Here is a 144,179-nt window from a genome sequence, read left to right on the forward strand (position 1 = left end):
GAGCATGTTAAAAAAAAAAAAAAGCTGATAAAATCCCAGTAAGTTCTGCACACATTTTAGTTGTGAAATACTCAGCTCACTGTGGTTTTAACAATGCACCGTGATTATGTAAGAGACGCTGTGGCAGAGTACAGATGTGCAGGAGCTCTCTGTACTCTTTCTGCAAACTTCTGTAAGTCTTAAACCATGCAAATAAAGTTATTTTTTGAAAGATTTATTTATTTTAGAGAGAAAATGGGAGGGAGGGGCAGAGGCAGAGAGAATCTCAAGCAGACTCTCCACTGAGCGCAGAGCCCAGTGCGGGCTTGATCACAGGACCCTGAGATCGTGGCCTGACCCCAAACCAAGAGTCAGACGTTCAACTGACTGAGCTGCCCAGGTGCCCCTTGCAAATAAAGTTATTTAAAAGATTGTTCCAGAGCTAGTTAATGTCTTTGGGATCTTCTGATATTTAGTTACTGATTTCAGTATTATACTAGCAAAAAAACCAAAAACAAAACTTATATTTGAGGAAACGGTAAAAATGAGTTATAAATAAAAATCAAACAATTTTATAATTTGAAACTACTATTTGAGTATTTTCAATACTTACTTATAAGATGGAAGGTTATAAATATTATATTTATCCTCTCAAGGAATTATCCAGGGAATGAGAGTTTCCAAGGAAAAGTAGTTGAAGAGTTTTACAGATTACTTTATGACCACAATTTATACAATACTTTTGAGAAAAATAATTTTGAATGATCTGTGATTTCTTCTGTGAGGATAACTTACAGAGAATTTTCATCTTAGAATTGACAAACCTGTATCTAATTCTTTATTTACCACAGGTCCTAAGGCAGTCACTTGATGTAATTAAATGCCATTAGATTATATATTTTGTTTTTCAAGCCCTTTTCTTTTTCAGGAAGATTTTGCTCTTTCTCTCTCAAATGTATGCCTTCATTATTTGTCACAAAGCTGTGGTATTAAATGAGCCCAGGGAATCTGAGGGTCCTCTTTTGGTTCGATTATTGTGTGTGTGTTGGTGCATCCACATGAGGGTACATTAGCTGGGAGGCATTGGCCTGTCTGCATTTGGCATTTCAGTCACCTGGAGCACCACCTGTCAGGCTCACATGCAGGCACCCTCTCATGGCAGTCAGGTCACAAAGTACTCCTCTTCATCAGTGTGAGTTCACTGCTTTCTCTTGGGATAAGAACATTTCTTCAACTGATGTTAAAGACCTTTTTGTAAAGCACCGTAGCCTGGAGGCCACACATTCTTTCTGAGTCTTCAGAGACGCCATATTGTCTGGTAACTTATTTTTATTTTCCAGAAACTGGCCCCTTCTGTTCTTTATTTTTCTCCTGCAGTGTCTATGACCTTTTGTTTTGATACATTGGTTGGCCAAGATTGAGAGAAGTGACAGTATTTAATGATATCGTGTGGGAAAACTAATTGTGAATAATTAATAGGTAAGGTGATGCATTTGTTGTTGTCTAAGTATTAGGAAAATTCCTCAGTCCAATTCTTTTTGCATTTCTGTTTTTTTAATGCATTTTTTGCATGAGACATCAGCATCGGTATTGTGAAAGTTTGCATATGAATAAGGAGACTTCTTCTGTCGGCCCTAGTCACCGGACAGTCAGTTCATGGCTCTACACCCCATAATAATTGCTTCTAATTGACAGGCAACAGTAGGATCTCATTTCCCCATAAAATTGAATATAAGGTAATTTTTTATTCCTTGTGTTAGAAGTTCTTGATATTCAAAACAAAAATCTACTCATACTTAAGTAGTTGAATCAAGGAGGCAAGATGTTTCTATGTATAACATATATGACATAATACATATATTACATGTATATATATATGATCCTGGATTTTTTTTCTTAAATTAAGCAAAGTGATACAATGTATACAAGCCTCCTAAAGCATATTAATTAATGTCAGTCAAAGGCACATTTTTCCTCCAGAGTCTCTCTTAGTCGAATGGGACATATTCATTCTTATATTTTTCCTACCATCTAGATGATTTAACCAATCCACGTCTCTGTGTTTGTTCCCAAAATACAAGTATTCCTGCAGTCAGCTGAATGGCAAGGCTGGTTTTGGGGGATAGGATGAAAGTCACTGACCCCATTCTCCTCTTTTACCAAAAGGAACCTTTTATTACCCCTTTCTTTGCATTCTCTTGCATTAATAGGTACAATTTTGGGTGAATGGCTTATGCTTAGAAAGAAAACACATACTGGTCAAATGGGAAATAACGTTCACATTTCTGTAGCGATACCATCTGAGACTTGTGGAAGGGAACTAAGGAACCAGAGGGACACAGTCTTCTCAAACTCCCAAACAGGGTCTCACGTCACTCACCAGAAAGCAGTGTGAGGGGCCAGGGTAGCAGAGGGGATGGCAGGAAGTGACAAGCAGGTACTCCCTGAGGCAGGGAGGTGCCAAGGACAAATCTGAACAGACTTCAGTGATAATGAATCCAGAACCTCAGGGCTTAGCACAATAGAGTCTCATCACTGATCAGAACAACACCCCAGGGCATTTGTTGACCCAATGATACAGGCGTTCTCCATCTCTACTGCTACTTACCTCAGCCCCGGGCTTTGAAGGAAGACTGAGCGTCACTCAGCAGGTCTTACATGTTAAGGCTCAGAAGAAACATGGGTCATCGCAGCTTGTATCACATCGACCAGAATTAATTCTTCACGTGTTCTTTTCATATAAACTGTTTTTTTAAAAATAATTATTACTGTTTCTAACCTAGAAACTCACAAGTTACCACACTTCAAAATCATGCGTTGGTGTTAGATGATTTTCTGTGTGGTTCTGTTGTATGGTTTCTTCTGGATCATTTTCAGATATTTAACTATATTCTCTGCTCATTCTCCACAGCCTGTTTTTACCTTTAAACAAAGTAATCCCTCTTTAACAACAAGTATTCATGACTGGGCACAGGGATGGGCATAAAGCCAAATAATTTCGTGACTTTTGTGTTTTTCCTAGCAATGAAGGTGTAGCCGATAACAGATAGGATATTAAATGATTCCTGAAACAAGATTTGGCCGCCTTATATCCCAATTTTGAGTTGCTTATGTTGGTCATTAGGGAAAAGTGTTTCGAAGTTTTAGGATCTGCCATTAATTTAATCAACCCTTTGTTGGGAGAAATATGCTATAAATAATAGATCAATTATAAGGTGCTAGTTTGATATTTAAAAAAATATTGAGTGCTTTTAGAAATTATGTATCAGAGTAAGGAATGTGCAGTAGTGAAATTAGGTCTCATTTTGATTTAAGATGTGTATTACATGCAATACCTACTCTCTGAGTTCTGGCAATTTGGAGAAAGGGTATAAAATACATATCTAGCTGGCTATTTCATCAGTAGGACCAAGTACAAGAAAAAATGCAGGCTTCTGGCTCAAAAATCACAGAAAAAATATGTCAAGTATTAAAACGTAGGCTTTTTTCTTCATCTTTGTTATGGTGCTTTTTGTATTTATTTATTTTAAAAACATTTTTTAAAGATTTTATTTATTCATTTGAGAGAGAGAGAGCATCTGTACAAGGGAGGAGGAGAGGCAACGGGAGAGGGAGAAGCGGACTCCCCACTGAGCATGGAGCCTGATGCTGAGCTAGATCCAAGACCTCACACTTGCGCCAAAAGGCAGACACATAACAGATTGTCACCCAGGTGCCCCTGGTTTTTGTATTTAATGTCATTCTAAGTAATGAAGATACAAATTATAAATTGTTAGTAGGAATCTTACCATTCATTTTTATATTAGGTAATACCAGTGCCAAATGCAAGTAGAAAAACATTTAATTTGTTTGTAAAATCACCAACTTTATACAATTCACATTATACAGCTCATATACACATGCGTGCTTTGTTCTTATCAGGAGAACAGAAACACTGCACAACACGATGTCACCTGCTTTGTATTTTCGTTCTCACTTCTCATATGTACATTTTACCACCATTCTCTGCTCTGGGTTTATTGATAAAAAAGGAAGGACTGAAAGGAAAACCAACTACATATTATTCTATTTTTCTCTTTCTTTGTCATCATGTTTAGCTTCAGTGGTTACCATAGGAAAGTAACATGAGTTTAAAAAAAAATATTTTACCCCCTATGTTTCTATTTTTGGAGACCATCGTTGCTTGCCTCCCTGACTCTTGCCTTTCTGTCTTCGGAATAACTCTATAGATGACTCTAATTCTTAAATGAAGCTCATTTCTCTCTTTACTACTGCCTTCCTATTATCTCAGCTTGGTCTTAATGTTCTCCCTGGTGTGGTTGTAGGAACCTCCATCTGCCACCATCTGACTCTAGTCTTGCACATAATCAGTTTTTCACATTTTTTCTAAAATGCTCTTTGGATGGCACCAATATAGTCATGGCATGCCCCCCTGAGGCCCCTCCCAAGACTCCCTGAATGACAGTCTTCTGACAGGTCTCAGGAGGCCCACGTCTTTAACTTTATTGCTCATGGAGTCTGAGCTCATCCCTACGACCCACCTGTACGTATTAGTCATGTCAAACTGCTCCTTGTTCCCTGGACATGCCAGGGAGTGGAATTACTTCAGGTCTCTGTGAAAAGCCCTCCCTCTCACAGGAATATCTTTCCTGCACAGCAGCCACTGAATTCCCAAAACTCTAAGAGCTTCCCCCTCTATGGAGACTTCCTAGTGTTTCTCTAGACTCAGGAAAAATTGACCATTTTCTGTGTGTCATGTATCCACTGCTAGCATGGCATCATTCTTGTAAGACCTGCGTGTGTGTTGCATCCACAAGCACACGCACATATAGCCTTTCTCTTAGGTAGACCACGTGACCCACATCTTGTGACTCCTGAACCACTCATGCAGCCTAGTTACTGTCCTGGATTAGGCACATAGTCATTACTGAAGACTGAATAATTATGCTCACCCTCTTTATCATAAATATTCATTAATACCCAGGAAAGAGAAATATGTCATTGATTTTCAGCATAAATTAAAAACAAAAATAAATCTGTGAAACAAAATGCATATAATGTAGACAAGATGCTCTTTTCATTCTTTTTTTGATACAGACATATCCAGGCAAATATTGTGAGGTTATCATCAATAGTCAGATAAATAAGGTAAATGGTCTGTATTTGCTTCTGATGAAGCCATCTACAATGTTTCTATATTTTTCATTGTTCAGAGCTAGATGCCAAAATATATAGAATAATTTATTTCTGTAGTTGAATTGGAATAAATCTACAATATATCATAAGCAATAAAAAAAAGTGCACGTATGAGCTGATGTTTTCCCTTGTGTGATCTCATACACATTTCATAAGGTAAAGTAATATATTTTTAATTTAAAAAGAACAAGAAGGTACAATTTTGGACCAATAAATAAAAATGTACCAGAAAAGACAAAGAAAATGTGGCATTTTCAGCCACATAGATATGAAAAATGAAAGTAAGAAAATAATTTAAAAATTTGCAATTTTGTTAAGTAAACTTAAAATTTTTATTCAATTTCGTGGCAAAAGAAAACTGCGTGGGTTGGTAAAATTGAACTTAATGTATGTGATTAGGCAGCATGTGAGTTCTCCTCACTGAGTTAAATACAGGTGAATGTGGGTAAACACGAAAGGCTTAAAAAAATCGAGTTCATAAAGTAAGCATTTGAAAGAAGGTTTCACATTTTGAAAATAGAGTAAAATCTGACAGTCGTTGATGTTCAGAAATGTTACAATATTCAAAAAATAGTGCTATTCATAGGACACACCCAATCTTCTTTAATATATACAGAGTAATTGTGTTATGATTATTGAATTGAATTGCAGTCTGCGATTAGTATGTTATGGACCTTTCAGCTAAAGCACTGGACTGAGGCTTACCAACTAGATTCTCCAGAGCATCCTTGATCCAACGGGTTGGCTGGGGGTGTCTTGAATGTGTTTGAGTAGGGTTCTGCTGTTCCATTCAGGATCAGAGTGGGATTTGCTTAACACTTAGAAATGAGGATGTTTGAGGGGCTGAAAACTGCTAAGAACTCAGTATTTGCTGTCTATGCTCTGGGTAATTTCTGGTATATTTTAATTTATTTGTCCAAAGTTGTACCTTTTTTAAAAAAATTGCCATATGAAACATGTATGAGACCACACAATATCAAATATAGTGTAGGAAACAAAGATTTGAATGGCAAACATCTGTAAAATGATACATAAAATATTTTTTAAAAATCAAAACTTATAGGGGCACCTGACTGGCTCAGTTGATGGGGCATGCAACTCTTGATCTCGGAGTTGTGAATTCGAGCCCCACGTTGGATGTAGAGATTACTTAAAAACAAAATCTTAAAAAAATCTTATAGTGAGAGGGATTTTTCTAAGACCTCTGATAACCACTAAAGAAACTGGAGCTTACTGAACAAGGGAGTATAGCCTGCCAATTTATAATTCTACCGTACAGTTTTGACCAGGACAACCTGAGCACTTTGATCTCAGTATCTTAGATTACCATGTGTTTCAACTACCTAAAAAAACAAAACAAAACAACTCACTCTATAAAAATCCAGAAAAAAAAAGTGTAAATTGGGTTTAATTTTCTTCCCTTGATATTCTGACCTATAAGGGTAATCTATTTAACAGAAATTTAAAGGGAAACCATCACATGACAATTCTTTGGTAATATTCAGAATCACTATCATTTTTTAAAGGGAGTATATATGTATAGATTTCAAAGGTTAGAAAAAAAATTAGATGAGAGAGTACTGACGACAAGCCGACTAAACAGTATCTTATAGCCAGGAATTTTGCTTTTGATTTAAGCAAAACTCAAGGGCATTTGTAGGGCTTTGATCAGAAGACTTACATGATGTCATTTAAGTCCTTGGAGGATCCCTCTGGCTATTAAGTGGACAGTAGATTCTAGCAGTTTGAAACAAACAGTGGTATTATTGTCCTATGAACTATTTCAGTAACTCATGTTTGAAGTAATGGTGGCTTGACCTTGAATGATAGGGAAGGTTCTGAAAAGTAGTTGAATCATAGATGTATTTTGAAGAGTGATCTGCCAAAGAATATATCCTGACAGATCAGATATAGTGCTAGAGAAAGAGAGGGTTCAAAGATGAATACCAGACTTTTTTTTTTTCTTCAGCAGGTGGAGAGATGGAGTTACTACCAACAGAAGTTGGGAAGGCAGAGAAGATAGGGGTTATAACTGAGTTCTGTTTTGTACACATTAAGGTTAAAATGTATATAAGATGTTCCAGGGGAGATGTTGAGCAGAGACCCAATAATATGACCCTGGGAGTTTGAGGGGGGTGTAATCTAGTAAAAGATGGTATTTAAGGTCAGGAGAGTAGAGGAAATCCAGGGAGGTTCTGTTGATGGAAAAGCAAAAAGAACTAAAGACTTGGAGCCTGGAGTTGTTCCAAATTAAACATCAAAGAGAAAAGGAGAAAATATCAAGAGATACTGAGCAAGGAAACTAAGGGTGTGATGTCCTCAAAGCAAAGTGCATTAAGGATGAAGAGATGATCAACTATATTCAAAGTTGCCAAATAGTGTGAGGACTGAGATTTGGTCCTTGGCTTTCAGAAGATAGAGCTTATTGCTGATTCTGGCAAAGAGTGTTGGTGGAGTGGTCAGACAAAGCTTGCTTGGAGGGTGTTTAAAAGACAGTAAGAACAGAAGAATCCAAGATAGCATGTATGGGAAATTCTTTGGGGAAATTTTGTTATAGGGCAATTGGTGGTGAAGCAGAGCAAAGAGAAGTTTTTTGAGTTGGGAGACAGAACACCATGTTTGTGTAATAATCTGAATGGTACAGTAGAAAGAAAAATTTTGATATCAGAAAGGGGAAAGGGGAGGCTGATCAACTTCTTCCCTGGCGTGGGTGGGAGAGAATAAAGACAAGATGCCAGTGGAGGTCTCTCCTATAGAGGGGCTACAGGGTTTATATTTGCAAAGGGAGTTTGGAGCATGTGAGTAGAGATGATGGTTGATGGGTGCAAATGCTGGTGGGTGTTGATGAAAGTTCTTTTTTTAACCATCAAGAGTCACAGTCATCTGCTGAGTCAGTGTGGGAAAGGAGAAGTGGGATGTTCGAGAAGAAGACATAAGGTATGAAATGGTCACATGGGCATGTGGGAAAGTAAGTGGAAAAGGATGTGTAGTGTGATCAGCAGGTAGCACTGAGGTCCCAGCTGATGCTGATGATCATGATGTGGAGAGAACACCAGCCAGGAGGCTCTTGCATGTTTATCCAGCCCTGATCAATTGTATGGGTGCCTTGCAGAGCACAGAAGGCAGAAAGTTGCCAACAAAGCATAGAGCTAAGCAAGAGAGTGGCAAGAAGTTAGAAGATGCTATGATGTGTGAAAAGAATATAATTATACCGTCTTAGTTTATTATTACGTTTTTAATTTCATCTCTTGTTTTACTTATTTCCCTTCAGTCTTCTGGTCTTTGCAGAGGGGCATATGTTTGTGTAGAGATGCCAAGCAGCTCTAGGAAAGAGTCTGTCTTCTCTGAGAGTTTATTTTCAGAGATTTTATCTTTTTGTTGGTCTTTCCTTTCTGAAAAAATTGTTTTTTCTCTTTTCCTCAGTTATCTTAAAACAAGGTATGGTGTCCATGACCAACCTTGGTAGGTATTATCAGAATGCACCTTGAAGGGGCACCTGGATGGCTCAGTAGGTTAAGCCTCTGCCTTTGGCTCAGGTCATGATCTCAGGGTCCTGGGATCGAGCCCCACATCGGGCTCTCTGCTCAGCAGCGAGCCTGCTTTCTCCTCTCTCTCTGCCTACTTGTGATCTCTGTCATTTAATAAGAAATAAAATCTTTTAAACAAACAAAAAAAGAATGCACCTTGGATTTGTCACTGATGCATTGTTGATAGCTAGATTCCCTTTAATCCACAGCTAGAGACAAAGGGATGCCCATAGCTCCCATTCTTATTGCCAATTTTTTTTTTCACAAACATTAGTGGTAGTAGTTGTTACATCTGATGCTCACTGGATTTTTTTTTTTTAAAGATTTTATTTATTTATCAGATAGAGATCACAAGTAGGCAGAGAGGCAGGCAGAGAGAGAGGGGGAAGCAGGCTCACCGCTGAGCAGAGAGTTCGATGCGGGGCTCGATCCCAGAACCCTGAGATCATGACCTGAGCCGAAGGCAGAGGCTTTAAGCCACTGAGCCACCCAGGCGCCCCACTCACTGGATTCTTTTGATATTGTTTTTAAATTACTGTTTCTAGGGGTAAGAAGCATAGCTAGGAGGGGTTAAGCCACCTTGTTATCTGGACATAAAGCTTCTGTGTTCCAGAAGTGAGATTGCCTTTTTGTTCTGTTGATAATCAGATATCTCTACAACCATTCTATCATAATCTTTTGCCTATAAGTTGACTTTCAATACCAAATTTTCAGTTGGTGTTCTGCACCGTGGTCTATGCTGACCACAGATTGCTGCTTTAGGGCCAACCTCTCAGCTCTTGGCCAGAGATAATGCACTTGGCAAAATGTCCTACTGCTTTCTTGGTCAGAGATACTCTTGAATACTCTTTTATTCTAATGTTCATTGAATACGCATATGCTCATTTATCATTCTTTCCCAAATACTGAAGAATGTTTTTCTATTATGTGTAATGCCACTTTTATTTTTCAACTTATGAATCATTCTTTTCAACCTTACTCTCTACAGTGATAATATTCGTTCTGTTTTTTTATTGTTGCTGGTGCCAAATCAACAAGCTTTAGAATATAACGATAGCAATTATTTCTACCCAAGGGTCCTGGACACCTGATCATTTGGCTGTAGTGTGTACAGTTTTTCACTGTGAGACATAATTTTGTAGTAAAATGAGGATGCTTTGGGCAAGATCATTATGGATAAGCCAACAGGAGTTTGAAACTGTTTAGGTGCCACTTGGTTCAAATTTTTGTCTAGTAATTTTAAATTTGAGACTGAATGTTTAATCGGTACATTATATCCAGACACAATGAACAAAATGAAGCTATAATTAAAACTTAATTATAATTAAAACTTAATTATCATTAAAACTCATTACGATTAAAACAGGAAAACAAAAATGTGATATAAATCACATTTATATCAATGTCCTATTGTATGAAATTTTGAATTATTTTTAGTTTTCACTTGAAAATATACTTTCTAAATCATAGTAAACTTGAAGATCATCATGAACTTTGACTTTTTTAAAAAGAGTTTCAGATTTGTTTTGTGGTTGCTGTTGTTGCTGCCTGTTTCTCTTAGCTTTTGCTTTGAAAAAAGGCCCCCTTGTTTCTTGGTTACTCTCAGTTCCCCGGTTTGTAACTTTTAACTCAGGGGCTCTGATTCCCTTGAGTATGAGTATCTGAAGTGAAGACTGAACATGACCAATACTCTATGCATGATGCTCAAGAAGCTAAAGTCAAAGACTTAATCTTCATAAATTCAGGTTAAGACCACACAAGTGAAAATAAAACAAAATGATATGTATTGCTTGAAATCACATAGTTCAATGTGAGCCCTCATGTCTACCAAAACTAAATAATAAACAAACATGTCTGCATTACCCTGGTGTGATAACACACTTCTAGCTGATTTCTCCATAGTAATTTATGATAATAAAAATTGGGTCAAATTAGGTTTACTTGTTCTCCTCATTATCTTTCCTGTATGACAAACTTCTCTAAACTTTGTTGCACAGAAGGACCATTTTGCTATTCTTGAGATTCCATGGCCCAGAGATTCAGTAAGTCCACAGTAGGGAAGACAATCTCTGTCTCAGATGTCTACGGGCTCAGGGCACAGCTGAGAAGGCTCTCATGGCTGGGAGATGGAAAACCTGGGGAGAAAATTCACTTCCAAGATGGCTTCTTTACCCACAATTCTGACATCTTGGAGAAGCAGGACCTGAAGGCTGACACAACTGAGGATGTTTCTCTGAGGGTACCAATGCCTCTCCAGAACATCTGACTGGCTCAGTCAGTAGAGCATGTGACTCTTGATCTCAGGGTTGTAAGCTCAAGGCCCACATTAGGGGCAGAGTTTACTTAACAACAAACACACACAAATGCAGCCTCTTCCCATGGCTTGGGCTTCTCCCAACATAGTAACTGGACTCTGAGAAAGAGCATGTTGAGGTAGGGACTCAGGAATGAGCTTCCCAATGACACCAAGTAGAGTTCCCATGACTTTTTCTGACCTAGCCTCAAAATTCACAGTGTTGATTCCATCCATTGTACTCTGACGGTTCCAGGAGACAGAAGCCCACTCAGATGCAAGGGAAGGAGACATAACTGGACCTCTTGCTATGAAGAGTGACAAGGTCACCTGGGACAAGAGGATGTGGGAAGAGCAGTAATGCCAAAGGCACTTGGAAAATGCAATCAGAGACATCTGAACATTATTACTATTTACTTCCATCTCCCAGTGTGTGTGGTCCCTTGTATACACAACACACCCAGACACTACATATCACACCATGCCTATGAATATGGCGCAAATATGCTAGACTCTGCTGTGAGCCCTCTGAGGCAGCTACCCGGAACTTGGCTTACATTTGGAATAGCTTCTGAGTTATTTATAAGACAATCTGTATTTAGTTATACTATGTAACCCTATTCTTGAGCAGGTTAACAGCATAAATTCATTTATTACAAAATTACAGCACTGGAGATGCAATTCAGGGTCAATGATCTTAGTTCCAGGCAAAAAGTGGTGACATAGCTTTTAAGTGAATGAATATAAGTTCTAGCGTATATATATATATATATAATACTTATTTTAGTACATATATAATACATATAATAATATATGTGTTTATATACATTGGTGACATATATATGTAATTACATTATTAAGATGGAACATGGAAAATATGAGATATATGTATATATATATACACACATATATATGTAAATTGTGACATATATAATTATATTATTAAGATGAAATGGCAAACATGATATTTTGTAATTTTGTAATTTTTCTTTTTGCTCTGAATTGGCGCTATATCACAAAGATCTATTATAAGAAAAATGTTCAACAGCCTGCTACGACACACATTTACCAGCTCCCACGTCCACATGCATGAAGAATTTGAGTACAGGGAATGTCCACTGAGAGCAATTGCTTTGCTTAGCTTGACTTTTTAGTGTACTACTCAGAATTTTTAAAATATGTAATATATATTGGTTACACGGGAACATACAGAATTCTACCATGCTATATACTTATTTCCAAATGAAACTCCCTTCCCCTTTTGGGAAATTTCTGTAGATCAAATGAATATATACACATAATTCACTGGATTACCAAACTATGCTTTAGATGATAAAATAGATAACTAAAATATATTTGTTGAGACTAAATTGTCCTCTAGGTTACTGAATAAAGCAGTGGGATTGTACCTGCAACTGGCTTATTAAAATGTAAGTGCTAATAAGTAAAAGGAAAAAAAAAACTAAACTGTTACATGGGTAACATCTAAGCCTCACTGAAAGTAATAAAATCTTTTTTAAGCAGGAAAATTTATTACTTTCAGTCATGACATCTTTATTAGAGATTAAAATTCATGTGGGTATCTACATTGTCTAAAGAACATCCATCTTTTTGGAACAAATTTGCAAATTAGCCAAATAAAACTCTGGCACAGTACTGTTTCTTTCAGACTGAGTGGAGTCAAAACTCACTTGCTCTTATCTCTCTTTCTCGATATTTTATCACTGTGTGTACCATATGCCATCCTGTGTTCTTACAGTTCATAAGTGCACTAATGCTCTTGATCATTCACTGAGGATAGGGTTCATTCTGTGAACATCTTTCCATTCCCAGTATTTATCCCTATGGTTAACACTTTTCTATCAACAGGAACATTCACTCAAATATGTTATTTGGTTGAATCAATGACAGAACACGTTACTTCATTTCTGAATCTACTACAAAAATTGCATCCAAAATCAGTTTGGATATTGTGGCCATTGCTGCTATGAACATTGGGGCCCACGTGCCCTTTCTTTTTACTAAATCTGTATCTTTGGGATAAACACCCAGTAGTGCAATTACTGGGTCATAGGGTAGCTCTATTTGTAAAGTCTTGAGGAACCTCCATACTGTTTTCCAGAATGGCTGCACGAGCTTGCATTCCCACCAACAGTGTAAGAGGGTTCCCCTTTTTCCACACCTCGCCAACATCACTTATTCTTGTCTTGTTAATTTTTGCCATTCTAACTGGTGTAAGGTGGTATCCCATTGTGGTTTTGGTTTGTATTTCTCTGATGGCTAGTGATGTGGCATTTTTTCATGTGTCTGTTAGACATTGAGCACTTGGGTGTTATACGCAACTAATGAATTGTTGAACACTACATCAAAAACTAATGAGGTACTACATGTTGGCTAACCGAACACAATAAAAAATGTTTTAAAAATTACTATCAGTTTTCTAAAAGATTTTTTTTTCTGGTAAAATTTACCTTATTAAGTCAATTCACATTATCCCATTAGATAATTCATTAAAAGCCACGTTTGGGGCATTTCTTAACTTCGGATTATATTCAAAGTCCAATGACAATTGCCTGATCCAGTCACAATGCTTCCAGGCTTTCAGAATGATGCAGCACTTACCTTTCGTTAATAAAGTTGAGACAAAACTTAAGACGGATCTACTCTATTCACACTTTCCTATTAGATATGTGGCGCCACCTTGCAGACATTCTGTTCACCTTGCTTTTCACACTTGATCGCTTGGCAAGATGGAGTGTTGTTTTCTCCATCATTTTCATGCCTTTGGAGTTCTTCACTGAGGGAATACATCATTGTTTATGCCACACACGGATCTCCTTTTCACAGCGTTTGCTATCATGAGTAGTGCTGCAATAAACCGCTTTATGTATACGTCTTTAATTTTCTGCCAGTTTATCTTCAGAATAGATTCTCAAAAAAGGGATTGATCGCATTCTAAATTGTGCTCTATCTTTCAATTCCCCTTCACAGATAAATACTCAGAAGTGGGATTGCTAGATTATGCAGTAGCTCTATTTTTTAGTTTCTTAAGGAATCTGGATACTTTTTCTAGAGTGCCCGCACCATTTTATATCCCCACCGACAGGTATAAGGGCTCCCATGTCTCCACGTTCTCGCCACCATTTTTATTTTCTTTTTATTTCTTTTCCTAACAGGTTGTAGTATGCTCCCTGTCTGAAAGTTGGATGCTCTGTTTTGGAAAACAAGTGCCTGATTTACACTCTGATCACTGAGGCACCCACTTCGAAGAGGACTAGCTTGACTAAACCCATTGCCAGCCACAGGCTAGATGAAGTCTGTTGCCTCCCCGCTCTGAAGCTCCTTTGTTTCAGAGCTCTTGGTTGATTTTGATAACTGACCATTTGTGCTGCTTGCTTTTTCTCTTCCTGTGTTTTAATTCCTCCTCCTATGTTTTAAATTCACCAATAAAAAGAGACCCTGCAAAACCCTAGGCTCCTACATTTGACCCCAGGGAAAGCAGAACCCCAGGTCTGTGCTCCCTCTCCCTGTATGGACCAAGATGCGCTGTGTGTTTCCACACCCTGGAAACTAGGGTGTATGACTTATTTTCCCCAAAGTTTCTTGTCAGTTATTGCTGAGGGCATCTTGCAGTCCTAACAACCACAGGGACAGTCCCTTGACTACATGGACTTGCCAATAGGCTGAGAGTAGCACAAAATACAGGTGTGAGAGGTTATCTCGGTGGTTTTGAGTTGCATTTCCCTGATAATCGGTAGTATGGACATTTTCCTTCGATAAACCCATGAAACTAGAAATATATACAAGTTACAAGCTCTATTGCTGAATTCTCAAAGGTACAGAAGTTTGGAAGAATTAAAGGCAGGAATGAAACTGGTGGGCAGAACAAGGTGTTACCTGGATCAATCCCCGAGTTCTTTGGTGTAGCAGTTTCTAGGCAAATGGCCGGTAGAATGTTCTCCAGGGATGGCAATTTTAGCAAGGGGTGTTCAGAGTCTAATGTGTGTTATTAAAAGGCTTGGTTCCTGTTTTTGCCCTTAAGCAGAGGTCGTGATATTTTCCTTTTCTAATCCATAAATAAAATTTCAACAGTATGTCTTCCCATGGGAACCTCTTATGGATTTTTCTATTCTTGATTTTACTTGGAAATCTATTTATGGATTTATCTGCAGTCTCAGAGGTGAAAGGGAAGTTATTAGTCAAGAGGTATGATCACTCTCTTTCCAAACGAGAAATTGTAAGGTTAGATGTTTTGTAGTTGGCCACGATCAGAGGCTATGAATTTATGGAAACACATTGTATTTCAATATTTAAATAAAAAATATTTAAATTAAAGAGCTGGATTCACGAAGGGGCATTAAGAGACAAGAAGAGCCTACACAACGTTAAGTCCTAATGACAACCTACAAATCATCTAAGCAAAATTTGGCTCTACACATTTGCAATTGTCTGATCGGTCCAGTTAGTGGCATCTCCTATCACTTGGAAAAGAATTTTACTAAATCCATTTTACAGAATAATATGATCCATATATTTGAGCAAATCTTCTGCAGGAAATAAGCCAATGTGCTCCTATATTCTTGAGACCAGCTCTGACAATGTTGTTTCCTATTATTTTTTTAAACATTTATTCATTTCATTAATCCTCACTTCCTTCTGGAAATGTGAAAGTATGTATAATTCACTGTACATGCTACTAATATACTTTTTAGTCTAGCATTCATAAAAAATTGCTTGAAATATCATCATGTTTTCAATTAAAGTCATAAATACCATTTTTTACTTTCCTGGATGTTTAGATACTTATATGACTTTATTTTCTAGAACTGATTTCATTTTGCTCACTTACCATTATTGGACTTGTTACCCCCCCCCCAAAAAAAAACACATAAGAAGAAAGAAGCCTGTTGGAATTAATTCAGTATATAATTAATTTTTTATATATGCATATTTGTTTCATAATTTTTCACCATTATTTAAAATAGTTTAATTTTTATGCATTATCTGAACATTGGATTCTCTCCTACTGTAGGTATATCAAGTCAATATTCACAATATTAACAGCTATGAGTTGACTGGTTTTACATTCATATTACTTATGTCTTTACAGTGTTTATTCTTATAGTTAAGAAAGCCATTACTTATAGACATGAATGACATATCACCTTTTTTTTGATGGTGTTAGTCTTGGTTGTTGTTGTTCTGTGGTTGTGGTTATGGTTTCCATTACAATTTTTCCAGATCATTGTGCCATTAAGATCTACAATCTCTGGATAAACCATGGATATTATTTTTCATTACATGAGTTAATAGTTTTTATTTTTAATTTTTACTGGAATTTGGGAGGTTTTTTTGGTGTTAGAAAAAAATGATCTTTTCATGATGACAGCTCAAAGGGAAGAGTGCTAAATTCAAAGCTATCACTGAGTTCCTTTAATTAGTGCTTTAGTCTTTATCCATGCTCATAAGTAAAGTAAAAATGTATTTTTCTGACATTTAACAAAAGCCTAGGAGAAGGCTTCTTGCTTTGTTAGAATTAAATACTTTGGTACCTATCAATATATTCAGAAAATTATGAAATTTTATGGCAACCATCAGTTGTATCTGAAAAAACTCTATCTGGAACTGATGCATCAGTATTGAGCTACAGGAAGAGAGGAAATCTGGTAATGCTAGGTCATTGCCCCACTCCCGTTATCATCACCATCATGAGATTCTCCTGGAGAATGTCCTTACGATCCAGTTTGGTCTTCTTGAACAAAAATGGTCTGAGCATGTGACATCTGCTGTTTCCTTGCTGGTCACTCTGCTCATTGTTCTTCTTCCTGGGAGGAGGAGCTGTCTTAGATTGTCTGTGGCTTTTTTACTGCGATAGCTTTACACAAGGCTGTAGAGACTCTGCAGCTCCTTCTACAAATGGCAGAGTCTAATTTCTCTTCGCTTGATTGTGGACACTGGTAATGAAAAAAATGAAGCAAAAATAAAATTGCATTTTTTTCTGAGGCTTCATAGAAAAAAATGATACTGCTTCTGCGTAGTTCTCTCTTCCCCTTCAGATACATGCTTAAGCCTACAGGGAAGAGCTCTGCCTGCCCTAAAGCTGCCATGCCTGAGAGGCCCCATCAGGAAGACACATAGGAACCCCAGGTTCAGCGGTGCCCAGATGATTGTCTGAGCAGCAACCCCCTGCAGCTCCTTCCAGCCTCAAAATTCAAGGCCATAATTACTGCAAATTTAGCAGAGATGACCCTATCCTCTCTGCCCTGTCCAAATTCCTGATCCACAGAGTCTGCGAGCATAAAAGATGATGGCTATAAACCAGTAAGTGTTCATTTGTTTTACAGTCATAGTAACCAAAATCCTTTAAAATACATTTTTAAGAACCTAATTAATCCAGGGGCACCTGGTTGGCTCAGTCAGTTGAACATCAGACTCTTGATTTCTTATCAGGTCATCATGATCTCAGGTCTCTCTCCTTCCCTCAAATAAACAAATAAAAATTTTCAATTAAAAAAAAACCTAATTACCCCACAGATCCCTTTGCCCACTCCTTCTTGCATATCTTAAATCAATTTCTAATCAATAATGGAGTATTAAAGTACATAGGAGAACACCAAAATTACTTCCACTTTAGAAGCGAAGTGTGAAGTTACTATTTTTTTCTGTATTTTGGCCATGTTTAATTCCAATAAAATACAACTTTTGTATAAATTTTTAAAATAAGTATGTCTTTTTCCTTTTTCAATAATGACTAAGCTGAGATAAAGCCCATAAGGATCATCTGAGACAAATTTTGTAAGCAAATCCTGGATCCTCCCTTCGTTCTAAGTTTATCTTTCACCCATTTTCCAGACAGGCAAGTGTTCATCAATGAGCATCAAGTGCTGTTGGATGTTTTCAAAGGTAAGGGATGAGAGAAACTGCAGGCCATTTTGAGAAGGCTGATGTTAGCCTTGGTGAGGCACCCTTAAATGGAATTTCAAGAGAACCAGTGGGTTTAAGGATTAGTAAAATAGAAAAAATAAAGACAATGAGCATAGCTAAGTCAAGATTTTAGCTATGAAGATGAGAAATAAAACCACAATTTCAAACAAACATGAAATCAAAAGAAGGTGTTGATTTTTCATTTTGTTCTTTTTAAAGATGGCATATGCTTCAGCATGCTTGCATTCTTTACTGAAGGACTCTGGAGACAAGTGGACAGTATGGGACTTAGTAAGTGTAGAAAAGAGATCCAGGTCTCTGACTAAGGGAGAGTGCGCTTCCTGCTGAGCTCACAAGGAAGGACTGGTTTAGAGACAAAAAAAGAGCATCCTTTTCATTATAATAGAAAATGAGACTAAATATTATTAAATGCTAAATAGAGTATTAAACTTAATTTGTCAAAAAAAAAAAAAAAGAATCTTAAAGAACTGATAAAATGAAAGGAAATTAAGGGTAATCTAGATAAAGTTTTCCAAATCAAAAGACTTGCACTCGGATACTAAGGAATAGGAATTCTAGTGAAAGGATGGGAAAACAGTGGAACCTCCCCTTCTTCTGATGGAACACAAAAGAACTACAAATATGAAGGAAGGACATCCTCATAGCTCACCAGGAGGCCTTCCTTCCAGAAGAGATGTCTATCACATGGCCTCTTTCTTTTCTCCTACTAAAAGAATCAAAAAGATATTTTCATACTTTTAATGAATTCAACGCCCTCTATCCCAAGAATACAGTCTTACCTTCTTGACAATGTCTCATATTTCTTTGACATGATGCAAATAGATACATCTTCTTAATGCAGTAACACTTGCCTTTTTGTCAAGGCATATGTAAAGATCATTCGTTTTAGATCATCCATTTTATAGTTACATAATGTATATTCTGTGTATACACACAAATCTATGAATAAAAATAAAATATAAATGCAACATATTCACTTACATTCAATTTTTTGACAAGTAAAGCTAATGGGTTAGTTTAACATTTCAAGAACGTCTGTGTGGAGTGAAAAAGTACAATAATACAATGACCTTTCAAAGCTGTTTCCACTGTATATACAAATTCCTGCAATATTTATTTTCCAAATGGATTTTTCTCATCTCAAAAATATTATGGAATATCTGAGGTATAATACATCTTTTAACTGTCTTTGCTATGTGTAAAATTATTGTGTGAGTTGATTAAAAGTTCTAACCCCAACATAAAAGCCAAATCATGAAAACACACTTGAGACTGTATGCATTTTTGAGACCCTAGTGTGGAAATATTCAGTTTTATCAATTTGCATTGTGCAATGAATTATCCCCTACCTCAGGGTGCCTGGGTGGCTCAGTTGGTTAAGGTCTGCCTTGGACTCAGGTCATGATCCTGGGGTCCTGGGATCCAAGACAAGCTCTCTGCTCAGTGGGGAGCCTGCTTTTCTCCCTCTGCCATCCACATCCCTACTTGTCCTCTCTCCCTCTCTGTCAAATAGAGAAAATCTCTTAAATTTTTTTTTAATTAAAAAAAAATTATCCTCCACCTCTGCCAAATAGCATTTGGACATTAGTATCCAAAAAATTATTTTTTATCCGGATAGTCATTATTTTTCAAGCACAAAACAAATAACTTTAGTAACTTTTGCTTCTGGTGAACTTTATTATTATTACATTTATTTCTTAATATTATTCTGCATGAGGGACAGGAGTTTGCTAAAGATCTAATCCATGGTCTAGCCCATACAAAAATTCCTAACTATAGGTACTTCGTGGAAGTAGAACTATAGTTAACAGCATTTATCTATACCCCTCTCATCGCCCGCACCATATATGAGGAATAAAACAAAGATGTAGAAAACTGCCAAGAAATGAGCTCATGTAAAAGGATGAGGTAATAGCAGAAATTCAGGAGTCCCAATGAACCCACATAGTCTAATAAAGGCAAGATATAAAAACACTGGAACAACACTAGTGGCTGTTATTTGAGAAGGACTACGACCTGTGTGTGCAAAGGTAGCCAGTCCATCTACAGGGGCCAGGATAGACAAGGTCTACCTGCCATCAGAATGTGGCACCATTGGAAGAGCCATTGGCTTTTCAACTAATGGGTCATTATAATCTGCAGTTTACTCAACTCTTTGACATTCAGCTTCATTATCCATAGAATGTCAGGGATTAATTAGATATTTTAGAAGCATACATACACACATACACACACATATATAAAGATATATACACTTACATGTTTATATGTTTGACTTACTAATTTTTTTTAAGATTGTATTTATTTATTTGACAGACAGAGATCACAAGTAGGCAGAGAAACAGGCAGAGAGAGAGGAGGAAGCAGGCTCCCTGCTGAGCAGAGAGCCCGATATGGGTCTCGATCCCAGGACCCTGGGATCATGACCTGAGACAAAGGCAGAGGCTTTAACCCACTGAGCCATCCAGGCACCCTGACTTACTAAAACTTAAAATATTTCATCTATTTATAAGGGATATTGGCCGATAGCTTTCTTTTCATGTGATTTCTTTTTCTAGTTTTGATATCGGAGTGCTCGACATTATAGAATGAGTTGAGAAGTATTCCCTTCTTTTCAGATTTCTAGAATAGTTTGCATAGATTTAGTATTATATCTTCATTAGATTCTTCATAGAATTTTCATTGAAGCCATCTGGTCCTGGGGTTTACTTTATGGGAAGGATTTTGGCTACCAATTCAACTCCTCTGATAGATAAATTCTACTCAATTTTTTATTTCTTCTTGAATGTATTTGGCTATTTATTTATTTTAAGTAAGTGTTCAATTTCATCTAGGCTAATAAACTTTTTAAAAATCTTTTATTTATTTATTTGTGAGAGAGAGGAGAGAGAACATGAGCTGGGGGAAGGGGCAGAGGGACAGGAAGAAGTAGACTCCCTGCTGAGCAGGGAGCCTGGGATCCTGACCTGAGGCAGAGGCTTACCTCTGAGCCACCCTGGGGCCCCTAAGCTGACAAACTTATTGGCACAAAATTAATCACATTATCCCCTTATTATTCTTTTAATACTTAAAGATTTTGTAGTGATATCCCTTTTTTGAATAAGTGTTTTGATCATTTTCATCTTCTTTTCCCCCCTAAAATCTCTAGCTAAAAGTTTATTAATTTTAATGATATTCTTAAAGGCTCAGATTTTTATTTCATAGAAAATTTATTTTGTTTTTCTGTTATCTATTTCATCATTTCTGCTTTTTATCTTTATTATTTGTTTCTGCTTCCTTAAGTCTGATTTCTTTGATTTGATATTTTTCCACTTTCTTAAGGTAAAAGCTGAGATCATAGATTGTAGGCCTTTCTCTTTTTCAATAAAGAGTTTATTAGTATAAAATTCCCTCTATCTACTGCTTTAGTTGTACTTCACAAATACTGTATATTGTGTTTTCATTTACTTTCAATACAAAATAATTTTTAATTTCCCCTTTGATTCCTTTTTTGTCTGGTGGGTTATTCAGAAATGTGCTATTTAGTTTCCAAATGTTTGGGGATGTTTTTAAGATACCTTCTTATTACTACTTTACAATTTAATTTCATCTGAGTCATAAAGCATGTGTATCATTGTGTATCACTGAAATCCTTTCAAATTTATTGACACTTGATATTGTCTTACAACATGATTTATATTGGGAAGTATTCTGTGCTCACTGAGACTGTGTATTCTAATGTCGTATGTAATGTTCTAGAAATGTCAATCAGATCATTTGTTGAGAGATTTACTTCCTGTATTCTCTGTCCTTGCTAATGTTCTGTCTACCTGGTCAATTTTGCGGGGATGGATGTTGAAGTCTTCCGCTATAATTGTGGATGTGTCTGTCCTTTCCACGGCTCTGGAATTGGATGCATGGATGCATAAATGATTTTGTCATCTTGTTGATTAGACATCTGAAGATAATCAGAAAGTGAACAGAAATCTATTATCTCAATTGTCCTCGAAGTTGAGCATATTTTAAAAGAATTTTGTTTTTTTTAGGTTTTTTGTTTTGTTGTTTTCTGTTGAAGACCTTGAGTTCATATAAACAAATTGGTGATTTAAAGGATGAAAGAGAGACAACCATTTGGAGTTCCTGGAGTAAGCCCTGAGGGCAGGTAGTAGAGTGAACATACTAGGGAGGGCTCTCCAGAGAGTAGGGCCCAAAAGGTTGTCCAGCACCAGGATGGCCAAAATGGTACATTTTAGAGCTCTGATGTCTAAGATGGAATTGGTGTTTTCTGTGGCTATATGGCATAAATATTTCCCATTAGTGACCCATCAAATCTACATTAAAGTATGCTTTTATACTAATGCTCACTGTTCAAATACCATCTTTTTTCTCAGTTCAAAAGAGTTTCAAGTTTCAAGTTTGAGTCACTATGGTGAGGCTCAGAGATGGCCCAAATGCAGGAACATGGTCAGTGTTGGCCATCACAATGGGGGTACTTGAGAGTTTAGGGGAATTTAGGAAGCTTTGGACTTTCTCAAAACATGAAATTTAGAGCTGGTGGCGTCCTCATCTGTCCTAGCTGGAAGACAAAATCTCAGCGAAGACAAGGATTTATAATCATTAAATACACGAGATTTGCCTTCTTCAGAAGTGGGTACAATAGAAAGAAATTGATTATTTTTTAATTTAAATTAAAAACCCTGCAAAATGTACTGCTTCCTACACTTTCTATGGGAAATCCCAATGGATAAAGCATAACATTGGTAACTCTGAATAATTTGCCATTTGTCTGTGGTCAGATGTTTTCTGGTTATAGTTTTGAGAACCACAATATCTAGGTTTATACATTTATTACAGCAGAGTTTCCACACATATGTCTATAATGAGTCATAGGGTCATTTGAACAAAATTTACATTTAGCTGAAGGAAGCCCATGGAGCCTTTGCTTACATGCTTTAAGTTTTGTTTACAGTTTTCCATATGCCCAGACTTTAACAATCTGTCACACAGATTTAAAAAAATCATTTGCAATCACGCAAATCTCCTTCAGCATGAATAATATATACCAAGAAATGTTGGAAGATAATTAAAATGAAAACCAGCAATTTAGAGCACACTGAGTGTGAATTAAAGTATGCTATCTGCTTTAAATGGGAATTTTCTGAGGAACAGATGGACTCTTTTCTAAAGTTGGTAGCTTTCACCTAGCTACAGAGTCCTGGAATCATTCAGTGCAACCCGTGGAGGCACAGCCATGAGAAAATGGGGATGGGTGTGTTGCCAGCCATGAAATGACCCCCAAGATGGGATATCCTCAGAATCAAGAGAAAGTGAGAGCTATTGAAAACTCATTTTAGAGTAATCTTGGAAAACTCTGTACTTCAAAACCCATGCCCCATTCAACATTTGGATTCATCGTTAGTTCTTGACAATAAAACTTTCCTGAATTTGAGAGTTATAAATGAGGTTTAAAAACTGGGCAGACAAAAATTTGTTAACTACTGAGAACTGGTTTTTAGGAATGGTTAAGACACTGGCTTCATGTCTGTTATAATACAACTTTGTTATATGCCCTTAGGCCCATGATTTCACTTCTCTGAGCATTGGTTCTTCGTCTGGAAGACTGAGACAACCATGGTGTCTCTTGATGAGGTTGCTCTTAAGACTAGCTATACAATACCATACATGGGTAAAAACACTCAGAGCTAGTCACTGCACAAAGTCAATGTTCAGTAAAAGTTTGCTCATATAATGAGCAAACTCCTGACCAAAAGAAGTACCTTCTCAACTGGCCATATCGCACACTACATCATGGAGTAGTTAATAATATAATAATATGATATATCATTATATTATAAATTATATATATAATAAATTATAAATATATATTATAATGTAATAAATATATTAATAAAGGCAGTTCATTGATACTTTAGCTTTCTAAAGCATTCAAAAAATTTAAGCATTTGGAAAATGGCTCCATGTCCTTGGTAAATATAAGAAAAAGGCATAGTCAGGACTTGGTTTATTGTTCTGGGGAGAAAATGATCATTGCCCTAAGGCATCAACCCAGCGTTATGTTTTTATTTTTTTAAAGGATATTTTTAAAGATTTTATTTATTTATTTGACAGAGACAGAGATCACAAATAGGCAGAGAGGCAGGCAGAGAGAGAGGAGAAGCAGGATCCCCGCTCAGCAGAGAGCCCAATGTGGGGCTCGATCCCAGGACCCTGAGATCATGATCTGAGTCAAAGGCCGAGGCTTACCCCATGGAGCCACCCAGGTGCCCCCGTGCAGAAACTTTGTAACTGAGAAATGTCTTTGTAATGAAGTATTTACAGGATGGAAGTTCAGGGACATGGAGTTTACATCTACCCACTAATTATAATATTCAAATGCATGAATGACTTACTTCATCATTCTTAAACTCATTAAGGACAGTCTGAGTTACAGGATCATATCCCTACCCTAGTGATCAAGTAAAAGCATCTGCCATCCATCATTAAGTGAGGCCCAGCAAATTCAATCGTGTAAAAATGCAGATTGTATTATTTTTGTGAGATGAGAAGAAAAAGAAATTTTTCTGCTAGTACATATCCTCACAAAAACCTCAAAAGAAAAGACAGTAAAACACACAGCCCACAAGAAACTTGTTCTGACCTGAGGAAAGCCACAGGATCGGGGGCAGTCTACTCCTTCCTATGTTCCTTGCAATCAAGAGCAGGAACCCAACCACCTCTGACCCCAGGCACTAAAAGGAGAACAGAGACTGCTGGAGTGTTTCCTTACATGAGAATTTCCTTCTTTATGGATTTTACCATGGGTGTGAATGTATCCCTTCTTGACAGTCCATGTGCAGTGGAGGTCATTTAGTAGTGCTGGGTCAGAATTGGACTTCATGGTTAGGATGGCATGCTATTCTCCAGCTGAAGTATATGATAAACTCTCATTGTCCTCTGAGGGTCAATTATTAGGAAAATCTAAGGTTTGTTTAACTCAGTTCTGGATTGATAGTCATACTCCAAAGTTCTCCAGTCCTCAGAAAACCACCAGAAGCCACTCATTCCATCCCCACACCTTCCAGGTCAAAGACACCCAAGTTGACAGTTCTTGGTGAATGGTAGAGGTTCTCGCCCTCTACATGCCTGGTGACCTCCCTCATGCCCCATCCCTGTAGCACTCAGTGGTCCTGGGGTATAGCCTGGGCTGGACCAAAGACAACATGGGGTGAAAAGTCCATCTCCCAACTGTCCTTTGTCTGCACAGCACTGGGATGCTTTCTACAGGAGAGCTGAGTGCCAGCCACACCTAGAAATGCTACCCAAATCCTCAGGCAACATGTTTTTAATATCCTGCTTCTCTCAGGATGTTATTTTTACCATTCATAATTCTCCACATATTTATGGGAAGGAAATACAAAGTAACAGGAAGAGGAATATTTTATTATTTGGGATTTACAAACAAATAAGTAAATGAATGAATGAACAAATGAATGTATCCTCCATCCACTGTCACTTTCCTGGCCCTGAACACAGTGCCTGGCACAGAAGGAAAAATAAAGCTCAAAAATAACAGTTGAGTGAATCACTGTATAAATGAAGTAGTTTGAGCACAAGCTTAGTAGTAATGCCAACACCAGCCATTTACCCAAGAGGACAGTGCTTTGAGGACCCAAAGGTGATGACAACAGGATCCCTGCTACCATGCAATTAATTTTCCTGAGTCACACTGTCTACACTATGGTTTTAAACCACTTTCTTGAGTTGTAATTGACACGCCAAAATTCTACCCCCTGAAAATGTATCATTCAGTGATTTTTAGAAAATTCAGAGTCCTACAATCTTTAGAACAACTCAATTTTAGAGGACTTCTTGTGTCTGTTTTTCAGTTTCTCGCTACTGCTAACCTCCACCCCCAGATAACAATGAATCTGGTGACAGTCTCCATCACTGGGCTGCTTCTAGGTGAAATGCAGTAGGTAGGCTTTAGGTCTGGCTTCTTTTCCTTAGCATCATTTTCCTGAGGCTCCTCCACATTGTTGCACCTATCAGTGTATCCTAATTTATTAGTGGGCACTGTTTCCATACATGGGTACTTCTCATATCGTTTCTCCATTCGCTGAAGCATGAACATGTTTTTGGCTGTCATGAATAATGCCACTATCAACTTTCACCTACAAATCATTGTGTGAACACAGGTTTTCATTTCTTTTTAGTAATACCTGGGACAGGATTATTGAGTCATCTAATAAATGTAAGTTTTATCTTTTGAAAAACTGCCAAACTGTTTTCCAGAGTGCCATTTTACGCTCTTACCAGCAATCAATGATAGATCTAGTTTTTATAAGAACTTATTAGCACTTGGTATATTCTATCTTTTTTATTACAAACTCTCTAGTGTGGACATAGTGGTATTTCACTGTGATTTCTTTTTAAAGATTTGATTTATTTATTTGACAGATGGAGATCACAAGTAGGCAGAGAGAGAGGGGGAAGCAGGCTCCCCACTGAGCAGAGAGCCTGATGCGGGTCTCGATCCCAGGACCCTGGGATCATGACCCGAGCCAAAGGCAGAAGCTTTAACCCACTGAGCCATCCAGGTGCCCCTCTCACTGTGATTTTAATTTGCATTTCTCAAGTAACTAATCATGGTGAACATATTTTCATCTGCTTATGAGTTATTCTCATCTCTACTTTGGCAAAATTTTTTTTTAAATCATTTACTCATTTTATAATGTGACTATTTTTTTTAAACATTTTTTAATTTATTTTCAGCATAACAGTATTCATTGTTTTTGTACCACACCCAGTGCTCCATGCAATCCGTGCCCTCTCTAATACCCACCACCTGGTTCCCCCAACCTCCCACCCCCCCACCTCTTCAAACCCTTCAAATTGTTTTTCAGAGTCCATAGTCTCTCATTGTTCACCTCCCCTTCCAATTTCCCCCAACTCCCTTCTCCTAAGTCCCCATGTCCTCCATGCTATTTGTTATGCTCCACAAATAAGTGAAACCATATGATAATTGACTCCCTCTGCTTGACTTATTTCACTCAGCATAATTTCTTCCAGTCCCATCCATGTTGCTACAAAAGTTGGGTATTCATCCTTTCTGATGGAGGCATAATACTCCATAGTGTATATGGACCACATCTTCCTTATCCATTTGTCCGTTGAAGGGCATCTTGGTTCTTTCCACAGTTTGGCGACTGTGGCCATTGCTGCTATAAACATTGGGGTACAGATGGCCCTTCTTTTCACTACATCTGTATCTTTGGGGTAAATACCCAGTAGTGCCATTGCAGGGTCATAGGGAAGTTCTATTTTTAATTTCCTGAGGAATCTCCACACTGTTCCCCAAAGAGGCTGCACCAACTTGCATTCCCACCAACAGTGTAAGAGGGTTCCCCTTTCTCCACATCCCCTCCAACACATGTTGTTTCCTGTCTTGCTAATTTTGGCTATTCTAACTGGTGTAAGGTGATATCTCAATGTGGAACAGAGTAGAGAGCCCAGATATGGACCCTCAACTCTATGGTCAGTTAATCTTCGACAAAACAGGAAAAAATATACAGTGGAAAAAAGACAGTCTCTTCAATAAATGGTGCTGGGAAAACTGGGCAGCTATATGTAGAAGAATGAAACTCGCCCATTCTCTTATACCGTACACAAAGGTAAACTCAAAATGGATAAAAGACCTCAACGTGAGACAGGAATCCATCAGAATCCTAGAGGAGAACATAGGCAGTAACCTCTTCGATATCAGCCACAGCAACTTCTTTCAAGATATGTCTCCAAAGGCAAAGGAAACAAAAGCCAAAGTAAACTTTTGGGACTTCATCAAAATCAAAAGCTTCTGCACAGCAAAGGAAACAGTCAAGAAAACAAAGAGTCAACCCACGGAATGGGAGGAGATATTTGCAAATGACAGTACAGACAAAAGATTGATATCCAGGATCTATAAAGAACTCCTCAAACTCAACACACACAAAACAGATAATCATATCAAAAAAATGGGCAGAAGATATGAACAGACACTTCTCCAATGAAGACATACAAATGCCTATCAGACACATGAAAAAATGTTCTTCATCACTAGCCATCAGGGAGATTCAAATTAAAACCACATTGAGATACCACCTTACACCAGTTAGAATGGCCAAAATTAGCAAGACAAGAAACAACATGTGACTATTTTTTTAATTATTGAATTGCAACAGTGCTTTGTATATCCTGCTCATGAATTCTTTATCAGATAAATGATTTGCAAATATTTGCTCCTAACTTGATGAAGCCCAATTATCAGTATTATTTTGTGGATCATGCTTATAGTACAACAACTAAGAAATCCTTGCTTCTTCTGAGATTAAGTCAATTTTCTCCTGTTTTATTCTAGAAGCCAGAAGTTTTAATCAGTTATGGTCTTGTAGTTCTCAGTTGCCCCTTTACCTTTTGTCTTTTCTCCCATCTACCACTTTTTCTTTCTCAGATTTTTGTAACCAAAAAGAATGAGGATCCCCATCCCTATTTTTTTTTAAGATTTTATGTATTTATCTGAGAAAAAGAGAGAGCATGCATGAGCAGGGGGAGGGCTAAAGGGGGTGGGAGAGAGACACTCTCAGGAAGACTCCTTGCTGAGCACAGAGCCCAAGTTAGGACTCAACCTCAGGACCCTGAGATCACGAATGAGCTGAAATCAAGAGTCAGATGCTTAATGGGCTGAACTACCCATGCTAGCCCCATCCCTATTTTAAATAAAGTGAATTATCTTTTATTTTCATTTGCTTCCTTTCTCTGTGACAGTGAAAAATTTCCTTGTTGTAGTGGTAGCTCTGCCATGTATGAAAACCAGGCTCCGCCCACCGCAAAGGGCACCAATATAATTAAGCTATAAGAAATACATGTGGTATAAATATAGATATATATTGTGGTGAGACCATGAAGATCTAAACTCTTAGCAAATTTCAAGTATACAATACAGATCAACTATAGTCATGTATAGCACATATAATTTCTATAACTTGTTCATCCCACATAACCGAACCTTTTTACCCTTTGTCCAACATCTCTCCATTTTCCCCACCCTTAACCCTTAGCAACCATCATTTTATTTTGAGTTTTATGAATTAAACTTTTTTATATTTCACCTATAAGTGGAATTGTGCAGTATTTGTCTTTCTGTGTCTGGCTTATTTCACTTAGCTGAATGTCCTCCAGGTTCAGATGTGGAAACAAGTGTCCATAGAAGGATAAATGATGAGCACATTATATATGTAATGAACTTAAAATATATGGCAGGAAGGGAGAGGAAAGAAAAGCAAGGGGGAAGAGAGTGGGATGCAAGATGGTAACAGTAGTTCAGCTGAGCTGGTACAAAGAGAACCAAGTTGTCAGGTGTGAGTGTAGCTGATTCCAGCAGGAAGCCCAAAATTAATGAGGTGAGCCTTTCATCACTTTCTGGCATGATAAAGCAAATGCCTTAAACTGGAGAAAGTGCTCACTTCCCGTGTTTCATCTCCCCTGTGGAAAGGCACATCAGTCTGGATTCAGGTGGGTACCTGAGATGTGTGGGTCATTTTACTTTTGTAAAAGCCCCAAACAAAAGGCTCCAGCAGCTTCCTGGGCTCAAAGCAGGGAAGGAACAGTACTAGGTACTGAGTCAGAATGACGCTATGATGTGTCCTCTAGGTTTCCTCCTCATTCTCCCCCGAAGGAGGTCTCCGTAGAGGTGCCAGAAACCCGACTCCTCACATGGGGTATGCAATGTTCCTGGGTCTTCTCATTCTACCACGTAGACCTTTGTTGATGATGTTCCTGTTGATCAAAGTGCCTCAGCAGAAGGAAGGTGTCTGTAATGAGCACTACATTGTTCTGTCCTTAAGAGGCAGAGGCAACATAGCCCAGGCTCGCCAGTAACTAGAAGAAAAACCATGGTTTTTCTCTGAGCATCTCAGACAGCAGACACATGAACTCAGAGAGATTTTACTAAAGGGTGACCAATTTAAGGATGACATAGCTTTCAATCTATGAAAGTGACAAGATCAGTGCCTTTTGCAGAGTCGTGGTTTACTTGGGTCATCCATTCTTTCCTACTGAAACCTAGCACAGATCTAACATGCCTTACACGCTAATTCTACTTGTTAACAAAATGGAATATTCCATTATTTCAAGATCTAGGAAGAAAGGCCACAGTTGCTTTCATATATGAGTAACACTCACAAGATTTTGTCAAATGACTCTGACAGTATTTAAGAAGTACATCAAAAAAAGCTCGGATTCTTATTAACACTGTAAAATTAAAATTAAAACCAGAAGAAGGTATGAGTAGACATCTGTCTACACAAGCAATACAAGGAGATTGGAAATACGAAATGAAACTACCTTTCTGTGCAGTTGGCAATTAGAAATTTTGCTTTGTTAAACAAAAACAAAATGACATATGGTTTTTATTCAGGTAGAGAAAAAAACTCAGCAATGAGAAATAAAAAGGAATTACTGAAAGAAATGTCCAAAGGCAGTAGGAACATGTGGTATCCTTTGATAGTTTATATTCATTTCAGGCTTTTCAGAATAAATTTTAAGTTTTCATAGACAGAAGGGGAAATTAACATATATATGGTGGAACTTGAACAGCTGATTTATTTGGGCTTGTACCTACATTACTCTCGTTTCCCCAGGAGAACTAAGACAAGGTCTACCTAAGACCTTCACAACTGGCCTTTCTTTCTTCAGACCTGAATGTCTTTCTCAGATTTTCTTGTGTGTTTTGTAATATACATATAATAAATTACTTTTCCCAAAGTATTACAGCCATGGGTATGGTAATTAGAGTGAAACAAATTGCAGTAGTCATTAAGTAAAATGATGAATTGGTCAGAACCCATTAGAGGCAGAATAGTCAACACTAAGACTGTGATGAATGATTAAGTGATGTAAAACTTTTCTGTGAGAGGCTGCCCGAGAAAACTCTTCTTCCAGACCCAGGCAATAAAGTCTTTTCGGTAGAACCAAGGATGTACATAAGAGGAAAGGAGAGATCTTTGCAAATTTTATTTATTTATTTATTTATTTATTTGAGTCTTTTTAAAAAAAATTCTTTATTTATTTGAGATAGAGAACACAAACAGGGGTGTGGCAGTCAGAGGGAGAGAGAGAAGCAGAATCCCAGCTGAGCAGGGAGCCCGAGGTAGGGCTCGATCCCAGGACCCTGGGATCATGACCTGAGCCAAGGGCAGAGGCTTAACCAACTAAGCCACCCAGGTGCTCCTGCAAATTTTAATATGTCATGTCAAGTATTTCATTTTATGGCAAAATGAATTTCTCTCTCAAAAGAGTATCCCTCATCCCACAAAAAAAAAAAAACAAATTACATATATGTTTTTAAAAATCTAATCTTTCAAAAAAAATTTTTTTAATCTTATCTTTTATCTTTTTTTCTGGAAAATTACGTTTTACTTTTATTTTTTAGTACAATGATCTTGTTTTATGCTGTATATCAATTAACATTACATTTTAATATATCCATTTATTCAACATTAAATGCTATAGAATTTTATCATAAGTACCTCCACCTTATTTATAATTAACAAATATATCTTTTTAAATTCCTCTATTTTCTAACTTTATGTATTATTTTACTAAATATGTCACTTGTAATCAGTGAGAAATTGAATTCTTAAAAATCTAATCCAAGCAGGGGCACCTGGGTGGCTGAGATGCTTAACGTCTGCCTTTTTAGACAATGTATAACCCAGGAGTGTGGCTAAATTTGTCCCGTGAGTCATAGTTTTCCTACCCCTAATCTAAGGCAATAGCACAAAATTTGATGATACGTGGGTAATAGTATATTCTGCAGCCAAAATGATAAAACAGAAGCAGGTAAGATCTCTATTAGGATGATTTCTGAAGGTTTCTCAAAAAAAAAAAAAAATAATGTTATTAATGGCTGCCCTGGAGGAATTGCTAGGGTTTAATAGTAATTGGAGAAAATATAGTTATTCTTGGTAAGAAGCCTCACTTGTTTACCAAATATTTTTTTGAGCTAAGGCTAAGCCAGATGAAGAGCCAGTGGGCTATAAACAAGACTAATGTCTCTCTGGGCTCTTGCGTGGCTAACAGCACAAAGAAGTAGGAAGGTCCACCATGACCTCTCATCAACAAGGCCAATTTGACAGAAGCACAATAGGATCTGAGACTGGAAAGACTAATGAGTTGATACACCAAGAATAAAATAAAAGGAGAAGCCATTGCTTACTAACTTCTTCAAGGACTATGAAATGTTCCCCAAGTCAGATGGCCTGTGAGTTCAAAATTTCATAATTTCCTTTTAACTGTGTGTCAAAGCTGACATTTTACATAGCAGTTCAGTTCGATGCCAAAGTGTGCTATGATGTTTACAGTTAGACGTATGTAATAATTGTCTGAAGCAACATTGGGTATCTGGAATCAAAGACTATACCAACTCATTTACTTCTTTTATATTTATCTTTCACTACATGTAGAAATATTATCTTAAATAGAAATATTATGCAGAAGTACATTATAAGTACTATCAGTGCTCATCTGTTTTTATATCTCCATTATTTTTTTTAAGTATTCAAAATTCTCTTCCTCTCTTTCCTCTCATTGGTAGTGGCCATTTCTAAGTCTCATTTTATGGAAAAAAAAAAAAGTGATGCTCCTTTGCCTAGATTTCTATTTCCTTTTTGTTTGCTTGTTTTGTGTTCGATCAGTACAGTCATGAAGCAGTAAATAATCAGAGACTTTTAAACAACTTATTCTTTCCCTTCAAGCTATTCAAATTGATGCATGAACATCTTGGAATTATCTTAATCACTTAACAGTACACTATCTTTGATAGTTCTCATAATTCTCCTACAAAAGGATGGAAAATGCCAAAAGACTCCACTGAACTGTTTTACATACAAATATCCCTGTATCCTTTTGAAGGAGAATCAGCATCCACTGCCAATATAACTTCTGGAACTGAGGAGAGATTCAAGTTGATTCAAATTAATCTCTTTTATTTGTACCTATTTTAAGCTGTAAATCTGTGGTAAAGTTATTTGTAGAAGTGACAGATTACTAAAGATTTGTCTTTATAACAGATACTTTATAACTTAGCTATTTTTTACTTATTATTGAAGTAACTAAAAGTAAATTACATCAGTTGTCTATCGCTTACAAAAAGGTCCGCCTCCCCCCAACACACACAGAGGATTGCTATATATAAAACCACAGCAGTGAAGTGAAGGTCAGTGCAAGCTCTGAGACTGAATCAAAGATGATTTAAAAAAATAAGATTTTATTTATTTATTTGATAGAGTGAGAGACAGTGAGAGACAGAACACAAGAGTGGGGAGTGGGAGAGGGATAAGCAGGCTTCCTGCTGAGCAGAGCTCCATGCCAGGACCCTTGGATCATGACCTGAGCCGAAGGCAGTTGCTTAACCGACTGAGCCATCCAGGCACCCCAAAGATGATCCAAATTAATCAGCTTTTTTTTCCATGCTCAAAGGAAGAAAATGAAATTTTCTTGACATTTGGGTTATTCAGATAATTAGTTATATCTAAGCATAGATACCTTTAGCTAAGTCCCCTAGAGATAGTAACAATGCTGCCCTACACTGCCATTTCTCATAGCTGACTCTCTTACCTCTACTATAACAAAAGATTAAAAAGGAATTCAATGAGTAATTTTAAACTTCTGAATTGTGTCTCACAAATGGGATACTGCCTGGAGACTCTCAGCAGGGTTAAAATAAGTCAGGTTCACTGCGGTCTTTCTGGTGCCATCTTCTAAATTTAAACTTTCCTCATCAGATATTCTTCTATAACATATTAAAAGCAACTCTGAAAAGATAAGCAACATATGAACATCACACTGAAGATAAAAGAGGCCAAGGCGGCAAGGTAAAATTTCTGATAAGCTATCAGCTTTCCGATTTCACTAGTTTTCTATGAAAAAGAGTGAATTGTTCATTCAAACTCTGTTTTCAAACAAACTTGCCAAAATGTTGAGTTTCAGTTTTACTTTGGATAATCTTTAGGAATTTTACTCAGCGTTTTATTTGTTCACACCCCTGCCTTCCATTCTAATAAAATGAAAGCCTTCAATTCCATAGTAGAAACAAAACAAAGTCACAGCCTGGGCCTCCTGACATTAACAGACCCAGGCGATTGGGAATTTTTAGAACTGATGGAACTAAGAATGTTGACTCTATCCATATGGATTTGTGGGATTTCCCTGATTACTCTGTAGGAGTTTTAGGCAACTTGATCTTAGAAAGAGTACCCAAGTCGGGGGACATGGGAATTCATCTTTGTCCTGCTGCACCTGCTCGAGCAAGTAAATGCTCTCGGTGGGAATGAGAAATGCAGGAGACAGACGGTCAGGGAGAGTTTCAACTCCTGAATCTTACCCTCTTCTCTTCATGGGAATTGAAGAAGATGTGGAGAGGTGCAGACCCACAGAGGTCATGCTACAGCACAAAATATCATTCAGGACCATCCTCTCAGAACTGGAAATGTAGAGAGTGCATTTTCCAGGGCTGGGTGGGCCCAGGGTGGCTGAGCTGCTCATTACACACCTTTCCATCTTCACCTCCTCTGAGCTGGGAGTCTCCCTGACCACTCTGATGATGACGCAGAGTCAGGCAGGAAAAGATTCTAATCATCCATTAGTGACCGTCTGAAGGGCAGTAACAACGCTGACCCTTCCCAATGAAATGAACTCTTCCGACTAATCCTCCCAAGCTCTTGTATTGGCAAGTCTACAGTTCGATTCTGTAGATGCAGAGATGTCACTTTCCTATTAGGTACGATCTTGGAAAGCAAATAAATATGGGACACAGTACAAAGAAGGATGAAAAATGACGTACTGAATGCTCACCCCCTTTCACATTGTAAGATTGAATTCCAGTCAATAGAACTGGAAAAACATGAACCCACTGAGTCAAATCAAATTATGTGACTTACCCTTAGTATGTTCATCTTGATCTAGGGAGCAATGGTCTAGGAGAAACCGGGAGCACAAGTTCTTAATCAAACTTCGGATGATGCTAAGTGCATAACATCATTCTCATACTTCTGACTTTGGTAGGAAGATTGTACTTCAAATGCTCTATTAATTTGGAGCTGTACCCCAAAATAGTCAGTTGGGGTAAATAAATAAACTAGGTAAGCAGTGTAATGGTTACAAACACTTCTCACTGCTAATTCTGTTTCACTGCTGGGAGGAATTTTCTAGTAAAAAAGCAGACTTAAAGGGCTGCTCGGCTCATCTTGATACTATAAATTCTCTTGAAGTAGCTGAGAGGAAGGGAGTCCACCACGCATATTATCCCAATTTTACCACCCCACTAATAATTACCTGTCCCAGTCATGCGTCCTATGTATGCCCTTTTTTCCTTTATCTTCTCAACATTTCCACAACTGTCACTGTCGTGTGTGCCCCCAAGCCCTCACCATGTATACGGATGAAACACGCAATCAATGAGTATGGCATTAAGAAAATTGCTACAGGATCTTATTTATCATTCATTTTTGGTCATGCTTCTTCCAACTCTGTCCTCTGGCCTCATTGGTATTGATGTGGGGCTTCTGTTTCATCCCTCCAGGCTCTCCCACCTATGCTCTCATGCGGTCCTCATTACCACCACTCTCCCACCTTTGCCCAACCTTGAAAATTGCTGGTGTGATGATCATGGGCTACTTTTTCTTACAGATATAGGGTCTGGCTCAGTCACTCTTAATGTGGCAGTGGACAAAGTGTTTAACCAAACTCTGAAGGAGACGATAGTTCTGGTCTCCTGAAGCTGGTGAGAAGATGAGATGAGTCACTGCATGCAATGAACTTCCTTATACTTCTAGGTTCTTGGCTACCATCAAGCACTCCCCAGCCCCCTCCTCATGAGCATACCCACAAGGTTTTGCTCCTGTCTTTTCTGGACATCCTTAATACCCTCATGTTTCAATTGTATGCCTTCATTCCTTCTTTGTAGTCTTTTTTTGAAATCTCAACACCCAATGGACTCTCATTTCCTTGAACTTCTACAAAGATGGCTTCTAACCTTACTCCTGATTTTATTCTTCCCAGAGTCCAAAATCTGAGTTAGCTTCATTCAGGAATGTCTCTAGGCAAAGCCACATGATATGAGGTAGTTTTCATTTGTCAGAGTAGGTGTCGGGCATGCACCTGACGCCCCTGGTGCCTTCTTCTGAGGTCTTTTCTGCTTTCTTCTCTACCTCAAAGAAGTGTTACATGAATTTATAGGATAATTCTCTTAAAATAATTGGGAATGTTCAAGAGGGAGATTTCACTTAAGTATTAAGACATAGCATAGCGCTTTATCTCATAAACATTCAAAAATAAGAGATGGTAACATAAGAATGGTAAGTGGTCTCGTGTGTGCTAAGAATTTAAACCATGTGTCTCTGAATTATAGATTCCAGCTTAATAGGAATCATTTAAATTAGGAGAAGTTGTTGAAGTACATTGCTTAGAGAATTATTCAAATTCAAATATGTATCAGCTAATGTGGAGTATTGAAAAAGGACACTATTAAAAGAAAGCAGTTGTGCTGAATAGTATGAGAGTGAACTTTTTTTTTTTACTTCTAAAAGTTCTTTGAAATTTTCTAAAAACATTGTATTGTCTTTTAATTAGCTTAATGCTCCAGGGGATAACCAATACACCTAAAATATTAGCAGCCTACCATTAAAATGTATTCATGTATTTTAGGAATCAATCAGGAGAACAGAGTCTACAGTAAGCATTTTAGGTAGAAGAGACTTGCTAAAGGAAAGAGCATCTTACATGACTTCCGGAACTCAGAAAGCTGCCGCCCATGCTTGGGGAAGCTGCCGTAGGCATCTCAGTCCGTTGGATGCAATGAAGTCGGTGTTTCTCAGACTCACCTAGGAGCTACAGAAGTTCTCAGGAATCTCTGAAGAGCTCCTGTCCACTGTCACAGTCAGTGGCAGTGAGGAGGGGCTCCCCAGGAGCTCCCCAGGGAGTCAGGATGAACCCTGCATCTGCTAGAGTCTGCCTGCAGCCAGCTCTGGGCATCATGGCTTCTCCTCTGCCCAAGTCTGAAATGATGCACATATTCTCCTGGTGGCAAGAACAGGGGACGAGACAAAGAAGGGAATTTTCTACTTTAGAAATGCACAAATGAGCGGCAGGCAGCAGAGAAGGCTGCATACTCACCTAACAGTGCAAAGGGATGTGAACAATGCTGGTGAGTGTGGTGAGGTCTTGTAGTTGGGAGGATGGAGATGGTATTTCCTGTCCCCTCCACATTCACTTTCCATTGACGGGCAGGTCACATGGCCCACCAGGCTGTAAGAGGAGCTGTCTTTCAGTGGCTACCCATATGATGGAAAGAGAAACATTAATATGGATGGAAAGTCAATTTCACAATGAACTATATACAGAATAGATTCAACGTTTACAGTTGAAAAAAAATTAATGCTGGGTCTGGGATGTAACATGAAATCTTAGTTTATCAATATAAAGTATACTGTTGACCCATTAGATTCTATTCTTATTTATTGGATGATTACTTTCAATACCTTTGAAGCGTGCTAGGGTTTTTCCTAGGATACGAATATTAGTGGTAAAATGATCCCTAATTTTATTGTGTGAGAGCTTTGAACTAATATATTAACTTTGCTTTCCTGTCAGTCACACTGGTCCTCGTCCTGAAGTAAATGATCACATTACTGGGAATTTGCAGAAAATCTACATCTACTGAAATGCAGTTGAGTTTTCTGAAGTTTTCTGGGAAAGCAATTTTTATATGAACATAGAATGGACCCTTTTGAGTTTTACTCAATTATACATAGCAAACTCATATTTTGCAAATACATGCATTTTATAACCTTGTTTTGGAAAAAAAAAATTAAGTCTTGTCTTGAACTCATTACTGTGAAAAAAATTAGAGGTTACCTGAATTTCTATGGGAAACTCGTAGTAAGCAACAAGGAAATGAACACATTTATGTTTTCTGAAGCACCTTCTATGAAGTTCAGTCTGGAGGGTGACCTGAAGAATCACATAAGCTAGGAGAACGCTACACATTTTATTCATCCAACTAAATCTCATTGAGTAGTCTCCAAATGAACGAATGAAGTGAATTATTTAGGTGGCGTGTTTACTTCTCTGTCTCTATACGGGGCTCTTAAAATCAGCTATGTTTATTGCCTGCGCCTAACAGTATCTGCCACATTAATTTTTGTGAATGAGTAAAAATGGAAATTACTGTCAGATGCGCCTGATCAGCCCTTTTCTTCCGAAATGAAAATGCTAATTCTCTGCGCAGAAGGTTCTTAATTGTGCATTCACACCACAGCAATGCTCTTCCCTTATGCCACAGCCCCCTTATGCTGCTGAAGCTCTAATGAAATTCACACCATTCATATAACCTCGTCCCCTACTCTCTTTAGCTGGCAATGTCACATGCATTTTTACTACAGAAAAAGAAAGTCTATGAAGATAGACACTCTGTTTCCCCAAAGGGGCATCACTGTGTTAAAAGCATATGAAGAGTTTTACTCTGTATCTCCAGGTCGTCTTGAGTTATTACCTAAATAGATTGAACCACTAGTCACTGTCTGAATTATAGCTTCTTCAGGGGTTAGCTGCAATTTGTTTAAAATTTGAGAATGATTAACAGATGCACTGCACTATGGTATGCAATACTTATAGCTCTGACAGCGATCTATTACAGAACGTGTATTTTTAGACAGTTTTCTTGTTCCAAAACAAGCTTAACGCAAAGGTCTCACCTTGTAGATGCAGCATCTAAAAATTTTAGGCAAACTGAATTTAAAACTGCATCAAGCCACAAGATAATAAAAAGCACATTCCTTTGTAGTTCAAGTATCAGAGTAGTCTTTTAATTTATGCAAAGTAGTGCTTCATACATGGGGTTTTCAAGCATGGGACTGTGTCGTACCCATCACGATGCCCAGTGGAAGCGGCACAGATGGGACCTGTGAATGGTCGTGTCAGGGACTGTCTTGGCTGATAGGAAACTGAGAAGCACCAAACACACTTACCACTTTGTTTTTATAAAGGAGACCTAGAATGAAAGATAAGAATAGAAATGGAGTAGAATTCTTCAAAAAGTACCACGAGCTGTGTGCTGTATATAAACCTTGAGAGCAGGTGCACCCTTCAGGCTTCTCAAAACGGTGTTGCAGGTAGCATGGACACTCTCCATTGTCACTCACATATGCAGAGGGGGTTCCTGGGGATCCATGGCAGCAACCTCGCCATGACGGTAATTGGTCCTAATGCGCTCTCACTCGTTAATTACAGCAGTGTTCATTTGGGTCATGGAACAAATTCTGCATCTTAAAATGAGTTTGACATATTAAATAAATAAAAATAAATAATTGAGTGGAATTAATGTTTTTTTTATTTTAATCTAACATCTAACTGATAACATTTTCTCTCAGTGGCACCTACGTTAATTTGCAGTAGGCCCCCATGATGATAGGGAAGGTAAATTCCCTGTTAAAAGTGATATCTATGCTCTTTCTCCAAAAAACTATGGAGAAGTAAATTGTTATGTAAGGTAGGCAGTGATCAGTAAGTCTTGTCACTTTATCTCATAGATGACTAAACATTCTGAGAACTAAATTGCATATGAATAACTATAGATGTTATTAAAAGGAACATTACAATAGATTGTTACACCTATTAATCAGACTTGGGGAAATTGACATTTGTTCACCAAGGAAATAGCTTGCTTCATGCAACCGTGTAACATCATACAGAAAACAATATTGTTGTCTTGATGAACACATGACAATTGATCTTTTTGTACCCTAAATTGTTGGTCTGCTTTTTATCTACATTTTTTATGATATTTAAAACATCACTGACAGTTATGTTTCATGCTGTGATACAAAGAATAGTATGCCAACTTTCTGTTCTTTGGCAGGCTTTTTGATTAATGAAATAATAGCTTAGCATTTATTATAGTTCCATATTTCCTATGGCAATAAGCAAACAAAAGTTTCTTACTTCAAAACAATCAATTCGAATGATCGAAAGTCAACAGAAAAATCTGGATAGAATGTGCAACTCAGATTTTAAGTATTCTAGCAGAATCAACACCAGTATAATCTCCGGTCTGCATGAAAGCACTATAAAATGAAACTGAAAAAAGCTAATATGCAAATGGGTGAGCTCTTGAGTGTTTAGTACCTCCCTATGCGCGCACTATATTTTCTCATATATGTTTTTGTTAGTTCCTTAGTGTATTTACATAAGAACAATTTTTTGTCATGAAATAAATGAACATAAAACTCCTTAGGGACATTATCATAAAAAATACTGAGCAGTGTTATTACCTGTCAGTATGAGTTCAACTTGCAGGAACAATGGAGATTTCAAAGGCTGTGAATTATTCCAATAATGCAGACCATTGTCAGACAACACGCAAATTTTGCTTGAAGTTAAAATTTTTATTGATAGTGATAAGAATTAACTTTTTAAAACACTATTTTTGTTTCTTTGTATTTCAAATATTTGCATTTTGTGTATTAATTTGATAGGTTTTAGTTAGTAACAAAGTCATGTACTTGTGTATGTCAGAATGTATATTACGTTATACAAAGGAGGGACCCATGATGACTTTGAATTGAGAGTCATTTTTATTAGAATACTGCTGGTGGTAAAGCCGAAGTCGGGGTGGGTGCAAAGTGGGGATAGGGCAGCGGGTAAGAGAAGGAAAGACAGAGGACACAGAAATGTAAGAAGCCAGGAAGAGATGTGGGAGCATTACGTCTTGGTTTGTAATAATTGGGAATATAAGCCATCCCTTCTGGAAAACACTCTCTTGGTTCTGATAGAACACACCTGATTCCTTCTGCTCAAGCAAGCCCATGACCAGGGTTAGTGGGTATAATCTTGGCAAAATGTTGTTCATTTTTAAAACCACAAGTAATGTGGGTTTTTTTCTCCCAACTCCTGTCATAAATGACAGGGTTGGGTTTGTTTGTTTTTCCAAAAGTTAACTGTTTTCCTGTAATACCCAATAAGATCATTATTCCAACTCTAGAATGTACTATTTTTGTGTGACAAGTTTTGCCTATTAGAGATATTTGAAATAATTTCTCCCAAATGGCTCTTATCTGAAGGGATTCCTATTCCATATTATTTCCCAAGATAACTAAAATTTAGTTCTATTTCAAAATCATCTTTTCAGAGACACTTGCCATTGTAATAAGCAAAACAATGTATTTACTGAATACAAATAATGTATTTACTAAACCATGAAAATGTTTAAAATGACACCCAAACACAATGGTGATTTAAACCATTTCTTTGTTTTCCTTACCAACAAATATATTGAAATGTTCAACATGTTTCATGCATTTTTGGAATCACAGATTTTTCAGTATTTTCTTCTTAGATTAGCTATATTATGTAAGAATTATTGAAAATTGATTCCAACAAATAATTGATGTGGAAGGATCAGTCAAGAAGAATTAAAAAACCCTAAATTTCTTACTTTCCTCATGACTGATCGGGGTTTTATATTCAGATGAAGATGTTTCCTTTCATAAAACTTTATTAAGTTTGTCCTTCCCTCACTTTGTTAATCAGCTTTTAAAAAAAAAATCTCCATGAATGTTATTGTTTGGGGACAGTTTGTTATTAACTGTTTCAAATTACTTAAGTAAAAATGCTATAAATATACAAAAATGACTGAAACTGAAATAAATGGTTGGATTATGAATTTTTCAATTAGTGTCTCATTGGTGATATTTTGTACATTAGCTTTCCATACTCAAGTGGGGCTGTGGGTTGTTACCTGACACTCCCTCATGACGATTCATGCTCTGTGTGCTGTCACAAAAGTTTGCTCTTTCCTTTAACTCCCTCCTTCTCCACTTTCCCCACAAGGTCTTGGTGGCAGAATGAGAGAGGTTTAAGAATGGACATAAATAGGGGTGCCTAGCTGGCTCGGTCAGTGGAGTATGTGACTCTTGATCTCAGGGTTGTGTGTTCAAGCCCCACATTGGGTGTAGATATTTGTTAAAAATAAAAATCTTGGGGCCCCTGGGTGTCTCAGTTGGTTAAATGTCCGACTCTTGATTTCAGCTCAGCTCATGATCTCGGGGCTGTGATATCGAACCTCACATCCAGCTCTAAGATTCTCTCTCTCCCTCTCCCTCTGCCCCTGCCCCAAACTCACACTCTCAAACTCTAAATAAATTATATATATATATACATATATATGTATATATATGAATGGACATAAATGATTCGTCCTTCAGAACTTGAAAGGAAAACCTTCAGTGTACATACTTTTGAAATCTGGGACAATGTCAGAACACCATTTGCCTTATTCATTTGTTTTTCCAGGTATGTGTGGAGACAACCACCCTCCCACACTTGAATGCTGTTCAAAGCTGGAGGGTCCTTACAGGAGTAGCAATTAGACTATTCTTTTTTGTTTGTTTGTTTGACAGACAGAGATCACAAGTAGGCAGAGAGGTAGGCAGAGAGAGAGACGGGGAAGCAGTCTCCCCGCTGAGCAGAAAGCCTGACATGGGGCTGGGCTCAATCCCAGGACCCTAGGATCATGACCCGAGCCGAAGGCAGAGGCTCTAACCCACTGAGCCACCCAGGCGCCCCTAATTAGACTATTCTTAAAGTGATGCTTCTTTAAACAGATATTTTATAGTTTTCCAAAATAATGTAAGGAAACCATCTAACTACCAAATGCATGATACAATCTTTACACTATAAATTCAGAGTAGAGATGACTTTTAGGAATACTTATTTAAGATCTTGTTGTCATGATGTTTTATGTTCAACAAGGTAATATTTTATCTTGATTTCAGTGACTTGCAGACTTCTTTGGTCAGGTTCCAATTTTTCTCTTTTCCCTAGCTAAAAAATATCTTTAATTCCTCTCAGTTATAATCATAGTTTATGTGAATTCTATATATGGTGTTCTGACCTTTCTACATCAGGATTTTGTTTCAGCTCCTAGTAACAAAGCCTGACTTCAGAGGTCTGGACTCAGGAAGATTCCCTCCCTCATACTAAAATGCCATGGAGTCAGCTGTCCGGGGCTTCAAGAACAGCTCCACAAGGCTGACAGCTCTCCAACTTACTTGTGTCTTCTGTCTGTACCTTCACCTCTGGCTGAAGCCTCCGGCCGTCAGAATGCCTCACGTAACAGGGTGGCGGTTAGAACAGCAGCCCTCCTGCCCTCACATCAACCTTCCCGGTAGCATATTCCTCCATGTGGACACCACAGTCAATGAGATCAAGACAAATATTTATAGTGAAAATGGACACAATGGGGAAAACGGATTTTATTGGCTACCACTCTTCAAAGAGTAATTAAAGATAGACTTGAAGAATGTTAAATGTCCTGAAAAATAATTTTACTTTATTAGAGGCAGATAGGTTTCCAGATTTCAGTTTGTAAACCTGTATAGAATACAGCAGCTTAACCAATCATTCCCTTTGTATTTTTAACCACCCCCCATCCTTTCTTTAGAAACACCAGCCCTCAAATATCAGGGCCATCACAAATGGTAAAGAACGAAGGGTGATCTACAGCATCAATGACTATGACTTGCACACTCTTTTCTTAACAATCTATTGATTATAGTCAACAGTAAGAAAGTAAATCACCAATGATTTATAATCCATATGTACCATGAATAGTGCTACATGTCTACAACCCAAGCAAATTGATTTATTCCTAAAGTTGCATATTTATTCATAAGATTTATTAAAATATTTATACCTATCTATATGCAGCATATAAAGTTTATAGTGGTTGGACTATTAAATAGTTATAAAATGTCAACAACTCATAGAAATTAATTTTCTTTAATGGCCATTGATCTCCCAATAAAGGCTTATGATACACTTCAGCATCTTAGTAAAATATGAAGCACTTAAAATGGATATTTTTGTAGTGGAGGTAATAATGTTCTCAGCAGCAACATTGTAAATTACGTGTGATATGCAAGCATGTTTCTCCCCCTCATGCTTCTGCCACAAATACATTATTAATGCATTAAATCTGCTATTAAAAGAAAGTAACTAAATCCCCCAAAATAGTAATACCCACTTCTGTTATCAATCCCATTGAGTATTTTGTACCAAGAGGAAAGTTAAATTAACACTCTGAAACTCGTGGGACCTATGCCCAAAATGGTGTTTTGTGTATTACAGTGAAAATTGCATGATAGTAAGTCTGTGTCTTGTTTATTATGTTAGTCTTGGGTTCTCTGAAGATTTTGAGCTGCCTGTGGCTTCCTTGAGCCCTTCAAAATCCATAACTCTTCTCAATATTTTCTTCATAAATTAACTGGGGAAAAAAAAAGCAATCTGGGAATTATCTTCTCAATCTAGTCTGAGATTTTAGTGTTTTGAAAATGTATCTTAGGGAAGCTGTCAAATTCACAAAGAATTCTGATCTTGGATTGTCTGGTTTATAGGCCATTTCAAGTGCTTTTAATCTGAATTACATCATTCAGTCAGTCAGTAACCAAGTATTGTCTTGACATCTGTCGCATGGGAGGCACAACTTTCACATCTAAATGGGGTCTTCAGCTGATGGCTCACTGTCTTGTGGACTCTTCAGTATCGGTCTTAGTTGTGATAAGTCCCACATCCAGGCTGATCCTTTACCCCCCAATGACTTGACACACACCTCTAGAGCAAATTCCTACATGGTTCACCCAAACATCTCCATTCCTCACAACCTATGAGTCCAGAAACAGCCAGCATGCCACATGGGTCTTAAATTACCCTGCAACAAGTTTATCCAACTCTAGATTATGTTTCCTAGTATGAGGACACAAATTCATATGTAAAGCTTGATGTTCTGAAAATTTTCCAAATAGTTCATAAAATAGATTATATTCCTTAATTCATGGCATTCTGAGTCTTCATATAACCTAACATTACATGGAAACCAGTGCTTTTTGTGTCTGTGCTCTAGATATTTCTCCTCACCAAAAGCCAACAGTCTTCTGACAAGACCAATATACTCTCATGTGAAGGGAGGAGAAAATAGATTTTAAGTGCTGGACAATAACTTGCCATCTTCCCTGACTTCTTACCCAACTTTGTCTTTGGCACTTGTCATATTGAACGAAGAAACTTGACATTAATTACACTTTTGTGATCTGTAACTACTCTTTCTGGAAAAAGAGAAGCCCTTCAGAGGATGAAATGGCACTGAGAAAATCCAAGAGAAGAGCTCATCTTTCCAGTGCTGTCAATTCAAGTTCGAGCTCCTTTGGGCGATTGTTCAAAGGGACCTCATTGTCATTTCAGTACAAGGATGCTGAAAGATATCTCTTATTTCACTGGAAAAAGCAGAAATGAAATAGCATGTTTTCTTCAAGCTGTTTTTCACATTCTCCTCCAAGAGAGCTCATAGGCCCTTGTGTGCTTTTGCTAGAACCTTAACAGACCACCAGCCCCCACCTCCAGTGGGGGTGTCCTGCTGTGATTATGTGGTTTGGCATCTATCCCCTAACCGAGGCTATTGTGTTATTTTCTTTTGAGGGATTATTATATATTCTTATTTACCTTTCCAGAATTTAGTATAATATTTGGCATATAAAAAATGATACACGCATAGGTAACAAACAAACATATTCACTCTTACAAAGTACATGTAGATGCCTGATTTTAACTGATGTGTTCATTGTCATTTCTAGTTTAGTTTAGGTAAATTGCTATACCTTATTTATTAAGGATCAATGCACATTTGTGCTCTTATTTTTGTGTTTGGCGTGCAGCTCAATTCATCCAGTAGCTGAGAATAGAAACTTCCAGTTTCTGCTTATGTGCAACTCTGCCATTTTCTGTCTGAAGGTCTTCAAAAAACAAATGCAGGCTGGATAGATTTTAGTGTGGCATTCTTGCTTCCTTTAAACCCTTGGTTTAGAGAGAGGGGTTTATTTGTTTGTTACTGTGTGTCATTTGTAAGAATGGGCATGGAGTCCTCGGAAATGCTTTTCAATGTACACCGTGAACTACCCCCCCCACCCCCGTTTCCTCTCTCCCCACCCCCGCACTAAGAGCTTTATTAACACTGGACCATGTTTGCTTCCGGAATTAACATTACTTTGTCAGTATGTCCTTGTAATGTGTTATGGACTCCATTTTAAAGGTTTTTAAGGATTCTTGTATTTATATTCCTAAACTGCTCTATAGCTTTCCTTCCTAGAATATAAATTCAGATTTCAATGCTAGCTCACGTTAGTCTGGAGGAGCTAGACTATGTTGACGTAAGGAGTGAATCCCCAGTGTCAGTAGCTTAACGAAGAAGCGTTGACTTTTTATTTTATTTTATTATTTTATTTTATTCTATTCTATTTTATAGAAAGAGAGAACATGAGCAGGAGGGGCAGAGGGAAAGGGAGAGAGAATCTGAAGCAGACTCTGAACTCAGCCCATGACCTGAGATTCTGACCTGAACTGAAACTAAGAGTCAGATAGTTAACAGACTGTGCTACCCAGGCACCCCAGAAGGGTCAGTTTTTAGCTGAAGGTACAGATGTAAAGCTATTGAGACAGGGGACTCTGCTCCACAAAGTCACTCAGGGTCTTTAACCCAAAGAATCACTCATCTTCACCCTTTTCTGGCCACATTGTCTGGAACATGAGATCTTTGCTGTCACTGAGGCAGAAAGAGAATGTGGAGATCTTACCACAGCTGGGGCCATGCCAGCCAATGCACCCAAATGTCATGTGTTGTAGCTCTTTGGCTAGAAGGAGACATGTGGCTGAGCAAGGGGCTGTGTTGTATAGAGTTTCACATGCCTCAGTGCTGAATTGCGTTCTGATCAGCCAAGGTAACATTTAACATATTCCTATATTTGGTATGTCCTAGAAGAGTTATAATACTTTATGGCCTCTATTTCCTAGGATTTCTGTGAGGATGAAACAAGTTAATATGAGTAAAGCAAATAGGGTCAGACATATAGTAAGCACTAAAACCTGTCACCTTTTATAATTACTACACTGAGTAGTAGTAACAATAGTGATGGTGGAAGGGATTGAGATAGTAGCAATGGCCATATTTGCAGGAGTAATAATATATATCATAGCAGCAATGACAACAGTAATACTTGTAGTAACAGTACTCACAGGGATAGTAGAAGCAGTAGTACCTGTACCAGTAGAAATAGCAGCAGCCATAGGATCAACAACAGTAGCTGTAGTATTATCAATACTGGGGAACGTAGTAGCATGATTACCAGTGGAAGCAGGACTCCTAAGAGTAACAGTTAGTAACAGGACAGCAGTGGTAATTGTAAGAATTAATTATAGGGTAATAGAAGCAGGAGTAGAAGTAGGAGTAGCAGTAGTAATAGTGATGGTCATACTAGTAAGAGTATAGGAACAGGAGCAGTGGTGATAGCAGGAGAGCACTAGTGGCTGTAGGAACAGTCATAGCATTTTTACTATGACTGGTCTAGGTGTGCTCATTTCGTGTTTAAGCTGCTTTGATTCACTCAACTTCTTAAATCCATAGAGTGATTTCCTTATTGATTTGGGTTTGGGTTGATGATCACACTTCTGTCTCATTCTCTCCTTCTCTTCTGGGATCCTAAGTATATGGAAGTCAGACCTTTTGGCTCGGCCCCAGTTTGGGAGCTCTAGATATCCTCTGGTTGTGGGGAAGTTTCAACCTATTTTGTGATAGACAGTTGGAGTGAAACATATCATTTCATTCCAATAGGTCTGAGCTGACTCAAACTCAGGTTAAAATTCTGAAACCTCTGTCAACCCTGATTCTCCCCTGCTTCTCCTGAATAGCCCCCCAAGGACCAAACTCAGAGGCTTTGGTGGTTCCAGAGCGCCGAACCCATCTCAGGTGCTCAGCTTCTATTCCCATCTCCCTCCCGCATGCTGGAAATCTACTGAAAGCTACACCCTCACATTTGGCTTTTGTCTACCTAGATGGAGAATTTAACAAATGCTTAGGGGGGCATACAACAAAGTGTCAACTTACCCCTCAGCACTTTTTTTCTCCAGGATTTTGTTCTCTCAAACATGAATTGTTACCATTTTGGTTTCAATTATGTCTTTGACATAAGATCCTAGAAAAGCAATTGTTAAGTAAAAAGTCTCACCATTAATGAAACTTTTGACATTTGCTGCTGAATTGTCCTTCCCAAAGATTGAATCAATTCACTCTTTTAAAAGAATGTATGGCATAAAGTATACCTACTTGTAAAGTGATTATTTACTAGAGTCTCTTACATCGATATAGGCAATAAATGAAGATGAACAAAATTGAAGGAGTGGTTTTATCTATAAGAAAATTCTTCCACAAGTAAGAGGGAAATTGTGGTGGCAGAGAATTCTTTTTAGCTTAATAAGAGAAAATAAACTAATGGCTCTTCCTTGGTGAATTCCAAGCATCATAAAGAGATGATTATAAATTTAGCATTAGACAGCATATCAAAGGCTAATGTTACAGAGAATTTATAATTTCACTCAACTATGAGAAGAGATAAGTCTTTATCTTTCCCTCTCTCAATTTGTGTATATTTTCCAATCAAGCCATACATGATACTTTATGCATTTTAACAGACTCAAAATGATTTGAGGTATGGGACTCTACCTTTTACTGTTTACATGTAATAGCACCTGATGCATTGTGGGCACTTAATTAAAACATCTTGAATGAATCTTTCTTTGAAGTTTGTGGACTCAGCAACATCCAAAAAATCTTTAACTTATACTACAACACCAGATTTGTTTTTTTCTAAAATATCTTTGGTGAGGAACAAATAGGTTCCTCTTCTCTTGGTCAAAACACTTGATCGGTGCCTCCCAGGCATGAAAAAGCATGGACCAGTCACCACAGGTCAACACTGATTAAAGAAAGTTCTGTAATTCATGAGCTCAATATCTTATTGGATGTACTTTGTTATATTTCTTTCAATTTCAGAACTTTTCTTGCTCATGCAGCTAGTATCCAAAACAGAAAGAATTGTTATTTTTATGATACTAAAACTAAGGCTTAGAAACTGGCCCTTTCATGATGGATGCCTTTGTACTACCAAGATCTGTAAAGTATGAACATAAGGACTGAGACCACAGGTGCCCCTAACAGTGGAGTCCCCTGGTCTGAAGAAGTATTTACAACTCTTTCACTCACATCTCTCAGTAGAGAGTCTCCTTGAACCAAAAGCCTCATGGTCCTGTTCACCTGCGGAATTAAATGTGTCTGCAAGGCTTCAGGCTCATCCTAACACATGTTCTCTCCAAGCATACGTTTTACAGAGCATTGGAGCCCAAGGTTTGGGGGAAACTATTCATCAAAGTGTCATCCCTTAAAACTTTTAAATTAAATCATTTAATATTCCTGTGACAGTCATGATTTTAAAGGGCCTCAACTTCACTTTTTATTAGATTAAAACTTAAAAATTCTCAACAACTTTATGTTGCAAGGAACAAAGTGTCTTCCAAAATATAGGCATTTTGCAGAATAAGGTCAAATAATGGCAAGCCTTCTGAAATATCTCCTTGCAGATTAACTCAGCAATATTGGAGGTTGATGATTTCTGCCTCCATGATTTGGTTATTATTTACTCCTTTGCTAAACCAGGTAAAATTTAATTATCACTGGAAAGTATTTTACCACAACAGGTAAAAAGTAAAATGGTGTACCTTTAGCAAAATTATCTTTTGAACTTCTTAAATGCAAAGCTATGAGCAGTAGAGGGTATATAGAATAGAAAGAAGTCAAAGACATCTGTATATTGTAGTATTAAAAAATGTTACCAAGAATATTAATGTATTCTCTGAGAAGCTGAGCATAGCTGTTCAGATGACTGAAATTTGCTAATTTTATGTGAATAGATAACATTTTCTTTTATTAACTTCAGTTATGCACAATATACACATCTTACTATATAAAGTTTGTTTAATTTTTAGTATGAAGTCTCAGGGCATCGGTAGTGATAGATAACTGGAATGGATCTATAAAGACTACCTCTCATTCATTTTTGGTGTTGCCTCATCTTTTATTAATTTATTTATACTACTATGTGTGTTTCACTTTTATGAACCATTTGGAAATATATCTTTAAGATCATGTCCTTCCCTCTGACTACTTCAGTGTGTGTTTTATAAGAACCAGATGTTCTCAAACATAGCCACAGTAGGGCTCTCAACTTCAAAAAAGGTCATATTGACTTAATTTCATCAAATTTATATTCCATGTTATAATACCTTCTTTTGCCCCTAAAATATCATTTTTAATATTCTGTTCTTCTCTGTTACAGATCTGGTTTATGATTATAAATTGCTTTTGTCATCTCTCTTTTGACTCCTCTACTTTTTCAGATTGTTTTTGTCTCTTGACTGATATTTGGAAAGCAGGCCGGGTATTATATAAAATTTTTCTCAGTTTGTGTTTGTCTGATAGGTCCTCGTGACCTACTTCGGTTTGTGCGTGACCATCTGGATCAGACATGATCCCCATTGTCCACAAAGTCGTGTCCACACTCACATCGGTAATCTGAATTTTGATCATCTGGTTGAGCTCTTATCTGTTGTTTCCACTGTATACTTAACGATTTTTCCCTTTCTATTTCCACAGTGAGACGTCTGAGTTGTAATAACATTATCACATTTACTCATTTGCTCAATTCTACAACATACACAGAATAATTTCAGATTCACTGTAGCTGTACAACCACAAAAAGTAAACCTAGTAATAAGAGGCAAGATTTGTTTGTATGTGATTCAGGTGATGAGAAATCTTGGTTACTGTATATTGGGTCACATGTTAAAGTAGTTCTGATAATCGCTCCTCATTAAAAACTGACCCAAGCATTTCTGATACAGATTCTATATACTGGTTTTCTTAAACATATATTTTTATTACTTATTTTTACAGTATTTCATCTCATTGCACTGCATGTACCTTTGTAAACTTACCAATCGATTGGCTGCCTGTGTGTAACACACACACATATACATACACACACATTCATATATGTAATAAGAACCCCTTGAAACAAGAACAGTCATCGATTTGCCTCACGATTCTGTGAGTGAGCAATTTAGACTTGCTCATTGCAGTGGTTATGCCACTCTTTGCTGGGCTGGCTCACACACGTCTGTGTTCGGCTACGGAGATGGCTTGGTATTGGCTGGGCCGGGTGATCTCTCTTGTACACTTGACAGTTGGCTGTTGGTTGGCCAAGAACGGGGGACTGGGGCATGAGTTCTTATCATCCAACAGTGACTCAGAGGCTGCTTACATGGAAGTGGCGTCTTCCAAGAGAATGAGTAGGTGTACAAGAGCTCTTGAGGCCTGGGTTTGGAGCTGGCTCTCCTTCATTCTTCCAAATTGCATCTGTCAAATTATGTCATAAGACCAGAGCAGACTTAAGGGGTAAAGAAGTATAGTCCACCTCCTGAAGAAGGGTATGGAGAGTCACAGTGGGCTGTTCATGGTACGGAGAGACATAAAGAATTCTGACCCATTTCACAATACACCAGAGGTTCCTTAAGTCTTTTCAGGAAAGGATATTGTTCAAAATAAAAACAAAAACAAATAAAAGGAAGCAAAAAGGAAATTTTGTATACAAAATACAAAATACATTGGTGGTTATGAAAATGGACATAAAAATCCACATGCAAATTACCTGTTATTTGGTTTTTTGATGTTTTCTCTGTCACTGCTTCACCTTCTCAGTTATGTAACACAAATATCAAAGGGGCTCATAGCCCCTTTGAAGGTTTATCAGAAGGGCAAGTTCCCAAGGAACAGATTACTTTTCAACCCCAATATTATCCATATGTAAATGATTTAAAGAAAATGTCATTATTTTATCTGTGTGGGAATTTAAAAGATCTTTCAGTGATGATTGCATGAGATAAATATAAGATTTTTTTTCTTCACTGAAAGAGAAATCTTTTCTGAAAAAGATTCTGAAAAAAATCTTCAGTGAAAAAGATGATTCTTCTTGTTCCTCTGTGATGTACTTCATGTTTTGATGATGTTTCTCTCCTCTCTCCCTCTTTCTCTCTCATTCTCTCTCTCTCTTTGTGAAGCACTTGATAGGTAAGATAGATAAACAATGCCAAACACCAAGATATTTCAAGGATTCATTTCAAATATTTGACTCAGTAGCTGGGAAACTGTGGAGCACACTTTTTTCCTTCAGCTTTATTGATGTATATATTTGACATATAACATCGTATAAGTTTAAAGCATACAATGTAATGATTTGATACACATACATACTGCAAAGGGATTATCATAATATGGTTGGTTAACACCTCTATCACATTACATAATTACCATTTTTGCATGCCTTGAGAACATTGGAGATCTACTTTCTTAGCAACTTTCAAATGTACAGAATTGTTGACTGTAGTCACCTGCTGAGCATTAGATCCCCAGAACGTATTCATCTCACAACTGGACGTTTGTACCATTTGAGCAACATCTCCCTATTCTCCATCGCCCCCCCCCCCACAGGGCAAATTCCATTCTAGTCTCTGTTTCTATGAATTCTGCTTTTTTAGATTTCACATAAAGTGAGATTATACAGTATTTGTTTTTTTCATCTGGCTTACATTGCTTAGTATAATGCCCTCAAGGTCTATGTATATTGTTGAAAATGACAAGATTTCCTTCTTTTTTATGGTCGAATAATATTACTTCCATTTACACACACACAGACACACACCTGTATATATGCACATATACATACCACGTTTTTTGATCTATTCATCCATCATGGAAACTTACATTATTTCTATTTCTTGGCTTTATGAATAATGTTGCAATGAACATAAGAGTACAAATATTTTCAAAAATAGTTTTTCATTTCCTCCAGATGTATATCCAGAAATGGGATTGCTAGATCATGTGGTAGTTCTATTTTTAATTTTTGGAGGGAGATTATGGAATTCTCTTGAAACATGAATATCTCTCTCATATATACTTTAGATTTTTCCATGGTTTCTGGTCTTATTCCCTTTTTTCTCCACTGATATATGAGATATTCTTAAACACTTCTAAATATAAAATGTTTTCTCTACTTAAATTGGTAAGCAATCATTTAATTCTTCCAGTTAAGAACTTAGAAAACATGGGGATAAACACAAACAGGATAAAGTCATCAGGTACATGGCATGGTCACTGGATACCTATGGTCTATGGAAGTTTGTTTTTAACCCAGATACTTCCCCATTCTTCCAATTTCCTGGGCTGGGTCTCTATAAGTCACCAGCTTAAAATTTACATACTAAAAATAGTGCTTTGTTTGACTTACCAATTGCAGAGACAGTTTCCTATTTGTAAACTTGTTTATAAAAATAAAAAACACAAAAGTACTTTCAATATTTTCTTAGAAATATTCCATAATTAGAGATAGTGGCATCTAGAGCAAAACAACAAAGAATTAGAAGTCAGGATTAAGGGATTTCTGAATTTTCTACTGGATTTCTGCATCACATTTTAAGCAAATCACTTATGTATTAAAACAAATACGACAAGGGGTGGCTTGTCAGTTGAGTGTCAGACTCCTGATTGTGGCTCAGGTCATGATCTCAGGGTTGTAAGATCGAACCCTGATCTCTCTCTCCCTCTGCCTCTGCCCCTCCAGCCCCTCCTTGTACATGGGTGCTCACTGGCTCTCACTCTCTCAGGAAAACACACACACACACACACACACACACACACACACACACGTTAACATATATTTTGAAGATACTTATGTTCAAAGTACTAGGAGTTAAAAAACTGCTCTACCATTGTTAAAGACTGTAGAGTTGCTATTTGAACATTACTGTTTGGCGATAAATGCATTTTCAGACATCCAACATAACTGCTGTCCCAATGACAATTCACTGAGGTTAGGAAATTTTCCTGATGAATGCTCATTTACTTACATTATCTGTATTCCATAAAAATTATCCAGCATACTCAAAATAATGTGAACTTTTTTTAAAGATTTTATTAATCCATTTGAAAGAGAGAGAGAGAGACAACATAAGCAGGGGCAGCTGCAGAGGGAGTTTCCCCACTGAGCAGGGACACTGATGTGGGGCTCAATCCCAGGATCCTGGGATCATGACCTGAGCCAAAGGCAGAGGCTCAACTGACTGAGATATGCAGGTTCCCCAATATGAGCTATTTTAAGATAAAGTGATTTTCTGGGGCTGTTTGGAGCATCCCTACATAGAGTTGTGTTAGGAGCATAAAAATATCAATCTTTAATAGGAAAATATTGAGAAATGTGTCAGTTCTCTGCTTTGCTTATACTCCTGATAAATATCCTATTTTATTAATCATATACAGTAAAATGAATGTCATTTAACAATCTAATTTATAGAATTATGTCACTGCCTGAAATCCCCAGGTTAGACACAAGCCTCCTTCTCTCCAAATGTGAAACATCTCAGGCACTGTAATCAAAGGAATGGTCGTCCTTGCTATGGTAACAGGTCGGCATCAAAGGACAAGCCAGGGACATGGACATCCAGAGAGAGAGGAGGAGCAGCCCATTCATCTTTCAGTGACAGTGAAAGATGACTTTTACTTACAAAGTTGTTCTAGATCATCTTAAATATAGCGAAAACATATCTTCTTTGCATTACCAGTGTTGAAAGCATTGCCAGGTTAATTGCTTAAATTAAATAGAGCAAACATAATTCACCCCTTACTTAATGACTTGAGGGCGTTGCTCTGAACTTTCAGGTTTTGTGATGTCCTGAGAGCTGTAGGCTTTTCAAATATGCCCCAGTTCTCATTAGCCTGTATTTACCTCTGCTCCTGAGCAAATTCAGTCTATATTCTCAGCCTCCCCATCACCAAATTGAATCCTCGAGTTATGTGGCTTTTTTCTCAAATCATTCACCAGGCATGACTTTACGGATATAAGATGATACCATCAATCTTCTCTGTATGTTTGTTTCATTCTGATCTCATGAGACTGATGCCTGTGGCCATTCTAGTTGTCCATAAGACATCGTAGTGAAGACATCAGGGGACAGCTTGATGCTGCTGCAGCCCTGTGCTCATAGAAGAAGTCAAGGCTGGAGATTTTCATTTAGAAGTCAGCAATATGGAGATGGTATTTGATGCCCACACACAGGTAGCATTTACTGTCATGGAATAGTGTCTTAGTTCAGGCTACTCTAACAAAACACCATAGACTGGGTGGCTTAAACAACGAGCATTTTCTTCTCACAGTTCTGGAGACTGGGTATCCAAGACTGGGGTACTGGCATGGTTCTGGTGAGAGTGCGCCTCCTGGGTGGTAGACAGCTGTCTTCTCAGTCTGTCTTCCCGTGGTTAAGGAGAGCAGAGTCTCATGTCTTCTCTGAAAGGGTGCTAATCTCATCCTGGGGTCTCCATCCTCATGACACAATCATTCCACAGAGACCCACCTCCTACGAGCATCACAAGAGGTAATGCTTGTGCCTTTGCCAGTGTAAACACTCAGCCAGGTGACACCATGCAATGATTGCTGGGAGGGAAGCAGGTGATGAAATGGTGTAAGGTAAGAAATGAGATGACAAGTCGGTCATACATTCCATCAAGGGGCTAGGGTTCTATCCCCAGTATAACAAAAAAGAAGGTGTGCCCTTTGATGTCAGTCAGAGATCAGGCTCCCCTTCAACCTCATCTCTTGAGGCAGTCAGACACCTGCTGAGCAGCTCTCTTGTCCTGGGCTCTGGCCTATAAATTGGGGGAAGTTATTTTTGCTTAATAGAGTTTATATGTGGACTAATGCACATATTTTGGTGACAAGTCTGAAAGGGCATTCATTTGTTCCTCAGCAAATGTACCCCCCAACTCATATTTCCAAGTCATTTGAATAACAACTCCACTGGTACTTTTTTGGATAAATCAGTATAATGCATTGTGTATTACCCTTACTCTTAATCTCCTATAAACTTGTAAAATCCTGATGGAAACATATTTTCTTCTTGGTCTCCTCTTTTCTCTACACTGTTTTAATTTCTATACCCTCCAACTCTCAATATTTGTGTTTTTCATTTATATCTCTGTATTTTCACAAATTGATTTAACAGGGTACACCCGTGTTTGGGAGGACAGACACCCTAATAAGTGAAGCCCTCCTTTCTGGGAATGCTTAAACTTTCCCTACTCCCCAAAATAATTAAAGCATGAGAGTAAACCGCCCCAGAATAACAACACCATTTCTTATGTATTGAGCAGTTTCATTTTGTCACAAACTGTCTTGGTTACCGATGGTGTGAATACTCTTTTTACACCCTTTGTGCAAATAAAGAAATGGTTACAGAGGATGAGGAACTGGTTCATAACCATATGTTTGGAGTGAAGATAGAAATTGAAGATCATCCAAACCTTGTGTTCTGGTCACTGTGCATAGATTCCAGAAAATATGAAGATTACCTTAGGTTAACCAAAAAAAAGCTCTTGTACTCCCTGTTATATTTTACTGTAATAGTATGTGTTTGGAGTGTATTAGACTGTAATTTATCTGTAATTTAGATCTGAGCATATGTGAAATATTAGGAGGAAAACCAGGAAGAACCGCATAAGGTTATTCACATAAACTTGAAGTTATCCTCATAAACTTGTGTAAGAGGCAGATACCGATAATTATCTGTGATTGTTATCTTGTGCAGCACCTAGAAGTAATTTTTTAAGAGTTATTATGATCCGTTTCAGACATATGAAAATTTAACCTGCTTACTACCAATTTGCCACACTAGAGAATGAGTGTTTGTTGTTCTAGTTCTGTCATGTTGCAGCCAAAATCGATTCAGGTGATTTTTTTTAACATGAGACCCTAAGTGGGAGGTTAAATTAATTTTACAACAGTGAGCCCTGTAATTGTCTGAATTTTTCTAAAATGTGTTTATTTAAAAATTTACTGTAATTTCATTATGAAACTTTGGATCCCAAAGTTGATTTTCTTAAGTGGAAGAAACAATTTGACTTGCCATGTGTGTGAGATGTTTCTACTTCAACATTTAACTGACCAAAAAATAAACATTCTCATCAAAAGGCGCCAGTCACTGTTGTCCGATTGCGTGGAGGATTTGGTGTCATTGCCTACCCTGAAACCTACCCTGAAAAACACTTTGTTGCCAATAGTGTAGCACTACTGTACCTTCTCAAAGTCAGAGAACTTACCCCGTAATGTGCTTTTTCTCTGATTGAATGTATTAAAGTTTCAACCCAGTTTAATTTTAGCTTTGCCATGATTACCATTACATCATAAAGCCAAATAACATAGATCGTCTTCACCCACACATAGTTCATAATCAAAGGGAAGTAATCATCCTTGATGTGAAAGGATGCCCTTTTATCATTTCAATTCCACCCTTAAATAATCCATCATGTTCCTAGTTCATATTTGGGTGATGCTGTCATCTATGTATCTGGAATTATGAATGAATGAGTGAATGAATGGGTGAGTGAATGAATTAATTAATGAATGAGGAAAAAGGAAAGGAAAAATGCCTACCTCAATTGCTCACTCAAGAAGTATCATAAAATCATGACGTGTTCTCTATCTGATGATAGAGCATAATTCTAGACGTGTATGTGGACATCCATGTGCAAACTTACACAAACCCGACAGCATGTTTTTCCACGTACATCTGCGCATATGTTCTTTTCCACCATTTCCCATACACTATTTTCTATTTCTTCATCAAATATTTGTATCAGTTTTCATTTTTCTAATAACTGTTTATAGTCCAGTTAAATGGCAAATACTGTCTTTTCACAGGTCAACTTGGGTCCCTCAGCAGCATCTGCCATGTTGGAGAATTTACTGGAAGGTAAATGCTGTGACAGCCTCTGCTGTCACTTCTGTCCTTTCTGCTCAGTAGCCACATTCTCCCCCAGTTCACAGTATATTTAATCTTTTCTGTAGATTTATGGCCCAGCCTTCTCAGGTCACAATGTTTCTTTTTATCACCCTCCTCTTGGAAACAAGACTCAAATTATATTCCTGACTTGCAGATGTTTTGCCCTCTGGTTTCTCAGAGTGAGAGTGATCAGGGGAGAGGACCACATGAATAGAAATACTAAAAATTGGCAAATCTTATCTCTGTTCCTGGATAACAGTTTTACAAAGGAGAATTCACTTGTGATGCTAATAATAGAAATAATTTGTTTCATTAATGAGTATTGTCATGATTTCTAGTTGTAATGGTTGTTACTAAGGGTGTAGTTTATATTTGGTATGCCTTGAGACATCAATTTTTTGTAAAAACTTAGGGTGTTTTTCACTGGGAAATCTGTGTTTCATTATTCACGAGTGCATTGATCTCTTTGCTTCATTATTAAGAATATATGTCAGATAAATCCAATGCTACTCCTCTTTCTCCCTCCCTCTCTGTGACTGTGTTTCCCCACCCCTGTCTCTTGCCTCTTTCTTTACTTATTCTGACCTTCCAAATGCTTTTCCATTGAGCTAACCACAACACTGTGCTCCTGGACATTAAGTATCCCCGGGCTAGGAATAAGGAAGTGAATCCATCCCAAAGAACAGAAAACAGAAGTTTCTCTGATGCGGCAGAGAAGAGAGCAAGTTAAGTAATTTAACACAGAAAAGAGGAAGCCGTGCCCATCAGCCTACAGAGATGTGGCAGCTCCTTCCTCTATGCAGAATAGCAGACACAAGGCTACACCCAGGTTAGAACCAAAAGTTGTCACCTCATACTGTCTTCAGGCGACAAGATCCACAAAAGATAAAGCACAACTTTTTAACTACCCAAGGTTAAAAAATAGAAAAAGAAAATTACTTAGTTTCTTCAAGAACAAGAGAAATCAAAAACAGTATTTTCTTTATTAATATAAAAATGTTTACTTTCGCCATACTATTTCTTGATTGTTATGCATCACATTATTAACCTAATAACCTTGGCGATCATAGTATAAAAGTCTTGTATCATATGCACAAAGTGAAGTAGAGTGAGTTTATAAACACGTGTTTATGTGTTTGATATTGAACATTTTAAAAAAATAAGGATATGTGGCAAATTTGCATAAGCACATAATAGTTTTCTAGATTACAGAATACATATTATGGGTTGTGATTGATATATTTAAAGTGCATCATTTAGTTCCTATTTACGTTTCTCCCATCATTCCAGGACTTTGCTTTATGCAGTGCAGTTTGGTTTTGTTGTTGTTGTTTGTTTTGTTTTGTTTTGGTTTTGATGGAGAGAGAGAGCAGAAGCAGGGAGAGTTGAGGAGGGAGAAGCAGGCTCCCTGCTGAGCAGGGACCCTCATGCGGGGCTCGATTCTAGGACCCCAAGATCATGATCTGAACCAAAGGCAGTCGCTTAACCAACTGAGCTGCCCAGGCACCTCTCAGTGTGTTTAATTCATACAGAGAGACCATGACAATAGTGAGCTGTGTTCAATCTTCAAGGACATTGAGCTTGGCTTGGGTACATTGGGTATCTGATTTCATCATCAGTTAATGCTCAATTTGAAAATACATATATTAAGATAAAATGTACGTGGACACTGGAACATGGGACATAGTTCTACCCAACAACAAGGATTATGTGCAAAATGTCCCAGCCTCCAGGCATTTTTGTCTTCTTTGGTAAGAATTTTTAACTCTGGCATTCATAGTCAATAAGCTGTTTGACTTTTATTTTTACTTATTTATTTGTTTTGGCTATGAAGTCTATGTTTTTATTTTTTTTATTTAAATTCAATTAGCCAACGCATAGTACATCATTAGCCAGATGTAGTATTCAACGACCCATCAGTTGCGTGTAACACCCAGTGCTTTTACTGATCGATTTGTTTTGTTTTGTTTTGTTTTTATTCAAGTATAAACATATTAACATACAGTGTTCTATTAGCGTCAGGTGTACAGTGTAGTGATTCAACAATTCTCTACGTTTATCAGTGTTCATCACGATAAGTGTACTCTTATTTCCCTTCATCGATTTCACCCCCTCCCTGCACCCTCTCTTCTCTGGCAACCACCAGTTTGTTCTCTGTACTTAAGAGTCTGCTTTCTTCCAGAGAGGGAGACACATCTCATGAAGCAAACAGGGTGGCTGGAGGGAAGAGGGTGGGAGGGATGGGTGGCTGGATTATAGACATTGGGGAGGGTATGTGCTGTGGTGAATCATTCACACATCTGTACCCCTGAAGCAAATAATACATTATATGTTAATTAAAAAAAAAAAAGCCTGCTTTCTTGCTTGTCTTTTTTTCCCTTTGTTTGTTCATTTGTTTTGTTTCTTAAATTCCACACATAAGTGAAATCATATGGTATTTGTGTTTCTCTGACTCATTTCACTTAGTGTTATACCCTCTCGTTCCATCCATGTTGTTGCTGATGGCAAGACTTCATTTTTTTGGGGGGCTGAGTAATATTCCATTATGTATAGTACATATTCTTTATCTACTCCTCTATCTGTGGCCACTTAGGTTGCTCCCACATCTTGGCTATTGTAAATAATGCAGCAATAAACCTACAGGTGCATATTTTTGAATTTGTGTTTTCATTTTCTTTAGGTAAATACCCAGTGGTGGAATTACTAGATCATATATAATTCTAGTTCTAATTTTTTTGAGGAACCTCCATATTGTTTTCCACAGTGGCTGCATCCATTTGCATTCCCACCAACAGTGCAGGTGGCTTCCCTCTTGTTATTTCTTGTCTTTTTGATTTTAGCCATTCTGATAGGTGTAAGTGATATCTCACTGTGGTTTTAATTTGCATTTCCCTGGTAACTAGTGATGTTGAACATCTTTTCATGTGTCTGTTGGCCATCTGTATGTCTTCTTTGGATTCAATAAGCTGTTGAAATATAAAGAATATTCTTCTTAAAAAAAGTTATTTTTTCATTTAAAATTTCTAATGGGTACCTTCCAAAAATTTTAGTAGTTTTTTTGTTTTGTTTTGTTTTTTGGGTTTTTGGTTTTTGTTTTTTTTTTTTTTTTGGTAAATGATTATATATATGTGAATATATTCTTAGTAGAATTAGTCAAACATTTTAGCCTTTGAAGGCTCAGGGATATGAAGATAGACATCAAACATTGAATGGTTTCTACAATACAAAACCAGTCTCATGATTTCTTGATCCCAGGCTCCTTGAGTTACTACATTTATTCTTTATAGTTTTTTCCCTCTTTTTCCCCACTGACATTTCCTCGTGTCAAGCATATGTGTCTATTAAGAGATTTAGTCAGTGGTGTATCAGTTCTGTTCTGGGAAGCTGTGTGACCAAACTAAAAGTACAGGGAGAAAGTAAGTTAGATCTAACCTATTAGAAGAGGGCTGGAAACATCTTATTATCCCAGAAAGTAAGGACATGCTCAAAAGAAAAACAAACAAACTCATTGTCAAAGGAGCATAAGAACCACCCCAAAGAGCTCCTAACAGCCAAAGCTAGAACAATTTGGGCAACAGAATAAGCAAGCAATGGATTATAACCCAAAATATAAAATACATATCCACAAGTACACATGAATTTAAATAAATGATTGAATAAGTAAGCAAATGGGAGAAAAGTGACAAGTCTCCCATGTAGTAAAATTTAAAATAAATTGTGTTGATCCTCTGTTCTCTTGGAGGTGGAACATAACTCCTCACTCCTCAGATGTGGGTTTCTATTGTGACTTACTTCTGAAGAGAACAGTCCAGAAAGAGGAGATACAAGAGTAACCTTACAACAGACCAATCTAACAAGCTCTATCAGCTGAATAACATCAACATCCACAGCCATAAATAATGTGGCTATTTTGTATCTTTGATAAGATGGGATGTGGATGGCACTTTACTTGTGTGGTCTTTGTCCTAATAATACATAACCACTGTCTAACCGTGAGGAAAGTGACAGACAAACCCAAACTGAGGAATTTTCTACAAATTAGCTGACCAATATTCCTCAAAACTGTCAAGGTCATTAAAAAGCAAACACAGTCTGAGAAACTATCACAAGCCAAAAGAAGCCTGAGGAGCCTAAGCTAACGATGGAATTCTAGATGGAATCTTGAGAGAGAAAATGACATGGGATAAAAATTAAGGAAAATTTAAAAACTTGGAACATCTGCATGAAATAACTTCAGTTAAGAATAACCTATTTAAGGGTGCCTGGGTGGCTCAGTGGGTTAAGCTGCTGCCTTTGGCTCAGGTCATGATCCCAGGGTCCTGGGATCGAGTCCTGCATCGGGCTCCTTGCTTGGCGTGGAGCCTGCTTCTCTCTCTGCCTCTACCTGTCACTCTATCTGTTTGTGCACACACTCTCTCTCTGACAAATAAATAAATAAAACATTAAAAAAAAAGAATAACCTATTTATGCTGGTTCATTAGCAGTGATGAATTAATAGAAGATATTAGCACTACACAAAACTGGGTGGGGTATACAGAAGCCCCCTGTACTATCTTTGCCTCTTTCTGTTAGTCTAAAACCATCTTAAAATTAAAAAGTTTATTATAAAAACCAACAGTTTATTTGGTTTTATTATTTATTATTAATATTTGAGTGTATTAAATCCCCCTGTTATTTACTGAGAGTGTTACATAACTTGTCTCTTTAAATCTGGATGAGAATCTTTGAAGCCTATTAGATTCTTTTTTATTTAAATTCAATTAGCCAACTTATAGTACATCATTAGTTTCAGATGTAGTGTTCAATAATTCATCATTTGCATGTAATACCCAGTGCTCATCACAACACGTGTCCATTAGATTCTTATAAAAAGTTGGGAAACTGGGCGTCTGTTGGCCTTCCCTACCTATAACGGACCCCACACTGAGAGATCCTGATTTATTTGTTCTGGTCTGTTGCTGGACAAGAGGATTTTTAAACACTACCCAATAATTTCAATGTACAGCCAAAGTAGGGAACCTTTCTGTGGAATGTTTTATATTACAGATATTAGCTGTGTTTCCTCCCTCGAAATGCAAATGGCTGACCAATTATATCAGCATCTCTGGAGAGGTTTGTTAAACATACAGCTTCCTGCTTTCTACTCAGGCACTTGTGATGATGATCTTGAGATCTGGGGTCAAGAAATTCAAATTTGGCAGCAAATAATCCAGCCATATGCAAATTTAAATGTCTGGTAGTGTCTCATTATAAGGAAGGGAAGAAGCAGGGAGGGGGCAAAAGGTTCAGGGCAGGAGGAAAGTGGAGCGGGGGCTTGAAGGAATGAAGGGTAAGGTTTATAGAGTGGTATAGAGAGGAAGAAGATAAGCAAGAAGGCAAAGAAAGAGAAAGGAGAACTCGGTCACTGGCTTTGTGATTACTCACCTACCATATATATTTTCAATATATTGTCTTCCTAAGTTCTCACCAGAACCCCTTTAGTTTGATATTGTTATTCTCATTTTTTATTTTTAATTTTTATTATGTTCAGTTAACCAACATATAGTACATCATTACTTGTTGATAGAGTGTTCAATGATTCATTAGTCATGTCTAACAACCAGTGCCCAGGGATGGGTATTAAGGAGGATACATGTTGTGAAGAGCACTGGGTAATTCCCATTTTATAAATGAGGAAGGAGACCCAGCAAGGAGGGATAACTTGAACTGGGAGTGTGAAGACCCTAGAGCAGAGCAAACAGGGAATAGAGCAGGAGGGAGGCACGTGAGGCAAGTGTGGCCTGTTGCCCAGGAGAGGACAGTGGAGGTCACAATGCAGCTGCAGGCTTATATCATTGAAAAAAATTAAGTCATGGAAAACTTAGGGCATTTCCTGAGTCTGAGTCAGTGCTTTTGTGGAGAACTGCTATTCTAAAGTCAACATAAAATAAAATAGTTTATTTTAATATTGAAAGCACATGTGATTGTCTTGACCTTTCTTTGGTGTTTTCCTCACATTGTTGAGTATTTGCCTTCTGAAATAATGTTCTGTGTGTTTTATAGCTGTTGATATATCCTCTATTTTTTCCAGGAGTTTCTACTAGAGTACCTGTAAAGATGTGCCTGAGTCATGGGGATTTGTCCCCAGAAGAGTCCATAACCCCCTGTGGGGCCCCTGCCACCTGGGTTGCACCTGTGATGTTGAGTATGGAGGTGTAGGTCTGCGTGGGTAGCCATGTTCAGGCCTCAGTAACAAACTCTGAGAAGGGATGAGCAAATATGTTGCTAAAAAGGCCACACTATGAAATGAGAGTATTTAATCATGCTGTAGAATACGTAAACACTAGTTGCAAATGAGAAACATTAGGGACAACACCTCATGCTACTTGGAAATATTACTGGGGTGATAGGTGTTTTACTTTGGGGGAGAGTTGTTGTACCATGTAGTTTATCTGCACAGAAAACAGGAAGACGAACCTGTGCTCTGAATGAGGAAACATCCTTAGATGATCAAGAGAAGGCCACCATATGTTGAGGAGAGATGCTCTCCCATCGATAGGTATTACCTGAGCTGTTATATTTTGATGAGATCAGGGCCTTGAGGCAGAGACGGTGGCAAGGAGATGAATGGGTCAGCTGCATGTGTGACTTCAGAGGAGACTCAGTCTTAAGCTACCTGAGAGCAAAATTTCTGTAATGAATATGAAACTTTAATTCACTAAACTTCATGAAGTTGCTAATTCTTTATGTAGAAAGAAAAGAGTCTATAAACAACACCCCCCAAAAAATCATCAAATCAAGGGGTTAGGGAGAGAGGCAGGAAAAGAGAAATGAAAATAAAACTTCATAAAGATAGGAAATTTGTATTTGTGGAGATGTTTTCAGAAGAGAACAGATGCTGGAGCGATTTGTTCATTTGGGGGTTGGGGATTTTTTTTTTTTTCTTGGTTGGTTTTGTTTTTGTTTTTGTTTTTGTTTTCTGTTTTTGTTGTTGTTTCCTACTGGTTGCAAGGGAGGTATATTTTTAGTTCATTCCTTTGTATCTATCAGTGTGTGAACTTGATTCTGAATTGAAGTTCTGGGAGTGTATGACAATGATTGACAGCCGTCTCCACACTGCAGAGCTGTGAATTATTCCTTCATTAACACTGTCAGAACAATAGGATAATTTCCTCCAGCTGATCTGGGTGCCCTGGCAGAGGTGGACAGGAAGCATAACCCCTGCCCCCCTTAGAGACCAGGTGTCACGGGATGTGCGTGCCCTCTGCTGGGCCACTCGGGGCAGCTCACCATGTGCTCACTGACAGACAAGACCTGGGGCTGTCTTCCCAACCCTAAATAAGGCAGACTCTTCTGTGTGTGTGTGTGTGTGTGTGTGTTTGTGTGTATGTGTGTGTGTGTGTGTGTGAGAGAGAGAGAGAGAGAGAGAGAGAGAGAAATTGAGATTGACTCTAATTATCAGCCAATATCAAATGAATTTTGTCTAATTCTCCGACTCCCTTCAGTTGTCGACCTAGCATTTCCTGGGTCCTGACATAAGACAGCATTAACTGAGTTCGTATGATAATTTGTTTAATATATTCTACAATTTGTTGAAATAACAGAAACAATAACACTCTCTAATCTAGTGATCTGAACTGCTAGTGTGACCAGTAATGTGCTGTGTCTTGTCCATTTCCCTAGATGTATAAAAATATTGGAGAAAATAATGTGTAATAATCACTTAGAAAATGCTACAGGCTATTTAATATGAGAATTTGTTCAGGTAACATCTTGACCGTAAAGTTAAAAATTACTTGGACTGAAAGTCCTCCAGGCCAATAGAATTAAATTTAATTTGTTAAAGTAGGACCCCTTATTGTAAGTAGTAATGTTTAACATATCTCAAAGTTTAAGGTTTAGGGTAATGTTAAACATTAAATAATTTTAGAGGTCAATATTTTATTTTAGTATTTTGAACTGAAACAAAGGGAATGATTCTGGGAGGCCATTTTTTCATAATTAGCTTTGTTGAGGTATAATCGAGATACAAGAAACTGCACATATTTCAAGTATACAACCCAGTTAACCCGACATACATACATACCTACAGAATCAACCATAACCGGGTAGTAAATAGATCCATCACCTCCAAAACTTTCCTCCCACTCTTTTGTGTTTCTTTCCACTTTTTTTTGTTTTTTTATGGTAGGGACAATTAATGTGGGATCTACTCTCTTAACAAAATCTTAAGTGCATGGTACAGTATTGTTAACTATAGGCGAAATATGGTACAACAGATCTCTAGACGTTATTTCTTATGTAACAGAAACTTTACCCCCATGAGTAACAGTTCCCCATTTCTCCCTCTGCGCATTCCCTAGCAACCACCATTCTACTGTCTGCTTCTATGAATTTGGCTAAAGTAGGCATCTCATCTAAGTGCAATCATGCAGTATTTATCTGTGGCTGGCTTAGTTCACTTAGCATAATGTCTTCTGGTGTCATCCATGTTGTCATATATGACAATACTTCCTTTTTTAAAGGCTGAATATGTTGTGTGTATATGCCACATTTCCTTAATCTCTTAATCCACTGATTCCCATTTAGATTGATTTCTCGAACAAGACACCAAAGGCATAGGTGACAAAAGCAAAACAAACAAATGGGACTACATCAAATTAAAAAGCTTCCACCTAGCAAAGGAAACAATCAAGAGATTGAAAAGGCAGTCAGTGGGATGGGAGAAAATATTTGCAAACCGTCTATCTAATAAAGGAGTAATATTCAAAATATACAAGGAAGTACAACTCAAAAGTAAAAAAACAAAATCACTAACCCAATCAAAAAATGGGCAAAGGACTTTAAGAGACATTTCTCCAAAGACATGCGAATGACCTACAGATGTATGAAAAGGTACTCACCATTACTAATTATCAGGGAAATGGAAATCAAAACCACAATGAGATATTGCCTCATATTTTTTAGAGTGGCTATCACCACCCTCCCCCCAACCTGTCAAAAAGTTAAGTGTTGGTGAAGATGTAGAGAAATTGAAGCCATTGTATGCTGTTGGTGTGAATGCAAAATGGTGTAGTCAGTATGAAAAATAGCATGGAGGTTCCTCAAAAAATTAGAACTACCACCATGATCCAGCAATCCCACTTCCAGGTCTATATCTAATAGAATCCAAATCAGGGGTGCCTGGGTGGCTCAGTGGGTTAAAGCCTCTGCCTTCAGTTCAGGTCATGATCTCAGGGTCCTGGGATTGAATCTTGCATCAGGCTCTCTGCTCGGTGGGGAGCCTGCTTCCCCCTCTCTCTGCCTGCATCTCTGTCTACTTGTGATTGCTCTCTCTCTTTGTCAAATAAATAAATAAAATCTTAAATAGTAATAACAATAATAATAATAAAGAATCCAAATCAGGATCACAAAAGAGATATCTGAACTCCTACATTTATTGCAGCATTATTTACAGTAGGACTCTGAAAGATCTTCCTGTCACATTAGTAAAACACACCTAATTCCGAACTCACAAGTTCATGACCAAACCAGCTCCTAGACCACCCTCCTTGACCACCAATTTCCTACCTGAACACCTCTCAGCTTCTCTCTTTCTCTCTCCTCTTCTCCCTCCCCACTCCCCATTTGGACCCTGTTGGAGCAAAGACTCGGAGGCGCACTGGATGCCAGCCCCTGTGAGAGCTGGTCTGTAGTTGACAGGCTTGGGAAGGGGGTGGGGAGGGACTGATGGTCAGAATTCCTAGAGTTGCAACAAACTTTCGAGAAGATGAGCACCATTGTATGTACTGCAGATGTCTCTTTGGCAGCCTTGAAGCAAGCAGGAAGGGAACCACTCTGAAATCAAAACCAAGTCTTTTTCTCATGCACTGTCCTTCCAGCACTCTCTCTCCTGACCTACTTTAACATCCTCCCAGTTATAGAGGAGAAACAATTAGTGGGGCTCATTCTTTTACCAAGGAGCAGGACAATGAGGGTGTATTTAGGGAAGAGGGGCAATAAATTGATAATTGGCACAACTGACATGCTGGCATTGTATTGGCTCATATTTTCATTTTTTTGTTTTCTGTCTTCCGAAGTGCTTCTGTCTGGCTGGTGGTGGTGCACCTCAGCTCTAGAAGACTGAGGACTGGTTCACCAAAAAGGTGAACTTACAACATGGCAGGTAGAGTGATGATTTAGTGAAGAAAGCAGGATGCAGTGTGTACCTGTGAATGAGAAGAAATCTGACACAAACTTCACTTGCTCAGCAACACTTACGTGTTTAGTAAGTGTCAGGCAGTCAGGGAGAAGAGTAAGCATCATACGTGGTATAAAAAGAATCAGATATTTAAGAAGTGACTTTTTAAGTTTTTATTTTAATTCCAGTTAGCTAATATACAGTATTACACTAGTTTCAGTACAGCATATCAGTACAATATGGTGATTCGACACTGCCATACACCACGCGTGTTCATCAGGACAACACTCCTCCATCCCCACCCACTTCCCCTCTGGTAACCATCAGTTTTTTCTCTATAATTAAGAGTCTGTCTCTTGGTTTGTCTCTCTATCCCCATACCTTTCTCCTTTGTTTAGTGTCTTGAATTCCACACATGAGTGAAATCAAGTAATATTTGTCTTTCTCTGACTTAATTTGCTTAGTAGTACTCTCTCTAGCTCTATCCATCATGCAAATGGCAAGATTTCATTCTTTTTATGGCTGATTAATATATACCATATCTTCTTTATCCATTCATCAATCGATGGACACTTGGGCTGCTTCTGTATCTTGGCTATTGTAAATAATGCTGCTATAAATACAGGGGTGCACGTATCCCTTTGAATTAGCGTGCTTGTATTTTTGGGGGTAAATACCCAGTAGTGCAATTGCTGATTATAGGATAGCTCTATTTCTAACTTTTTGAGGAACCTCCACACTGTTTTCTGTGGTGGCTGCACCAGCTTGCATTCCCACCAATGGTGCAAGAGATTTCCTTTCTCTCCACATCCTGGCCAACATCTGTTGTTTCTTATGTTGTTGATTTTAGTCATTCTAACAGGTGTGAAATGATATCTCATTCTGGTTTTGATTTGCATTAACTTCATGGAAAGTGATGATGAACATATTTCCATGTATCTGCTGGCCATCTATATGTATTCTTTGGAGAAATGTCTGTAAATATCCTCTGCCCATTTTTTAATTGGGTGATGTAATTTTGGGGTGTTGAGTTTTAGAAGTTCTTTGTTTTGGATACTAACTCTTTATTGGATACTTGCAATATTGGATACTTATTGGATATCTGCAAACATCTTTTCCTATTCTGTAGGTTACCTTTTAGTTCTCTTGCTTATTTCCTTCACTGTGCAGAAGCTTTTTATTTTGATGTAATCCCAATAGTTTATCTTTGTTTTTGTTTCCCTTAGGAAACATATCTAGAAAAAAAAGTTGCTATGGCCAATGTCAAAGAAATTGCTGCTTATTTTCTCTTCTAGGATTTTTATGGTTTCAGGTCTCACATTTAAGTCTTTAATCCATTTTAAATTGATTTTTATGGTGTAATAAAGCAGTCCAATTTTTTTCTTTGCATGCTGCTGTCCAGTTTTCCCAACCCATTTGTTGAAGAGACTGTCCTTTTCCCTTTGCATATTCTTTCCTGCTTTGCCAAGATTAATTCTTCATATAGTTCTGGGTTTAATTCTGGATTTTCTATTCTGTTCCATTGATCTATGTGTCTGTATTTGTGCCAGACCCATACTATTTTGATTACTACAGCTTTGTAATATAACTTAATGTCTGGAATTGTTGTGCCTCGAGCTTTGCTTTTCTTTTTCAAGATTGCTTTGCCCTTTAGAGGTCTTTTGTGGTTCCATACAAATTTTAGAGCTGTTTGTTCTAGTTCTGTGAAAAATGCATTAAATATGTAGATTGCTTTGGGTGGTAGAGTCATTTTAACAATTTTGTAAAGAACAGATTTTTTAAGAACAATGAACAGAATCATGTAAAGTCCATGTTTCCACACATAGGATGTTGGTTATAATCACAATTACATATATAACTACATTGTGGAGCTCATTACTGTAAAGTAATTCTCTCTCAGAAAGTTATTAATAATATGAATAATGTCACAAATTATTTTTATAAATTCAAAACTCTAACACTTTACTCTCATAAAACTAGTGATCATATCTGGTTGTGCCACATATATTGAAAATCACCTCCCTATTTGTGGCTGTGACTGAACCCAGATCATTCTTCATTGGTAATGCCAGGGTATTATCTTTATAGTTATGCTCCCCTGTCTTGAGAGGACAGGATGAAAGATGGTCTTAACATCACCTAGCAGAATCAATGCCGAAGTTATTGAGATAAACTCAACACATAAGCCAACAATTCTTTATCCAAACAAGAGCCTGGGTTGAAATCCTCTGAAAATGTGCTGAAGGATGTTAAGAGTTGCCATAATCTATGTAATAAATGAAACTTCTAAACTCCTCCCAAGAAAGGTTACCTCCTAATTGGTATTCAAGGAGTTTGTTGAATTGTGTACTATTTCATTATAGAAAAAGAATGCACAAATTATTAGTGAGAAGAGATGTAGAAAAGAGGACTAACAAGAGTGGGAGAGGGTGTTGGACCCCTTGGTCTTGGGACTAGTCAACCCTTCAGAAATTTGTGCTACCAGTTAGTTATCCAGGGGAAATGGAAAAAAAAAAATCTTTAGTACAATAGCTGCATTTCTTTTTAAATATGACTAACTCAATGATTAAAAAATAAATCAAGTAAAATAATTTACTTTGTTTAAAATGCACAAAATATAGTGTTCTCTCCCAAATGATCCAAAATGTCTGTTAATGTGTACATTTTTCTTGAGTAAAATGCCAGCGGACCTCATGTAAATATAGAATATCCAACATTTAATGACTCATGAAAGATTCTGAGTGATTACAGACGTTTCTATTTGTTTTATTCATATGGTAGACGCTCACTAAGTGCTGAATAATGGGCAGAAACTGTGGACCGAGATATTGGACTAAAAATCAATTCCACAGGTAATATTTTCTTTTTGCCTGACGGTTCCTCCACACACTACTTCCTGAATTGAGAGGAAGCTCTCAAAGGGAGATGGCAGAGGCCTCCAGAGGATTATTTACATTTCCAATAGAGTGCGGGTTAAAAGGCCCTCAAAGAAAAACAGCAGGTAATAACCTGGGCCCCAGGGGGACCCCTGTGAGGGTGCTGGCAGAGTTAGTTATTTGAAGAATGTAAGGCAAATACCATCCTGTCAATAATGCTGAGCTCTTTCAGAAGATGACTTGTGGGAGAATAAATCATAAATAGGTTTTCAGGTGTCAGTCAGGAAATAAGCTATTACTTTGTCCGAAGTGAAGCAGTTGGGGACAACAGAGCAGAATATTGCATGTCTGGATGCTTCTGTGAGCCTGCTTACCATGACAACCAGGCCAGGGGTGGGAGGAGCAATCATTCCCAAGGGTAAGTGGATCACAGCAGGTTTTCCTTCTGAACTGAGAATACAGAGGCTAAGAGGTATAAATGGATAATTCATTTCCCTAACTCCATGCATGATACTCTTGAGAACATCCAGACTGTTGAACGGTTGAATTGACACTATTGGGCAGGTCCAGGGTTGGGGCGTGGGGAGGGAGGCTGCTGGAGGCCCTAATTCAGGCAGCATCTATTCCTGCCCTTGCTGTGTGCAACTTGGCAAATCATACTTTCATTCCGTAAAAAGCACTGATCAGAAGCTTTGTCAACTGTTGCTGGGAAGCAAAAATTAAGGAACTGAAGTTCAGGTATCTTAAAACAAAACACCTCCAGGTAACTCATGTTTTGCATAGAATGTGAGTTATTTGCTATTATAATAGGAAAGATATTTTCAAAATTCTAAAAGCTTTAATCATCTACCCATCATGTAGTCTTAGCAACAAAAAGATCTAGTTGGCAGTAGGCTTTCTTTTTTGTTAGTTCTTTGGTGCTTATTTTTAAATGGCATAAGAAAATAAAAAACAAACAATTCAGATCGAGATTTGTGCAAACACAAGTGGCCACAGTCAGAATACAACAACGTGAGACATGGGCACTGAAACTTCACTGTGCTATTCGCAACCTTTTCTCTGTCACAGTTTTTGTCTGCACTAAAGTGGCAACCTGCCTGCTGAAGTTTACACAAACCAGTTTTAGGTGTGGTCAGGGTTACCTTATAGTCCATCAAAATAAAAAAAAAATGCTTTTGAACTCCTTTTTTCTAGACCTTCTCCAAATGTGGCTACGATTCTGGACACAGTTCTGAAGTGTGGAATTTTTCCAGACACCAAGAAATTCCTGGGATACCTGTGTGTCCTGCAGTTGAACTCGATTCTGACATTATCTGCCTGGAGCTAGCGTCAGATCTCACATGTCCTTTGTTCCTCCCTCCATTGTAGATGTCAGTCCCAAGTCCAGGCTGTCACCTATGTTCAGACCTATCAACTATAGATCGAACGTTCCAATGCCCCCCTTGTTGGGTTCCATTAACTTGCTAGAGTGGCTCACAGAACTCAGAGAAATACCATACTTACTAGATTACTGGCTTATTATAAAAGGTTATAATAGCCACATGGAAGAAAAGCATAGAACACAGGATGGTGAAAGACCATGGAGCCTCCATGCTCCACGATCATGCCCTATCTCCAAATCTCATGTTCATCAACCTAAGCTTTCTGAACCCAGGTGTTTTGGGGTTCTATGGAGGCTTCGTTACATAGGCATGCTTGATTAAATCATTGACCACTGGTGATTGAGCTCAGTCTCCAGGCCTTCTCCACTCCCCAGAGGTTAGTGGGTCAGACTGTTCAGTTGGTTCTCCAATCCCATAGCTGGTTCTCCTAGCCTCTAGACCCCATCCCTAGGTGCTTTCTAAAAGTCATCTCATTAACATAAACTCAGGTGTGGTCGAAAGGCATTTGTTATGAATAAAAAATCCAAGGGTTTTAGGAGCTTTGTGCCAGGAATGGAGATGAAGACCAAATGCACATTTCTTATTGTAAATCATAAAATCACCATGGCTTATGTGTTTCTGTTGGTGCATGACATCTTCTCAGGTACCAGGATCATATAAAATCCTTCTTTATCAAGTTGTGTTTTTATCCCACTGAGGGTCTGTTTTCCCCTATATTTTAAGAAAAGCCATTCTTTTTAAATTGCTAATGTATGTTGAAGGATCTTTTTGTAAAACAGACTCTTGGATCATTCAGTTAGCCTCTTGCAAGGTGGGATTGTACATCCTTGTCATTTTATTTTATCGTTAAAGGAATCATTCCTCAAGTTTGGGGAATTCTGCTCCTTACACGTCTATGTCACCCCTGGTACCCAGAACTTTGACATATAACTCAGTAATACCGAGCAGCTTGCTTAGCAAAGCTAACAAGCTTATTCCTAGGATTTCAACCAAGCAGTCTTTCGTTTGGCCATACTCTTAAATACTAAAATGAACACTTCTTTAAATTTAACAATAACACACTAAAACTAAAATTTAACCAAAAAATCTAACTGGTATTGGGAAAGTATCAATCTTTATGCTTTAATGAAAAGAAAAATAATATTTCTGATTTTCACTTTCCATGTTCATCAGTATGAACAGAGAAAAGAGAATATGACTAAAGCAGAACAAAGCCATTAGGAAGGTGAGTGAATTAATATGTATCTGTTGATGAGCTGGAAATCCATCTCAGCATTAGAATTAAACCAAAGTGTTGCAAGACAATTTGCTATCAGGGATTACCCCAGTGGTGCTTGTACAACTCTGTGCATTTGTCAGAAATGTATGAAAAAAGCAAATTTTACTACATGTTAATTAACACATGGAATGTTTAAAAGCAAACTTCTAAAATTTCTTCCCGTTCTAATCATCTTTAAGTGATGGAAGATTTTCACGTCCCAGAAATTTGTTCCGCTTTTTAATGGAGAATGCCTTTGAGGACTTGCCCTTGGTATGATCCCAACTTGTACTTATTAATATTGGGAGATGTCTACACTAGATTTTTCTTGGGCTAAGAGTTTCAAATCCCAAGTAGTCATGAAATTGGCTTTTAAAAGAATGAGATCACTTACTGAGTTGAAATATCTTTCCAAAAACAAAGAAACAAACAAACAAAACAATACAAAACAAAAACCAAAAAAACTATCTTCCCTAGGAGTTTGTAGACCTATGGTATCTTTACTCGACCCAGAGTAACACTTGGCAATGTTCTTTGCTTCCAAGAATCACTGTAAAAAGAAATTCTGAAAGTGTTACATTAACAATTCTTGGTACTTAACCAGGCACCATGAAAAATACCTCCTGTGTATTGTTACTCTTAATCTTCATAAGAAACTTGAGATCTGAATACTATACTATTTTCATCTTTTTTACAGAAGAATGCAATTAATTTATTCTGTGCATGCATGTTTAACCTATGAATGGACAGGAATGAGATTTGAACCCCTATTTAGGCATCTCAAAACTCACCTTCTCAACAAGATGCAATTTGTCTGTCACACCTGTCTCTGCTTTCCTGGACCCCATTTCAATTGATTCTGAAACTCACTTGATGCTGGATAAATGTCATAACATTTTTAGAAACCAGTAAGAGCCTACTCCTTTGTTAAGCACAGTATTCTACCAATGGGCTGTGGAAATATCACTTTCTATGACTTAAATCTACACTGAAATCCACCATTATACCTGCTCATTGGAAATAAAACAAAACACTATTTGGGAATAGGAGTCTTCTCTCCAACGTGTCCTTTGTATGAGGTCTGGTCTGTCTGTGATTCCCCTAAAGGGAGATGTGCCATGAGGACTTCGACAGGTTCTAGGGCTGGGATGAGAAGTTTGAAGACATGGAAGGCAATGAAGATTTCCAGCTGTCATCCTCAATGACTTTGAAGTTCACGTGTTCTCGAGGCCATCATTCAGACTGTGGCTGGCCCTTGATTTTCCTGGGAGGGTGAAATGTGGGTTGGTGGCAGCAGAAAGTGACCCATTAGGCTACCACAGAGATCAGCCAAAGTTTTGCTTCTGAACATTAAGTTGAATCAGAAGTCACTCCCCTTCTGTATCTAACATATTAAATTATCTTAGATTTGAATAAATTATTTCTGGAAAAGTTTGCTGTGAGTGGGTTGTGAACATCCTATTTTTTTTCTGGTCTGTAGGCAAAGAAGTTTTGTTTTTGATTAAGTGGGAGTGTGAGGGGCTCTTGCTTTGATTATAAACCCTTCAGGTGATGATCCTTTGCAACAATCAGAAATAAAATTATTGACCTTATGACTTAATCTGTGTTGCTATTAAATCATTTTCATGGTATTGCATGAAAGGTACCAAAAGTCTTTGTCATGCGTTTTCTATAGATTCCTTTCCCACAATCATATTCCGTTTTCCTTGTAAAATTAATACCCATGTTGCTAGTACTTCAGAAATATTAAATACAGGGAAATCCTCAAAGTGATTTTTGTTTTCTGTTACAAAATCTGGTTTGCGAAGCAATGTTAAGGAAACATGCTCAATTAAGGAGAAAGAATAAAGATACCTGACAGTTTGTTAGTGTCAAGTTTTAGGTGGAAGAGAAAGACGTGGCTTTAAGATAGTTTCCTTTTTCCACGAAATGATGTTGGCGTGTCCTGTGGACTTCCATCAGAAACCACCTAGAGAACAAATGCCACCCCAGAAAATGTGTTGCATTTATTTGTGGAAGGAAGGCTTCCCTTTGTTTGATTTGGAAATGCTGCATGCTACAGACTTTCTGTGCAAAACATTAAAATTGGAGGGATATGAAGCACGAGTTCCTCTCCCTAATTTATCATTGATTTTCACCGCCATCGTTCTCTGACACTGAACATCTCTTCAGGAGATCGTTGGTCCCAATGTGTACCCCAAGAGCTTCCCCTGAGGGACAGCAGCAAGGGCCTATAGACCAGCCCCAGCAAAACCCTGGGCATTTTTCTTTTGTTTGCAGGAGCTGCCTGAGCTACCATGAGCCCAACAATAGAAAGAAAAAAACGCAAAGTGATAATGCCATAAAGCAAAACCGTTTGCTAAGTCTCCTAAGACAGCATTTCACAACTTATGTGAAGAACATTAACAGGGAGTTAATTAGCCATTGTTGTGACTGATAATTAAGTCCACAGTTTTTCTTTCTATGGGACTGATTGGCTATCTGGGTTAATCTGACGAAGTTTAATAAACAGAGGTTCCACAACAGCATGAAAAATAAGCCATACGTGATGAAAACCTATTACAAACATCCAAGTCATCACTCCGCAAACTGCTATCTCCAAACCGCTACAAGTCATCAAAAGGTAATAACCAAAAAAGGGGATCCTTTGAGAGTTTGAGCTAAAATTCTGCATTTTTTTAGAATTTTTATTAATTTATTTGACAGATGGAGATCACAAGTAGGCAGGCAGAGAGAGAGGAAGGAAAGCAGGCTCTCCGCTGAGCAGAGAGCCCCATGTGGATGTGGAGTTCGATCCCAGGACTCTGGGATCATGACCTGAGCCGAAGCCAGAGGCTTAACCCAATGAGGCACCCAGGCACCCCTAAAATTCTGTATTTTTAAAAAGTGAGCGACTGTCATAGCATAATCGGAATCAGAAATCTTAGAGACACAGAGGAGGTGCATGTAGCAGGAAGGGCAAACTGGGTTTCGTCTCCAAGGCGGGCGGGGGGCTGGCAGGAGGAAAGGCGTCGGGGAGCCCCGCGCACAGGGGGACTAAGGACTCAGACGCCGCGGGCTCCAGTGTTGGCGCGTCTTCCGAAGAAGCCGGCCAGCCACCTGCCCAGTCCCTGGAGGGTCCCTGCGAGGAAGTTAAAGGCCTCCACCACGGGGATCCACCCGAGGATCAGGCAAGGGCGTGGATACCGTGTCCCAGCCGACCGGGCCATGGTGGCTGCACCCACCTCCAGGATCCCCATGGGTGTGAGGGGCCACCTTCTGTCGCCCTGCAGTTGTGACAGCTGCACCGGGAATATGACGGGTATCAGCAAGCCTGGCGCAATCCCACTCTGCACAAACCCAGGATGGGTTTGCCCCATAGGGAAAGAAAAGAAGGCTAGTGTTACCTTAGTTCCTACCGTGTTCAAGAAAGGGAAAGACACTTGGGTGTGATTCTACCTCTAACTGTCACTGCCGTCCTGAGAGGTGAGCCTTATTATCTGCCTCGGACCATAAAGGAACGGAGATTTTGTGAGACCGTAGCTTGTCCCATGTCATTCAGCTGAGAGACCACCATGGGCAGGACCCGGATCAAGATGCGTCTGACCCCAGAGTCCGAGCTCCTCTACTGCCTCCTATCTCTCTCTGAGTAAAACCTTAGTGAAGGTCTGGTCTCCCCTGTGTCTTTTCCCTATTTCTCTAGAAGCAGACTTTCTCCACCTGCAGAACCTCACTCACTCCTTTCCCACCCAACACATGAGATAGTCCTATTACCAAGAAAAAATGAAACAAAACTCAACCAGGAAGGGAGGTTCTGCAATGTCTGTGGAGGGACAGAACCCACAGTAAAGTACTTGGTTTATCAGTCTGGGGTTAAAGAAAATGAGAAAACTATTATTTTGCGAGTTAGGCACCAAGCCTTTAATTTGACTGCCCTGAACTACTAATCTTTCCAAGTATCTTTTCTTGGATTATAACTCAAGAAGAGACAAGCTATGCGTTAGAGGCATCCTGGATGATTTGATAAAATCCTTCTTAATCATTTAAGAGCTACTGTCCGTGTGTTGCAATTCTTTAAGGTTATCGTGGGAAAGACATTGTAGTCAAGTCTTTGAGGTAGCTCCTCGATAGAGCAAAGAGTAAGAGTCCCGAAGACACACTCACTTCAGCAATGAAAATACGTAGAAGCGCAGGGAAATATTTCCATGGGATGATTCAGGAAAACGCATTAGAGAGTAGGGCACAAGAGAAATGAATCACGAAAGGAGACGGCACTGGGAATATTTGGAGATGGAACACTCATTGGAAGGAATGGAGAGGGCAAAAGCCCTTAGGCAGGAAGGAACTTGGCACGGATGAGGCAGAAAGGAATTCAGCATCCCAGGCAGGTAGTAGCAGGCAGGAGAATGACATCTGAAGGACCAGGAAGAGAGACAGAGGCAAGCCCGTATGAGCCCTGTCAGACCATGCAAAGATGTCTGCTCTCTGTTCAACGTGGCAGCGTGAGATCATAGCAGTGGGTCAGTTTTCTTTTACAGTTTAGGAAGGTAATGCTTCCTCCTGGGTTGCTGGGTTGCTGGCTGCCTAGGGAGGCAGGAATGGAGGAGCACAGAGATGCTAGGATGCTGAAAGGGTTCCAAGCACCACAGGATGCTGGTCTGCACCATGTAATTAACATTTGCAACGCGAGAAGTGGGTGGATGATGGACATTTCGAAGGTAGAGCCAGCGAGATGTGCTGCCAAAGCAGACATGATTTGATGCAGGAAAGAGAGACCCAAGGAAGGCTGGGGTGTTGAGCCAGAACAACTGGAATTTTGGTGTTTGCTGCTGAGGTGGGAAAAGCTCTGCGGGGAGCAGGCTTGCTTGGGTGTAGGGTCAGGTGGAGGAAGGTGGGATGGGAAAGCTGAAGTGCTCTAGGAAAGTGAGGACGAGCAAGAAGCTCCCCTCACTCCTCACCAGCCCACTCATCCATGAGGCAGTTTGATGGGCACTACCTCTGATACTCTTCCGGATCCTTCCACATTCCCCCAGTTCGGTAGCCACTTGCCACGGAGCCATCATCTTTATCTGAGCATCTACTCTTGCTCTCCTATTCCACATTCCATTTCTCATGCAGCAGCATGATCTTCTGAAAATGCTGATCAGATTCTATCATCCCGCTGCTTAAAACCCTCCACTGAATACCCATCAGACTCGGGGTAAGTGCCACACCCTGGTTTACCCAGGACCTGGATGCCTGGTCCCGCCACTCCACCGTCCTCGGGCCATCCCACGCTCCTCTCCCACTGCCACCCTGCATGACAGCCTTCTTTTCCCTTCAGCCTCCTCACAGAGCCCATTCTTAGGACCTTAGAAATAAATATTGTCTCTGCCTGATCTCTACATAGCTGGTCCCTTCCTGTCACTCAAATCACAACTTAAATGTTATTCTTCGGAGAAATTTTCTCTGTCCACACACTGTATAATGGCCACTGCATCTTTAACCCTGTTGAAATTCTCATTATGGTTATCATCACTGGCATGATTATTGATAATTTGTTACTTACGGGCTGCCTCTCCCAAGTGTAATTAAAATAATGAACGAAATAATGAATGAATAGAAAAATGGCTCTGTTTTCTTTGATCGAGTTGGACAGTATCTGATACCTAGAAACTCACAACGCATTTGAATGAATGAATTATTTCACAATATCTTGCCATTAAACTTGGAGTAAAGCAGATGTTCAGTGAAGGTTTTGAAGATTTGGGTTTTCTGGTAATAAGTGACACTCAAGAATCACTCAAGTGGCTCATTTCTCTTTGCTGTATCTCTTAAGTGGGAAGTAATAACTAATGTTCTTAATCTTTCAATCAAAATACCTCTGTGACAACTGTCTGCTAGCTGCTCTGATACACCTAAAGTTTTCCTTAAGTTTTGAATTGAGAAGTATTATCTCAGGATTTCAAACCTAATTTGTCATATATTGTTAAAAAATAGTCACTAAGTGTATCATCCCCCATGAATTGAAATCATTTGTCCCGTTTGCCTAGGGATGGAGATTACTCCACCTGACATCATCAAAAGCAGCTTAGACTTCTCTTCAACTGGAGGCATTTCCTTCTCTGCTGGGGAACATTTCATGCTAAAAGATGGAGTCTCATTAGAAAGATAGCAGCATATTTGTAGATGGGCCACAATATCCATTTATTTCAGAATAAATGTGCAAACTAAGTAGATAACATTCATTTACTTCCCCAAGAAAAGCAAAATGTTAGTTTGGTCTGAATAACAGAATCTGTTCTTGCTAAACTAGCCATTTATCAAATTGATTCCATTGCACTCATACCCACAATTGATCCCCCAGACAATTAATCTGACTTAAATGTGTTGCCAAAGTTTGGGGGATGATGGGGGAGAAAGAAAACAGATAGGTCTGAAAACATCACCACCCAACTGGGACCTCTGATTCCAAGAGTGTAATTAGGTGGCCAGAAGCCACAGGATAAATGTGGTTTGTTACACTAGAGCACTGATCTATGTCAAAATTTTTAATAAAATGTTAGGCAGTTAAACGTACAAGTATTCAGACCATCATTTTTTAAATTAAAAGAATACCAGGAATGCTAAGAAGCAGAATGCATCTGCACATGAATTTATGTGATAAAAGACAGAACTATAAAGAGAGATCCCTTCATCCTGTCAGAATAGGGACTGCTTAGGTTATAGCCTCGGAACCTCTGTGGAGTGTCCCCACTGTCTTTCAGTTCCCACCACTGTCAGGGATTTCAGCAGAAAGATTTGAGTAGCCCTGTGATAAATAAGGTCACACCTTCCTACTGCTTCCACCCCAAACTCCAACACACACACCCACCTCCAAGCTGTGCTTTCTTTCCTATCTTGGCAAACCCCAAGTGACTCTCCCATGACCTTCTCATAAACACTCCTTCAAGGAAATCTTCCCATACTGAAACCATGTACGGTGCCCACCTCTTGTGTATTGAGCTTCTGAACCTCAATTATTCCACTAGCCTTCAAGACCTGCTCCTTCACCACACTGTGAGCTCCCTCATGACCAGTGATTCAGATTTCTTCTTCCTTCTCTTCTATTGCAGACTGTTCCTGCCCCCATATGATGTAAATTTCCTGCCCACCTTACTTTCAATGACCACATTTCCTCATCCAAATATCTACTGTATCTTTACCTTCCACTGTCCCTCACTTCCTACTTACTGGCTTTTAAACCAGGTAAATAATACAAAACCCAAACAATTTTCCCCCTGTGGGTTTAGGTCTTTTATCCCAAATCAGACTTCTTTCTTATCATCACATTCTTTATATGCATTTAGCAGTGATATTTTTACTAAGGTGTGCTCCATGGAAATGAACAAGTCAGAGGGCTTTAACCTTGATGCTCCTAGATTTACTGCTTTCATTGATCCAGGGCTGCTTTTTATGGTACTGTCTCAGGTTGGGATTCCTGATCCATGCAGGTGATGCAAATTCAGACTCCACACCTTTGTATGGCAAGGACTCAATAGAGAGTTTTCCAGAATTCAACAACTATGTGCTGAGCACTTACAATGTGTTAGACACTGCTTTAAGCTGGACACAGCAGTGAACCAAAGTCAACAACCCTGTTCTCGGGATGCTTAAATTTCCAGGGGAGAGTAGGCCTCTTATCATGGAGCACAGGAAGAGAACAAGCTGTTTTGGGGTGGTGGGTTTCCTTACATGATTAAATGGGTAGCACTGAAAGATCCCAATTGTATGCGAGGGAGTCAGCTCTATTTCCCCTTCTTAGGTAGACTCAAGCCCCAAAACCCTGTCTCCCCATGGGATTTAGAATCTTATCCTTTGTGACCCTATATCCAGTTCCCATATCACCTTGTTTGAGTTCCCTAACACTTCTTGGCCACAGTGTTTCCTTTGCTTTTAAGCAAAGCTATTTATTAAGGTCATTTCTGTTATGGTTTATTTAGCACATCTCAGGGTTCCATAAGTCTGGAAATACAGATAAATTTTTCATAGGGAAGATGTCCTAGGGGAGTTTTCTCTATTTATCTATGGTTTTAGTCTTTACAGACACCTCTGTCTTTAGAAAGCAAGTTTTGACTCAACTCCGTCCACCAATCTACTGAAAGGACACGCAAAATTCCTGCTATGCTCAGGTATGAGTCCCATCCCCACATTCTCACATCTCGCTATAATAAATTGTTATTGTGGATTAATAGAGAAGGAAATGAGTCCCAGATGAGGGATACAATCAGGATATAGTGCTACACGCAATTCAAGGAGCTAAAATTTTCTCTTTCTCTTTCAGGGTCTCTGTTCTCTGAGCTCAGCCAGTGTATTTTCTATCTTTTCTGTAGTGTTTTCTTGGTTTCTACCTCCTAAGAGCTGGTGTGGTGTGAAACCTGAGCTTCAGCCTTCTGTTTCCCAGCATAGAGCCTGATGCTCTCTCCACCTGGGACTGAAGGGTTGTGTGCTCCCAGCATCTCCTTCCTCCATCTTTGATGGCAGTGGTGGGATTCACAGGGGAACGCATTTCTTCCCCTTCCATAGTTGCTCGTGCTCTGCTCTCCATGACAACAGAAGGGGACACCTGAGCCAGTAACACCCTGGGCACTATTTCAGGTATCACATCTGTGCAGTGGGGTAACCAAACTTGGAGCTTTAAAACTATATCAGTTTACATTCAACATCATAGGGCAGTCTTCTCCTCGAAGCGGTGTGATCTGGTGCTGATAAGCAGTGATCCACTCGAAATGTCTTGGGTCTGCTCACTTATCCTTTCCCAGCCCCTCTGGGAGACTCAGTTCCCTCAGAAATTCTCATGGCAATAGATTCCTTCCAACCACCTCACTACCATTCATTCTCTCTCCCCCCAGATGCTGGGCCACACCGTTGCCATGGTGATGTGTATAAAGTACACATGTGATTGCATCGCTGGCATCCAGAATCCTGCAAAGTGCCCCCATAGACTTCAGAGTCAAGTCCAATACTGTGATGTGGCCTGGAAGAACGAGGATGTGCTCGTCCCTGTGGTCTTTCCCGGCCTCGCCCCCAGCCACAGCTTCCCTGGCTTTCCCTGACCTCCCCCTGGCCTGAAATTGCCCCAGTTCTCAAAACAGAGGACACTTTAGAGACAGAGTTCTGGGATCTCTGAGGGATTCCCCTTTTGTCCTTTCATCCGAGCCCCCTGAGGCCACTATAATGATGTTTCCTAAGGAGTTTTGGTAAGGTCGACGCAGCAGATGGGAAGAAACTGCAAGATGAATACTGATCCAATCGAAAAACTCATTTGCCTTTGACTCAAAAAACGTACTTCTCGTCACTTAATAGATAAAGTACTCAAAGGAGCTCCAAAATGATTTCACTGCAACATATTGCATCAGACAAAAATTGGAAACAACTTAAATGTCTTCCATAAGAGACCAATAAATGATATTTTGTACAGGGGCACCTGGGTGGCTCAGTCTGTGGAGCACCCAACTCTTGATTTCAGCTCAGGTCGTGATCTCAGGATGGTGAGATCGAGCCCAGCATCAGGCTCTATGCTGTGCGCAGTCTGCTTGAGATTCTCTTCCTCTCCCTCTGCCCTTGCCTAAACCAAAAAGATATATAGTACATTTCTGCAAAGAAATGTAATGCTAGTGTCCTCCTAGATCCCTATGCAGTGACAGCATGAAGACAACAATCTTCTTACTGGAGAGCATGAACAGAGAGGGAGGCTGAGTACCTGGAAACATTGCTTATGAGAGACAGTTACGTTCTCTGTGTTGATTGGAATTTTATTATTTAGCATCAGAAATATACAGAAATATTATAATTAAATTTACATGATTTATAAAATGACTTAAATTTATGATTTCTGTAACATAAAGGTAGTCTTCGGTTTTGATGTATCTAAAATAAATTCACCTTCTAGGTTTGAATGAGAAAAGTCATAATAAAAAATTCTCCATTTCCTCCCTTAGAATGCTTTGTAGTTTAATTTTCTGGCTGCATTCTTTTGTTTAAGTGCATAAAAAGCCTGTGAACTACAATTAGCTGTGTTTGAGGACTGACTTTATACTAAATTCTTGTTCTTAGCCACAGATAACTTCTTGAAAAAAGAAATAGCCTTTGGCCTAAAATTTCTATATCTGTTTTCAAGCCAACAGTGAATTTTATTTGAAAAGCTTGAGGAGAAAATATACTCACTCCTTTTGGTTATTAATATTTAAAGCAATGTGGTTCTTAATGCACTGAGAGAGCAAGAGAGAAAACATTTAAACACTTTTGTTTATGGCTAGTCTGAAAATGTTCTCACTGAGTTGCCCTCAAGTTGGCACAGTTGCTGTCTGAATACTTTTAACATCTTCTCTAGTCATACTTGCATCCAGGTGTGTCAAAGTGAATGGGGGCCTTGCGTAGCCTCCTAGTGCCTTTGCATATACACATCAAATGGATGTGAGCACTGGGTCCTCACAGTCTTGATGAAGTTTTAGAATATAGGTGAGGTCCAGTGGGGTGGAGTCCGGAGCCAACGACCAAAGAAGAATTCTTGAGACATCTTTGGTGCAAATTGGTGGTTTATTAAAGCACCAGGGACAGGACCCATGGGCAGAAAAAGCTGCTCTCCCAGGGTTGTGAGGGGTGGCAGGCTATGTAGATGGGTTTGGGGGAGGTAAGGAAAAAGGAAGGTTTCAAAAGAACTTTCATATGCTAAAAAGGACCTACAAGATGTTGGAGGCCTTGAGGCCTTGCCATTGTCAACGATTTTCCCTCTAGCAAGGTATTAACATTAAAAGAGTTGGGGGATTCCTAAAGAATGTCACATATGTCCACCCAGGAGTGGGGTGGGGGAAGGTTGGAGGTTGTCAGCTTTTGCTATGTCATCAGTCAGCCTTCTGTTCCCTCATCAGTCTCTCCGTGGAGCCAGACCACAGTGTGAATCTTTCCTTGCAAAAAGGCATTTCTTGGTTTTTAATTATGGCAGCAAACCAATGTTCTCTCCCTACCCCTCCCTCCCTCCGTCTCTCCTGCCTCCTCTCTGGCCCTATCCCCCCACCCCCCGTCCCCCTCTCTCAGCTGCTCTTTAAGCCCAGCTGTATTCACTTTACATCTTGAAGTTGGTGGCCCAAGCATGGGTCAGTTTTTATAGGCTACTGACAATGTATCAGAAATTTTCCTCCTTTTAGCTCCAGGGGCCCCATGTTCTGACGTACTGGGCGGTGCAGGTAAATCCTGTGAAGAGCTTACCCCTGTGAGTGGAGTCAACCAGGGCTCCCAGCTCCTCTCCCACCTTCTTACCACAGAGGCCTCCTTCAGCTCTGCAGTCTGCAAGCCTCAGACGCCCCAGGTCATTCAACTATGACCATCTTCCTCCAGTTTCCCAGACCCCCTTGCTGTTGTCACTTCTCTTATGGTCACCATATTTGTGTTCTGTGTCTTTCAAAAACTAGTCTAGTAGTGATTTCTGGAAGGAACTGATTTAGTTCCAGAGTGTAAACCCAGACAGTAGGGTTTTTCTTTTTTGAAATGTAATTGCCCGACTTAGGTAAGCTTGAATTGCCAGGCACACAATTCAAAGAGGGCTATCTCTGAATAAACACACCTTAAGTTACACACAAAGAGCCAGGTTCCTCCCCCAACACCTGGACCCCCTAGGCTCCTTTGTTTTAGAAATCTTGGTGGATTTCCCTAACTGACCTTTTGGACCACTTCTTTTTTCTCTTCCTCAAGCTTTAATTTTCTCTCATTTTTTTCAAGCCAGTTATCATATGATTTCACTCATGTATAAAATTTAAGAAACAAAACAGAGGGTTATAGGGGAAGGGAGGGAAAAATAAAATAAGAAGGAGTCTAAGACGGGGACAAACCATAAAAGACATCCAATTCTAGGAAACAAACTGAGCATAGCTGGAGGGGAGGTGTGCGGGGGAAGGCCTCACTGGGGGATGGGCATTAAGGAGGGCATGGGACGTGATGAGCACTGCGTGTTATAGGCAACTAGTGAATCACTGAGCTCTACCTCTGAAACTAATAATACACTGTGTGTTAAGTAATTGAATCTAAATAAAATAAAATACTTTTTATTTTATTTTATTTTTTAAATTTTTTATTTATTTATTTTTTAAATAAATTAATAAATAAATTCACCAACAAAGCATGGGTCTGTGAAACCCTGCCTCCACCTTCCACACTGATACAAGCAAAACCCCAGGACTGCACTCTCTCTCTCCATGGTCAACTTCACTGTGTGGCCTCAGGGCTGCCTTGTCAGTTTCAGGCCTTGTGAGTGATGTCCCCCAACATTTCCTGATGGTTGTTGCTGAGGACATCTTGCAACTGAAGGCCCACAGGAGCTGGTCCAGCCAAAACCATGGTTGTTGATAGACTGAGACCAGCAGGCAGCAAGTTCTAACAGCTCGAATTCCATCTTCCGGTTTATCCGAGAAGCTGAGTATAATCTTTAATGTGAGTGTGAAGTCATTCTCCTTTCAAGTGCCTCCGGAAGGCCGATATGGGCAAAGAAAATCCAACCATGGCTGCCACAGTTTATTTCTTATAATTTTAGACAGAAAGCAGACTAAACTCTACAGAACTATGTGTACCAGATAGAACAATGTTTTATATAATAACAAACGAAACCTGTCCCAAAGCAGCAGTGCTAATGCAACTAAGAGCCCGGGTCATTGAGGAGGCTGAATTATAACACCATTGAACCTTTTACATAGTGAGATGCATAGTTAAAGCTAACCTGTAAAATGAAAATATAAACTAAAGGAATTATTTAATGCCTGTGTGTAAGGAGAATAATTATTGGTAACTTCCTAGCTCTCATATACTTAGAACTAGAGGAACATCTGAAGTGAGTTTTATAATCCATTTTTTTATTATCCGATTCAAATTCTCCTAAAAGTACAATTAGAAAATTAGGAGAAAGGAATCAGGAATCATTAAAGAATAAAGCCAATATCAAAGTTCTAACTTACAGACTTTCAAACTTTTAGCCTTCTGCCCTTTTTATTGATCAAAAGTTGTATTCTTAACTAATCCATGTGAACAAGCCATTGAGTTCTTATTTGTCATTGCTAAATGCATCTGCAAATCCTTCTGTGTGCTCCATGTTGATGCACAGATGTGAGCCATGTAAATAACACTCACTGGGAAAGGTTCTATATGAAATATATCTCCCTGTAACTAACCTAAGCTTGTATCTTATATCTGGATCTGTACTTGATGATTTCCTTGGTCTTCTACTTCTGGCAATATGGCAGACTAACCATGACACAATTAGGTCTTGAATAAATTGAAATAAATACACTTCAAATATATTCTGGAGCTCCTGGATGTAAGGTCAATGTCTAATGAGAAAAAAAAATTAAATTTCAGGATATATATTATATAATTTTATAATATATAAAATATAAAGCTTGGATTTGCCCTGCAAAAAGGCCACCTCTATGTCGGATCTTAGAAATTAAGCCAGGACCTGTGAAAGGTCAAGACCTACATCTGACACTCTTTCTCTAAGATACAGTTGAAGTGGGAAAGCTAGTTTCTTGTCTCACAAAGGCAAAGACTGAATCTCATGGACCAAGGAAACTGAGTAAATTGATAGAGTTTTATTAAGTGAGGATACAGAAAAAAGTTCATGGAAGGGAGAGGGTTGCCACTCAAGGACTTCAGGATTGGTCTTTTATAGAAAGCTTAACTAGGGAACTCAAATCCTTTTAAGTCTCTGTTGATATCACCACGAGCAAGGATGAGTGATAACATCTTTAATGTCTTACTTCTTTTTCAGGGTCTGGTGATTTTGTTGGTCACAGGCAGCTGTTATAACAAGACCACACCTTTGACACCTGGGACAGGATGGTCTGGTTTGTTTCCTTTTCTCTGGTTTTCTTTCATCCCCAGCACTTTTGAATTTTGTGAGCCTGATCACAGAGCCCTCTATCTCTCCCTACCTAGCCCTGCCTGTCCCTTACTCACAATGACACACATGGCCCCTCAGCACTTCTGTGACTAAGTTTAATCAACAGGGGGAAGCTTTTATACTACCAGTTGCAGAAAGAAACAAGCCTCCAGGGAGCTATAGTCAGTAGAAACAATCTGAAGTAAATAAACTCTCTCAGAAGGCTTCAGATATCAAAATTATAACCCCAGTGTAAAGGGCTGTGTATAAAATATCTAAAAAAATAGAATATGAAATCAAATATTAAGCAACAGTATACTCTTAGAAATGGCAAAGCAGTTTTGAAAAATAACAAAATTAACTGTATGAGGATGAAAAATGTAATCGCTAGTAATAAAACTTCAACGGATGCATTTAATGTCAATTAGGCTAGGCTGAAGGAGCAGTTGGTGTCTTTGGAGATAGAATTGAAGATATTATGCAGAATAGAGTGAGGCAAGGCATAGTAACAGATGTCACAGAACTATTCCAGATTCTGTTGTAGCGTTAATAGTCCATCCCAAAACTTAGCGGCTTGAAACAACTATTTTATTATAGTCATAGATTCTGAAGGTCAGTAGTTTGTTCAGAGACAGTTTGTCTCTGACCAGTGAGGCTAGGGACCTCCGTCAGGAAGATTCATAAAGGGGGTTGACTTTAGCTGGTGGCTGAAATTATCTGGGGCATCTCACTCACATGGCTGATGGGTAATAATAATTATCAGCTTGTACCCAAACTAGGCTGTCAGCCAGAACAACTACATATGGCCCCTACACATGGGGCTCTGTCTGTATACCCAAATGTGAGAACATATTTGGGGTCCCCCGTGTTGTGGAGGCTCCAAAAGTAAGTGTTCTAAAGGTGTGTGTCATTGTTATGACCTCATCTTGGAAATCAGCTAGCAGCACCATGACTGCTATAATCTTATGGTTGAGACAACCGCAAAGATCCATCCAATTTAAAAGGCAGAAAGCATGCATACATCCCACCACTGGATAGGATGAATGTCAAGGTCACATTGTACAAGAGCATGTATGCCATCTTTAGGAAACATGCTCTGTCTCAAGAGGTTAAAATCCATGGAAGACATTGGAAAAGTCGAACATATAAACAACCAGAATCCCAGAAAAGGAGAAGACAATGGCAGAGAAGCAATTAAAAAAAAGAAAGAAAGAAAGAAAGAAAGAAAGAAAGAAAGAAAAGAAAAGAAAAGAAAAAGCTGAGAATCTTTCTCAAAGATGGAATAGATAAATATACCAATACAAGAATCATAACCTATATAAACAAGGATTTTTTTTAAAGAAAATGTAAAGATACAAATAAAAGAAACAATGGAGGGAAATCTTAGGATAAAAGGAGAATAGAAGAATCACCTAATGAAACAATGCAAAGAATGGCTCCTTGGGCACAGAAACAGGAGCCAAAAAGCAGAGAACTGTGCCATCAAAGTGCTGAGAGAAGATATATATCATCCTGGAACTGTCTATGCAGCAATACTGCATTTTATTAATGAAGGTGAAATGTATTTCAGATTATTAAACAGTGAAAAAAATTTACCATGTCAAACTTGCAAAAGAATTTTGTTATTTAATTTATTTTTAAAAAATTTATTTATTTATGAGACAAAGAATGCACAAGCAGGGGGAGGAGCAGAGGGAGAGGGTCAAAAAGACTCCATGCTGAGCACAGAGCCCGAAGCAAGGCCTGTTCCCAGAACCCTGAAATCATAACCTCACCCAAAACCAAGAGTCAGATGCTTAACTGACTGAGCCACCCAGATGTCCCTAAAGAATTTTAAAGGATTTTTTTGTTGTTGTTAATTAATTCAGGAAACAACAGATGTTGGCAAGAATGCAGAGAAAGGGGAACCCTCTTACACTGTAGGTGGGAATGCAAATTGTTGCAGCCCCTCTGGAGAATAGTATGGCAGTTCCTCAAAAAGTTAAAAATAAGACTACCTTAAGACACAGCAATTGCAGTTTTAGGTATTAGTTGAAAGGATACAGAAATAGTGATTCAAAGGGGAATATGTACCCAAAGGTTTATAGCAGCAATGTCCACAATAGCCAAAATACAGAAAGAGTCCAGATGTCCATCAACGGATGGATGGATGCATGCATGCATGGGAGGATAAAGAGGTGATAGATGATAGATCGATAGATAGATAGAGATAGATATATGTATCTACAGATGTATAGATATATCTCTCTATAGGTCTGTAGTTATCTACCTATATATATAAAATGGAATATTACTCAGCCATCAAAAAGAATGAAATCTTGCCATTTGCAATGATGTGGGTGGAACCAGAGGGTATTATGTTAAGCAAAATAAGTCAGTCAGAGAAAGACAAACACCATATGCTTTCACTTCTATGGAATTTAAGAAATAAAACAGATGACCTAGGGAAAAGGAAGGAAAAATAAAATAAGGTAAAAACAGAGAGGGAGGCAAACCATAAGAGACATAACTCTAGGAAATAAATTAAGGGTTGCTGGAGGGGAGGCGGGTGAGGTGTTGGGGTAACTCGGTGGTGGGCATTATGGAGCAGGCTGATGGAATGAGCACAGGTTGGTTTTTTTTGTTTTGTTTGTTTTTTTGGTTTTTTGGGGGTTTTTTTGAGCATGAGTTGTTATACACAACTGATGAATCACTAAATTCTACTCCTGAAACTAATAATACACTATATGTTAACTAACTTGAATTTAAATAAAATTAAAATTGAAACTAATTAAGTAATTAATTAAAGGACTTTTTGAATAAATTTTCAGCTTTATTAAGGTATAATTGACCCATAGGAATTGCATGTATTCAAGATATACAAGTTAATGGTGTTGATATATATATATATTGTGAAGTGATGGACACAATCAAGCTAATTAACATACCCATCATCTAATTAACATACCCACCACCTAAGTTAACCACCATTTTCTTTCTCTGTTTTTCTTTATCCATTGATTTTCACCATTCCTTAATCTATTTATAAAAAGTCTTGATTTGGACTCAATTAGATTATTATGTATTTTTTCATTAAGACTTTATTCTTTCAGGGCACCTGGGTAGCTCAGTTGGTTAAGTGTCTACCTCGACTTAGGTCATGATTTCAGGGTCAGGCTCTCCTTCTGTGCTCTCTCTCTCTCAAACAATAAATAAATAAATAAATAAATAAATAAATAAATAAATAAAATCTTTAAGAAAAAAGAATTTATTCTTTTAGAACAGTATAAAATTCAAAGCAAAACTGAAAGGAAAGTACAGAAATTTCCCGTATGCACCTTGCCCTCACACATACATAGCCTCCCCCACTAATAATATCCCCCACCAGAATGGTATATTTGTTACAATGGATTAACCTTTGTTGACACAAAAGACCATATTTGACATTGCAGTTCACTCTCAGTGTTTTGCATTCTATAGGTAGAGATACATGTAGAATGAATTATCCACCATTATAGCGTCATACATAGTATTCTTACTGCCCTAAAAATCCTCTGCCTTCTGTGTATTCATCCCTTATCCCCAACCTCTAACCACTAGCAAACACTCATTTTTCTACTGTCTCCATAGATTTGATTTTTCCACAATTTTATATAAATGAAATCATACCCTATGTAGCATGTTCAGAATGGTTTCTTTATTAGTAAATGCATTTAAGATTCCTCCATCTCCTTTCATGGCTTCATAATTCAACTCTTTTTAGTGCTAAATAATATTTTATGGTCCAGATTCTATGTGCATTTTAACCATGTGCTTCCTGAAGGACATCTTGGTAGCTTCCAAGTTTTTGCAATTGAAGAAAGCTGCTATAAACATCCGTGTAGAAGTTTCTGTGTGGACATAAATTTCAACAAACTTGGGTAGTTACTAAGAGGTGCAGTTTCTGTATCATATGGTAACAGCATGTTTAGTTTAAGAAACCACCAAACTGTCTTCCCAATGGTTGTACCATTTTGCATTTCCATCAGCAATGAATGAGTGTTCCTCTTCCTCCACATCCTTGTCACCATCTGGTGTTGTCTATGTTCTGGATTTTGACCATTGCAATAGCCCTGTAGTGGTATCTTATTGTTTTAATATGCATTTTCCTAATGAACTATGACGTGGAATATATTTTCTTACACTTATTTGCTATCTCTGTATCTATTTGGTGAGATGTCTCTTAAGATCTTTCGCCCACTTTTTATTTTTTTTTTTGAAGATTTTATTCATTTATTTATTTATTTGACAGATAGATCACATGTAGGCAGAGAGGCAGACAGAGAGAGGGGGAAGCAGGCTCCCTGCTGAGCAGAGAGCCCGATGTGAGGCTCGACCCCAGGACCCTGGGATCATGACCTGAGCCAAAGGCAGAGGCTTTAACCCACTGGGCCACCCAGGGGCCCCTTTGGCCCACTTTTTAATTGAGTTCTTTGCTTACCAACAGTTGAGTTTTAAGAGTTATATATATTTTCGATTACAATCCCTTATCAGATGTCTTTTTGTACATATTTTTTCCCAGTCTATGACCTGTCTTCTCATTGTCTTGACATTGTCTTTCACAGATCAGAAGTCTTCCATTTTAATGAAGTCTGGCTTATCAATTATTTCTTTCATTTGGTGAAATGAGATGCTATTGGTATTGTATTTTAAAGATTATCACCCTACCTGAGGTCATCAAATTTTTTTCTATGTTATCTTCTAGTTTTACAGATTTGCATTTCACATTTAGTCTATGACCTATTTTGAGTTAGTTTTTGTGAAAGGTCTAAGGCCTGGGTCTAGATTCATTTTTTGCATTTGCATGTCCAGTTGTCCCAGCCCCATTTATTGCCCATTATCTCTGCTCCTTTGTCAAAGCTCAGTTGACTTTATTTATGAAGGCCTATTTCCAGGCTCTCTAATCTATTGCATTGTCTATCCTTTTGCCAGGATCACCCTATCTTGATGACTGTAGCTTTATAGTAAGTCTTGAAGTCAGGTATCATCAGTCTTCCAAATTTGCTCCTCTCTTAGTATTGCCAGGCATTCTGGGTCTTTTGCCTCTCCATAAACTTTAGAATAAACTTGTCAGTACTCACAAAATAATATTGCTGGGAGTTTGATTGGAATAACACTGAATCGATGGGCCATGTTGGGAAGCACTGGCCAGTAGAGCCAAACAAGACCTGCCTCTGCCTATTGCAGGTGGAACCCTATGGAGCCCACAGACTGGGGACCAGAGCAAAGGTGAGGACTGGGGTAAAGGTGGAGAGTGGAGTTGTCTTAAGTCCTGGGGTGGTGGAGACAATACTAGTGGGGAATGCCCTTGACCCTGGGGACCTCTGGCAAGAGTGGCCTCTGAAACCCCAGGGTCCCTGTGCTCTCTGAGGTCACTATATCTCCTTTGAGGTGTGGGAAGCCCTATTCTGGAGAGTATCTTACAACACAGGGAAGGACATTACCAATCATTCTTTACACCCTGTTTGTATAAATAGGTAAAGCAAACCCAGAATGAATTACCCGTGGAAAAGCTGCTTTATTTTCCAAGGTTAATTCAGCTGTCAGTGTTTGGAAAACAAAGCAAGACTGATTCTATCTTCACCTTTCCCTTCTGGAGTTTTATGTCATTGCCATAGCAACTCAGTCCACAAATTTGATGATAATTAAAAACTAAGCAGGACAGCATCTTTAGCTACTGGACCAGGGAGGTAAATCCTGAAGCGTACAAAGAAAATAAAGGTAAATGCCAAGCCAGTGGCCAAAAGAAATAAAAACAGTTAGGCAACTTAATGCATTAGGGAAACATATTAAAAACTGAACTATTTAAGGATTTAATAGTTAATGCTGCAAAAATAAATGCTTGTCAAACACAATATGAACCAATAAAATATTTTTACTGAAGTCAAAAACAGTGTATGGGGTTTGGGTCTGGTTCTTTTTACTTACAAAAATAAGATGCCAATATGCCATTTATTACTTTTTTGAAAGATATGGGTGTCTAGACTCTAAACAAGGAAAAGTCCACATTCACTCTCCTTAGTCGTAATTTCCAAACACCACTAGTGACTCTAGTCCCTTCTCTAAAAACAAAGAAACAAACAAACAAACCACCCACTTTTATCAATTTCTGTGTGAGGCATGTGTGTACATGTGTGTAGTGTGCATGTATAAACATATAAATACATAAATATCCGGACTTCTGAACCTCGTGTTCTTAACATTTGGCACTAGATCATTCTTCTCTTGGACTACTGTCCCATAGGATGTTTAACAACATCTTCGCCCCCACCCTGCGATGCTAGTAACATTCTTCCTCTAGAGTTGTGCCCAATAAAACTGCCTGCAGATGCTGTCAACTGAGACTTACTGTCCTAGAGCAATCCTCTTTAACCTCATTTTCCTTCTCCTCCACTCATATTTTAATGCGCATGGATCCCCTGAAGAAAAAAAAAAAAAAAAAAAAAAAAGTTTGGATTTCAACTCATAGCTGAGATGGTAACAGGCCAGGGAAACTCCCCAATCCCATGCCTCATAGTGCCATACTCAAGAATTTTAAAACTCACATGGGAGTTGGCACCTTGTACCCTCACAGCAAATCTATATGTATCAGAGGAGCTGGAAATTGTCCTAACTGGCCTGAGTTTGCTATGATCTGCTGGAAACAAAGAATGACAGAAAGTCTTGCTATGGAGAATCAGAACATTTTTTTTTTCAAAATTAAGCCAGCTTCTAGTGGATTGCTGATAAGAATATGAATTGGTAAAACTTCCATGAAGGGTAATTTGGAAATATATGTATCACAAGTACAAGTGCATATGCCCTTTGATCTAACAATTCTATAGAGCATTCTCTTAATACACTTGCATACATGTAAGCCAATATTTTTATGAAGATTCTCAATGAAGCATTGCTTGGGATAGCAAAATGTGGGGGCCAACCAAATATTCTCAGTGGGACTGCTTAAGTAAACAGATAATATACATAATACTAAAGGTAACAAAATCACATTTCATTGTACATCTATTTATGGATTTGAAATTATGTGAATATATCAATCATATAAAAATGAAATATAAAGTAATAGCCAATATGTTCCAAGAATAAAAAGGGAATACGTAGTTATGTAGGAAAAGCACAGTAACATTGATATCATTTTAATTTTTTTTGAGATTTATTTATTAATTTTAGAGAGTGCACACCCCAGTAGGGGGAGGGAGGGGGAGAGGGAGAGGGGGAGAGAGGGGGAGAGAATCTCAAGCAGACTCCCCGCTGAGCACGACCCCCTCCCCCCACCACCACTGTGGGGCTTGATCTGGCAACTCATGAGGTCACAACCTGAGCCAAAACCAAAAGTCAACTGATTATTGACTATTGTCATTTTAATTTAAAATCTATTTTATCTCAATGTATATGACACAAAATGTAAAATTACTTTTTGAAACGCATTCTCAACTGGATAAATTAAAATATGGATGGTAAGGACACTGGTACAATTCCAACATACTTCTCCTAGTGTGTTTCTTTCCTTAGTAGCATCACTGTGGGTGACAGGAGACGTGAACGGACCTCAGAGAATCAGCAAAGACTGAGCCCCAGTTGATTCAGCTTTGCCTGCAGTGGATTTTCTTTTTGTTTTGTTTTTGTTTTGAGAGGTACAGGATTATTCTTATGAACATTGAGGATTATTTCATTGTGCTTTTAACTTGCTTTTTCTAAAGACTAACAGTGTTAAGCAAATTTGTCATTTACATCCCTGTTTAGTTTTCATTTTTGTTTTTATTGCTTTATGTTTTATTTGCTCTAAATTGGGAGTTCTTTCCAAATTCTGTTACCAGTTGTTTATCGAGCATATATTTTGGAAATATTTTCTCCCAGTCTGCGGCTCTTTTCAGTTTTTATTTTTGTAAAATTCAATGACCAGGAGTGTCTAATTGATTAATACAATTTTGTTTCTTTTATGGCTGATCTATATTATGTTCTTGATAAGAAATCTTTAACCCAAAGTCATCAAGATTCTATTCTATTTTTTAAATAAAGTTTCTAATTTTAAGTTTTACATTGTGGTCCTGATCCAATTTTAGTTCATTTCTATGTAGCGTAAAGCATGACTATCCATTGACTTTTTAACCATACTGCTTTGCATTATATTTTGCAGTGATTTTTTTAATATAGATTCAGTTAACATATAATGTATTATTAGTTTCAGAGGTAGAGGTTAGTGATTCATCAATATTATATAATACCCAGTGCTTGTTACATCATGTGTCCTCCTTAATGTACTTCACCCATGTATCCCATCCCCCACCCATCTCCCCTCCAGCAACCCTCAGTTTGTTTCCTATGATTTTGTCTCCCTCTCTAGTTTCAACTTGTTTCATTTTTTTCCTCTCTTCCCTGTGATCCTCTGCCTTATTTCTTAAGTCCACATATCAGTGAGATCATACAATAATTGTCTTCCTCTGATTGACTTGTTTCACTTAGCATAATACCCTCTGGTTCCATCCACGTTGTTGCAAATGGCAAGATTTCATTTTTTTTGATAATTGCATAATATCCTAATATGTGTGTGTATGTGTGTGTGTGTGTGTGTATATATCACATCTTCTTTATCTATTCATCTGTTGAAGGACATCTAGGCTCTTTCCACAGTTTGGCTATTGTGGACATTGCTGCTATAAACACTGGGGTGCAGGTGCCCCTTTGGATCACTACATTTGTATCTTTGGGGCTAAATACCCAGTTCTGCAATTGCTAGGTCATAGGGTATCTCTAATTTTACCTTTTTGAGGAACCTCCATACTGTTTTCCAGAATGGCTGTAGCAGCTCCCATTTCCACTAACATTACAGTAGGGTTCCCCTTTCTCCACATCCTTGCCAACATCTGCGGTTTCCTGTCTTGTTAATTTTAGTCATTCTGACTGGTGTGAGGTGGGATGTCTATGACCAATAGCACTACTGGGTATTTACATATGACATGTTCATATCACATGAACATCAAACACAATGTCATTGCTTTTGCTTTTAGTCATGCGTTTTAAAGAGGTAAAGAAAAACAATAGATAATTTTTATGTATCATATTTTCCCATTTTCAGTGTTATTCATGTTTTCTGGAAAATACAACTTTTTATCTAGCTTTATTTTTCTTCAGCCTAACTTCATATTAACATTTCTTAGAATGTAGTTCCCCTGTTGACAAATTCTTCATTATTTTGAATGAAATATAAGCTCTTTTTCATATATTTATTCCTTTGCATGGTACACATACTTTTTTTCTGTCTATTTTCTATAGTTCACTTTGGTTTTCATCAATTTAACTATTTTGCTCCCAAGGCAATTAGATTCTTTTTTATTTATTCTACTAGCAGATTACTTAGTGTCATATAAACTATATATTTCACAAAAATAAATTATTATTTCCCCAATTTCATTTTCTTCTCCAGTTTTTCTTCTCCTTCTGGAACTGCAATGTTCTATATGTTGAACAACTTGATATTGTCACATAGATCACTAAAGCTTTATTTATTTTCTTTTAAGTTTTTTATCCATCCTTCCATCTTCAAGTTAAATAATTTCTTTTGATCTTATAATTTCCTGACTCTTTTTTTTCTTTTCAGCGTTCTAGAATTCATTGTTTATGCACCACACCCAGTGTTCCATGCACTACGTGCCCTCCATAATACCCACCACCAGACTCACCCAACCTCCCACCCTCTCCCCTCCAAAACCCTCAGTTTGTTTCTCAGAGTCCACAGTCTCTCATGGTTTGTCTCCTCCTCCCTTTCCCCGCAACTCCCTTCTCCTTTCCAGACTCTTTTATTTTAATTCTTTTTCAGTCTGGTGTTAAGCCATCTAGTGACTTTACTTCAATTTTTTGTATCATTTGCTTCTCAAATTTCATTAGGTTTTTGTGGGTTTTTTTGGCTTTATCTTTTTCTACTGAAATTTTCAATTTGTTTCCTCATTGACACCATATTTTTCTTCAATTCTTTGAATATTTTCCATTAATTATTTGAACAAATTTAAAATAGCCATAATAAAATTTCAGTGTCTCCATTTGATTTCCTGTATGTTCACTCATTACAGTATATTTTCCTTATGTCCTGGAGCATAGTTAAAATAGATGTCTTAACATTTGTATTCATTAATTCCAACATCTGAGACATGTCTCATTTATTCTTCCTTGACTGGCTTTTCTCTTCCTATGAATTACATTTTTTTCTTTTATTTTCTGTCCATTAATTTTGGATCAGACCCCAGATATCATGAATAACAGCTTGTAGAGATTGGATTCTATTACATTCCTCCAAAGGGTGTTCTTTTTTTTTTTCTTCCCCCCCTCCTTCATAACAAGTTTTTACCTCAGCTGGTCTCCGAATTCTGTCTCCCCTACAAATGTCAGAAACTAACATCTGCTATGTTTCTTTAACATTTTCTGGGTTACCTGTAATCTATTTCTTACAAACTTAGTTAAGGGGACAACCAATGATTTGGCCAGAAATTAGAATTTGTTTTTACCCTCCTCTCTGGCTAACTTCTGAATAGAATTTTTCTTCTCACTTTCCAACTGGTGTAGTCTCCTCTTACTTTGTGCTCTGACTTCTCAACCAATAAAACTGTAAGTTTTTGCCAGGCCTTTAGCATTCCACATGGGAACAGCTCTAGTCTGCCCTCAGGCATTGAGCCAGAAACTTGGAAACTTACCCAGTGTTATTATTTTCTTTCAAATGTCAACCTCCTTGCTACTTGCTTTAGATTGCTCTTACTTTGGATTTTTTCATTTTTTCCCCCAAGAGTTTATCACTACTGTTTGAGGGTCAGTTAGTCCAATATGAGCTACTCTGCTATTATCTGAGACAGAATTCTTTATAATGTTTTACTTTTTAGGAAAGAATATTCTACTGCCAAGTGTAATAAAAAGGATTTGTTTCAAGAGAGATAGTAAAGGAAGAATAAATTGATGATTTCCTAATGGCACATAATGTAGCGGCACAGTGCAATGATAATTTTGCAAACAGAATTGACTTTTGTTTATCTAAATTTACTTCTGTAAAACATAACTCATGAATATTCCTAATGGGTTTTTTTGTTTTTTGTTTTTTGTTTTTTTTGTTCTGGAAAGGTTGGAAAATAAGTCTGTACTTCTTAAAAGTTTATAGAGTGAGGGGCTATTGCTTGGGAGAGATATGGTAACTGGACTAGGAATGAAGGTAAGTGCAATAAATTAAAGAAAGGAGAATTAAAGAAAACAATTTTATTTATTTCAGCCCTCCATTGAATTTCTCATTTTGCATAAGCAGTCACATAGAAAATTAATTTAATACATGATTAAAATTTTGAAATGTTTCTAATTATTTTGTTCTTCACTGATTCCTAAAGTGCTTTATGATAATAAAATTCATGGTTATAACTATCATTACTATGCATAAGATGAAAATAGGTGTTTTTTTTTTTTTTTTTTGCACTATCCAGAAATTACATACACTCTTCCTAATCCTCCTAAGGCAGTTGTTAGAAATATGCCTGTACATTGTCAAAGTGTGTCTCCCTTGATATAACAATAATTATTCTTCTCTCCTATGACATAAATTTTAAGTTTAGTCATTAGAATTTAAATGTAGTAACTTCCAGATTCATCTTATTCAATTAATACTTGAAAATATTTTATATTTATAAAGTAGAAAATTTACCATTTATTTTGGGAGGATGACAAATTCTTTTGACTTTCCAAAATATAAAAACATAGTTAATGCATACATTTTATCTTGCAGAAATAATATATGTAGTATATTGTAGTACATTTCTATTTATATAAAATTCTATTTAAAACATGTCAGGGAATAAGTCATGGCAATTGATATTCACAAGGTTGTTTCTAAGACCCTGCAAAATCTTGACTCTTAGGTAAATCAGTGCTTCTCAACCTGCCAGTTCCCTCAGGGTCTCAAATAAGATCTATAGAAAATGGTTCTCAGACATCAATATTCTTATATTTTTCAATGGTGACAATGTGCATACAAGATTGATAATTGCTGACAAATTTCACTAAATAGAGATGCTTATTATATCTTGATTGTTAAATTGTTTTTCTGATAATCTTCATCCAACATGCATAGCAATTATTAATCAGAAATTTAATCCCATCATCCCCGAAAAGCCTGTCTTTGATACTTATTTGTTTGATAGAATATAACAAAATAACATTCAAAATTCAAGATTTAATATGAAATAATAGAGTAAAACTAGAATGCCTGGAGGTACAGACATAGAAGAGAATATATATAATCTCACTGAATCCTTTCAATAACACTATGAAGTGAGTGGCATTATTATTGCCATTGCACAGGTGAGAAAACCAAGACCCCAAGTAGCAAAGTAACTTGCCCAAGGCCACAGGATAAGAAAGAACTAAAAATGAACTCAGACAATCTGGCTTCAGAATCCCTGCTCCTCCACTTACATCTATATTTTTCTATATGTATAGAAACTTCTTCCAGTGAAAAATAATCCTCCTGGAACATCCATTCCAAAGATACCTCTGCTGTCTCTGAGTCTCATAACTCCTGAGTTGTTCTCTATTACTACCTATCAAGGTAACCAATAGAAAAAGTTTTTATTTTTTTCCCCAAGGAGTGTCCCAGAATTCATGGTTCTTCTTATTCCTATATGATAACCTTTACCTCTTTAACATGTACACATAGTTCACCAAGAGTTCGTTGAAACACTTTCTACTCTTGGCCAACATGAATGTGGCAGATGCTTCAGGTCCCTGCCCACGTTACCTCAGCCCATCCAGAGCTTACCTACCACTGTGGAAGATAGTTTCCAACTACACCTATGGTGTCATCCTTCAAGAAACCACATCTTCTGCTTAAGGGCAGTCCATGGGCACAGAAGCATCTCGACGTGCATAAGAGGTGGGTAAGAAGTGACAGGGAGCTAATGTTCCATAAAGCAACCCCCTCCATGCAGATATGGAGAAGAGTGGATAAGGACCTCAGTGTCCTTGTTCCTCAGTAGGATAGTTCTGAGTTGTGTTTTATATGCTCTCCCAGGGGCATCCCTCTACACTGTGGCCAGTAGTAGTCAGCCACATTAAAGCACCACTTACTAGTTATCCTCCCCTTCCTGTACGCTTTCCTTATTCCTTCTTTGTGTTCCCTGGGATCACTTTCACATAAATTACATGAATCAAATTCTTTTTTCCTTTTTAAGATTTTATTTATTCATTTGACAGAGAGCGAGAGATCACAAGTAGGCAAAGAGGCAGGCAGAGAGAGAGGAGGAAGCAGGCCCCCACTGAGCAGAGAGCCTGATGCAGGCCTTGATCCCAGGACCCTAAGACCATGACCTGAGCTGAAGCCAGAGGCTCAATCCCCTGAGCCACCCAGGAGCTCCTACATGAACCAAATTCTTGATTCAGGCTCATCTCTGGGAAAACTCAAACCAAGATGACAATAGAGGAATCTTTTTGTTCTCTCCTCAGGTTCTTTGTTGCTATTTCTCCACCTCCTGAGGAAGATCTACTTCCTCTGCCCATAGCTTAGAGGATGATATTCTCAGGATATATACTGCATGGATCTTACTCTCATATCACTCAGAGGATCTCATGTTTTTGAAGGTCTGAAATTGCCATCTATATATCAATTGTTCCAAAATCATTAACTCTAGCTCACATGCCTCTCCTGCTACATAACTGTCTTTTCAGTCTCTTCTTCCACTGGGTTTCACACCTCTACTCTGTGGCTGGCACCATTCCAGAGCATGAGTATAAGATCTTTAAACATAGATCTTACCAGGGGCTCACATCCCAGCTGGGAGCGATAAAACACCAGCAAACAAAGTGTAAATGACAAGATTAGTGAGCATAATGGAAATAAAATGGAAATTGTGCTGGAGACTCATGAAGATGAAGGAGGGCTTTAGGAAAGATGGCCTAAGAAGGCCTTCTGCATACTTAACACTTGAGGTGAAACTTGAGTTCACACTTCCCCATTGAACTCCCCCAGCAGGTATCAGATTGCCTCCTGGAGAGCTGTGTGTCTACCTGTCTGTGTCTCTGATTGTGAGGGCAGAAGTTTGCCCAGCGTCCTCACTTCTCTGAAGCATCTGAGAAGACCTGTCCATTTTTCAAATTGTTCAACTTCTCATGGGTTGTTAAAGATTATTGACTTCCATGTTCCTTACCTACTAGGCTAAAAACCAAAAGTCTCTGATTCAGTTTTAATTTTTATTTTACTTCATTGATGAACTTTAACACAAGTAAAGGAATGCAATATTAAGATATGGATTCACAGTGTTTTTAAATATTGTTATTGAAGAGCTATGAAATACATGTAAGTTTTCTTGGTTGTTTTTATTTTATTTTGTAATATAATATATATGATTTGAAAAAAAAATTATGCAATTCAGTATTTATTAGTCTTGGTATTGAATATGTGTTCCACTGAGCACTATATTGTGCTTATAGACAACACTGAAGAGAAACTTATAGGACTATATCCAGCATCATATTATAAAATATATATAAAATGTAGTTATCTTTTTTAGAGTCTTTACACACATGGAGTCCTACTATAGCAGAAATAGAGGATATAAAATATGGATCCCTTTTGAAACTTGATTCTCTTTATGAGGCAGCTTTTCTTCAAATCAAGCATCAAATTAATAATCAGAAATATTATTGAATAACTATGCTAATTTTATAAAGAAATTTAGGAAAGGAGGCCATTCCCTATATTGGGAAAATATTCTATCTTTATATACATCTATATAGATATACATAGAGAGAGAATCCTATGTCCAGGGAAAAAGAATTTCCCCTACCAGGCCACTCTTAGCTGTGGATTTAATTCAAGTCAAGGGAACTTCTCCAAAAGGCAGTTCCCAATTATACCACCTCTTTAGAAGTTTTTGTCTCATTTAAGCACAACTTGAGTTGAAATAATGTATCCCAAAAAATGGTTTAAAAAATTAAAAGGAAAACTTTGGTGCAATATGTAAAGAAATTAGAGAATTGATTTATTTAGAGTATCCTGAAATTGATGGCTGTAAGTGGGCACATTGTTATGACTTCCCCCAAAACATCTTTGTACTTAAAAGATAAGATCCAAATTGAAGCCCTCAACCTTCAACAGCCTCACATTGCTCTCTCTTTTCCTTGATTCTTTCTCTCTTTCTCTCTCTTTCTCTCTTTCTCACACACACACACACACATTCACACACACACACAAACTAGAAAATGTAATCAAAATTCATCCCCGCTGGCATATTTTATTAATTGTTCAGAATTGGTAAAGGAAAAGAGACTGATAAAGTTTATATGGTGATCATTGAATTACTTAGATAAAAATACACACTATTTTCTAATTATATTGTTAAATTTAATTAAATTTATTTAATAATCTAATTTAATTCTATTATGTTACTTATATTCTTGGCTGTACAAGATAAATGCAATGCATTGGTCTCCACTTGAAGTCTTTAATTTGATCCCTCACATGGTGAATACATATGAAATGTGACTTTTAAAATATTCATGTTTGCATCATTCAAAGAAATTCAGATGTTTTTAATCTTTTTAATTTTTAATATAAAAAATTTAAAAATCTGACAATAAATTGGGCTAAAACTGTCTAGAATTAAGCTTGGGAGGAAGAGTAGTTATATTATCATTCTACAGAAAATATATAGAAAGTTCAGGGAGAAATTCCCTATTATTAAAATTACAAAATTTTATCTCACAATAATATTTCACTAAAGCATATAAAGGACAAAATTATCTCTCTGGTTGATGTTACCCTTTGATGGATATACCATAAAATATGTAAATGCAATTTAATATACAAAACAAAAAACAGAATATTAGTTCACTTACACGTATAAACATTTTTCTCTAAGACTTTTTTTGCATTTAGTTATATTTTTATTTGGTTTAAGGCTATAAAGTCAGTTGCAATATCACTTAAAAAGAAACACACCATAAAATAACAATTGTTAGAATAAAAGCATTTTGTCATTAAGAAAAGTGTTTGCAGAAGATCATATATTATTAAACCAAATATTTCTTTAGGCTCATGATGTGGGCTTCTTGGTAAGTCCATTTATAATAGGGAAACACATCCAGAAAATTCCTCCTGAGTGATTTTTTTTCCCTCACTAATTAATTACAGAGCTAAATACTGATGCAATTGGAATATTTCCTACTCACATATTTTTCCTCAAGGGTAGCTTAACAATATTTACACTTTAGTCATTCATTTAAATAGCTCATATCACAAAAAATCCAAATTCAGACAAGACACACTGAGCTCCTCATTGTTTACAGCTTACTTGATTGATTGATTGTTGATTCATTGGTTGACTCGTGCAATATCTACCTTCAGAAAGGCTTCAAGAAAGTTCACATTAATGCACACCGTGTAGTGAAGATAAAATATGATTAAAACAACTGGATCAGGAGGGTGGGCTCTTCTTCTATTTGCATGTTCTTACGAGTTTCTTGGTATGTCACACAGTGTTAGGCAAACACCCTTAATTCTTTAAGGGAAAAAAAAAGAGGACTACTGAGGAGAATCCAATCTTATCCAGCTACATAGTGCTCAATGTTCTAGAATTTCAACCACGGAAATTCTGACCACTTGTGGGTCTGGACAGACTTTGAGCAGTTTTGCATCTGGCAGGTGTTTTACACGAGACCTCCTAACCATTCTTTTATGATAACTCTTTGTAGACTCGGGTTGCTTTTAAAAAGGAAGATGCTGTCCTCCTGATCACAAGCTTACACAGAAAACAAAAGAAATGGCATTTGTGATGCTACTATTGTCGGAGGTTGGGAAACGCCAACTGAAATTCTAAAACATCCCCTGCTGTGGGCCTAGCACAGGATGGCCACCCAAGATAAGTGCCCATAAGCATCATAGCAATGCAGGAGGAAGTCCACAGCCAGGGCAAGCCCTCTCCTGCCTTTACTCTCCCATGGAGCTATTCAAATGGAGCCTACTCCAGGGTCACTTACGGCTGTATTCAACTTGATGTGTTCTGTACTGCAGCATTTAAAAGCATAACCAGTGAAACTCTATTGACAATTTTTTTGATAAACATCTCTGTTCCTTCAGCAAATTTACTTGCTTCGTAAATGTGTAGTTTTATGCCGGATCTCAAAAGAGACATAATGAAAATTTTCACAGGATACAAATTGTCCATATTGACAAATTGGTGGTTTTTGTTTCTCTTTCTCAAGGCTGGGGACATGAGTGAGCCCCAGAAAACTTCTTAGATCTTTGTGTTGACCCTGAATTCTGTTCTTCTCTTTCGTCCTTGCAGACCTCCAATCCATGGTTATTCACCAAGCACTTAGAATGTGCTGGACCAGGGCAGGCCCCAGAGACATAAAGCCCAACAGGACCTAACTCGATGTAGGTGCTCATGAAACTCCGCGTCCACTGGGGGAGAAAGTCTAAATAAGGAAGTAAGTAGATAAATAGAGGCATAATTAGAAACTGTGCTGCGTGTCATAAAAGACGGAGAATACAAGAAGGGTGGGAGCCGTGGTGTGCAGTGAGCCTCACATGCGCCTTGGAGGGTGGACTCTGGGCTGACCAGGGCATTCCTCAACAGAGAAGGGAACTCACGGGTTTAGGAAAGAAAGGTGAATTCTAACCATGATTCTGGGCTGGCAGCCTCTGATTCCTTTGCTAACACTGTGGCTAGGAAGCCTGGAATATAGTGCAGTAAGAATGAGTAAATAGGATTATTCTGTTCACCTCCCCTTTTCTTTGCTTGCATGTTTATAATGCACTTCTCACTTGCACGCACACTCCCACACTCCATTGGTCTCTATTCTGGAAGAAATCATTTGGTCTGACCCAGGACACAGTCTATGTTTTAAGTCTTTTCTAATCCAGTGCTCCTGGGAACCCCAACCATAAACTCACCTAACACTGGCGATGTGCTGGCAAAGACATCAGCCCAAGATCCCCCTGTCAGTGACACAGGAGTCTAACATACCCAATTGGGAAAGGAGGCAGTCCAGAGCACGCTATCACTCCCAAAGCCAGGTCACAATCCTGCACAGTCTGTGGCCATTCCAGGGACATTGCACTATTGATGAAGGTACATTATTGTTAAGTGAGGATGAGCCACCCGACTTCCACTCACAGGTGATCCAGGACATTGATTCCACTGTTCCTGACAACCTGTCCTCAAATTTTATGTTTGATATACACTAACCCTACCACTGGGAGTTGCTTTATTTTTACTATAAATTTGTCTTATAGGCAGAATAAAGGCTTTCAAAGATGTCCATGTCCTAATGCCTGGATGCTGAGAATGTCACCTTCCACAGCAAACCAGGCACTGAGCTGATGGGATTATGTTAAGGGCCCTAAGATGAGGACATGATCTGGGATTTCCCAACTAGACTCAATCTAATTAAAAGTGTCCTTGAAAGTCTAGAAAAGCTTTCATGCCTGTGGTCAGAGAAATATGTGACCACAGAAAACAAGTCGTAAAGACACAGTGTTGCTGGCATTGAAGATAGGGAGAGGGTGTTTTGCATTTTTTCATGAGATGGTCGGTCAGGTATGACCAAAAGAAGGGACACAGGAGAGATGCAGAACAAAGTTTTTTCCACTCACAGATCCTGGAGGGACAGAGTCACCACACACCATGAGGGACCATATGCAAAGGGAACAGACTCAGCCCAACTGGTGGGGAGCCCAGAGTGAGGCCTATTGGGCAAATACCTTTACTGGGATCAGGTGAAGCGTCCAAGGCTCGAGGCGGTTTCCTGGTGCATGTGAATGTCACCAGGTCACCAGGGAAAGCGAAAGGAGAACTAGTGGCAGGGGCCACAGCTCTACCACACAGCACATGGATCACCTGGGAGGAGTATTCACAGTCTGTGTGTGGGGACCTTGAGGCAGCCAAAAAATATGAAGTTTTACAAATTACTATACAATGGACTTTGTGGGACCTCAATATGAAAGATGTTAACTAGGGTGGGTAGCCGTTGTCACCTGGCTGTGGAGATGTTGAAGGTGATAGGGACAGTGTGATTTGGTCCCTGAGGCCAAACTCTGGTAATGACGACAACTAGGAAGAGTCCTGATAGGTATATGATGAACCTCAGAGCCAACTTCACACTTTGTGGGAGAAAACCAGAAGCCTAGGTCAGGCTCCTCTGGACAATCTGTGGAAGATTTGGTTACGTCTTGAAAGACCTTTACCTCTTGGCACAAACCCTCCTTCCCTCACCAGGAAAGAGTCAAGAGCCAGTTCGTTTTCCATGAGCAGGTGGCCCCTGGGGACCCTGAAAAGTGTGGGAACAATATCTGAAGTCTAAAGCTGCCAGGAGAAAGTGAGATGATGTACAACCCCGTTAACCTGATTTATCAGCCAGGCCACTGTCCTCTCTGTCACTCCCCTCATGCTGCAGAAGCTGGAGCTGCAGGGGATGCCATGCAGGCTCTGGAGATATGCCAGGCTTGCATCTCTGCTTTCACCTCTGGGTGTGACCTTGGGCAATTTACTGAGCCTCTCTGTGCCTTGGCTTTTTCATTGCTATACTTGGCATAATAAGAAGTATCTACCTTCTGTGTTTACCATGAGACTTAAATAAGTTAATGTTAGGATAATACTAGAACAATAGCAGGGCCTATTGTTAGAACAAGTTAGAACCAGTAAGCTACTGTTGTTATTACAGTTTTCTCATGGTGGCCACAGCTCCCGACCTTTAGCTCAAAGGGAAAAATCTGGAGGAAAAGCATAAGCAGCCAATTAAAAGACATTCATTTAGAAGAGCACAACTTCAGGACAGAAAGAAACTTGGATACTATCTGATCCAAGCTCCTTATTTTCTGAAACAGGGAGAAAATTATTTGTTTTGTATAGAATGCCCTCAGGTGAGTTAGCAGCAGGTCCTGGCTAGAAACAAAAATGGGACTCAGGGATGGATCAATGCACTTTCCAGAGCAATGTGACCTCTCTCTGTAGACTCTTCTTTCAGAATCCAAGTGGCGAATTTGTTTGAAAATCATCAAGGAAAGTCAAGAGAATAGACCAGGCTGTGCATTCTAATGGGATATTTTTGCTTATTTTTCTCACCAATAACTCATTTTTTAATTTCTAGTTTTTCACCCATGATGGAAAGCAGGACGAATTACTTATTATCAACTCTTCCACATTGTAAAGAGGCACTAACTTGTCTATAAAGATCTCATAAATCTCAGCCTAGATAAAGAAAGATCATCTCAGTTATTTACCATCAAAACTGTTATCCTCCTCAGCATACTGACTTGTGACAAGTCTATAAATGTCACAAGACAGGTTTCTGTCATCACCCATTAGGTTCAACAGGTCTTTGAACTCTTTAGATTAAGAAAGGCTTTAAAAAAAATCTCTCAAGGAACTGGGTGGCTCAGTCGGTTAAGCTTCTGACTCTTGATTTTGGCTCAGGTCATGATCTCAGGGTCCTGGGATGGGATCAGGCTCCTTGCTCAGCATGGAGTGCGTTGGGAATTCTCTCTCTCTCCCTCCCCCAATGCCCCTCCCCCTGCTCTCTCTCTCAAGCACCAGAACACACACAAAGACAATTACATCAAGAAAATAGTTGGAATTGGATGGTCTGGTTCTCATTCTGACCACTCACCAAGAGTGTTCTAAATAAAGCCAGCAAAAAGCTACACAGTGGGGATTAAGAGATGCATCAGAATTACCCTTTAAAAGTCAAAGTTTTCCTTTTGCTTCCAAGGAAGTAAGAGTTGACTCCCTGGGTACCTAGAAGCTGAGGACAGGAGGAAGTGAGTGAGCGTGTGTACAGCTGGCCTTCCCGAGTAGGACTCCTGAGTTAAGTGGAGCTTGAATGAAAATGAATCTCTTACCCCAGATACCCAAAGTTCAAATATTAAATGCCATCATTTCCAGGGCACAGTACTTCTTTGTATCCCAGGCCTTGTTAAGATGTTATCTGACACCCATGTATACTTTCCTGTTGGTCTGCTCCTGGCTCCTCAGCCCAATGTGGCTCATTCCTTCTTGTTTGGTTGGTTTGGTTCATTCCCATCTGTGTCCCAACATCAAGTCCAGGTACACTCCCTCCAAGACAACTTCGCCGACTCTCACTGGAGAGGGTTGGAGATCCTCCCACATGAGACCCCACTCAAACCACTGTGGTGGCCATTGTCACAGTGTGTCTTCATTATCTTGTTTTTCTACGCCTCTGAGCAGTAAACTCCTAGAGCACAGGGCCTGAGCCTTCCATTTTCATCTCCCTGATACAGAACACATATCCTGGGGCAAAATGGATCTTCAATGGATGTTTGGAAAAGATTTCAATCAACTGAACTCCAGCCTTTCCTGCTCTCTGCTACTACCATCAGGGCACATGCAGACTTCCACACAATCCTTACTATCCACTCAGGAGAGGACATCAGAATTTGAGTGAGGAAGCATCAGAGTCTAAGAATCCCACTCAATCCACTGTGGTGCATGGCAGACAAAGGGGTATTATTAGATGATTCTAACTAGTAACAAGTGGCCTGGAAAACCCCTCATTTCAGATGATAGTTTACAGATATTATGCCAATCTGGAGTTGACTAACCAGCACCCATGAGCCAGGAGGAAGAAATTTCTATGGAAAAGATGTGTCCTCAAAACACATGAAGACAGAAACATAACCTTGGCTCAGGTGGATTATAACAGCCCCACCTGACACCAACACCAGATGCTTCCCAACATTTCCCATGTTGGGAAGCCATAGGGAAAGCTAGAGGGGTGAGAAGAGAAGAAACCCAAGTTAAATGTTACAGTAATACAAGAGCACATACATACAGACCCCCTTCAAGGGAGGAATAGATAGTGTAAATTAAAGAACTACTCACTACTTCCATTAAATCCATGTAGATTTATTTGGGTGCCATGTCTACCCTGTTTTCCTGCTGAATTAGAAAAAAGACACTCTTAATCACATTACAAGCTCAGATTACAGTCCTAGTTCACAGAGGGACAATAGAAGCTGAGTAAAACCATTTGAGGAGTTAGCATCAGGAGAAATTTTACAAGATGAAGTCTAGGCTAAAAACTATTACATCTCTGTGCTATGGTTATTTGAGTGAAAATTTTTACCTGTGTCGTTGAGAACACCAAATGAACACACATGTGGAGGGAACCATCTGTGCAGCATCCTCTCCTGGCTGTCAAGTGCGCATAAGAAGTACCAACTAGGAGACACTCACCCTCTAAGAAAAAGCCAGATACCGATGCAAGGGTTTAGAAGCAATGCCGGCAAAGAGAGATGATGGATTTTGAAACAAAATGCTATGTGTTGTGATGGATTTTAAAACACGGAGTTTTTCATGGAGGTCAGTACTGATGGCATCTCCCATAATAACTCAATCTTGTTACCTGAATACTTAACTCTCACTTCTTTTGTGGTGCATGTGCTCATTACCCTCTGTGAGGGTGTGGAATATAAGCCAGCCCCACACTTTGCAGCAGGATCTGTAAAGGGGGGAGCAAAAGCTTGGGGCTCCTGTCTGGCCTCCACATTGCTTGTCTTTGCCTTGAATACTATGCAGTGATGGTAGGAAGTGTAAGGTACCCCATTCCAGAGATCCACCTGAGAAAGACATCAGCAGGGAGCCCCTGAGGTGTTTAAAATTGAAATGGACATTGACAAGGAGTGAAGGATGATTAAAAGTGTCCAATAAAATAAGCAGGGTGCTGTTGTACCTGTATGGTTACAATGCTGTTCCTTCATCAAAGTCTATGATCAACATGAGTCTACAAGTCTCCATCTTCTAGCTTTATGAGACTCACAGCAGGGAGGCCAACTCACTCATGGTCACAGTCCTTTTCAGAGTGATTCAGGCCTTGCTCTCATTTGTTTCCAGGTGATGCGATAAGAGCTCCCCTTTTCTGCAATGATGCCCCTGTGGATCCTGGTCCAAACCCAGGTGAGCAAACCTGTAATATCAGAGCAGTGACCAGCTTCCCATGAATGTGAGCTACCAGCTCATGGACAATGGTTGGGAATGCTCTTGACTTACACATCTATTTCTCAGTCTTCTCTGTAAAAAAAAAAAAAATCACACAACTTCACACAAAAGGCATCTAGTTAAACATATTTAGGATATAACAGAAGCAAAGTTCTACATAAAACAAAACTTGTGTCAGCCCCCTTGGGACAATACAGTCCATCAATAAAAGCCCATATTTTTACTCTGAAATTATTCTCTGAAAAACAGAAAGTTAACACGATAGACAAAATGTGAGAGATGGGAGAATATAATATTTGGATTTTTAATTTATGCATAATTATTTTTGTATGCTGTTAGGTAGATTTTTTTTCCATTGGAATATGTGATCCAATGTTTTTGTTGAATAATGGATATATTATGAGACCCTCATAATGTGTATATTAGAGAATTTGCTCTTTTTATCCTATAAGCACTTTAAAAAAATCATTGAAAAAATTTATTAGAGGAAAACCATGATTAGATTTACTGCTAAATCTAAAATACTATCCCTCATAGAGTGTAGAAAATAAAGCCCAGGAATGCTTGCATGGTTGGATTAGACTATTTCCATGTCTCTCTTTGACATTAAATGTCATGATTCTAACATGAGCATCTCAATTTTTCTTTTTCTATATGAGTTGCATGAAGTTGACCAAAAACTACATTCTGTAAAAACCCTTCAAAGAATGATTTGAAGTTTTCCAAAGACATACAGAACAGCTTTGAGTATATAAGACATCAGAAATTCCAAAAGACCAACAAGAAATTCAAGCAGGTTATATTCAACAAATTCTGCATCTAACAGGGTACTTACATTCTGTATTGAATGCCTTTCAGAATGGCAGGATTTCCATAAAGTATATGGGACGATGGCAAAGATCATACTGCATTGTAGGTCACTGTTGGAAATTTATGACCAGGTGATCAATATAGGTCATATGGCAAAACTGAGAATTTCAAGAAAGGTCATTTACTAAAAGGATAGGAGGTGAGTGGATAAACAGTTAGCATTTTCATGGACCGAACTCAGGACAACTTTTTAATCCTCTGATGCCCGTTCCCCTCATTCAGCTAATTGCAAAGTGGTGTTCTGGTTATCCATTGCTGTGTAACAAAACATTCCCAAACTTACTGAATTAAAACAATGGATTAGTGTCACTCATGGTTCTGGCACCTGATGGTTCATCTGGTCATCTCCTTCTTGGGGTCCCCATCAGTTCAGGCAGGTCAGGGCTGAGTCATAGAGACACATGATGCCCTTTTTAGTCAACATGCCTGATATTGGATCTGGACCTGGGATAGCTGGAAAATCTCGGGTAGCCCAGGCCCCTTTCTCAATGTGGCAAAGCATCTTGGGACCCTTACAGCATAGTATCTCAAAGTAAACAGACTTCTTACCAGACACCTGGATTTCCCTAAGGCAAGTGGTCGGGAGAAATCATGGCCAAAGTTCCATTGTGTCATTTAGGCTTCTTATAACTACGTCTCAGACAAAATCACACAGAATGAGGTGCCTGGGCGGCTCTGTTGGTTAAGCGTCCAGACTTGGTTTTGGCTCAGGTCATGATCTCAGGGTTTTGGAATCAAGTCCCATGTTGGGCTCTGCACTCAGCAGGGAGTCTGCCTGAGGATTCTCTCCCTCTTCCTCCGACCCTCCCTCCACTCATGTGCTATCTTTCTCTAATAAATAAATAGATCTTAAGGAAAAAAATCACACAACATCACTAAGACCACATTCTCCTGGTTACACAGGCCAGCCTGATTCATTGTGGGGCGTAGGACCTAAAACCATGTGTACCAGGAGATAGTGTTCATGGAACCATCTGAAAAACTAGTTACTAGGAGGTTACATTCACATATTAGGGACATAATGGAGAGAAGAGTGTGTGACAATAAAGGAGTTTAGGGTTTTCAGCCCAATTTTTTTGAATAAGAGGTCTGTATGTTACACAGCAGATCATTGCTGTGATAGCTTGTTGAACAGACAGTACATGGAAAGCCAGCTTAATTAAAGATTGAACTTACACATTATTATTTCTTTTTCTGACAGTTGGGAAGACAGTAAGGCAGAGAGCTACTTGGGCACTGAGCATTGTTATTTCCTGCTCCCAGAAAAAAACTCAATAACTGAACTATCTCTCTGAGTCAGCAGGTTAAATTTACTAGGTAGAAATTTCAGGAACTGTGATTTATTGTCAGGAAATGAGGGACCAGATGAATGCTTAGACCCTATCAGACCCCTGAAACCAGGGAAACTACTGATGATTTATTTGGAAACAGAAATGTCACTTTGCCTCCACCACAGATAAGAAAGGTGTCTATCTGAGATATCGTAAAAGGTGCTGCCTGGTGTAAATTACCTACAATGAACAGATCTGTTTCTCCCCTTTGACCTTGTTCTTTGATATCACTGGACATTGGAATCACTCCAGAAACCTCGAGAGCCCTGTGGCCTTGCGCTAAACCCCAAAGGTATCTAAAGTTCAGATTATGAAACCGAATGCCAAAAGAAAAAGAGCCATTCCGAAAGGGTCTAAAAGCAGCTCCTTGTTTAACTTGGCTGCGGGACAAAACAGTTCGTGTCCAGCAGAAACAAAGCCATACTTTCAGGGAAGGCGGGAGCCGCTGACTAACGGAAAGCACCCCCAGGGGAGAGTGTAAACCAGGAAGGAAAAAGCCCCTTGAGACGGAATGACAGGAAGGAGAACCTCCATGGTAGCGGGAACAGCATCAAATTCTGGGGAAGAGCCAGGAGCCCTGAGGCCCCCAGAGGAGCAGGGTTAGAACTCAGTGTAGTGTGGACCCCGGAACCCCCTGCCAGTACAGGGCTGTGGAGGGGACACAGGTGCGCCCTGCTCCCCTGAGACCCAGGGATGCGTGACAAGCACAGGACCAGGGGAGGGTTAGGAACTGTCACAGAAGGTAAATCGGCCCCGGGTGCCCTCCCCGATGACCTGGTTTCAAGGAAGGACTCCGGGCGGATTCGGAAACACAGACGAGGAAATGGAATCATGATGGTTCTGGACATGCGAGGAAAGCCGTGTTCTCCCCAGGCGCGTTTCTAACCGCCTCTCAACGTCTTGGGGGAGTTTGACAAAGAGGAACGGATCATGAGGGCAGGTCCTTGTGCACCTGTGGGGCACGGACAGCTGCCAGCGGCTGGCCAGGGGCACATTGCTCTTTTCCCTAAAGTCCTCTTGATGTGGACCAAGGGGTTCTTTGTGTCACCTCCCAGGGAGGATGTGCTGAGTCCCCATGTGCCTTCAGGGCCATCACCTTCGTTCTCAAGTTTTCTCCGCTGCTAAATGGTGTCCGTGAATGTCTTGCGGTTGTCCTGTTTGTCGACACGAAGGTTGCCCACCGCTCCTGGGCTTTACACGGGAAGGAAGTGACACGGGGGCACACTGTGTTGGCTGTGGGCGTCAGTCCCACTCCCAGTGAGTCCCGGCAGAGCGGCTGCTTGTGACGAATGTCAGCTGAGTCCCTCGAGGCAGCCACCGTGGCGGGTCTCATCCCGATGTCCCAGTCCTCGGGGCCTCTACCTCACGCTGCCTCCGCCTCACTCCCGGCTGGAACCGCACAGCGCTGGTGTCATGGTCGCTCACTCTGCTCCACGACGCGCCAGCTCTCTGCAGGTAAGTGCTGGTGACTGTCCTTCAGTCCCACGGCAAAGGTCTGGAGAGAGACCGCACTGCACAGAGACCACCATTCTCAATTTATCCGACCACCAGCGAGAGACCCCAATGTCAAGGGCAATCGCACGTGCCCCTAGGAGGTCAGATCTAAGAACCACAGGCTTGCGATAACCAGGGAGGAGGGAGCTCGGGGTTTTCTCTGCAGCCCCCATGATTCACACGCGAGGGGAGAGAGAAAGGGAAAGGGCTGGGGATGTGCTGGCGACCACTTGCTGGTGGGGGCAGCTGGGCCCTGATGCATGGCTCCTCTTGACCTCCTGGGGACCCAGTGCCTGGCTCTTCCACCCCCCTCCATGGTCCAAATAACATTTATACATGAAAGTGTCCTCGAGCTTCTCAGAAGTCCTTGAGAAAAGCCCTTTACCACTTCGTACCACGGATTTCCTGCAAGGGCAGGACCACTTGGAACTGAAAGCCAAACGCTGACCCGAGACAAAACTGCACAAGCCACTTAGTGCTCAAGTGCGCCAGCAAATGCTCATCTCAAGTGCCTGACATGAGAGCCGAGCAGAAGCAGCTGACACACGTTCTCTCCGACCCTCCCCCCAGGATGCTCAGCACCAGGGACTGTGGCCACGAGGGAGGGAGCAGGGTCTCAGCAGCCCTCGGTTCCATGGCAGGTGACACAGCGGGTCTGCAGGCCACTGAGTCAGCAGAGCAAGGCAAGTGTGAGTGTGCGTGTATGTGTGTACAAATGTGAGAGGAGAGAGACAAGTTGTGAATGTGTGTGAGAGTGTGTGGGTGTACATTCCCATTTGTGGGTATGGTATGACTGTGACTGTAAATTCACGTCTGCGGGTGTGTTGTGATCATGTGCGTGTGAACACACGTGTGTGTCATGTGAGTGCATAGGAGTGGGGGTGTCAGGTGAGAGCATGTCAGGACGGATGGTTGTGTCCCTGTGTAGGGAGTTTGGGGACTGGCGAGAAGAGGGATGTGGAGAGTCTGAAGCACTTTCCCGGGAAAACAGGGACACTGGCACTTGTCCTCCCCGTACACACGTGTCTTACTGACACGTCACAGCGCCCCAGGAGCTGGAACAATGACATGGCAGCCCCTCGAAATGGAAACTAAGACCCCCTGTGAGTGCAGCATCATTGTTTCCTCTTACCCTTGACCTTCAGTGCCCTTGACCCAGCCACAGCTCTGCTCTCTCCAGTGGGTTTGCTGTATCAGGGGAAAGAGAATCGTCCAGAAACCGCTGTGCAGATAGATCTCCTCTCCCCGTTACTTCTTTTTTCCGCCCGTCCTTTAGTCCCCTCAGACGTTCAGAACATATGCAGCTCATCACTTCAGGTCAATAACTTTCCAAGAGAAATGATTTGGGAAAAGTCTGTTTGCTAATTTTAGATCTGCTTCCACACACCTGGTACCGCAACTTAAATAACGAAATCAGCAGAAGAGCACAGAGGATTTCTGAATGTGCTGTTTGTGTTTTGCCCTGAAGGAGTCCCCATCACGGGGGACTGAGAGCATGTTTGAAAAGTCCTAACGAAGCAGCATGACTGCAGCATCTTCCCTCCCAGGAAGAACATTCGTCCTCCGCAGGGGAAGGTCTGCCTTGCACAGGAGGCTTGGAACAGCTGCCCTGGGGGGTGGGGGCGGGGAAAGGACAGCTCACAGACCTATTCCACCAAATCTCTCTGAGAAAATGAGTGGTGCGAGCTCACATGTCCCAGATCAGCTTCTTTCAGTCCAGGAGAAGGAAACATTCACTTAGAAACCAAAGATGCCGTAACAAGGAATGAGGACAGATGGTTGGAACATTCCATGGATGAGAACCTGGAGCAGGAAGACAAGACCCAAGTCTTGGTCTTCAGGCTTTCATCTCTATATGCTCATGTTAAAAAATCTTGACATCCCATATAGATGCATTCCATGATTAATTTGAGAAAACTCATCTTATTCCGTGAGCATCAGTGATCCCATTAGGAAGCTCATTTACTACTGACTTGAGACCCTAACTAAGAGCTGTCTGTGGTGGCACCTCAAGGGGATGAGCTCCAGTGACACTGATGCTGAGCTGAGGCCCCAGGCAAATGGGGAAGGGGACCTTTTCTCTGGTCGGTTGTGCAGCTCCCTGCAGTGACCCCACTGCTGCGGTGTCAGGGGTGACCTACAAAGAGAAGAGACAGAACTAAATCAGGGGTCTCATCTCTCCCAGAGGTTTTGAGACCCCCATAGTTATCACAGGTCCTCGCTGCTTTTCTTTTCCTGAGAAATGCAAGTAATGCTTGTCCTTTATTCATATCAGCACAAGCATCCTGCTTATCGATATGATTGAGCAAACCAGAAGAATCGTCCTCCTGGTTTGTTTCTTGTTTGGGTTTTCACTCATGTGACCTGCATGATCTTGTGAGTAAATCCAAAGCCAGAGGGAAATACCTGGAAACACCGTAAAAGACACTGCACTGTCCTTTCTAACGTCTCAGGAAGCCAGGGGACTTCCACTTCCCAGAACACCTGAGGCAGAGACTCTTGGCTGTGAGCATTTCCTACTGACTTGAACCAGAGACCTGGCAGGACTTACAACCTCTTGATTGAAGCAGACGAGGGAGAGTGCAGTTCTACATACTAATGACACCTCCAGAAAATTATCTGGGTCACCGTGGAGGGCCTGTCTTAATCTTTATACAGCAACACTGATGGACGGACCCTGGTGTTCATCCAGCTCAGAGAAGCAACCCAACATTCTCATCTGTTTGGCGTGTGCTACACAGAATTGAGAAGGACAGAAGGAAGACAAAAGCAAGATTCCAGAGGGAGCATTAGAGCATTTTTAATTATTAGGTCAATAGAGTCAGATGATGAAACTTCCTGCATTGCTTCATGACGACCAGGCTTTGTGCTCAATGAGAAATGCCTCTCCTTCCATGAGGCTAAGTATACATGTTTCAGTTTAAGCTGCTTTGATTTATTACTCAGTGAAGAGAAACCAGGTTGCCAGTTCTGAGAAAATGCTGAAATCAATCAATGTCAAGTTTAAATTAAAAAAAAAAAAGTCAGACTTCCAAAATGGTGTGTTTGGGAGTCACAGAATTTAGAGGAAGTGGGGGGGGGGGGGCTTTTAGTGAACACTAGGGCCAAATTTAAAAGTGTGCTTCCTGACTTGACTGAAAAGATCTTATTGTGGGGGGAGGTGTATGGAAAATGTAAGCACAGTATTATGTTACCTTACTAACACAGGGGCCAGAAAAATGAAGGAAAAGAAAGATCACATTCTGATTTATCAGTTTAGACATTAGCAGAGAAGACACATGAAGGGAAACAAAGCAAGCTGCCCATCAATTAGCCATAAATTAAACACCCACCTCAACAAAAGCACATTTTTTTTTAAGTAGAACAAAAAATAAGAATGTTTCTGAGATTTACGGAAAGGGAGGTGGGTGGGGGGATGGGGTAATTGGGTGATGGTCATTAAGAAGGGCATGTGATGGGATGAGCTCTGGATGATATGGGCAATTAATGAATCACTGAACATTATATCAAAACTACTGATGAATTATACATTGGCTAATTGAATTTAAATTTAAAAATTAAAAAAGTAATATAAGATGTTAGTTGAAAGTTGTGTTCTAAGAAAAAAGAACATTTTTTTTTGTATTATTCTGAATGTACTACAACCATTTAGTTTTTTATCCTGTGTCTTCATATGATTTTAGAGGACTTGCTGCTGGCTCTCCATATTCTGAAACAAGTAGCTGGGCTGAAAATTATTGCCACTAAAGCAAATTTTCTACTATTAAACACTCCTTCATATTGCTGCATTTTTTAGCCAATACAAGATTGCTTAGGGAAAGATGGGCCACACTGCAGAGATATTCTATTTGTTGTAGGAGAAATGAAAAATAAAAACAATATGAGTACTGTATTCATTTTACTGTTGGCTGCCATGACAAATTACCACAAATTTAGAGGCTTGAAACAGCCCATTTATTACCTCGCAATTCTGATCAGAAATTTCTGGTCAGGAATTCACATGGGAGGTGCCTGGGTGGTAAGTAGGTTAAGGTCAGACTGTTGATCGCAGCTCAGGTCTTGATCTCAAGGTTGTGAGTTTGAGTCCCGCATGGGGCTCCACATGGTTTGGCTGATTTCTTTGTGTCTGTCCTCACAAGTCTGCAGTCAAAACAGTGGCAGAGCTGTTCCTGCTGGAGGCTGTGAAGAATCCACTTCTAGACTCATGATGGTTGATGGCAGAATCCAGTTCCGGGTGGATGTGGCCTTGAGATCCCCATTTCCTTGCCAGCTTCTGGCCAGAGATCCATCTTAAGCTTCTCAAGGATACCTGACTTCCCTGGTTCTTTCCTGCCTTCATCTTCAGAGCCAAAGTCAAGCTTCTTCTGGGCTTGAACTTTCTGACATTCCTGTCTGCCTCGGGCGGAGAAAGTTCTCTGATTTTCAGGGCTTATGTGATCTGATTGGGCCCATCGAATGATCCAGGATGACCACCCCATCTCAAGGTCCATAGATTTAAGTACATCTGGTAAACCACTTTAAAATATATGCATTGCTTCTTTTTTAAAAAATACGTGGGAGAAGCTCTGTGTTTTACATAGGACTACACACATTAACACAGCATTTCTTACAGTTTTCTAAAACTCTGTATTGGTCTGAAAGTTACCCGTTAAGTAGATCGGAATTATTTTGAGTTAAAATGAAATCCCTGAAACCACTGGATATGCTAGACTTTTCCAAAAACAAATGAACCAAGAATAAGAAAATGGTTTGTATTCACTAAGTTTAATATAAGCTTTGTTTCTTACAATCCGTAAGATGTGACTATATTGTGCCTTTGTGATCATGATAGATTTTTTTTTAAAAACTGTAGTTCTTTATAATAGATTCCAGTGTAACACTATTCTTGTTCCATAATTACAGAAATATTATAGAACCTAAGAGGACAGGGTAAGCAAAACAAATATAATCCTGAGCCATCCAAACAAGATGTAATGTAACAAACTCACAGGTCTCAGAGACATGGACATCTTTGTGGGGTTGATATTCCTTCTACTTCAGAAAGTTTTCAAATAATACAGAAGGTTTAACAATTGTCCTAATATAAGTATCTACCATTTGGGAATTGAATATTAGAATTTTTAGTTATTTGGACTTAACTGATACTGAATTATAGTGTTTAAATGCTTTGGTAGGAATATATGTCTCATATTCCATTTGCTTATACTTTTTCCTTCATGCATTTGCATATTTTGTATGTTTGCATTCCATATAAAATATCATATGTATGGTATTTGGATAGAATAATGTATGTATATTACAGGTGTGAAAGGATGGTTACTGCATTTCTCATATTAGTGCTGATTATTTCAATTCTGGTCATTTTCTTTCTTTCTTTCTCTTTTTCTTTCTTTCTTCCTTTTTTTTCTTTCTTTCTTTTTTAAAGATATTATTTATTTATTTGAGTGAGAGAGAGAAAGAATACACAAACCAGGGGTAGACAAGGGAGAAGCAGACTCTGCTGATCAGGGAACCCAATGTGGGGCTCAATCCCAAGACCCTGGGTTCATGACCTGAGCCAAACAAAGGCAAATGCTTAACCCACTGAGCCACCCAGGAGCCTCTACTTTCTTTTTTTTTACTGCTCTCCGATGTTTGTTGTTTTTTGTTTTAATGATAAATAGTTATTATTTAAATCATTAGTAATATTTTTTTAAAGATTTCATTTATCTATTTTAGACAGACCATGTGTGGGAGCGTGAGCAGTGGGAGGAGCTGAAAGACAGGGAAAGAGAATCTCAAGCAGACTCTCCACTGAACACAGAGCCCCTTGTAGGCCTTGATCCCAGGACCCTGAGATCATGACCTGAGCTGAAGCCAAGAATCTGATGCTTAACTGACGGAACCACCCAGATGCCCCCCACATTAGTAAAACTTTCAAAGACCATTTCACTGGGGGAAAAATTACTGCTCAATAAATATAAAGCAGACCTGGCTCTTTTACTCTATATAGTTTCCCTTATAATCTAGTGAACTCTTTTAGCACTGTTTCACAATGTAATGTCTTACCCTTCAACCCAAATACTACAATTATTAATAGGGGAAATTTAAGTTAATAGAGGAAACTAAGATGATTATGGCTTGCATTTTTTTTTATTCTTACAAATCTCTTCCTTTTTATGGGCATTAACTTTTTGCATTCAAGTTTACTAGAATCAAATATTTAGCTTCCAATTTGCAATTTACAAATGGGGTTGATTTCTAAAAAAGCATATTCCAATATGGTCCCTCAGAGGATGGATGGTTGCAAAACCAGGACCAAGTGCCAATCCACAATGGTTCAGAAGTCTTCAGTCCAGATCAATGACTAAGAGAGAAACAAAGCACCCAGGACACCTGGACGTGTACAAAGTCTTTTGGCTTTTCTCAGGCAACAGAGAAAATATATCAAAATTCTCAAAAGCCAAAGTGATTTTCATTGCGCTAATAATTTGTCACAGTTAACATCAGAGAGGAGAAAACTTTGCTCTTGTCAGTCCTCATTTCTAAACAAAGCAGGGAAATTCAGGTCACCATATCACCAATACTGATTACATTCTTTCCTTCTTTTATACAAAGTAAACTCATTTTTAAACAATAGCTCACAATTTCTTTTTAAAATAAAATGCTGACTTTAACTCATTTGTCACTGAAGGTTTCTAGTGTAAGATAAATTTAGAACAAGATACATTTATTTCATTTCTTCTAAAGCATGGCTTAGTGAAGACAAAGACTTGCAAAGAGAAAATTGCAGCACAAAAGGTTACATGAAAAGGAACTATGAAAAGAAAATGGCAGAAAGGAAGTATTAACATGAGAAACTTGCTCTGAGCAAAAATTGTACATTGATGTCTTGATTTTGTAGCATTGTAGTATCATTTGTAAAAATGTTCTACAAATTGTCTTTAATATTTTCAAAGAAATTCAACAGACTCAGGCAAAGTTGAGAGCAGTACCCGCCAGTAGAAGCTATGGCACTTGGCACTGGCACCAGAATTGGCAACATGGCCTCAGATCCTGATTCTCTGCCCCACCCTGGGTCCTCCTCTGTGTTCACACAAGGTCATGAGGTCGGCAAACTGCAGCCACCAGCGAGTGATGTCACCCAGGGTGAGGGCAGGTCTTTGGCTCCAACCTCACTCCCAGGACCAAGGGCACACAAAACAGTGTGGTCATTGTACACACTGTTCTCTCTCACCATGACAGACAATGGGGAGGTGGGGAGACCCAAGTGTTGGGTATCATAGGGCCCCCCTACAACACACCTGTTCCCCCACCTGGGTTATGCATCAGGTGGGGAGTAATGGGCAAATGCCTGATCCGGTCCTCACACGCATTCCTGATGAAGGCTGAGTGGGGGACACCAGCTCCTGGATAAGGAGGCTTGGTGAACCAAGACTAGCAACTCTCCCTTCCCTGGCCCAGGCCAAAGGCAAGACCTGTGGGACAGACATGCTGGAGCAGGAAGGTGCCCCCAAAGGGGACAGGGAACAGGATGTCACTGAGGCTGAGCTCCACTCATTCTCTTCCTGGGTGCAGTGAGGTGAGTAGAGATAAGTCAGGGATCACACTGAGGGAGCATTTTTGCTGGGATATAAGATTCGGGGTTGGTCAAGGCGGGCATTGCCCCCAGAACAAGGGCTTTAGGGCGGGGCACCACTGGCCTTGACCCTGGACCTAAAGACTTACCAGCCCATATAGTAGGCAAGCCTCCTGATTCTCTTGAGATGATGTTCCTCATAGATAAATGCAGATGCAGTTAAATATGTGCATTCAGTAAGATGAGATCAATCTGTAAGATACCTGGCAGATGCTAAAGTAATGGAAGCTGACATAAACATTGTCTTTCTGAGCTGAATGCGGCTTGGACAGTCATGTTTAATTGATAGTTATTCATATGTTAACATGTGACTGGTTACAGGTACAGCACCCTGTCAGTCCACTCCATCTGTCTGTAGCTATTCTGAGAGAAAAGAAAATGACCTGAACAGAAATAATGGAATATCTTCAATCAAATGTGAGCAAGGTAAAACCAGGTTATACCCAGATTCTACAGACCAAATGCTGCACTTCCCCAAAAATTCCTCTATTGATACCAGATTCGTAATGTAATGGTTTTAGGAGGTGGGGTGTTTGGGAGGTGATTTGGTCACGAGGGTGTGGCCTCTTGAATGGGATCAATTCCACCATAGATGAGGCTCCAGGGAGCTCCTTCACTCCTTCCAGCATCTGAGGACACAGTGAGAAGACAGTCTCTTAACCAGGAAGCAGCCTCAAAGGACACAGAATTCTCCAGTGTCTTCATCTTGGACTCCCAGCCTCGTGAGAAATCAGTTTCTGTTGTTATAAGCTACCCCGTCTATGGTATCTTCGTTATAGCAGCCTACATAGACTAAGAAACCAGATTAAAAAAAAAAAAATCCATTTGTCAGTGTTGCCTTCTTAATAGGCTCAGATTTGTTTACCTTTTTCTATTTTCTCACATACAAGCTTAGTGCACACACTTCTTACCTGTCCTCTCACACAAGCTCCTGCTCACTGATCTACTTCCTTTCATTCCCACCTCAGCTAATTGAGAGCCATCTTTTAAAAATATACATCAGTCCAAGGACTTCCTTTTGCCTTAGGACAAAATCTTGGCTTTGTTCACTCTGCAACTTAGTCAAACATAGTCACTTCCTGGAATCCTGTTAATATATGAATAACTATCAACCATCCTTGCCATTAGGCTGGAGCAGTTTTCCCAGTAAGCCCACCCTCTGGGCCTTTAAGTTCTCTCATCCACACACCACCCTCCTCTTCTGGCCTTTTACTAGTTTTTCACATAAGTGAGTATCATCAGCTCTCAGATCAGACATGACATTCTCAGGAAAGCCTTCCTTGACCTCCCAAAGCTAGAATAAGCACCATTCAAACCATAATTTCATATTTCACATTACATCATAACTTGGTTTTTAGTTGCCTCTCTCACGAGAGCAGATACTCCTCCAGAACTCAGAGCCAATTATTTCATGAGTATTCTCACTAACCGGCCCAAGGCACATATTGTGTCTTGAATTAACATTTCTCCAGTTGACTCAGAAATGAACGAGTGAATGAATGAGATGAGATGGGTTACTTCAGGGAAGCTCCTCTGCCCCCATTCAGTATCCCTATTGTCCCAATCTCTGCCTTTCCCATTCCACAGATGAACCACTACGATCCTGTATATTCCACAACCCCTACTTTAATTAGTGGCACTCACTTCTTTATCTGCAATGACCAGCATAAAAACTCAAAGTTGAGGTCACCATGTGACACAATTGTGCAATCAGTAGATTCTCGGGGTAAAGATAAAAAGTTGTAGAGTCCACTCTAGGAGTTCCTTTAACAATCTTTTTTCTTAACATTCTTTCTCTTTGATTTCTCTTCTTTTAGACCCTGTGTTTGTACTCACTCCTTCTGCATGTCATACTCATCCCTTTCTTTTCGGCCTGGCTAACTCCAACATCCTTTTGGCCTTTATATAGTCAGTTCCCAGTTAAAGCTGGATACATCTGCATGAAACCAATATCTGGAGCTCCAGAATGGACAGACAAAAGCCAGAGAAGAAAATGGAAAAAAATTAAAGGTTTTGACCACCTCAAATAGGACTTGAGAAAATCAGCATCTTACTCCCATGAGAAATTTGTCCTCCTTCTTCTCCCTGCTAGAGTGAGAAAACAGTGAGGACTGAAAGGAGGGGTGTGCCTGGGTGTTTGAAAGAGGTTAAAGATGATTGGTTTCCATTCATGTTCATGTTTACAACCATGTGTGTGCACCTAACTTCCAGTCCAGACTGACCCATTAGGTGCAAGTCTTCTATGCTGGACTCTTTCACCAAAGATGAATGTTATACAATAATCAAATACATGTTCAATCTTCTGCTGCTCTCCTCCAGATCCTTGTCAAAGGGGAGGCAGACAAGTAGTGGAGGTTTTAAGGATCCTGCATCCCACTCATTTCTCCATATGGTTCTAGGTAGACAACAAGAATAGTGTTGTCTCCTGATGAAGGTTAATCCCTCCCTAGTGCCCGTGACTTTATCTTACCTTACACCAATAAGCATGACTTCTAGCTCTCGTGTCTCCTTTCTCCTGTTTGCCTTCTTCCCTCAGCAAAATGCAGTCCCAATCCATCATCATCTCTGAAAGAAATCTCCCCAACTCTTCCCACCAATTCTCCCTCTCAAGCAGTTTACTTATCCCTGTTCTTCCCTTTACTTCCAAACTCCTACAAAGAGCCATCTAGAGCCACTAAATCTAATTCCTTATCTCTCATTCACTGGTGAAGTTGCAAAGTCATCAAATTGACTTCTTCATTATTTTCTGGAAATTGTATTTGCCAAGGTCAACATTGGCCTGTAATTTGCCACATCCAATGAAACTCTTTCAAGAGACACTTTCTTTCGTTTTGTTTTTTTTTTTTTTTTTTTAAGATTTTATTCATTTCTTTGAGAGAGAGCAAGAGCATGAACAGTGGGGAAGGGCAGAGCAAGGAGGAGAAGCAGACTTCCTGCTGAGCAGGGAGCCTGACATGGGGCTCAATCCTAGGACCCCAAGTTCACTACCTGAGCTGAAGGCAAACAATGAACCATCTGGGCCACCCAATCCCCCCTCAAGGAACATTTTCAAAGTCAGCTGTTAAGTACATTTAGGAGGGTCTTTACCCTTTCACAAGCCTCGCAGGGTCCCTCACACCTTTTCCTGAACAGTGATTCTTCACAGTTCAGCTCGTGGCCTTCTACATCCACCCCTCCATCCCCACTCTTTCTTATTATCTGCTGTTACTCAAAAGTCTGACAGAAGGCCCAGTTTCTTCTCAGTCTCCCTATCATCTGCAGACAATCCTATTCATTCTCAAGTCTTTAGCTACCACAGACAACTTTTAAATAATGTTCAATGCTTTGACATTTTTCTGAGGTTTAATTCCGCATTTCCAAGCTATGTACAGAACAATTTCATGAAAACATCCTAAGGCAATTGAAATTTAAACTTCTAAAACCTGATCTCATTATCTAAACACACTCATCCTATATCCTTTATGGAACCAAGATGGTTTGGTTAATAATGGTTTATTAATTATTTAAAACCACTACCATTTTTCTGTAGAGACAATCCCATAACAGAGGAGTTCTTATTGATCTATAAAACACTTTAAGTGGATGTGAAGCTTAGTTTATCAATGAAAACTGAAGTGAGTTAAATGTTTGACATAAACAAGAATTGCAAGCATCTTGGTAGTATCCCCGAGAAAGAGAGTAAAGAGTTCATATTAGAGTGGGGAAGAAGAGAAAAGAACAAGTAGAACAATAAATTTCGGTCTGGACTGGTAAAGAAAGGTTAGTAAAAGACTATAAGTGTCTGGGTAGCTGACAGAAGGCACAGGTTATCATAAGTTCCAGCTAGTGCAATGGGCAAGGTGAGCACACCCAACACTCCTGTAAAGAATCTTCTACCCACGTTTAACAATAGCCTTAGATGTCTAAGGTAGAAGAGATTATTTCTTGGGTCTGAAATGATACCAAGGTAATATGAAGCCCCTCTTAAAGTATAAAAGACAACTGAATTCATAGGGGTAATACATAATACATAACAACGAAGACAAGGAAGTGTAGACCCTGATGAAAGTTAGGAGAGTTCTAGGAGGTGCTTTCAGAATTCCACAGTTGGTGGAGAGAGGGTTGGAAACAACTTTTTTTTTTTTTCTGATTAGGAGGTGGAGAAAACTCCTTTAATAGTGAATTTCCAGGGTGCCTGTGTGGCTCAGTCATTAAGCTTCTGCCTTTGGCTCAGGTCATGATTGCAGGGTCATGGGATCAAGCCCCATATCAGGCTCTCTGCTCAGCAGGAAGCCAACTTCTCCCTCTCCCACTCCCCCTGCTTGTGTTCCTTCTCTCACTGTGTCTATCTCTGTCAAATAAATTAAATTAAATTAAAATTTTTTAAAAAAGCAGTGAGTTTCCTCTTCTGTGTTAATAACTTGATCGCAATCAGCTATCTGAGTCACATTTCACTCAGGGATACTCACAGTGAACCTCTCCCCCTCCTTCACACTGGACTTCCTCTGGACGTCTTGGTTCCCACCCATTCTTCATCTTCTGTCTCCTACTCTCCATCAGAGAGTGCATCCCTGAAAGCTATATCTCCCACTATCCCGTGACAGCTTTGTTCTGGCAGATCTTGCCAAGAGGAGGTTCCAAAAGTAAACTGGAAGGTGAAGGGTTGGGAGAAACCAGAGCATTGCTTCCCCTCCCTCCGTCTTTGATGGTGTCTTTGTCCGTAGCTCCATCTCATCTCTGTATACAGATAGAATTCTGTGCTTATCCCTGCCTCTGGGGGACCACAACCCTGTCTTTGAGCTTCCAGGTTGTGGGAAGGTAGTATTCCGTGTGATTCATCTCTGGATAGCTTTACAAAGTTGTTTGGATTCTCAATGTGGGCTACAGCAACTTCTTTCAAAGACACATCTCCAAAGGCAAGGGAAACAAATGTGAAAATCAACTTTGGCGACTTCATCAAGATCAAAAGCTTCTGCACAGCAAAGGAAACAGTCAACAAAACAAAGAGGCAACCCACAGAGGGAGAAGATATTTGCAAATGACACTATAGATAAAGGGCTGATATCTAAGATTTATAAAGACCTTCTGAAACTGAACACCCAAAAAACAAATAATCAAGTAAAGAAATGGGCAGAAGATATGATCAGACACTTCTCCAAAGAAGACATACAAATGGCTAACAGACATATGAAAAAATGTTCATCGTCATTAGTCATCAGGGAGATTCAAATCAAAACCACACTGAGATACCACCTTACACCAGTTAGAATGACAAAGATGAACAAGACAGGAAACAACAAGTGTTGGAGAGGTGTGGAGCAAAGGGAAACCTCTTACACTGTTGGTGGGAATGCAAATTGGTGCAGCCACTTTGGAAAACAGTGTAGAGATTCCTTTAGAAATTAAAAATAGAGTGTCCCTATATTCCTGCAATTGCACTACTGGGTATTTACCCCAAAGATACAGAGGCAGTGAAAAGAAAGTCCATCTGCACCCCAATGTTCATAGCAGCAATGGCCACAATCACCAAACTGTGGAAGGAGCCGTGATGCCCTTCAACAGATGAATGGATAAGGAAGATGTGGTCCATATATGCTATGGAGTATTATGCCTCCATCAGAAAGGATGAATACCCAACTTTTGCATCAACACGGATGGAACTGGAGGAGATTATGCTGAGTGAAATAAGCAGAGAAAGTCAATCATCATATGGTTTCACTTATTTGTGGAGCATAAGGAATAGCATGGAGGACATTGGGAGAAAGAAGGGAAAAATGAAGGGGGTGGGAAATCAGAGTGGGAGATGAATCATAAAAGACCATGGACTCTGAAAAACAAACTGAGGTTTTGAAGGGAGGGGGGTGGGTGGATGGGTGAGCCCAGTGATGGGTATTAAGGAGGGCACGTATTGCATGGGGCACTGGGTGTTATAGGCAAACAATGAATCTTGAACACTGAATGAACAATGAATCTTGAACAATGAATCTTGGAACTCTACATCAAACACTAATGATATACTGTACATGACACAAGTAAATAAATAAATAAATAGTCTGTTTTAAACACACAAAATGGTTTTGTTGTTGTTGTTGTTTATTAGACTCATTGGTAAATTACATGTGGCCAAACATCTCCAGGGAGCCTTAATGAGAAATATAGACTAGTGTTTCAGTTTTGAAATACTATTTCAGCAAGATCATTGACTTTAGCATTAGAAGGATATCCAGGGTATTAAGTACATAATCAATTCTAAAAAAGGGTGTGTCAAGGGTAAAATAGCTCTAGAATGCAAAATGTCTTATTAACGCTTTGACTGAACCAGAGAAAGGCAATAAAATCATTCATCCATTCATTTCTGCATGTGCCCATTTGTTTAACAAACATTTACTAGCACCTTCCATGAATCAGAAATTCCCCTTTCTTTTCTAAGAGGAGGAATTAGAGGGGTTGGACTGGGACAGAAGGCAACCACCACCACAAAACTGGCTTCTGTTTCCCAAAAGCTTAGATTAAATTGCAGAAGACGATAAACAAATAATCAGCGGAGACTGGACCAGGTTCCACAGCCCGTATCTATCTGCACCAGCCGAGCAGGGAAGGACCCCGCGGTCATTTCTCATTAAAAACTCAGAAATGCGATTTTTGAATAAATACTTATTATCTCCTGTGAGTTTCCTTTTACTGCACATCTGTTTTATTCATCTTCTGTTTGACTTTCTTAAGCTTGTCTGATGCCTGGTCCTGCAAGCTTTGCCTTCTCACAGCTACTGGGGGACTGATATCCGTGTTTTTATGTTAATTTGATTTCTCACACAGGAGATAAATGTGTACTCAGCTACAAGTACCAGAGCAGAAATACAGCAAGACCTATTTTAAAACTGACTGCATCCTATGTTTCTTTTTTTCCCAATTCATGGAGTATTTCCCAAAGCAGAAATACATTTAAATTTGATACTCTATAGACTTCGGCGTGTACCACCAAAAACAAGACCTCATTGAATTTAAAAGCCAATCGCCATCTAAGCTGGAACCCACATCTTTCGTCAAATGTTACAGCATAAAGCAAACCTTAACAAATCACAGATTGTGAGAGATATCACGTGGATCCCCTAAGCATCTGCGGTGTCGCTGGAAAGCCAGCAAATCTCCATGATCTGCAGCTCTGAGCAGAATTTAAAAGAGACACGACACACATTTTTAGAAATCAATTACGTGAAAGACTGAAGATACACAGGCACATTTCCAGACCAGGTATGAAAATGGAACTCTGACCCACAATGTGTGGCAACCAGCCAGCAAACCAGCACATTGTCCATGCTCCCAGGCCAGGAATCCAGCCTGCTCTCTGTTGGGTCAGACCTGTAAGAAGTCAGACCACTGTCTGTCGTGACCGATCCCAGGAGCCAATCTAAAACCCCTGTAATAATCGGCCAAAAGGGGCCAGAAGTTGATTCGTAACTAACCACTTCCCTAATGTTTTTTCCCCGCTTCTAACCAGCAGGAATAAACAAAGATGCACCTTAACTCACCACACAGGTCACCTGCATCTGGTTAGCGCAGCTCCAGCCTCCATTCAGAGCACATCTGACACCATCCCTTTTACCCCTATAAAATTTCCCACTCCTCTCCTGCCTTGGAGCCTCTGCCAAAATACAAGTGGCATTCCACGTGCTGTTCGATGGCCACATATAGCATTACGGTGCTGAACAACCCGTTTGGGCTCCTAAAACCAGATTAATCATCGGAGCTTCAACAAGCCACTTCTGAGCCAGGGTCTGAAACTGCTTGTCAGAGTCTTAACTACACTTCAGTGCAGCCAAGAAACCCATAAACGTGTTGCAAGACATTTGCTCCCATGGTCTGTGCCATTTGGGCTAAGCTCTTATGGACATGAGAGCTAGGAGCTAAAATCCAAATGTGCCCAGAAGCTAAGTCTGCCGTATAGAAAAGGATCATGAGCAACTACAATTCCCAGGGAGGGTGGGCAAGACATCACCTGGGGGTGGCTTGGTCTGGAAGTCTCAGTAGAGTAAACCAGTTACAACAGGAGATGGGCCATTCATAGCAGAGATCAAAACAAGTTTTATAGGCTACATCACAGATTTAAAAGACTCTCTTGTTGAAAGAGCAGGATGGTCTGTTTTGTGATGCTCTAAACTACAAGCACTGGGCCTTGAATGTAGATGGAGAAAAAAAATACCTTTTAACTCTGACTATATTAATATAATTAAAATGTACGATTTGGGGTGGGTATTAGACTGGATGATTTTTGGTCTGAAATGTCCCTAAAATTTTATGAGTCAGCTCAACTATAATTATTATACTAAGATAATAAAGTAGCCAGACATTTGCATTGCAAATCTCCCAGCTAGGAGGTACTTGGAAACCAGAATGGTGTTTGGAATTCAGGGAGGAAGGTTTTCTTCCAACACTAGAAAGAGCTTGCTTTCCAAAAACAACAGCGACAATAAAAAGATGAATAAGTTGGGTATTTTATCCTAGATGAGATTCTGAAACAGAAAGGACATTAGGAAAAAACTAAGAAAATCAAAATAAAGTATGAAATTAAGTTAATAATAAATTCATCAATTTTGGTTCCTTAGTTGTGACAAATATTCCACAGAATGTGACACATTCACAGTAAGGGAAAGAGTGTCAAGTGTACAAGAATTCTCCAAACTAACAATGCAACATTTTTGGAAATCTGAAACTATTGTAAAATTAATTGTTCATGTAAAAAACTAATGCTCATTAAAAATTGCAAATGATTGAAAGTATGTGTTCATTTTTTTCTCTTTCCCAGGGGATATTCAGGTAAGAACACTGTCAGAGGAATACTAGATCAGAGATACTGTGTTACATTCAAATCTAAATGTGTGAATTGGGAAACAAAGACAAAGCAAGATTCACTCATGCTAAAACAGTTAACTCACAATAGTCATCAACATATTTAAGAAAGTGTTAAGAATCAGTCATTATTACAGTTTCAACCCCCAAATCATTTTCCTCTAATAGTTCTTCCATTGTTCATGACTAATGTTAAGACTGGGGGTAGAAATCTTAATTATAACATGTATAGAATATTTCCAAATGGGCAGGTTGTTTTATGGGATCACGTCTACTGATTTGGATTTCCTTCCTAAATAGTGTGGGAATTTAAGCTTTTAGTCACTATATTAAATAAACTGTTATAACCAAAGACTCTAGATAAAGGCATGTTCTTTAATACATAACCACTAACAATATTCAGTTATCCAGAGTGATGACAAAGCAAAACGTAACATCTGCAGCCTTCACTAGATTAAACAACATGCTCTACTCGGCAGGGGTACAACTTTCAACAATTAGTTATCTATTATAAATTAAGCCTAATTAAAGGTTAAACATGAGAAATAAAGGAGAAAACTAACAGGAATATTTGCAAGCATCTCAAGCAATCATTGATGCTTCAACTACGGGCTTCATTAGGAATCCATCAGAGAGATTTTGATAGATGAAAGTTAAATCATAGAAAAGAAATTAAAGAAAGAAGATTAAATTTTGCATTTTGAAGTACATATTTTTTAAATGTCATTGAGGCATAATTGACATACAATTGACCACATATATTGAAACTGTGAAACAGGTGCATAAACATGAAACTCTCACCACAGTCAAGGTAGTGAACATACACACCAATTGCATAAGTGTCCTCACACCTTCTTTAATTCCTTCCTCCTTCCGCACTGGGATTCTCAAGCAAAGGTTGACCTACATTGTGAATTTTCTGAAACTACACATGTTTAGATAGATGTTGATGTAGATAGGTAGATAGATAGATAGATAGATAGACAGACAGACATACAGAGAAAGAGATTCTTTCACTCAGAATATTTTGTGATTTCTCAGTGTTGTGTGTGTATCAATACAATAATTCATTCTTTATGATTGCTGAACTATAGTCCAAGTATTTCATGATACGGTTACACTAATGTGTGTTTATCCATTCACCTGTTCATAAATGTCTGGATTGTTTCCAGTTTGGGGTTATTGAGAATAAAGTTACTATGAGCAGGCATCAAAGTCTCCACATGGACATAAGCTTTCACTTACGTTTTCTAAACACCTAGGAGTGGAATGGCTAAGTTCTATGACAGGTCAATGTTTAGCAGATAAGGCATCGCCAAACTCTTCTCCGAAGTGGTTGTACCATTTTCTGTGCTCCTCAAGGGTGCGTGAGAGCCCCGTGACTCAGCCTCATCAACCGCATTTTTGATAGGGCACCTTTTTACTTTTAACCATTCAAATTGTTATGTGGTGTATCTCATTATGGCTGCAATCTTCATTTCCCTAATCACTAATGAGGTTGAGAATTTTCCAAGTGCATATTGGCCAGTCATATATCTTCCTTGGTGAAGAAATGTCTTTGGAAATCTTTTGCCCATGTCATGATTAGGTTTTTTTCTTCATGATTGAGTTTTGAGAATTCTTCATATATTCTGAATACAAGCACAGTACCAGACATGTGTCTTGCAAATCCTTTCTTCCCATATGCAGTGTCCGTTTTCATTCTTTTAGTATTATCATTAAAAAACCAGAAGTTCTTCCATTGAATGAGGTAACTTTTATCCTCTTATACATATATGGAAAGATAAATAAATGTGTATATACTCACACATTAATTAATTAATTTATTTAGACTTGTTTGATTTTGCCTGGCATATTCCCCAGTCTCCAGAAATGCTTAAGATCCAAAAAGATTCATCCTCCCCCTTCAAGGAGGTGGAGTGTAACTTCCCGTGCCTTGAGTGTGGGCTACATATAGCGTCTGTCTTCTAAAGGATATGATTCTGAAAAAGGAAAAATAAGTAATTGCACAGTGAAGAGAGCTCACAAACATTACTTCAGCCAACTGATCAAAATCAACGTCAATAGTGATTAGTCATGTTAATAGTATATGCCTTGGATACAATGTGATGAACATGACACTTTATCTCCGTTCACATCCGTTCCTTAATTGTAACAAAGGCACCATGCTAATGTAAGATGTTAATAAGAAGGGAAATGGGGTGAGGCATAGAGGAGATCTACGTACAACCTCCCACATCATTCCTTAGGTCTCTAAATGTTCCATTTCAAAAGCATATTTAGGAAAAAAAAAAGAGAGAGAGAGAAAACGTCTGAGGACTTGGATTTATGTAATATATTTAAGCTCTTCTTTGTATATAGATATTATAAATTGAAGGATCATTTTCTATTTTATTATAATGTAAATCGGTCACCTACTGCCATGAAACTGCTGGTCACGTATTTATAAGAGAGCAAATGTTCCCTTTACTAGTCCTTTGGTCCAATGAGTTATTATTGTGAGAAGTCACTGCATACGATTTACAAAAGTAGATAAATATTTCACATCAAAGTCTTCCATGGTTTGTAGAATGTTCTGTGCTTGAGTGGTTTCTGAGGATGAAATTCAAGTTGGAACAGATATTATAGCAAAATCTGAGTGAGTTTTGAAGGATTCGGAAGGATTGGAAAAGGTTAGTGAAACAGAAGAAAAATATCACTCCTTCCCTTGGGTAATGCTGTATGAACTATAACCGAATATGATACTGAATAGCTTTAATGACATCCAATATTTCGACGGTTTCATGGGTGCCACATGAACATAATTGTGAGAATTTAATTACACAGTTTCTTCACATCGTTACCTACAGAGAGTGGTGATACCAGGGAGGAACAGAGCCGGGTGAGAGGTCAGACTCCAGTCCTCACTCCACCTGCTCCGGGAATCTTGGTAAGCCATTGACCCCGTGGTGTGGTCCCCACAGTCTCTTCTGCAACATAGAGATAAAGAAGTAGGAAAACCTACTTAACTGTATTGTTTCTTCTTTTCAAAGTCAGTTTTCTTTGAAATGAAATACAAGAAAAAAGAGCACACAGTCTTTTACAGTTTATCATCCACTGACCCTGTCTGGTGCTTCTCCCCCTCCTCCAGCTCGAAGCTGCCCGCTGGCCGTGGTCCTGCTGCCCAGACGGGGCCTCCGTGAGCAACCCTGGGCTGCGGGCTGCTGGCGGCAAAGCAGCTCCCTGTCCTTCCCATGAAGAGATCTGGATTTCCTCCTCAGGTTTCGAGAGTGTTTTTGGTGGATAAACTTATTTTTTAACTTCTAGCACTTCCCAGAATGTACTTCTGTGACCTCCTGTGAAATCATTGGTCATTTTTACTCTCACACGCCTGTCCCTAACGTGGCTCTTCTTCCCTGGCTGCTTGCAAGGGCTCTTTTCCCTTTTCCCTTAACGTCGGTGTCAAGCATTTTGATTATGGCACATGGAGGTCTGGTTCTTCTCATGTTTCTTTCACTTGAGTCTCGCTGAGATGCTTGCACACGTAAGTGAGTTTTCTCGTCAGTGAAAGGTTTTAACTATTATTTCTTTCAAGTATTTGTTCCAATGTTATGCCCTCCTCGTGAGGGACAATTCCGTGGATGCTGGAACATTTGTTATGACCTACAACTTCCTGAAGATCTGGTCATTCTTTTTCAGTCTGGTTCTCCCAACTCTTCAGACTGGAAAATTTTTATATTTACATTTATTTTGTAATATTATATATCTAACATTTTATATATTTCAATATAGTAAATATAACAAATATTCAACATGTACAAGTATATATAGTATATACATATTATTTTATATACATTATTTATACATACATATACAGTTGACCCTTTATCAACACAGGTTTTAACTGCATAGGACCACTTTTTTTTTTTAATATTTTATTTCTTTTCAGCGTAACAGTGTTCATTGTTTTTGTCCCGCACACAGTGCTCCATGCAATCCGTGCCCTCTCTAATACCCACCACCTGGTTCCCCCAACCTCCCACACCCCCCACCCCTTCAAAACCCTCAGATTGTTCTTCAGAGTCCATAGTCTCTCATGGTTCACCTCCCCTTCCAATTTCCCTCAACTCCCTTCTCCTCTCCATCTCCCCTTGTCCTCCATGCTATTTGTTATGCTCCACAAATAAGTGAAACCATATGATAATTGACTCTCTCCGCTTGACTTATTTCACTCAGCATAATCTCTTCCAGTCCCGTCCATGTTGCTGCAAAACTTGGGTATTCATCTTTTCTGATGGAGGCATAATACTCCATAGTGTATATGGACCACATCTTCCTTATCCATTTGTCCTTTGAAGAGCATCTTGGTTCTTTCCACAGTTTAGCGACCATGGCCATTGCTGCTATAAACATTGGAGTACAGAGGGCCCTTCTTTTCACTACATCTGTACCTTTGGGGTAAATACCCAGTAGTGCAATTGTGGGGTCATAGGGAAGCTCTATTTTTAATTTCTTGAGGAATCTCTACACTGTTTTCCAAAGTGGCTGCACCAACTTGCATTTCCACCAACAGTGTAAGAGGGTTCCCCTTTCTCCACATCCTCTCCAACGCATGTTGTTTCCGGTCTTGCTAATTTTGGCAAGGTGGTATCTCAATGTGGTTTTAATTTGAATCTCCCTGATGGCTAGTGATGGTGAACATTTTTTCATGTGTCTGATAGCCATTTGTATGTCTTCATTGGAGAAGTGTCTGTTCATATCTTCTGCCCATTTATTGATATGATTGTCTGTTTTCTGTGTGTTGAGTTTGAGGAGTTCTTTATAGATCCTGGATATCAACCTTTTGTCTGTACTGTCATTTGCAAATATCTTCTCCCATTCCGTGGGTTGCCTCTTTGTTTTGCTGACTGTTTCCTTTGCTGAGCAGAAGCTTTTGATCTTGATGAAGTCCCAAAAATTCATTTTCACTTTTGTTTCCTTTGCCTTTGGAGACATAAGGGCCACTTTTTTTTTTTTTTTAATAAACACAGTGTGGTACTATAGATATATTTTCTCTTCTTTATGATCTTCTTAATCTTTTTTTCTAGCCTACTTTATTGTAAGCACACAGGACGTAATATGTATAACACACAAAATTTGGGTTAGTGGACTATTTACATTATCGGTGAAGCCTCCAGTCAACAACAGGCTATTAGCAGTTAAGTTTTGGTGGAGCCAAAAACTAGTCACACATAGACTTTCTGCTGTACAGGGGTGGGCACCCTTAATCCCTGCATTATGTAAGGGCCAACTAAAGTCTACATACATATATAGAACACATAATAAATATCTTATATTAAATAGATAAATAATATATTATATATTTATATGTTCAATTATTCTCAAAATATGCAAGTATATAAATACATATTTATATATACATGTGTAATATATCACATATAAATATAAATTAAAATAATATATACCACATATTTTATATATAATAACATCTAAAATATTTATTATGTATTATGCATAATGTATGTATACTATTGACATGCTATATAAAATATATTATAAATAAATATTTAATATCTATATGTTATATATTTAATATTTGGTTTATTTAGTTATTTATATTTATACTATATAAATACCAATATTGTTGGGTAACCATATGGATGCACATATTTCTGGGATACTAGTTTTGCTTTAAATATCATAAATTAATCTCTATTTTCATATCTCAGAGACTAAGTTCCTCTATCTTCTGGAAGATTGAATCCGTTATCGCTGTCCTCTCTCAGTAGAATTATAGTTCCTCAATTTCCCGAACTCACACACAACAATCTGACTTTCTTTGGCCAGTGAAAGTGACCCGTGACATTTCCAGGTATAGCTGTAAGAGCCCAGTCATCCTTCATCACATTCTCTGTTCTCTCCACCTTCATGGCCAGCAGTGTTCCAGAAAGCTAAAGTCTCATCCCGCTGAGTTTAGCATGAAAATGACAACCTTACAAAGCAAAGAACTATAATGATCAGAGTAAAAATAGACATTTGGTGCTTTAATCAGTGAGATGTGAGTCTCACTCATTCCTGTAGCAAAGTCAGTTTACCCTGACTGATGTCACAGACAATATATGTATGTGTGTATGTATTACAGCTTTAGAATAATTAGCCAGTTTTAATCATATTCCATTAGATTGGGGAGGAATTGTATCAATCATATGAAATCAATCAGAGTAATAGGCATCTTTAGATTATTGAATCGTCCTCTCCAAGAGCATAAAGTGCCTTTCCATTTATGTAAATCTTCTCTTACTGCACCAAAGAGGTATTTTAGCATCTGTTATAGCCTAATTAATGTCAAACTTGTTCTAATGAAGAGTAACTTATTATTTTATCTTTAATCTATTAATAGTAGCATAATGAAATATTTGCATAAATATTTGACATGACTTAATTAATCCCACATCACAAATGCATAGAGTAGGATGATGAAATTAAAGATAATAATGATCTTTAAACTCTTGATTACTGTCAAATAATATCTTAGAAAAATTATATGAATTTACTCTCCCACTAGCAATATATCTATATTGGCAATTTATTGTAATCTTAGTATTATTAAATGTTATCTTTTCTTCAGCAAAACATTCAGATGGTTGATAAAGTGTATCTATTGTGAGTACTGGGGAAGACAGGCCCACAAATAAAAAGTATATAAAATGCAAGTGTCTATGCATATGTACACACACACACTCACACACAAACACTTATATTTTTAACCAAAACAGTGAAATACATAGACATGCACTCATATATATATATACATATGTATGCATACACATACGGTTTTTTACTATCTCTGAGTTAGAAATAATTAGTCAGTCTTGTTTTATTTGTACCCTCTAACTCTCCAGATTCTCTAATCCATTGGAGTATTTTAATGCAAACCAAACATCTTAACATTTCACCCATAAATTCTCCACCATGGACTCTCTAACTGATAAGGACGCAATGCAATTAATACTATTACAAAATTAGAATACTTCCTTAATGTTGTATAGTATTTTTTTCATTTTTTTGTTTCCTGTTTCCCTCCATCAGCAGTTTAGATTAAAAATTATTTCAAATAAGGCTGCAATTAACATGCCTATACATGTTAATAAAATATAAAATATGATTTATTTTATCTTTGGTTTCTACATAAAAGTGGATTTGTTGAGGTCACGGAACAAATGCATCTTCTCTTTTTATTTTATTTTGTTTATTTTTAATGGGGCTAAATAATTCTCCAAGATCTGGGCATTCTTCAGCATAATTTATTCTAATTTGGCGGATGCAGTACTTTCTCAGTAGGTTTTCTATGTAGAATATCATATCCACAATAAAAGTTTGTTTCCTTTTTGCAGCCCCCATAACACTTGTACTTTTTTTTTCCATCTCCTTCCATTGAAAAGAGCCCCCCATGTATTATTGCATATGCACCGAACATTGTTGGATAATAAGGGGACAAGCTGGCATCTTTGACTTGTGTCTCTGCTTAATGGAATGGCTGTTAAAATATCTCTCCAAAGTATTACTTGTGCTATAGGCCTCTAATACCTGACTTTTACCAGGTAACAGAATTTCATTTTTATTTCTACTTCATTCATTAAATTTTTGAAAATCATGAATGATGAATTTTATCAAACATTTTTTATATCTATATCGTAAGACTTGGAATCTGGTGGTTCTCTTTTTTTAAAGATTTCATTTATTTATTTGAGAGTGAGAGCATGAATGGTGGTGGTAGAGAGGGTGTGCAGAGGGAGAGGGAGAATCTGATCAAGGAGCCCAGACAAGGGGCTTGACCCCACGACCCTAAGAGCATGACCTGAACCTAAGGCATGTGCTTAACCGGCTGAGCAACCCAGGCGCCCCACCATCTGATGGTTCTTACTCAAGGTGGTTTTGTATGCCAGGTCCTTTGCATTTCCACAGAACATTTAGAATGGACTTGAGGGTTTCAACAAACAAAATAAAAACAGCAACATCAACAAATCCCAGTGATTTTGAATCCATGAATCTGTTGGAGAGGAATCAATGATAATAACAACATGGGAGTTTTGTTGACTTCCCTATGTGTCTTTGGTTCTTTATAAAGAGACCATAGACTCTAGGATTTATGTTTTATTTGTTTTGCTTTCTCCCAGAGAAGATTATTCCTCTCTCTTAGGCAGCTGTGATGAGGGGAGAGCCCAGCTCAGTCTGGAGATGTCCCAGGCAGGAGCAACCTTAGTTAGATTCAATGCTCGTCTGGTTTCTACTGTCTGTGCCTGCGCTCCGGGTTTACGTTTGCTGCAGCCCCTCCCCCTAGGGGGACTTGGTCTCCTGGACGCCGACACAGTGCAGCCTGGCTCCCTACCTTCCATTGCCAGCCCGAGGCTCAGCAAATGCTGGTGGGGAAAACACCCTCTTCGCCCTCGAGGTCACCCCCCACAACACACACGTTAATCCCTGCGGCCGGCACAGGCAGGTGGACTCTGCAGATTTCTACCCTGTGCAGAGTCCAGGGCTCTGAGCCAAGACCCATGATTATTCCCTCCAAAAATTGTCAGATGCCCCCAGGAAGATAATGTCCAGTATCTCAGCCTGCTGAGTGGGGGTTTCTCTCCCTAGAGAATGTTAGCTTATTAACTAGTCCTCTCTGACCCTCTCTCTCATCTTTATAAAAATTTGATTTTAACGATTCCACCTTTTCTCTGGTTTATTCGGTAGGGGGCGGTAGTTAGTCACTGTTTATGACATACCATTTAGAAGAGAAAGTTCTTGGGATGTTTTTGAATGAATTCTTTGGCAATTTTCAAGAGTTCTCTCATGACTGCCAGTATTTTAAGGTTTTCTACTTTTTGAGCTAAATATGTAATATTTTTATCAGAGAATCATATATCATGCCATTCACTCATTGAATCTCTTAATTCTATTAGCATAGAAATGTACATAGCTGTTTATTCTAATACCATCTCGCTATAAATTTAATTCATTTTTTAATTCTCCATTTCAAATTAACCAGTGAATGGTTTAAAAATATTAATCTCTTCTAATCTTATTTTCAATTCAAGCTTATTTTTCAAACTTTATGTTCTACCTTTTAAAATATCCCTGTCTATAAAATAGAGTGACAATTTCTGAGAAAATAATGTTTTAAATATTAAATGAGATAGTAATGTAAAGCCCTTAGCATAGGGCTTAGCCAATTTAATATCAAAATGATTATAATCCTCTTATTAAATCACATCTTTGACTTATTCTATATTTTGATACATGATTCTCAGTATTATTTTATATAAACTTTTAATTCAATTCTTAGCCCATTTATGATACTAAAACATAAATATTTCTCTAAGCCATATAATTTATATTACATACATATACATAAAGAATAGAAAAGTTAAAATAAGAGAAGCTAATGTTTAATGCTCTTCTCTCAGGATCTCACTGTGCAGATCCCGCAGTGGTTCTCCTGATAGCCCTCCCAGGTCTCCCCCATCTGGACTGAAGATGTCCTCCCCGGCTCCTGTCACCCACCGTGTCCCAGCATCTCTAAGGAGCTGTCACCCAGTACCTTACAGCCTGCTTTCTGCTCATTATGATTTTTGGTTCCTGCTCACTTGTATCTTTTCCTTATCTTTACCTTGGCAGGATGATATATTTTCCATTTTACTTACACCACAGGGAATTGCTGTTTGAATTATAAAACTTTATAAAAAATTTTAGGTGTTGTGATTTTTTCATGTTATAATGAAATGTTAAAGTTGATTTATTCCCCCATGCAGTAAGCCTTAGGAAAGGGAGCCCTCCATTCTGTATCAAACCCCCCATCCCTAACAGCATGTATAATGTCCTTTCCTACCTTCATTGACCCCAAAACCATGCCTCTTACTGCCCTTCTCCGGCACTTCTCGTGGAAGATTTGAATGTCCTAAAAATTAATCCTATTTATAAGCAGCTAGCTGAACACACTACACTGACAAGTTACTCAGTCTACTCGGAGCTTGGTGATTTCCCTTCTGGCCCCCTCACTTCCTCTTCCTATGTAGGATGGACTTGTCCCATAGTTGGGAATCCTGGAAACACAGTCTTACTGGGTTCAGGCCTATCACCTATTGGAAGCAAAGCCCGCCCCCATCCCCAGCTAACAAATCCCCACTCCTTCGTGCAAACGCCTTTGATGCACAGATGTCTCCATACGTCACCAGCCACCTGGAAGGAGAGGAGAAGAATTGATGAATTCCCACTCTGCTCTTCTCCCATGGGCTGAGGCCCCAGGTCACCCTTGGTCCCTGCTTCCCCATAGCCGTAAGGAAGGCACAGGGTTGCTATGGGGAGGAAGGATGAAGACAACACTGTCACTCTTGAGTCTGGTTTTCCCTACATATACCATGCTTCCTGGCACCTGGGCAGAGTGGAGGAAACCCTTCTTGTGGAGCCCACCTTCCCCTCCCACATGTAGCTGCCACCAGACTCCTGGGGGACCATACCTTCATTCTTCTGTATGCCTCTGAACCTGCAGCCCAAATCACCATGGGTCATGCAGACCATTGCATCCTTCTTAGCAAAATGCTATGTTAAAGGTGGAGTCCATATTCACTTCAGCCAGGGTTGGGCCAGGGATGGAGCAAAGTTATCCTGGGTCCTAAAGAGAGAGAAATCAATGTCTATTTGCTCTTTTCCTTAAGCAGCCACATTCTTATGGTAGCCATCTTCCTGATGGGTCAGAGAATCAGGTAGAATGTTATAGATTTAAAGAAAAAAATAATTCAGGGACTGAAGACAATTCAAAACTACGGTGTAAACCCACCACCTTCTAACACCCCCTGCCTGAATCCCTTCTCAGGAGAGGGATGCCCTCTTACCAGCTGGGATGGCAACACAGAGGTCTTAAGGACCCCGCGTGTGAGCTTTGGACTAGGGCCAAGGGATAGAGGAAACTAGTACACTCAGGCTGGAACGTTGCAAAAAGCAGCTGCAAGAAGGTTGGCCAAACTTTTGGACCTCCTGTCTCCTCCTAGTACATTTCCCAGAAGGCCAGATAAGAGGAGCAACACTCAGGAAAGTCAAGTTTTCTTCCGTCCCAGGTGAATTTATGGCTCATCATTTCGTTGCAGACACTGCTAGAAGGGAACCACTGTTCTCCTATTTTCTGGTTTTAGCTATGGTGTGTCATTTGAGACATCTCAGCTTCATTTTGAGCAGAAACAATAGATTTAATACTCGAACTTTCCAAGTTGTCATCATTACTGAAGACTTCTTCTTTGAACACCTGTTTCCCTGCAGCAGGATTGTCATTAGAGCGGATCAGCCATAAGGAGACATCTTGAACCCTAAGACATCATGCTTCCAGAGAGTAGTTCTTCATGTCTTTGAGAGTTTGTAGAAATGAAGTCTTTCCCTCCGTGGTACTTCTGCGCGATCATTCCAGGACACGGTGACTCTTGCACATTTCCCTGTTCCCCAGAGAGCACGGATGGCAGTTAATGAGGTGGAGTGGCCACAGCTTCACCCAGAAACTCAGAGTCACCCAGAAACTCAGCTCCCATCCACCTGTCCAAAAAAATAAGCACTTGTGCTGCATCTAGTTAGTTCCAGCAAGAGAGCAATTTCTCTGTCTGGTGGGTTATTGTATGAACGTAGGGTTGCGACTCATTTGGGTAAATACCAAGGATGACATTGTGCATCATAAGGTAAAAATGTATTTAGTGTTACAAGAAGCCACCAAGCCTCCCTTCAAAGTGGCCCTACCATTGGCCTGCCCACTGCCAACGGACAAGCCCTCCTGCTGCTCCACGTCCTCAATAGCATTTGGTGGTGTCTGCGTTTTGGATTTTCATCATCCTAATATAAATCACCAGTTTTTAACTCAGCTAGAATCGGGTATGTGTAGCAAGTAGTAGGGGGTAAATACATCCATTGGACTCAGGCTGTAAATGACCTTAACAGCCTTTCTAGGAAAACCACGTCGTTTAATAGACCTATGGCCTACGTGTCCTCCTCCCCTTTTCCCAGAAGTCCATCTTTCCAGGTTATAAATGGAAAGAGGGCAGAATTTATTTCACAGCCCACCAGTTTTGGGCTCTGAACTTGCTTCCAGGCCCACTTGCTCTCTCCCAACCCTCCCAGTCTGTCCCTACCCTTCCTCTTTCCTACCTTGCCATTCTCCACCCATTCTCTCCCCTGCCAGGTCCCTTCCCAGCCCCTTCCCATGCTTTTCACTGTTCCCTCCCTGATCTCATCCCCCCCTCCACTGACTTCCCCACCCCTGCCTGTCCCTCTCAACACTTCCCCTCCCTCATCCAACCATGACTTCCCCACAGTGATGGAGCCTGTATGAGAGGCTATTCCTCGCATGCATGATAGTTGGGAGGCCCCACCTGCCTTGCTTTTTCTTCCTTTAAGTCCAGCAACAGGACCTCCACACGGCTCCCCAGGTGGGTCAGGGTTCACCCAAATCCTTCACACTGCATTTCCTCCTCTTCACATGCCCATGGCTCTTGGAGAACAGGCACCACCGTGAGTCTGTGATGCATGGTTTCTACCCACCTTTCCAGACGTGGAAGTCAAAATTCACAAAGGTGGATTTGGCCAATAATCCATGCCCACTCTCAGATTTAACGTGAAAGTCTGACTCCAGAATGGTCTTTACCATCCCAGGGCCTAAGAGTGTTCCAGGAAGAGTTTCATTGCTTCAAACTACAACAAAAGACTGCGAAGCTGCCAGGGGTAATCTCTGTCCACCCTTTTCAGGGGTCATAGCCCCTTATTTCTGCTCCCAACACAGTGTGAGCTTGGGCCCTTGATGCTCCTGAGTGCTAGAGAGTGAGAGATGACTTACATCTCAGCCACACACACACACACAAACACACACATGTGCATGCACAGATGTGCACACACATACAGGCACGCACACGCACACACAAACACATAAACACCTGTCAAAAATAATTTTCAAAGGTAACAGAAATTGTTTTCTCACTTCTATAATCTTCATGACTATGTCTTTGACAGTGCATAGTTTTTCCAATTATTAAGTAAGTTATAAATTTTGTTTCCTTCATTCTATGCTATCACATTGCACCTTTCTATGTGGCCTGAGATTAGAAGTAGGGTGTCTGTGGACCAATTTATTCCCTCTGGGTCCCTCTCTCACCTGCAGGAAACCTGGTTGGAACTTTGAGATGACCACAGGCCAGGGATGCCTATCTTCTTGCCAACACTCATGTATCCTTGGCCTCTGCCAGGGAGCAGTACTTCTGTCTTTTTTTGTGACAAGAACTAGAGAACCAACATGGGCTTCCAATCAGGGAAGCGATGCTATCAAATTGGTATCAAAGTGAAGAACTTGCCAATTGCATCGTGTGCCGCTGGGGCTGCAGGGAAGGCATCTGGGATGAAATATTTAGGCAGCCATAACAGCAGAGCAGAACTAGCTTGAGAACCAGGTGGCCCCCGTAGGGTTGGAAAGGCTCACTGTAGTTACAGGTGTTGGTGTTGAGGTGTTGTGTTACACAAGCATGGCCCCAGCTTGCTGTGAGGCACAGACACCTGTGTGTAGAGGTTTGTTCCTGCACGGACATTGGCTCCAGACCCCAGCTCGTCTGCTGCCTGAAGGCCACTGGTTCTAGTCCAGGCAATGGCTGTGATCTTTATTCCCATCTACGGCAAAAGGTCCCCATCCCCGTGACACTGGTATCCAGGTGCTCATCCCTTCGTGATGTTTCTAGCAACAT

This window comes from Lontra canadensis, unplaced genomic scaffold (genome assembly GCF_010015895.1).
Source record: "Lontra canadensis isolate GAN:19392208 unplaced genomic scaffold, GSC_riverotter_1.0 scaffold22, whole genome shotgun sequence".
Lineage (NCBI taxonomy): Eukaryota > Metazoa > Chordata > Mammalia > Carnivora > Mustelidae > Lontra > Lontra canadensis.